General features: G+C 42.0%; 5 protein-coding genes across 5 annotated transcripts; 3 read left to right on the forward strand and 2 right to left on the reverse strand.

Annotated features, from left to right (window-relative positions):
- Positions 1-21,598: 21,598 nt before the first annotated feature.
- Positions 21,599-56,463, forward strand: RNF38 (ring finger protein 38; the record flags this gene model as incomplete). The annotated part of the gene is made up of 12 exons (XM_079548248.1): positions 21,599-22,040; positions 29,488-29,558; positions 38,054-38,247; positions 38,612-38,825; positions 40,572-40,739; positions 44,086-44,256; positions 46,510-46,671; positions 49,622-49,728; positions 50,505-50,589; positions 52,029-52,150; positions 52,458-52,557; positions 56,407-56,463. The coding sequence occupies 12 exons, from the start codon at positions 21,599-21,601 to the stop codon at positions 56,461-56,463; spliced, it is 1,893 nt and encodes a 630-aa protein (XP_079404374.1).
- A 14,188-nt stretch (positions 56,464-70,651) lies between these two features.
- TRIM14 (tripartite motif containing 14) lies at positions 70,652-77,882 on the forward strand (the record flags this gene model as incomplete). Its single annotated transcript, XM_079548171.1, has 6 exons — positions 70,652-70,831; positions 72,758-72,853; positions 73,005-73,238; positions 73,838-74,000; positions 75,273-75,365; positions 77,347-77,882. 6 exons carry the CDS (start codon positions 70,652-70,654, stop codon positions 77,880-77,882), a joined length of 1,302 nt encoding a protein of 433 aa, XP_079404297.1.
- Positions 77,883-81,393: 3,511 nt separating this feature from the next.
- LOC306957057 (N-acetylneuraminate-9-phosphate synthase) lies at positions 81,394-88,626 on the reverse strand (the record flags this gene model as incomplete). The annotated part of the gene is made up of 6 exons (XM_079548411.1): positions 81,394-81,603; positions 82,186-82,452; positions 83,487-83,641; positions 84,358-84,457; positions 87,660-87,875; positions 88,495-88,626. 6 exons carry the CDS (start codon positions 88,624-88,626, stop codon positions 81,394-81,396), a joined length of 1,080 nt encoding a protein of 359 aa, XP_079404537.1.
- Positions 88,627-94,707: 6,081 nt separating this feature from the next.
- Positions 94,708-103,054, reverse strand: LOC306956917 (N-acetylneuraminate-9-phosphate synthase-like; the record flags this gene model as incomplete). Its single annotated transcript, XM_079548249.1, has 6 exons — positions 94,708-94,917; positions 95,500-95,766; positions 96,801-96,955; positions 97,672-97,771; positions 99,165-99,305; positions 102,716-103,054. The coding sequence occupies 6 exons, from the start codon at positions 103,052-103,054 to the stop codon at positions 94,708-94,710; spliced, it is 1,212 nt and encodes a 403-aa protein (XP_079404375.1).
- Positions 103,053-118,110, forward strand: CLTA (clathrin light chain A; the record flags this gene model as incomplete). The annotated part of the gene is made up of 5 exons (XM_079548192.1): positions 103,053-103,260; positions 110,233-110,270; positions 113,006-113,123; positions 114,127-114,238; positions 117,939-118,110. 5 exons carry the CDS (start codon positions 103,053-103,055, stop codon positions 118,108-118,110), a joined length of 648 nt encoding a protein of 215 aa, XP_079404318.1.
- Positions 118,111-123,516: the final 5,406 nt, after the last annotated feature.

Here is a 123,516-nt window from a genome sequence, read left to right on the forward strand (position 1 = left end):
AGGGATAGAGCAGGCTTTAAACTTCCCCATAATGTTTGTGTGGAGCAGACAGTTTATCTAACTAGCCTAGAGGAGTCTCTGACGGTGTAGGCAGATCATAAAATCAAAGAACAGCCTAGGTCAGAAGACATCTATTGAGATGACCTCACCTAGACAAGCTGCCAAACATACAGCCCAGCTGGATTTTGAATTTCACCAAATCCTTAAAGAGGTTTCATGATGTCTACTGTGACTTTTACTGTGCAGGCAAAGCCTGTGTCCTAACATAGTTGTTGTTGAAAAAGGCTGAATTGTGTATTATAGAGCCAAATAGAACACACTTTTCACAAACTAGTTAGACCAATTTTGATTATTCATTTGTTAGTCTCTCAATAATTCGTTGGTCTCTCAATAATTAACACCATGGTTTTACCCAACCATTCTGCCATATTCTGCCATGTTGTGTGCATTTGAATAACACTTGGATCTGGGAAGGCAGGAAGGGGAATTGTCTTTTCTTCCCTCATATGTGAACAAAATACATTATTTTCAGAAGGTTCCCTGTTGATCCTTGTGGAGGGATATGAAAGAAGGTATTTGAATGATCAGCAGTCTTTCTGAGGTATTGCTTATTGATCAGGGAAATTTTTCTTATCTTCCTTTGTCTTTCCAATGGGAGAAGCATGCGATCTCCAGCAGTTAAGTGCTGTCATTTTTTTCACACAGAAAAGCTGTGGGTTGCCCTGTGCATTCTAAATTGAAGTCATTTGAGAAAGATCTATATTCATAGCTGTCCACTGTACATAGTAATTCCGAGGTGATTACAGCCCTTGCTTCCAAGCTGGAATTAGTAAATGAGATGCCAATTTTGGTATGACATAGCACTAGAATGACTTAAGAGTCTAGTTGTCCAAAAGATGTCACTTGAATCATTGGTATTAGAGATAAAATACATAGTATTGAAAAGAGCCTGGGAGAGAATGGTTTTTGTCCTAAATACTGATCTGCTGCATTACTATTTAGTCTGATTCTGATTCTTTCCTTGTTTTTGAGCATGTGTACCTGGTGTTGAGTTAGATAGGCAGTATGTACGTATTTATTTATTCGCTAATCTTTAAAAGCTGCATTTCTTTCTGCTCTCTATGAACTGTTATGTGTAACACTGGAAATAATCAACTTTAGTTTGGAGCATTTTTCCTCATTTGTTTACTTGAAGTATCTGACAGCAGTGGTATGGAATCTTAACTTTTCACCCCTGCATCTCCCTCAGCAATTTCCTGCTGACTTTTGTGTGTCTTTCTTTCATGTATCTTTCATGTATCTGTAGAGCAAGGAGGATTTATTTTTTCCACTTTAGATGAACAGTCACAGACCCTCCTCAGCAGCTGTTTGAGGTGAAGGTGCTTGTGTACTACCTAGTGGTGTTTTCTACTCATTCTTTTTTAAATGGTTAGGTAGAAAATTGTGTGTCATTTCTTAAAATGACATGAATGGTTTGTGTGAAGGTGTAGTAAGTGAGTCAAAATAGCTGAAAGGCTTTTAACTGCTGAAAAGACAAGGAGTTGAAGTTTTCTTGCTGTTTCTTTTAGAGAGATGTAATGAAATGGGCAGCCTTTGTGCTTTACTCAAATAACAGGCAGCCCGACCCTTGTATACAGACCCAATTCATAGCCATTTTCTGAAACGGGAATTAAGAGGAAGGGAGCTTGCTGCCCACATCTTTGTCATCCATGGGTGTGTGAGTGCTGGACTGTTTTACTTATTTTATGAATAGGATAGCTCAAGATGCTTACCAACACAGAGGCTGCTGCTCATCTGCATAGCATGGAGCAAGCATTGTGAGGGTTGTGAGCTCTAAGCACCTTCAGCTGCAATTGCAAGAGGATTGTTTCCCCTTCACAAAGCTTAAGTAATGATGTGGGATAAAATTCTGAGCAAAGGCTCTGTGCATGTTTATCTGCTGGGATGAGCAGAGGGGGAGATCAGTTGGTTTTACCTTGGTTTGCTCCAAGGTAATGCTTTGAGATAAAATGTTGTATTTTGGCTGCAGAGAGCAGATTGAACTGGGGTGTGATCTGGGGGAGATGGATGCTGCATGCACTTGCTTTGTGCTATCTGTCTCATGCCTTGATGTAGAAATATTTCTAGTTCTTCATCCGCTAGAGAACATTGTAGGAGTGAGACGTGATAATTGGTATTGTTGCATGGAAGCAGGTGTTCTTTCAGGCTCCCGTCATACACCCAAATCTTCTTTATACAAGTCTTGAGCGACAGGAATCAACTTCAGTGTTCAGGCGTTTTTTTCAGTGTATTTCTACATCACGACATGAGCGTTTTGTTTTGTTTTGTTTTGTTTTTGTGTAGGTTGCTTACAGTTCTGTTTCTGTCCTTGCTTAGTAGCAGGGTCCCCATGCTTTCTGCTCCACCTGGGACATGGGCTGCATGTGCATGTGCAGAAAAGGACCCATCAGCCATATGGTGAAGCTGTTGCATTGGCATGGCTTTGGCTTGCCTTGAATTAAATAAAAATTCAGAGAAGTGAAAACCCTGAAAAACAAGTCTACTTGTGTCGTTCAAATTTTGAATTTTTTTACTAATTTTTTACTAATTATTTTACTTTTCCTAAACACTAAACAGCAAAGGATGTAACAGATACTATTCTTGAGTGTTGAAGATGTTGTTTTCATAGAATCATAGAATGGCTTGGGTTGGAAGGGGCCTCAAGGATCACAAAGCTCTAACTCCCCCGCCACAGGCAAGGCCAGCAACCTCCACATTTAGTACTAGACCAGGCTGCCCCGGGTCCTATCCAAGCACACCTCCAGGGACAGGACAATCATAGCCTCTCTGGGTAACCTGTTCCAGCACCTCACCACTCTTAGTAAAGAACTTCCCCCTGACATCCAACCTAAATCTTCCCTTCTTCAACTTCAAACCATTTCCCCTTGTCCTGCCATTATTTACCCTTTCAGAGTTGACTCCCCTCCTGCTTGTAGGCTCCCTTCAGTCACCATGTCGGCTAGTTTTCCTAAGTGATTCTTGTCTTCCCAAATAATTAATTTGCACATGCAATTGGGTGTCCTTTTAGGCTGGATTTTTTTTTGTTTGTTTGTTTTGTTTGCTTGTTTTGTTTTTTTTTTTTAATTATTATTATTATTACCTAAGAATTGGGTAATTTGCAGCCTTCCCTTCCTTATGAGGCACAGCAAAATGTCCTGCAAGTCTCACATGTGTTTTTATGGTTATGAATCACACATTAGAATCTGTATTGCTTGAGGGAGAGCATGTTGTACATGAAGCAAATGTCTAAGTTATCATTCTCCTCTTTCTCAATGATTTGCAGAGCATATTGTTGCTCACTGCAGGCATGATTTGTACCCTGCAGTAGTGAGGGCTTAAGAGAAGGTCTAAAACACTGCTGAGGAAGACATTTCTGTTTTTACCTGTATGTAAGTCTTTTCATTCCCCTTCCTATTTGTTTCCACATTTGAAGTATGTGAAAGTGTTGTCATTTCAAGGTTCAAATGTTAGCTCTTTTTCTTCAGTTTCTCCAGTTAAGACAGGAAGGTAAAAACGATTCCCAGCACCTGTCCCACTGCAGCTGGAATACCACGGATTTAATTTCATGTTTTAAAATCCTGCTTCTGTTGCTTTAATTAATACACTTGTACCTGGTTCATCTGTGGTTTTAGTTTTTTCTTTATGGCAATGTATGATAATATGAGGGAAAACTCTAATCTGACACCTGCTTTCTTCTCTTTATCATGATAAAAGAATTACTTGAATGAGGTCAGGAAAAAAAATTGCTCAAAGAGGGTGAGGTATAAAAAATTAACCAAATGAATCAGCCTGATTAAGATATTAACTTTGTATAATTTTACTTGTAGTAGAATAACAGGGCTTTCTTTCTGGAGCTCTGAGTAATGAGATTTGATTACATTTGACAGTTACTAGGAAAAGCATCCCATCAGCTTTGCTGTCCTGGGTAGACTGAGAGATACAGAATGCCAGTCTTAATTTTTACTGCATCTGTTTCTCCTTGTTATTTATTTATTTATTTGCGCTTGTATTTTGCTCTTTAACAAGTGAGGGGAAAAAAAACACTCAAAGGAAAAAACAAAGGTAGACACGGATATGGCTGTTGTCCATTCTCCATCTTTTCCTTTCTCCAAGTCTAGCACCCAGGAGGAGGCTGTCCAAAATAAGCTGTCTCATATGTAAATGAGTCTCAACTTTTTTGCAGTTGTACTTTTTGAGAGGAGATTGTGGGTGTGTGGGATCCTTTTCCCCACCCTTTCTGTCAGTAGTGAAATGAAAGGGCAAACTTCATCTGTTCTTTCCCATTTTTCAGCTCCACCAGATCACATGCTGGCTTTTTTCAGATTAGCTTACAAGATTTCATGCTGCCTGTGCACACGGCAACCCTTTCCTCTCTAAGAAAAGGAAATAAAATTAAAAGGGGGGATGGCATAGCATAGTGAATACTTCCTTCACTCAGACTGTTAGCTGAGACTCATGGGTGTGCCTTGTAGTAACCCTAACATAATTTACCCTTAGTGCTGTCAGTTGGAACATGGCCTTCTAAACAAACAGACTCATAAAGTTAATGCATCCTGCTGGCACATAATGTATGAAATCGTTGTGTTGTGCTGCATCCACTCTTACTGCTGTCGTGCTTGGGTGTCTTCATTTCTGTGAGTGGGGTAGTCTCAGCTGCTGATTTTTTGGGGCTTTGATTGCTTTTGAACCCCTGCACAAAGTCCAGTTTGCAGCTGTACTGTGATGTGAATGTTTTCTCAGAAGTATTCTGGTGGCAGGCAATGGGACCAGTCAGATACCCTGTTCTCTCCACTGCTTTTCCTGGCTTGGTGCTTATGGCAGTCTCAGTCCCGGTAGTGTTTGCATCTACTGAATTGTCTGGCACCATGTCCAACTCCCTCACAGTGCCTGGTAGGTGTGACTGTTGTCACACTGAGCACACTGAGATGGAAAGTGCTTCTGGGATGAGTGCTGCAGTAACCGCAAAACCCATCTATGGCTGCTTTATGGAGAAGTCAGATACTGGCAACACGGTTTTTCTATACTGTTGCCTATGTTCTGTCTGTTGTTTTGGACATGACTAATACTGGGAAGATCATCTCTCTTTCAAGCCAATGCAGCTGAAAAGACAACACATAGACCTGATCTCCAGACTCAAGTTTTCACCCAGGCAGGATCCACTTTCCAGACCAATGCCAGTTCTTTAGGCTTCTGAAACTTCTTTGTGGCTTGAAATGCATATGAGAGTCGTGCAGTATCCTCACAACTCCCATGAAGGGAAAGCCCCTGGTGGACGTAAGCTGCTCACGTTTTATGACTGATAAAGTGGTTTCTCTTGATGTCTATTGCAAAACATATACACCAGTGTGGTTTGTCACCCTTTCAGTGGCCAATACAATGAATCTGTAAGGTAATCAAAGCCTCTTTCAGATGCTTGCAACATGGCAGGACTCAAGCAGCTCGGCAGTGTGGTGTCCAGTGTTTGACACTACAGCCTCTGTCACTGAACCTATAGCACCATTCAGAGGCTAAGGTAAGCTTAAAATTGAATTTTAAATTTTAAATTCAAATGTGTGTGTCACAGCTGGAATCGGTCTTCTGAAACTGCAGTAAAAGAATTGTTCTTACTTCTGGCAAATTTTACTTTGTGTGCAAAGAGCTTCTTGGACATAGCAAACTAGGCAGAGGGGAGGAAGGGGCAGACTTCAGATATGATTTTGCACTTTAGGTCCTGAGTGAAGTGAACATGGGTTTTCAGTGAGCGGTTTTAAGCCTATGTGATACTTTGAACAGCATGACATAAAGGTTGAGTGAGAAAGGACCTGTATGAAATTGCAGGCTGTTCAGAATATTTCTGGACAGTAATATTGTCGTGAGAGAGAAGCAGACTTTTGGAGTGCAGCACTAGAGAGCAAGCCTATTCCCTCTGGGGATTATCTATGTCAGCAGCCAAGGAGTGTTCTCACATCCTGCTTTGAAACCAGGGACCAGATGCTGAGGGCCTCTGGGCTCCAGCTGAGCTCTCCTGAGCTGTCAAAGGGACCTCCAGAAGGAATTCTGGGGGGTTTCTGCAAATATTCCACAGAAGACAGCCCTTTCTTCTCAGAAGACATGCTGCAGTTTGGGTGCTTGTCATTGGTACATTTCAGTGGCAGCTGGGTTGGCTTGCAGTTGTGGGGAGAGGGCAGATAGAGCCTGCATATAATTTTTTTGCTGTTGTTTCAGACTTGTCTTTGCAGGTCTGTTAGTATGGATTTTACCACGGATTTTCAAGATTTGCAAGAGAAGTTGCAAAAAGTGTATTTTACTGTTCCTCTCTGCTTGACTTCAATATTTGAAAGAGTCTGGGGGGAGGCAGGACTGGCAGACTAAGCTGTGTTGAGTAATTAAGTATATTTAAGTATAAACTGAATTTCGTGATCCAGTCATAATATAAACAAGAGGAACACTTGTGAAGTCTTGAAGGAACAAAAGCAGCAGGTGCCAGAATCACAAGTGAAATGAGAGATAAATTTTTTACACAATATCAGAAATGTCGTTAAGCAGGCATTTTATTATTCCTGGTACTTACAAAATAAACGTAAATTGATAAAGAGTTCCTGCACATATCTCATTTCTCTCAGGCTTATTTTGGAGACTGGCAGCTAAGACAGAATTTGTTATGAACCTTGCTACTTAAAAGACATTTCCTGAAGCAAGACCTCTTTGGATATGAGGTTTCTTTCCATGTAACTTTGGATTCTTAATATTCCAGATTTCAACTCAATAAAGTCAATAGAGTGAGGACTGCACTCCAGCAGATGCTGTCTGTTCACCATCACTGTCCAGAACAATTGCATTTCCCTTTCAATGTGTGCCCAGAAATGTGCTCAAAGGGAACTCGCTCTGATTTCACCAAGAACAAAAGGGAGGCTCACCATTCCACTGTTCCCCTAATTGTTCTTTTGGCCTTTGATTTGAAGATGGGTGCAACATCTGCTTTTTGTCTAGTCACCTCTGATGATCTCCATGATGTTTCAAATATGAGAACTTCCCTACTGACATTGCCCAGAACCCTTGGATGCAACAGGTTTGGTCAAGTTTTGTGCAGTAATCTCCGACTCTGTCTTCGTTTGCCAGCAGTCATTCTTCCCTCTTTGAACCCTGTTTCTAACTACAGACATTCTAAGGAATTTTTTGTTGAAGAAGGCACTGAGTACCTCTGCCTCATCTACATCTGTTGTTGCTAAATGAGCTGCTGTAACAGTATTGTTCCACATTTTCCTTCAGCCTTTCACTGTTAATGTAGCAGTAGAAACTCTTGTAAGAATCATAAAATTTTAGAACGGTTTGAGTTGGACAGGACCTTTAAATATCCTCTAGTCCAACCTCCTGCCATGGGAGGTAAATCTCCCACTAAAGCAGATAACCCAAAATCCCATCAACTTTGTTATCCTTATAATACCCTTAGTTCTTACCTGCTTTCCTGACATCATTCCTGCATGGCAGGCAGTGTTTTTGAATTCTTCTTTTGTAGTCTTGTCATGCTTTCATATCTCTTACACTGCCTTTTTGCAGTAGAGTTCCACCATTAGTCCTTCATTGGCTCCTGGTATGTCTCCTTGACTTCATGAGTATTGGAATGGACTATTCTTGAGATAAGGAAACGTCTGCAAAGATCTACCAGCTTTTTTGTGACACTCTACCCTTTGTAGCTACTTCCAGTGGGGTATGAACCTGCTACTCTCCAAGTTAGTTCTACTGAAATCAGTGGTCTGTACCCTGCAATGGTACTTCCTCACTGCCTGAGAACTTTGAAATCTTTTGTGTTGTGGTCACTACTACTACAGCTGTCAGTGATTTTTATGTCCTTACTCAGTGCATCTCTGCTCTTGAATAGCCAGTCCAACCATGCCCCACTTCTAGTTAGCCTATATAGTACCAAGAAGCTCTTCAAGTATAGAAATCTCCAGTGTGTCCCACCTGTTTTGTTACCTCTTCTGCAGATGTCAAAGGGATAAAAATCCTTCATAAGAGCCAGTGCTGTGATTGAGAGCAATTCTCTGTTTAACCAATGCTTCATCTTGGGAAATAAACAAGAAGGATACTCCTGATAAAATGACTTGTTTACTGCCCTGATTCAGACTCACAGTATCTCACCCAGCTCTTGTCCCCTGGAAGAGCTCCCTATGTCCAAAATGCTGTTTTGTATAAAAGCCCATATCTCTTTTACAGCATCTGTCTGCCCATCACAGCACTCAGTGCTTCAAGCTTCACTCAGTTGTTCCATTCACGTCATGTTTTGTATCAGTGTAGGGTTCTTTTTCCTCCTGACTGTTCCCAGGCTGTGTTTGTGCAGGCATATTTGAGGCAGGTGTTCCTTCAGTTTGTAACAATGATCTTGAGGTGCCTCTCATTCCTGCCATCGAGTCCTTTGCTACCACAGTCCTCCAGTTCTTATCTTAATTCTCCCTTTGCTTTTGGAGATGTTGTGAAGCTACAAAGTAATTTAACTGATGTATTGCCTTTACACATGCTACTGTGCATTCAGAACAATTGTAGGAAGTGTGTAACAGTGTGGCACTATTCATGCTCACCACTGCATCCAATGATGCCCAGATCTTCAGGCTGCTGGCCTACCTATTGCTTGAATTTAACACTGCCTTTGGTTTCCTGGATCTGCTAGCCACATTTGAGACAACTAGCTGCATGTTCATAACACTTCTGTGTTCTTTTGGAGAGCTGGTGATGTTCTCTGTGCAAGCTGAATGGTGCTGTGTTCAACACAGCTTGCCATGATTGGGAAGCGTTTGACTTCTGCACACTTGTAACAGTGAGTTTGAGAGGCCTGGAAAAGTTTACAGTGGGGTCCCCCAGGAAAACTGTTTTAACTTTGGTTTTGCTTGAATTCTGTGACCAGCTTACACCAACACTTTTTTGCCCATGTCTGTTTCTAGTGCTGTTGTTTTCTGCCACCTTTGCCTAAAAATAGTGGCTGGAGTGTCTGTGTAACATCTGACATGATATCCCACTCATGGAGTCAGTGGGTTATTGCAGGGAACACCTTGTTCTGAAATTCTCCTTGTGGCTCACCTTGCTTTTGGTCATTCTGTAGATGAGCTCTGTGTTGTGGTGCTACCTTCTGGTGATGGGGCCATGCCTTATTCTTGACCAATAGACTGTATACACCCTTTATGCCAAATCCCTGTCCAAAAATGGTAAATGCCTTGCATTCCACTGTGCCCTAGAATGGGATCTTTGTGCAGTACCATCCTGGTGTGGCTGCGTATTCAGTTTTGTTCTCTGCATAAGGGAACAGTACAGCAATCAAAGAAGACTCAGAGTGGTGTGATGCTTATTTAATGGAAACAGACATTTTTCAAAAAATAAGGATCCTTTTCAGCTTTTTGTTACAGCAAGGATTGCTATTTGCAAATGTTGACCTAAAAAGTCTACAACCAGGTCAGACAGTAAAAACAGAGGTGGCAGAGGTGGAACCAAATGTCTTACTTTGATTCTGTTAAAAAGCTGCCTGAGAACCTTCCTCCAGCAGAGAGGACTCTGGCTTTTCTTCCTGCTCTGCTGCTGTTCGTGCCACATTTCCAACAGGTTAAGCAACTGATTTGCAGAACTGATTGCCAGGAGCTGACAGAATCTTTTGTGGGAAAAGTTTTCTCTTGGGAAAGTGAGAAGGTTTCCTGCGATGTGTGTTTTTTGTTGATAAGTTTTGTCGGTTTTTGTTTTTGTTTTCAATTCTACAAGAAATGGAGGAGAAGAAAATATTTGGTTCCTGAACTCAAATCTTAAGACAGAATGAACGGTTTCAAGAAACCTGTTAACAGCTGTTCCCATTACTAGTACTGTAGTAAAAGTAATTGCTGCACTCTCCCACTATAATCTCTCTCATGGCAGAGCTTAGTGCTTTGTGGTAAAAACAGAGTGCAGGCAATGAATCTTGGCATTCCTGGCCAGAGCCCAGGGAAATGCAGCTGCCGTTTGTTTTTTTGTTTGGGTTTTATTTTAATTTTAAAGCATCATTATATTTTGATTTGCAGGAGCCCAAGTATTAGAGGTTTAATGGTTTTGACCAGTGTTTTTGGTTCCTACAGCTTTTTTGTTTATATAATAATTTCTGGGTCATTAAATCAATAATATAATCTAATTCATTTCCATTATATGTACACAATCTTAAAATTTTACTTGACTGTTTACTGTCAGTTATCTAAGCAAAGAGGACTTTTCCAGGATTTGTTTTATGCCTGTTTTAATGCATTTTGATGCCTCCCTGAATGCATAAAACTGTAGAAACAGATGTGGGCAAGCACACACTTTATCCTAGATGGTGAAGGAAGAGCTGTGGCTCCAGCAACTTATTTTTACCTGTATACACATGCAAGCAATTTCGATAAAGCTAATGGCACAGTGTTTGCAGCCGTCCTGGGCTGGGCCTCCTGCCATGCGAGCGTGTGCATGCCTCTGGTTGTTCTTCATTCTCTTCAGCTCTTGCTGCAGATGCCTTGAAATGATCTCAGTGATCTGGGCAGGGGATAAAAAGGAAATCTCTACCTGTGAATTATTTGGCAACAGGGTGTTTTTGAGAGGAGCCTCTTCAGTAGGTTTTTACCATACAGCTGTAGGTAGCTCTGTGTTCAGTTCTGATTTTCCTTGCTAGCTCATGCAGTTTTAATAAATGGTGAATAGTGCTTGTACTTTAAGTAGGGCTTAGAGTCAAGGAACGCAATCAGGAATAGTTGTATTTGGACAATCAATCAACAAGATTTTATTTTGCATGACAAAGGCCTGCTGGTGTGTATTTTCTGGTATAACTGTGAAACCAGGTCCCCAGTGCCTTAGATGGGCAACAACACATTTTTCCAATAAAAACTGTTTCAGTCTTATGTCTAAAAAAAACTCCCTCTACCCTAAGTCTTCTTTTAAAACATACCATATACATCGGTGTTGGTGTTTTTTGTTTTTTTTTAAGTTTATGCTCATGTGTTTTGTCCTGTCCTTTTAAAGTTGATGGTGAAATAATAATCTCAAAATTGTAATTTATGTCAAGCTACACATTGTGTTCAGGCAGCTCCCAAGTAGGACAGACTTTCAAAAAGATGGGAGATGAAATAAAAACACAAATAAAAATTGAAATAAAAATTGAGCTGCCTAACATGTGATAAACATCACCTGGTGTGCATTTTGGTTTTGTTGCAGTGCTAAGCACAGCAGTACTAGGAAATGTTTAAAGGCAGATTCATGCTATGAGCATTTCATCAATGAAGGATTTCAGCTTTGCTGCTATTTGGCTGTCTTTCACTTCAGTTTTTCCAAGGAACCATGATAATGCAGTGACAAAATGGTATTCATTATATCAAGGGGGATTTATGTTAGTAAATTCCTTTTGGTTATAAACAAAATCAAAATGGATTTAATCCTTAGGTCAGAGACTAAAGTTTTCCCTAAACTGATCATAGTTTTGATGCATGCAAAACAAATAATAGGTTAAGTTATTCTTTTCATTCTTCTTGTATTGTGCCACTGTATAGTAGGTTAGAAAAGAGCAGGAATGTTCTTTTTCCCATACCAGAGAATGTAGCTGTAGTTTGCTTAGAGTTGTATATGAGACAGTCTCCTTTACAGCCATGCTTGGTAATTTTAGGCCAGCTTTTTGGGTGATGTCCCTGCTGAGCATGGAGCTGAGCAGTGCCAGGAGGACCACTGACACTAAGAGAGACATTTGTGCTGCTGCCTCAGGAGTCAGTATGTACATCTGTTGCAGGCCAACGGAGGAAGCAGTGGCATGGTCCCAGGACTTTGGGCGTGAGTTGTTGGTCGTATGTGTTTCTGGTCACTGCCTGTATCTCAGCCTAAGAGCTGTAGGAGATGCAGAGCAAGGCCCAGCAAGTGTCCTGCACGTGGTCCTGCACAGCTGCATAGGATGGGCCTCTGCAAGGGAGCTCAGAGAGAGAGCACCTTCAAATTAAACATCTGAGCCACTGAATCATTTACATTCATTTTAAGTGGACTGTTCTAGCAATCAGCCTGTGGCCGCATAGAGCTCTGATAACTGCTCCATTGAAATGTTGGCTGTTACTTGTTGCACATCTAGTCCAACCCCAGTAACAAATTAGCAACTAGTTCTGCATTTCCAAGAAGCAATCCAGTTACATTTTACAGCTTCATAATTTATAGATAAATGCTTCCCCTTGTGCCTGTGAATGAGGGCGCGCTTTAGTTGCGTAACACGCATTTTCAAATGTGCCAGAAAATACCATGCACATATCTGACACTCTGACACACCTGCTCCTGCAGTGGTATTTGTGTGACTGCCCCTGGACCACAGCCCTGGCTACAGGGAGAGTTTCAGTTAAATAGAGCTGGACCAGCATGTTAGGACACACCAGCTAATGGAGAAACACATTGGTCAGTAATGGAAGTGCACAGAGTCAGGGGATGAAATCACAAGCTTTGTACATACTTCTAGCAGCTGAAAAGCAATAAACGCCAATGTGTGCAAGCTTTATTTTCTGCTTTCAAGAGAAAAAAAAAAAAAAAAAATCAAAAAAAATCTCAAACAAAACCTTCAGACCAGCACACACACACACACACACACACACACACACACAAATAAATAAATTTTAAAAATCCTTCTCTCAAAAGCTAGGCTGCATTGGTTTTAATTAATTTGAATTGCCAAGTAGGATGCCAGCTTCTATCTGAATGATGTTTTTCAGTTTAATTTTTTGAGTGTTATACTGAAGAAGATTTGATTCTTGCTAGTTAATAGCCGTGACATTTCCAACCAAACATAGCTTTTGTTATTTATTTGCTAATTTTTTTGAATAAATTTTGTGAAAGCTTACAGGGATATTTGAGTAATTTATGTAGCTAGCACTTTATTGGCTTCTTATGTTCTGTGGCTTATTTTTCTGGAAAATTGTGAGTTGTTTTATGTGTGTGGTTTGTTTGTTTTTTTTCCCTTGATAAGATTATATTTTGTTTTGTAATTGATGCTGGGCTGCTGTTGAATAGAAATTTAATATAATTAAATCTAGTTTAAAAGCTTCTTAAAGCACTCCTGGAAGTAAGCATGTTGATATGTCAGTGTGCTAAAAATATAACAGCTTAGAGAAGTAAGGAAAATGAAAACAAAACTTACTTGCAAATTAGTTCTCCATACATAGCATTTGTAGAATTTGTAGATTTAGAAGTTGCATACAGTTCGCCTTATTTTTTCAATCTATAACAATTAGCCCATCTTCTCCTACAGTCTCATCATTTTGAGCAAGTAGCTCATTATCCTGAAGGGTTAAACTACTCTCTTTTCACTTTAAGGAGGGGAAAAAAGGCTACAGCTTTTGAAAGAACACCCTAAACAAGTTTGACTTCATTTGCTTAGCCAAGAATTTCCCCAAGAGGCTTCACTGATGCCAAACTTCAGGATTAATATGTACCATATCAGATTTTTAACTTAAAAAATATATTATAATCCTGCAATGATGATGGATGTGAGCTTAGTGATCTTATGCTTTAAAAGAGTGGAAAGTTGAATTTCCAGTCTCAACTGTGTTGTTGTGAGTCTCTTCCTGGGTCTCATGAGACATCTTCCAGGTGAATCAATCTGTCTGTGTGCTGCATATATAAGCTGTACATATATATGCTGTATATACAGACAAAAAAGGGACCTTAATTTTAGCCTTGGTGTTACCCACCTTGCTAATTTTGATCATGGCTGTTTTATAACTTAAATGGATGTGTGCAGTACAGCCTGCTTCTGCTTGAGCAGGTGCTTGGCAAAAATGTAAATGAAATCTCTGATGGATATTCTGGTGTTTTCAGAATTCTCTAAACCAGTTAATTCTGAATAACCATGATGTGAATTAAAATGCAGACTGCTCCTTTATCACACTTCTGAGCTTGAGTTCTGCATGACTTCAGCTGCTTACATCGAGAGTCTGTTCATGATTGTAATGAGATTTTTTTTTCTGCTGAGAACATCAGGGACTATTGTTAAGAATATAAGATATGTTTTGGAAGATGCAAGGATTATCAGAAAGGAAGATCCGAATGAAGTTCAAATTTGTTGCAGAGAATGAAGTGTCCCAGAAAACAGTTGGACAAATTCATGAGGGATGAATCCATCAGATTTTGTTAGGCATATTAGACAACTGTTCACATGTCACTTGTAACTCAGAGATTGGTAGACTATTGATTGCTGTGAGTTGACAGGGCATGGAAAAAAAAAAAAAGGAAAAATTACTTGCTGTTCTTCTACGATCATTCCTGACAGATCAGTATTGACCAGCAGGGAAACAACATGTAGGTTTAGACAAGCTATCCATCTAAGCTTGAGTATCTGTTAGGTAACAAGTTTCCAGAGTGCCCTTACTAGAAGTACTGGTGTCTAACAACAGCAAAATAAACAGAAACATCAAATTTTTGTTTAATTTCTCCATTTGCACTGTTGTGTGAAACTAACCCATTTCATAGCTGACAGGTTTGTAATCTGGATGTTGAATGTGTATCAACAGTACCTATGTTAATATTTGCAAGCCTACTCAGACTTCATAACTTTTGCAAGCAGGAAAGGTAGGCCAAAGAATTTTTGTATTTTAGTACATATAAGGCAACTGTGCAAAAATAGAGAATGACAAAAACATACTGAAAGGTTGCTTTCTTCAATGGAGCATTGCAAGGCTTTTTCATGACACTTGAAAAATAAGTCTACCTAGCCCTGGAGGCTTTTCTCTCCTAGTGTGTATGTGTGGTTTTTTAGAGCACATATTCAGATGTTTTTGTTTTGGTTTGTTTTATTTTGTCTGTTAGGATTGCTGGACTATATAAAATTATTTATCTGCTTGCAGAACAAAGAAATGGTGTAATGACATGAACTGTTTGGAGAGGCAGAATATGATGTTTGGTGTCATTTGTATTAGATGTTGACCAGCTACCTTTTCAAATAGATACAGTGAGGTACGATGAAAAGATAAGATAGTGAAATATTTTTTGAATTTTATTTTTTATTATTTTATATTTTTATTATTTTTGAAATTGAATTAGAAGTTGAAGCTCCTAGAGAGTTCTTAGTGAGTCATTTTACTTAAAAAAAAAAAAAAAAAAAAAAAAAAAGTCCTTTGTGTAGATGAAGCTTGTGTCTGAATCCCTGATAGCTGAGCTTGGAGGAGTATAATGGCTTTCTGTACAAGATAGCATTCAGTTGTTCGTAGCTTATTTTCCAAATTGTGACATATTGGATGGAATTTTTCCAGTACAACATGTTGTACTACTGTGTTGTACTACTTTCTTGGAAATCCATTTCCATTACAGAACAGAAGAGCCTTTAAAAACAAATAAAATTTAAAACAAAAAAAAAATCAGAATTCAGAAATGCTGGAAATTTCTAGCCATGAATGTGGTGCCTTCTGCTTGTTTGTTAGCAGATGATTTTTTTAACTTCCATCTTATGACTGTGTGTACCATATTTGCACCAGAGCTGAAATTGAGATGTTTGTGAACCTGTTTCTGTCCTTCCAGTTGAGACTAAACAGTGTGGGAGTCCTTTTCTTTGCTGCTGATTGCAGCCTGGACAAGAGCAAGTGGGATCTAGGTAGCGACAGGATCTGAAGGCTGTGGAGATGCCTTGACCAAAGGTTTTAGGGGAGCAGCTGGAAAAGGAGCAGTAAGATGGGATGAAATATGTGGTTATGCATTTTGGTTTTAAAAAACAAGGAAGAAAAATAGAGTCAGAAGGAATTACAGCATCCCTCCAAGAGAGGTACAACAAATTACAGAACTGCTGCACTGTAAAAGTTGATGTAATTTGATTACTGAGTGATACTCCTAAAAAAAGCAGAATCTGGTTTTCCAGAGAAACATTCAGCTATGCTGATAATATGTTTATCTTTTATTTTCTCAGGATCTTTGCCTCCTTATTTACCATAATATGCCCATTTGTGATTAAGGAAGTTGAGATTCCCTAGGAAAGCTTCTCTCCCTGTCAACAGCTAGTGACACAGAGACATGATATTTCCAGACCTGGGGGAACAGTGTGGTATAATTAGTATCTCTATTACCATATGCAGGACTGAGATAAAATCTGTGTGCTCTAAATCTTTTATTTTCCCTCCAAGGAACCTGTGTATTATCCTTATAACGTAAACTGTTCAGGGAAAAAAAATGTTACAAACAATTTTATTTATTTTTATTTATTTTATTTATTTTTATGGTATTGCTGCTAGTGACCTTACTCTGCAGGTATAGGAGGAAAAGGCAAAAGTAAAATGCTGAACATGAATATGGTTCCTTCTTAGAAACAACACTGTGAAAACAATGCTCACTCCCTGGAGCAAGATCAAAAATGACAGGAAAAGAGGAAGTTATTTCATGGCCCATCAAATATAAATCAAGTTTTTCATTTTTGTCCTGGCAGGTCACCCCCAATTATTTGTAAGTTATGGTGGTAAACACTTCATTGGCTGGAAGGGGATTGGGGTTTTAGAAAGCTCCTATGGGGTAATGAAGTGCTACCTAATTCTGGCTTCTCCGTACTAAGACCAATTTTAATTGTATTCAGAGTTTCCCATTTTAGGAGACAACCTGTACCGAGAGAGAACTTTCCCTTGAAATTATTTCCTAGAGGTGGCTTGATCCCATAACTTCAAGAAGGCAAGCTTTCAGACTTGGCTCTCTTTCAAACAAATGTTTGCAAGGTCAGTTTTAAAATAAGCAGTGCCTCAGTTGTTATCTTTACTTTATGGCTAGATTGAACAGGCAGTAAAAACATAAAACACGGTAAAATTGAGTTGTATTTGAAATTTTTGTTCCAGTAATTCACTGCATCCATTCTTCATAAAAGTAGGAGACTGGAAATAGTTTATAACAAATGCCTAATCTAGACCCCTGTTTCATATCCTGATTAAAGGCTGCTTGAGGCAGACAACAGTAGCAAAAATTACTGCTGGGCTCTTCTCCAGACTAGGATGGATTTCTGTGCAAATTAGTGATGGGTTTACTAGTCTTTTGAGAGATTCCATAAAGCAATAGAAGGAAGGCAACAAGCCTGCGAAGCTTAGAGGTTAATATCTAGAGTTGTACCTCTGTACTTTTTGGTCAATGTTTTTGATTTTGTAATGATGAAAAAAGTAACAATAAATTTAAAACAAAGAAAGCACACTACTCATTGTATCTGAAGTACGTTCCTATACAGTTTACAGTAGCAGTCTTCGATTTTTCAACCTTACTGAAATTTTGAGGAGAAGATGCATTTTGAGAAAATCCATTCACTGATCTAGTTACAAATAGGGAAAAACAAATGGCTTGAAATTTCAGGTAGCTTTTGCTTTACAAAAGTAACTTAGATTTAGGTGCCTCAAGAGCTCAGACATCTAAGTCTTCAGAAGCATTAGTATTAAGGTAGCTTGGGATACACTGCTGTTAAGAGGATGAAATCTGAAAAGGAATTGTGAGGAGCACTATGTACTGTTAATACATATAAAATTGTGATTTTTATTCTTTAGAAAATCCTTACAAAAGCAAATTAATCATTATATATGATACCACTTTAGAAAGATCCCTTTTTATCCACACACTGTAGAGGTTATCCTCAGAACAGGAGGTGATTTCCTCTTTTCGGCTTCTAAGATTAATTAGCTTATTTGACTCCAAGTAGTGCTTTGACCTTTGTGCTTTATGTAGGTTTTTTTATAGTATTAAAAGCCAGACTGACACATGCTAGCAGAATTTTATTGACACTTTGCTATGTAATTTTATCAGTTGCACTTCATCTCCTGATATTCTAAGTACCAAGATTACCAGTAAAGCTGTGGCACTGTGCTTATGAGTGTAAAAGTATTTCTGCATTAACCTAATTTCCTGAAGATTTATGGCTGCTGTAAACGTTTTCCATGGGTGACTTCTTGTTGAGCTGCTCCTTGAACAAGCAGGAAAAGATGGTCACCAGAGCAAAGCACATAGCTGCGAATACCTTAAGGAAAATGTTGCTGGCTTTTACATGTGCACTATAAAGATACAAAAATATGAACTTCAATACTTTTGCATGAAAACCTAAATAGAATTTGAGTAATGTTTGAAATGAAAAAGCTAACAGTAAGGATTGTGTTCTTCTGTGTTTCAGTACTATCTTAAATAACAAAGTTGAATGCTGAAGAATGTTGCAAAAGTCTGTCATGTACAGTAATTTCATTTTTAATGGAGATTTTTAGAGTGCATGTCGATGAAATTTATGAAAGTAAATACAAATCTCCTTGTCATTACTGCCTTTGATTTCAAGGATTATGTAAGTGTTGGGATGTTCATCTTACTTGAAGTCTGAGTGAATCTGTTCACTTGCCCTAGGTGTGCTTAGTATTAATATGTATTAGTCTTTGTAGAAATGTTTGTGGTTGCTGTCAGTAAAACCTTTTATTCTCACTGGAATTGTTTGCTTATCCAGCAATACTGCATCCTCAGCTGAGGACAGCCTTTGATGAAATGCTGGATACCTGATTCCAACTTCACACAGGGATGCATGGAGAGGCATGCCACTGACAATTCAGATCCCAGAGACAGCACCAAATGGGAATGTCACAGGCATCCTCACAGACATGAGTGTAACTTGAAAACATGCCACGTGAGCCTGTGCAGGATATGTCCTATGCCAACTACTGTTAGGTGGCAGCCCATGCCAGCAGCCTCTCCTGTCCAGAGGCAGCAGTCATAAACTAGTGCGGTGGGGCCTGTGGGTTGCCTGTCCACCAGAGGCAGACAGCAGAGGAGCTCCTCATCTCCACGCTCATGGGGAAAGACACTACATGGGGGGAGGGATTGGTTATTTCTTGGATGTTTGCCTAGGGGCATGGGAGATGAGGGCACCAACTGGTCGAGGTAGTTACTGGGGGGAAGGGCACTTCTCTGGGGTTACAGGGCCAACCAGTCCAGTTTGTGCTTAGATTTCTCCACATTTTCTCCTAATGCATCTGCAAGATGGTAATCAGCAGTACAACTGGAAGGCATGTTTAATGTGTATGAAATAAACATAGGCCTAGACTTCACTACAAACTTGTGGTTGTCTCATTTTTATCAACTTTCTTGATGCTTACTGGGCAGTCAGTCTGTTTATTGTATAGCAGCTGAGAGGGTTCTTTTCTTGCAGACTTCACCACACCTTCTGATGCCCACAATACTTAAGTCTTCAGTGAGTGTATGAAATTGAGGACTGCATCCCCTGGCTGGACTTTACAGTGAGGAGAAGGGGCTGGCAGGCTTTGTAATGGAGCCAGCTGGGGTTGGGGTTAGGAAGAGGAGATCTGAGGGCAGAAAGCAGTTGAGCAGGATCACGGATTTCTTGGCAAGCAAAGGAGGCATTTTATGTTTTTGTTTTTCCTCTAGTGTCTTCAGATTTTTTCTTGAAGAGGATGTCATCCAGTGTCTTATGCTCAGAAGCTGCTAAAATTACCAGTGAAGTGCCACACCACACAACTGAAAAATATTAGCTATTCCCAGCATGTAACAACTTTCTTTCCACTGATCAGCTAGAGAAGTTAAGAGTGGATGCAGACCTCTGGGAAACCCATGGAGTTTTTTTGAGCTTACAAAAGGGAAAGTGGAGAAAAAGAGGGGAGAAAGACAGTCCTAATATGCATTGCTTGCAGCTAATGCAGCTAAAACCTCCAAGCAAAGATGCAGCTTATTCCTTATTCACAGTGAGATTTCTGTGTCTAGGAATAATTTGAGAAGGGCTGTAGCACAGTTGACATACAACCATCTCTTCCATGCCCCAAATTAGAATATGCTGTGATTCGTATGCATCATTTCTTGAAGTCATCTCTAACATTTTTCTTTGTAATTCTGAAATATTCTGTTTGCTTTTTAAAAACTCGGTTTGAAAGGCTCTTGAATTAGGAGGGCATCTAGAAGAAAAGAAAAGTAGTATGTTGTAAACAGGAATATTGTTGACTAGCAAGTAACAGGAATCTACAGGAATGTTTTATTTTGATTGCTTTTTGTTTTGTTTTGTTTTGGTTGTGTCTTTTTTGTTTTGGTTTTGGTGTTTGTTGCTTTTTTGTTTGTTTGTTTGTTTTTTGTTTTAGTTTCCTTTGTGACAAGACTCTTGGATCACAGAGAATTTAACCTCTTGATTATCTTTGTTGAACCTTCAGAGGTGAGCTGGACATCTGTGGTTGTATCATGAGAACACATCCTCCGCTCAACTCACAGGTTTTATCAAAGGAATAATTGATTCAGATTTCAGTTGTTCCCATGCATTTGCTACTTGGTGAACTCCAGCCTGCAAATCTGCTAGCATTCACTACAAAACTCAATTGAATCATGCAAGTTTATGAAGCTCAGCAGTGGCATCCTACATAAAGTTCATTTTAGTAGTATAAGTGGCATATTCAAATGATTCCTGGGAAGCAAATGTAATGAGTGTATCAGTTGGTATCATTCATTTAAGCAAAGTTATGCTTTCCATAGCTCAGAAATGAGTGAACTTAAAGCACTGAACTCCCACCTCTTTTCCTTGGACTAGCATTGTGTGAGCTTCATCTTGACAGGCGTGAAGCAAGGCATTCAGACTTGATATAGATTCTTTCTTATAACAGTCCACAAGTTAGGTAGAATCTGATGATTCTCTTTGCTGATTAGTTTAATGTGTGGGTTTAGAAGGAAAGCAATCCCCTTCCTGTGGTAGCTAGGGAGTGTAGCTCTTTTTCTCACTTATTACAAAATAACTGATAATTTTTCCTGGATTCAAGGCAATGTCAGGAAGAGTGTCTCACTTTGATTTGAAAAAGGGACTGAAGTAGAATTTAACTGGGGGAAAGCTGAAGTTTCTCATTAAATGTCTTAGATTTAGTGTATATGTTTTATACATAAATATATGTGCATGTATACATATACAAGGATAAGCCATCACTTGAAGAGCCTTACTCAATACCCTGTCTTGATACTGGCAATGCTGAAGGGGTGGCTGCTGTGAAGTTTTCTGAATGGCTGTTGTCTCTTGGAGGTCTTTCAACATAATTTCAGGCTATAGTCACTGAGGCATTGGAAGTTGTGAGTCTGAGTAAACCTGCTTTCACAAATTGCCCTATTACTCCCACAGTGGGGAGACTGCTTTCAATTGTGGCAAAATTCAGCTTGAATGCTGCATAGGAAGAAGGCAACTATGAGGCATTAGGCCTAATAGTTGCATCTCCTGAACACCACAGCAAGGAAGTACATTTGGCAAGGTGCTATGCACAGTGGCTTGCATAACTTTGCTCTCTCACTTACTGAGGGGTCTTACTGGCATTATTTCCCCACTTTCAGTTTGTGTATTGGGCTTATGTGTCAAGTTTTTAATAGTGGGGGAAATGTGTTATGAGAAAAGCTGAGGAGCTGCCCCACTTCGGATAAGAGCCAGCTCCAAAAAGGACCTGCTGCTGGCCAGAGCTGAGCCAATGAGCGACGCTAGTGTTGCCTCTGAGAGCATATATAAGAAGGGGGAAAAACTGTTGCAAAACAGCAGCTGGAAGAGAGGAGTGAAACAGCCCAGCGGCCGCCAAGGTCAGTGCAGAAGGAGTGCAGGAGCTCCAGCTGCTGAAGCCAAAGTTCTCAACAGTCCATGGAGAGGACCACGGAGGAGAAGGCTGTCCCCCAGCAGCCTGTGGAGGGTACTGTAGGGGAGCTGGCTGTCCCCCAGCAGCCCATGGAGGGCACCATGGGGGAGCAGGCTGTTCCTCCACAGCCCATGGAGGGGACTGTGGGGGAGCAGGCTGTTCCTCCACAGCCCATGGAGGGCACCGTGGGGGAGCAGGCTGTTCCTCTGCAGCCCATGGAGGGAACTGTGGGGGAGCAGGGTGTTCCTCCACAGCCCATGGAGGGGACTGTGGGGGAGCAGGCTGTTCCTCTGCAGCCCATGGAGGAGACTGTGGGGGAGCAGGCTGTTCCTCTGCAGCCCATGGAGGGGACTGTGGGGGAGCAGGCTGTTCTTCTACAGCTCGGGAAGGACCACAGCGGAGCAGATCTCCACACTGCAGCCCATGAAGGAACCCACAGTAGAACAGGTGAGTTGGTGGGAGCTGCTGCTAATTTGGGGGGGGAGGGGGGCACACTGGAGCAGTCTTCTACTGAAGGTCTGCACCACAAGTGCCATGTTGGAGCAGTTCTTGAAGAACTGTAGTGTGTGGAGAGCACTCAAAGATCAGGAAGGGTAGCATCCTGTGGCTGTGGGGACCTGATGCTGAGAGCAAGGGTGGAGTAATGGTGAAGGTTCAGCAGAGATAAAGTATTATGAACCAAATGCTGTCCCCATCCTCTGTGCTGTTTGGAGGCAGAAGGAAGAAGAGAATAGATGGGGGTAGGAGATGTTTTTAGTTTGCTTTTAATTCTACTGCTCTAGTCTGTTATTAGAAATAGGCAATAAATTACATTAATCTCCCTAAACTGAGTCAGTTTTGCTCATAACAGTAAGTGATGGGCGATCTCCCAGTCCTTATCTCAACCATTAGCCCTTGTCCATCATATTTTCTGCCCCTGTCCTTTTGAAGAAGAAGGAGTGAGAGAGCAATGTGGTGCAGCTGATCTAGCCCTGGGTGCAAAATTACCACTGTCTGTTTTGTAGTAGAGACAATATTTCAAGCAGAATTAAAGCCTTCCTTTTAGTGGCATTAGGATCTGCTACCCACAGGTGTTGTGTTAGTCTGATGTACAGGCTAAGATTTGGGGTTATGAAGGTAGTTCAGCAGAGTTCTATCTGTTCACTGCAATCGAGGCACTGTACATTGGTTCCTATATTCTTTCTGTCCTCCAGCATCATTTTCTGTTAAACCACAGTCACAACTATTTGGTGGTGCAGAGTAGAAAGCTGCTGAGGTTATCTTTCGGACTCAGGCTCAGTTGGCCTTTGTTACACAGGAATGAAATGTGATTCACCTTCCTTCAAGGTTTCTCAGTGTAAGGAGAAGATGTCTGTTTCTCAGAAACGAAATAGTTCAAAAGCTTAACTGAATTATTAAAAGCTACCTTTTTACCTTTTTAACACAAAAACAAAAACAAACAAACAAAAAATCTGTAACTTAACATCATAGATTGCACTGTTGTGAAGCAGAGCCTCTAGCTGATGATCTCTATGTCAACTTCCTGGCTCTGCTGCTTCTGCTAGTCCCATCTGAGGGACTGCACTACCACTGCCATCTTCAGGACTGCCTGTACATGACTGTACATGACATCAGCCAGATAACAGGTGCAAGGCAGTCAGAACATCTGTAAACTCTTGAGAGCTAAGAAATCATCATATAAAAATATCTTTCTATTCTACTTTAGGTTTTTAATAAATAATTGACCAGGAGTAGGTGCAAAGACTGTGGAATACTATGTTCAAGAAGAAAAAGGGGAGGGGGGAAGGTGGAAAGTAGCAAAAGATATCATTGCTGTATCCAATACTAACTGCATATGGTGGTCTGTGGCCACCATATGGTCAGTTTACAGAGCAGCTGAGTATGATAAAAAAAAAAAAGTATAGATACCTTTCTTCCTTAGTAATGTGTACTTGCTTGAAATGTCATTGTGACAACATAAAGAGCAGTGGGCTGCCAAGGCTCCCTACAGGTTTGTATTTACCAGTGGAAGCAGTACTGTTGCAGCTGTGTTGCTGCTGCTGTCATGCATTACAACTAGAGCAAAGCCAACTTCTAATTTGCCGTTGTGTGTGTGATCACAGTTCTTGAAAATTACATCTGTACAAGAATAGCACATGCTGCTTTCCTTGTGTAATGTAAGGTCCATGTTTATGGCTGATGCACTGCAACAGGTTGCAGTGGTTGTTTTTTGTTTGTTTTTTGAGTTTGATACTGAGCTTGAATTAATTCCAAATCTCGATAAAGTACATGGAACATTCCTAGGGAAAATACCCGTGCTTTGCAAAGGTCTAAATCAAATGGGAAGTTAGATTAGCATGTTTTGCACCGTTTAAAACTTGTCTTTCTTAACATCACACCTTGAAACTTAAAGTTGATAATAACTTCTTTGTTCTCTCTTCTTACAGCAATACACAGAAACTCTTCTGGAACTCTTGTGACCTCTGTAGGCCAGAAGTCTGTAGAGACTTCATTCCATAGTGATGAGTCAGAAGTTTTTTTTTTTATTATTATTTTTCTTAATTGGCCACTCTCTCTGAAGAAGTTAGCCAGCCATCTAATTCGCCAGCAGCTCCTTACTTTAACACATCTCAATCAGTCATTATATCTGTATTGATAGAAGTTTTGATGAGATCTTGAGCAAGCCTGGTGTAATTTGACAACAGAACTCTTCATCTTGGACTCTTAGCTGATAAATTTGCAGAGTTGAATTAATGCCTTTTTTTATCCAAAATTATCAGTTGGAAATTAAATGATTTTTTTTTCCCTGTGAAAATAACTAGTTTAGTTTTCATGTTTGCCTTAATGTGTTTTGCATTTGGTTCTATTGCAGTCAGAAAATGTCCTCTGTCTAAATACCACTGATCTTTTCCTCTCTATGTTTTGGTTTATTGCTTCTTTCTCTCTTTAGTGCATTATTTCCTGTATATATTTGATGTCTTTCAGATGACTTGGCTTCTCAGAATGTATGTTCTTGTTTTCAGTACATCATGATCTCCAGCAAAAACAAAAGGCATTATGTCTATTGAGAAGGTTTAATGGTGCTGCAGTTGTTACATGTAATTATTTGTAGTTTGACTATACCACAGTAGAGGAGTAAATTGTTCTGTGTTGCTGCACACTGTTAGCCTCTGCTGGAAAGTATGTGGAAGGCTGTTGTAGCATGCTGTCTTTTTCTTTCTAAATGTGTTACTGGTATTTGTTTCTTGAACAGCAGTGGTAAATGAATGCACAACCTGAATGCATCCATAGGAAGTTTGCTGATGGCACTAATCTGAGTGGTGCTGCTGACTCTCTGGAAGGACGAGAGGTCTTGCAGGGAGATGTAGATACCTTGGGGCACTGACAATCAGCAGTGGCACAAAGTTCAGCAAAGGAAAGTGTTGCATTCTGCATGTGGGACAGAACAGTGCCGAACACAGGCAGAGATGGGGACAAGTGACTGCAGAGCAGCTCAGCAGGACGGCACGTGGGAGTGCTGGTGACAGCAGCTCAGCAGGAGACAGAGCTGTATCTGGGCAGCGAAGGGGCAAACCGTGTGTTGGGGTACATCAAACAGCACAGCTGGCTGGTCAAAAGAGGTGATTCTCCTCCTATGTTCTGCACTGACGTGGCTCATCTTGAATATTATGTGCAGGTTTTGGCTCAACAATATAAAAAGGTATTTAGGTCCTTGAAAACATGCAGAGACAGGCAGCAAAGCTGGTGACAGGGAAGAAGGAATCTTGTGAGGAATACCTGGGGCATTGGGCTGCCAGGTCTGGAGAAGAGGCCAAGGGCTGACCTTTCTGCTCCCTGCAACTCAATGAGAAGAAGGTGCCGGGCTCTGCTGCTGGGAGCTGATGTCAGAATGGAAATGGCACAGAGCAGTGCCAGGCTTAGATGGGACATTAGGAAACGTTTACTGTGAGGGTGGTTAAACACTGAAATAGGCTTCCAAGGGAAGTGGTTCAAACTCCATGGCTTTCAGTATTTAAGAACTGTTTGGATAATGATCTCATTAATACAGTTCAGCTTTTGGTTAGCCCTGAAGTGGTCAAGCAGTTGGATTCAGTGTTCTCTGTTAAGTCTCTTCCAACTGAATTATACTACTTCTAAATAAGTTTCTGGGGAGCTTTTTGTTGCTATTGTTTGATTGATTTGACTTCAAGAATATTGCACTTGAATCTCTTAATTTGCAAGTTCCAAGGGATTTGTGGAAATAGGGGATACAAAATGATCAAAGCTTGTATTTTCATTTTTAAAATAAAATCCATGTGCGTATACTGGAATTTTACATAAAATATATTTTTAGTATTTTAATCTGCCAGCCTGCCTGATTTCCAGTGTTGCTGAGCCTTCTTTTGGAAACACTTCTCACATTGCTAATTGTTTGTGCTTGCATACCTAGTTACATAATTTCAGTCTTGCGGTAACTTCAGCGTTACCGCCTTGTCATTCTGCTGTTCCTCAAACTCAAAGATTTTTTTTTTTAACTGAGATATTTTAACACGGACTTTACTATGGTTGGAGAATATTCTGTCAAAGATCATGCATATTTCTGCAGGTTTTTGTTTGTTTGTTTGTTCTCGTTTTGTTGCTGTTGTTGTTGTTTTTGTGTTTTTGTTTGTTTGTTTTACTAATAAGTTACAAAGATTTGGAAACAGTTTTGCCCATAAGTTGCATTTTCTGTAATTCTCTCTTCGGTAATTGTGGACAGTTACTTGGAAACGTTGTTATTAGCTTTTTTAACTGTTCCTGTTCCCTGGTGCTTACTGGTGTCAGAAATTACCTCCCTAGCTGCTGGCTGCAATGTTAAAACTGAATGGGGGGTTGCGGAAAACCATAATAAACACAATATATGCTTAAAGGATTTGGTTTTCCTGATACTGAATTTGAACTTTTTTTAATAAGTAGGATCAGTGCTTAATCAGGTTTTCCTTTCAGAACATGAAGTGATGGACTCTAAAAGTCAGTCCTGGGTTGGTAGAGGGGGTAAGAATCAGTAGTTGTGACAGGCTGGCTGCAGGAGCATTGCTTCACTTTCAGCAACTGCATCATGGTATTAGGGACCCAGAGGAACGTGCTGCTGCTGCTGTCGTCCTGTCTGCTGTAGAGCAGTTTTTAACACAGTGATGCCAAAACTATTATTCAGATTTCTATATTATTTGCTATATTTTTAATAACACTTGAGTTTTCAGCATCTGAAAGCACATCTACATGCAAAAATTCAGTGATAGGTTTTCTTAATGAGACTCTTCTTTTTCATTCTAACCTGTTAGACCAAAATAATACCTATAGAAAGCATGAATCTGTATTCAGTGCAAAGTCTGCCTGGGAGCACAAATGCAGTTTGCAGTGGGCTGTGACTGCTGAGTTGGGCTTTTAGTTTGGTACTAAGAGATGCCAAAAAGAAGACTGCAGCATCTGGTGCCATTTTTGTTATCTTTTATTTTAGCAATGCATTATTTGTACTAATTGTAATTAATAAGTAATTTAAATTGAAATTTTTGAGGGTTCTTGTTTGTTTGTTTGTTTGTTTGTTTTCAAAAGGATATGGTATGTTCATGCATTGTTCTGGTACTTTTTTTTTTTTTTTCCTTTGGGAGCAGAACTGTGGAATTAATAAGGATATGAATGAAATCTCCTATTTTGAAGCAGTATTCTGTCCTGTAAATACCAGGGAAACTTGGTGACAGGGGAGAGTCTCATGCTGTCAAGAATATACAGTTTCCACAACTTGTAACTGTCTTGAGACAGAGGAAATAACCAAACAATGTGCTTACAAGAACTCTGTCCATTTGCAGCTCTAGTAGTTAAAAGTGTGTGGTTTTAGCTAATTTCAGAGATAACAAGATTCTACAAAACCTCTGCAAAGTATTTATCAATTGAAGCTCCTAGATCTAATTTGTGAAGGTAGAAGGAAGCTGTAGGTATGCACTCAGTATAACAGTGTTGATCCTTGTGTTCTGTTTTGAAAATGAAACTAAATTTACTGCCTTCTGGGTTGGAGAGCCAAACAGAGACAAAGGCCATGTAGCCTTTGGGATCTTCCCAGAGTGCTTCTTTTAAGAAATTTCTGTAGCTTATGAATTGTAATATGTGAACACTCAACTTCTGTAAGATACCATTATGCACTCTTACACATTAGAAGCTGTCAACAGTTGTCTGGTTTGAAAAAAATGCAGATATGGAAACAAGGTAGTCATAGATGCATCATATGCTGTAATAGTGTTTTTCAGGGAAAAAAAAAGGGAGTGCACTATTCTTTTGAATAAAGTTGAGGTAGATTTGAGTTCTCTTGTGCATTACATTTGGCTCAACTGGAAACTTTCTGCTTCAGTAAAGTAGCATCTAAGTGAATGAGAAAGCTTCTAAGTGAGTTGTCTCATTGTCTCTGCCCAGCTAGCATGTGCAAGGTTTTCTATCAAAACCTTAACACCATTTGCTGTTTTATGAAACTTGTAACCTTTGGGACACTATTTACATGTAGCCATGACATGAATTGTTTCCCACTATCTGTGCTAAAGCTGACTAGTCTGCAAGTGGGGTGATTCAAGCCTAAAACGATGTGAATTGGCTCGAGGTCATGATGAGTAACATCCAGAAGCTACGTGTGCATAGGCCACAGTGTGCTCTTGCTGGCTGGTAGGATGCTGCCTGTGCAGCGTTTCCTCAAGCGCATCTGTTCTTGCTGCTGTGGAGCAGAAAGAAACTAATTTTCCTGCTTTTCCCATTTTATACATCCTATTTTAAAAGTCAGGGGGGGGGGAAAGCAAAAAAGTTTTAACACTGAGGCAGTGATGACAATAAGGAGTGAATGATTCTGTTCCCTCCCCAATTACAAAGTGATTTTGGAGGCTTTCTCTGACTGGCCATGCCTACTGGCAGACCGCCTGATTCTGTAAATAAGCATCTTCTTTGAAGGATCTGACTGCTGTCCATCCCATAAGCTGCAAAGATTTATGAAAAAAAATGATGCATGGAATTCCTTATCTATCTTACAGAACTGGATTAATCATATTTCAGAATTGTAACAGAAGGCCACTTAGAAACCCATGGAGAAAATTTCTACGTTTATTCTGTGAGGAACATAATGAAATAGTATACCTTTACAATAAGGTTGTTGGTTGTTGTTGTTTTCTTTCTCCATGCATTTTACTTTATTTCTGCTTTGTTTCACCCAGTATTTGTGGGAAGTACAAAATCAAGAGTAGTGGTTACCCCACTCCTCTGCTTTCTGAGCAGGGAAAAGCACATGTTTGGGAATCTGTGTTGATACAGTCTAGCTTCAGGTTGTCTCTCTGCTTGGATAGAAGTCTCAGGACTGGGATGAGTCTTTGCAGAAGTGTGCTGTACCATGCAGAGAACGTGGCATAATGAAACTGATGAAAAACCTTAAGCAGGCAGGAATTCCACTACAGATAAGATGGATAAGAGCAATGCTTTTCTGTTTTAATACTGGAATTTTCAATCTGCTTTTATTTTTAGTAGAGAGAAACTGCTGTTCTGTGGCTAACCAGGGTTAGCTGAACATTTTCTTCAATAAAGGATACAGAGCAAGACTACAGCACCTTAACATGTAGCTTCTCTCTGTGTGTGCTTATGGTATTATACAATTCAAAGCATATGTTTGCTTTGGATTGATAAACTAGCTCAAATTTTGTTCTGTTTAAATGTTTGGGAAAAAATCTGTGAAGTTATTGCTGGCACACTGTATAAAATGCATCTCTGATGCTTATTCCAGCATCAGAATTAAATGCATGACTTGTCAGACTTGGCAACTAAACCCTTCTTCTGCGTGAAGGGAAAAAAAAAAATCTGGCTGGTAGATTTGTCTGTATTTTTATCATTGCGTTATCATTTTAACAAGTTTTTTACCCACCTTCTTTTGCAGGTAGCATCGCCAGTTCCTTTCAGTGCCAGTCAATCCATCAAGATCACATTTGCAACGATGATGGCGACAAGGTGAGGCGTACATAAATTTCTCCTTCAAAAGATCCACGTTTGTCTTTTTTATGTATTGCTTTTACTATATAAAGTCTTCGCTATGCCAGCATAGTGCTCATTTTTAAGAATTGCTTTGAATTGTCGTGTTAAAAATACACTTGATTCAGAACAATCTTTTAGTAAGTGAATGGATGGTGTTTCTCTTTTTGCTTGGTATTCTGAGCACCGCTGCCATATGATGCTCTGGGTCGATAAAGCAGTGCTGCTGTAACTGTGAGGTAAGCTAGGATGTTACTGCAGCTGCTCTGACTTCATCAGTTTGGAAGGTTGGTGGACTTTTTGCAAGGCTTTTATTTTCCTGCTCTTTGCAAGCGGCTTACTTGATACTGAGCTGATTTTTTTGCTTTAATTGCCTGGAAAAATGCACATGTTTGCCCAGTTTTAAACGATACTCTTTAGAAATCGGAATTAGGTCTGGAGGTCAGAGCCTTCGTAAGAGCAAAACCCCCTTGCGTTGTGAAATCAGAGTAAGGTTAATTTCATAGCACTGCAGCTAATCGGAAGGAGGCGCGGCTCGCGGGGCCGAGAGCTCGCGACCGCCGTCCCAGACGATGAGGGGCGGGGCCTCGCGCCGCTCCCCGGACCGCCCGCGGAGGAGGCTGGGAACGGAGCGGGCCGCCGACCAGGGCCGCAAGCCCCGCCCCCGGCCGCTCACCGTTTGTTTCCGGCCGCGGCGGTGACGTCCTCGGGCTGGCCCGCCAGCCGCCGTCGGGTGCAAACAAAGGGCGTCTCGCGCGCTGCTGGGTGTGAGGCGGGGCCGGCTGCTCTCGGCCCGCCCTCGCCGGAGCGTGACGTCACCGGCGCCCGGAGGCGGCGCGGGGCCGCGGGGCCCGCAGGGGCGGAAGATGGCGGGCGGTGGCGGCAGCGGGCCGCGGAGGGCGGCGGGCCGGGCGCGGGAGGATCGCGGGCAGCAGCCGGAGCTCGTCCTGTGATGGGCGGAGGGCGCCGGGCCGCCATTCCCGGAAGCGACCGTGCGGGCAGGCGGCGCAGGCGCAGGCCCGGGCCGGGCGGCGGCGGCGGCAGCGGCGGGACCCGCAGCCGACACGACAGGAGGCGGTGGCGGATCCTCGCCGGGCACCGCGGGGCGCGCCGAGGAGGCGGGGGCGCGGCCCCGCGGGGCCCCGCGGCCGCAGGTACTGGCGGGGGGCGGCGGTTGGCCGTGCTCGGGTCGTGGGCCGTGCCGGTTCGGCGGGCGAGGGCCGGTTGGCCGCGGCCGCACTTGGGTCGGGTCGGGACGAAGCGACGGAGGTTCCTGTGTGCCTGCGGGACGCCGCACTGTCACGAGCCGAGAAGGGACGGCTGTCCGGGAAGAGACCGCTGCACAGGCGTGTGGCTTGGGGCTCTGCCTTCCGGATTTTCTGTTCGTACCGAGTCCTATTTCCCGTTCGTGGACCAGGTAGATGTTTGTCGCTTCCTTAAGAAGTGTGTTTTGAAACTAGTTGTGCGTTGAGGTATTTTCTGGAGGCGTTGGCTTTCAATTGCGACTCTTTGTAGTCACGTAGTTACTACTTATGCAGACGTTCATTGATGTGAAGCCTTACGAAAGTGGCTGTGGGGGCACACACTCTTCTTGGTGTGTTGTTTGACCATTTGGTGAGGCACCCAGAGTGCTAAGGCAGCCCTGGTCACCAGGAGCCCACCTTGTTCTGGCATTACTGCCTGACCTGCAGCACTGCTTAGATGCTTGTTCCTAATCACCCATCTGCTAGAACAACAGCTCTGCTTCCAGTTGCTAAATAATGGCATTTACCCTCATCTCAGGGACTTTGCTGTTTGCTGGCCCAGCAGATCCCATTGTTTCTTGAAATATATATACACCTTTTTTTTTTTCTTCCCTCTCTTTAGCTTGGGCTAAAGAGTTGTTGTAGCTTGGGCATTGGAGACTTGCTGTCCTGAAATAGAGGAAGCTCCATTTGGCTGGGCAGTTAGAAAAGAGGGTGCACAGTCAGAGAATTGAGTGTGAGACAGTGTGGGTGAGGTAATATGCTTGCTGTAGTGAGAAGATGGTAATGTTATCTTCCGCAGTCACCAAACCCATGGAAAAGAAAATATGCATGTATAGTATTACATATGAAGGTTTCCCTGAGCTTGTTACCAGCAAACAGAACATGCAAAGAACAGTAATTGCAAGAAAAGTAGTGTATGTATTGGAGGGGTTCAGGTAAGTTAAGGATCTCAAGATTTTCTTATTTGAACCTTAGCTAAAGCCTATCTATATATATTTTTTTCAGTATGATTTACTCTGACTATAGGAGATAATGTGATTTAAAGTGACATTGTTTCCCAAGTCAAATTACTCTTTTGCTCTTCAAAGGAAGTCTAAGTCAGAAATTATTTCTGTACTCAAGAGTAGCACGACTTTTGCAGTTACGAGGACAAGTGAGTTCTTCAGGACTACTACTGAAAAGCAAGTTGAAACTTAAACTATAGTCTCAGAACAGCCTTGATAACAGTGTGGGCTAAACTGCTCGTGAACTGCATGGGAATTTGTATGGAGTAAGTTTTAGATTCCTAAAGGTTTTGTCGTTTAATCTTTCTGAACAGGTCTTCCTCTTTCCCAGGAGAAATCTGAAAGGTAGGAGTAAGAATATAGATGGAGTATGAAATTCATTTCTTCCTGTTTCAAGTTGAGGCACTGATACTTGAAACATCCGGTGAGGTGGAGGCTTGACTTGGAACTGATCTTCTTTTACTGAGCTCTTGTGCAAGATCATGAAAACTTCCTTTGCTTTTTGGTGCCCTCTACTGATTTCCGTTTGTCAAAATGTCTAAAGCCAAGTTGTTTTTCTTCAACAGCAGTAAAATTCTAACAGCAGCTATTTAAAAATGGTGGGAGAGAAGAAGGAAATCTCTGTTGCACCTTAATGATGCCTTTTGCTGATTGCTGTCCAACCAGTTTGCCTGGATTGCATTGGAACTATTCCTCACTTGATAGAAAAATAGTTACACAGAACTGCTTCACCAGAGTTCTTCTGTTGGCTTTCCATCTTTAAAAGGGCTGGTGATACTCACCTTCTCTTCTCAGGAAAATGAGAAGCTTTTCAGCATTTCTGTCCTGAGAGCTTTTTACCTCTTAGATCGTTTGCAGTAGTACTGTCTTTTGCATTTATCATAACAACTTTATAACTGAAAATAAATTAAAAAATAAGAAAACCAACAGAACTGTGCTTCACGTAGGCACTGTGACAATTATGTATTTTGTTTGCTGATTGTCTGAAGAGCCTTTTCATCTTCAGAGTCTTATCCCTGAAATCTCCTGACATCTCTGGCCTAGGCAGACTTGACAGTAGCCCAAACTCAGCCGTGTCCTCCCTCCAGAGCCTTGTGTCTGTCACCTCAGCTCAGTTCATTTTCGTAGGACTTGTTTTTTCTTTCATGTTGTGATAAGTCATTGTATGAGCTGGGGTGAGAGCATTCGTAGTGCACCTTCTGATATTGCTGAGCAGATGCTCTGCCTGGCGGTCTTCATCAGTGCTTTAGGAAATGGTCTTTCCAGAAGAATGAAGAAAGATTAAGGTTTTCTTCCTTACTCAAGTTATTTCCTTTCAGTCCTGCTAAGAACTCTTCTGTTTCTAGGATTTGAAATATAAAATAATTCTTCCCTAAATCCAGAGAAAGAAGACAAGAAAGAGTTTTCTTGTGAGCTCGTTCTTTCTTTTTCCTATGCCCTTGCTGTAACCATGGAAATAGCGATTGTCATGCGTAGTGTTTCTTGGTCGCTACTGAAATTTTCATCTCAAGTTCTAGTTACATAATAACTTTCTCAACTTTTGACGGACCTTTTTGAAGAGCAGAGCCGAATTATGTACCATTTTAAAAAATCTGGGTGTGCCAGGGTTGAGTGGTGTAAACCAGACACATGCTCACAAGGATACTTTTTATAGTAACTTTTGGACCTCTGCTCTGAAGTATTATTTGATTTGCTTTTTCCTGCTTTCACAGGACAATGCTACTGAAAGCCTTGTGCATAACATTCAGTGAAGATCATTTCCCACTTTACTTTGTGCTGCCTCAGATTCACAGAATGACTGAGGCTGGAAGGTGCCTGTGGAGGCTGTCTGGGCCAACCCCTTCGGAGCTACCCAGAGCAGGTTGCTCAGGATCATATCCACGTGGACTGAAAATCTCAGAGAAAGGCACTCCATAGCCTCTCTGGGTAACATGTGCCAGTGCTCTGTCACCTGCACAGCAGGTGTTAAGAGGTGTTCCAGGTGTTAAGAGGGAACTTCCTGTGTGCCAGTTTATGTCCATTGCTTTTTGTCTTGGCACTGGACACCACTGAAAAGAGCCTTCTTTGCATTCTACCTTCATATGTTTGTACATGTTGATGAGAGCTCCCTGAGCCTTCTCCTCTACAGGCTGAACAGTCCTAGCTCTCTCAGCCTCTCCTTGTAGGAGGGATGCTCCTGTCCCTTCATTATCTAAGTGACTTTTCAGTGGACTCTGTTTTGTACTGGGGAGCTCAGAACTGGAAACAGGGTAACATGTACGCTCTCTCTTAAGACTTCTGAACCTTAAGAGCTGCCTGACTGGGCTTCCTTTCAGCCACCTGATTTGTTTGAGCCAGCTCTCAGGATTGGGGAAAGTCTGTTCTTCTTTTCCAAGTTTTCATTAGGCCAAATTCACATTACGGTAATGTTCCTTCATCAGGAAATTGTCTTGTGTGTATTCTGCTAGCCACGCATTCAAGTTGTCTGTAGGTCACAAATCTAAAACTGAATTTGGGCTAGAAAAAAAATTGTGACATTTAAAATAATTACTGGTAAGGAAACTTGTCACTGGAGTCTAAGCAGGATTTAAAAGTCTTCTTGTGATGCATTATTTGGAACAGTTGTCTTGAATGTTGGGGATCTAAGGTTTTAATTTGGTGTCTGGAGGATGCAAAGTGTGGACGTCACTATTCAGATGTTTATTTTCTCACTGCATGCCCACTTTACATTAACTTCACTGCCATGTTCCCAACCAGCAAGCATAATGTTTTTTTTAGTTCCTTCCTGTGGTGTCATGGTGCCTGATCCAGGTATTTTATTATTCATGAGAACAGGTAAGATGTTAATATGGAAGGTGGTGGGTTGAAGCAGAAGTTCTACATCCTGCTTAACACTGCAGGGGCTGTGCAAAAAGTGTTTTGACATCTAACTGTTCTAGCACACAGTTTTCAGCCACTCCCTTCTCCCCCATGAAAAAAAAGCAACAAAACGGAGCTCTGCTAACCAGCACAACCAAGCCACCAAAATTCATTGGGCAAACTCGGTTATGCTGGCTCAAGATACTTATTGATGGTGCTTATTCTGCTGACTAATATTTCTCTAGAGAGCTTTTGCCTCTAAAAGTGTGTCATCTCAGTGTAACTCTGCTGGCAAATCTGTATGTAGACAGACCTTTCGTGATGCAGCCCTGTGTCCAACTGGATTTTTTACTTTGTCTTGGAAAAAAAAAAGCAGCAATTAGGCTTGGAAGTAATCTTCTGTTTTTTGATTTTTTTTTTTTTTTTTTTTTTTCCAATTCTTAAAACATTATTCTTAAATTTATTTCATATACTTGTTTTTTTTTTGTAGTTTCTAGATTTATTAAGGTCTAGAATATTGAGGGTATATTTAGAGGAAATCTCAGTCTTTATGTATAAAGCCCATGAGCTTTTTTGTTTGTTGTCTTAAAAGTTGATACGATCACTTTTTTCTCCCAGTATTTTTTCGCACACTTAATTTCAGATATTCTTGTTTAGGGCAAAGGGTGAGGAGGTGTTGGTTTGTCCCTTTTTCATCAATAGTCTTTATCTCATTCTTCCTCAGCTGTAGTGTCTGACATCCTTACAATTTCTCTGTGTACAGTTAATGGAAGTTTGGTTTATGTATGTGGAAGGAGAGAGTGCATATTCCTGTGAGTGTGTCTGGTCAAGGAGCATTTCAGTGTCAAGAGGAAATACTAAGAAAAGCAGGAAACTGTAAGGGGAATCTCCAGGATGCCAAACCTGGCCAACAAATGGGAAGGGGAATAGTAATGAAACTAAAACTGGTCCATCAGTAATGGAGAAAAGTATGTGGGAGTGCTTATTGCAGTGAGATTATGTGATCAAGTACTTTATCAAATGGCATGATAAGGAAGAGCAAGAAGCAACAAATGAAACTGTACACAGAGATTCAAATCTGCCAGCCAAACATATTATAAGAGGGACTAGAAAAGGTCTAAAACCAGCCCCGGTGAACCACACCGACTATGAAGAAACTGCAGGCAGATAAGGACTTTGCAGCTGATAGGGATGCAAACCCGAGGCCCTGGCTGGAGGACCTGTGGAGCTGTGCACTGGGAAGGGTAACGGGGTGGGCAGAAGAAGGGTACAAAGGAGTCAGTCTTGTGCATCCACAGGTTTGCTCATCCGTATCAGCCCTGCTGTGGGCGCCCCGGCCTTTCCTGTCTTCTCATGCAGCCTTTCTTAATGAGCCCTCTGTGTGACCTCACCCTTATCTCGTGTGTGTGTGCATGTGCTGCATGGACGGGATGCGTGTGGAGCCCAGCAGTCCTGTGCGGCTGGTGTCCAGTGCCCTGGGGTCTCTGCACCAGCCCCAGTGCTGTGACCTCTGGCCCTGGGGCGTACACAGTTCCACCATGGAGCCAGGGAGGTGAGTGGCCAGATGGTTTGTTGTGCATCACCTTCCCTGTGTGTGCACAGTGTGGGGTTTTTTTGCCTAGGTAATTGTTTTAATTTAAATAACTTCTATTTTGCTGCACAGGTATCTGTTTTAAATATATTTAAAAAGTGGAATTCTTGAGTTACAGCTTTTTGAGTGTATTGAATTCCAGTTACAAAAAGGCATGAAAATAATTTAGAAAAGAATCTGTAGGCAAATATATTTTGCTAGACGTTGTCCAAATTAAAACTGATCACTTAGAGGTCACTTATTTGCAAACAGAGATTTTATATATATATATATATATGTATTTTTAAGGTTCAATACCTCTGCTCAGCTACTGCAATTGTGAAGGCATCTTAGAAGCATACACAGAAAGTGGTGAATGCTTGTTCTTTGTATGAACATTAGTCTCATCTACCAGAGGCATCTGAAAGATTCAGAAGACAAGTTTAATTCCTATTTTGGTGTTTGAAATCAGAAGTTTGGTGTAGATTTTTAGGCAGACTTGCAACTTGAAGATAGAAGTATGAAAACTTGGTGTAAAACGCTGTTAGGGAATGCAAGTGAAAGGAACAACCAACTCTGTTCTTCTGTTTAAGGACCTCCTCCTTTTATTTACACAAATGAAAACTGTAGTTTAAGATGCTTTGCATCTTTGGGGAAAGAGTTGTACTTTATTGGCCATAATTATCTCATATTAGTTCATTTCCTACAGTCCATATCGCTTGTCTTCTCGTATACTTTGAAGTCCAACATTGCTATGTACGTAGTCCCCAGATTTTATATTAATATAGTTGCCTGGAATTATTTATTTTTTTTTTTTGAGACTCCTATTACAGTGTTTTATCTGTGCTACTTGAGGTCAACGGTAGAATGCAGCATGGCAGTTCTTGTATTGCTTTTATTTTTCATGTGTTCAGACAGTGGGTTCTGGGGTGGAAAATTCTTGGTCATTTGTTAACAGCATGGGAGGTTATAATTCTGATGGAAGAGAAGGTTGAAGCTCAGGAAGAGACTTTTATTGCCTTTGCTTTTGGATTCTGGGACATCTGTGGGATTTTTTTGACAAGAACGGCATCTGTCTCTATTTAAATAGAGTCAATAGCATGGTTGCACAGTGGAAAAGAGGCAGTTGTATTCAGAAGCAGCTGGGAGATCATTACTTGGAAGCAAATGGCTTTCATATCACTAACATTGAAAACTAGGTTTTATGTAGCTCTGGATGAGTTTTATTGAAAGACATAGACAGGTTGGTGATTTTTTTTTTTTAGGGCTTTTTTTTTTTTTTTTTTTTTTTTTAAGATCATGTATCAGTATTCCCCAATGAAAATGTATACTAATAAGTAGAAAAATGTGCACCTGCGTGCTAAGCTAGCAGAACTAAAATGGGCTGCAGGACAAAGCAAATATCTGATTCACCATGAAAGCATTGCCTTCACCAAAAAAAGGGAGGCAACACAGCACAAGCATGAAGGCTGGGCTTATGTGTTTTCATGCTATTGTAACCCATAAATGTAGGGACAAGGTGTACCTTATATTCCTCATATTATGCTCTTTCCTGATAATTTGGATTTGATAGATATTAGAATATTTGATGTATTCATGTTTCTGAAATATAATTTTGTTATTCTTCAGGAGTAAGGGAGCTATCACAAATTTTTGTTAGAATAATAATAAATAGATGACGACTTGCAGTTGATTAACTTGAAGGTGTTTCAGTGCAGATTGCAGTAAGTGCTTCCTTCTAGCTGCACAGTAATCTTGAAACACAGTTGTAATTTACTCACCTGGAGATGCTTTGTTTGTTTCTCACTGGCACAGAGCGAAGACGGTCCCAGCCCCAAGCGACAACGCCTTTCCCATTCAGTCTTCGACTACACGGCGGCATCACCAGCCTCGTCACCACCAATGCGACCATGGGATATGACATCAAATAGGCAGCCTCCTTTGGCTCGGCCCAACCAACACCACTTCTCAGGGGAACGATGCAACACACCTGCACGAAACAGAAGGAGGTAAACAGGCTGTACAGACAGATAAACGCTTTTGATTCTTCATCTCGGCTCAAGAGAGGTGTTTAATACCATCAGTATTTCTGAGTAGATCACATGGTAAATACTTTTGTTTTCTTTGAGCTATAAATTGTTCTGAGCTGCAGTTTTATGCTGCTGGCTCGTGTTGAGATTTTTGTCCACCAATATCCAGCACCACCTGAGCATTCTCTGCAAACCTGCTCTCAGTCTGCTCATCATCCAGTCTGTGTTCGTGTTTTGGATTGCCCCAAGCTTGGGCCTGCTGGGCATTTTAAAAAAATTTCTTGAAACTTCTTGTGGACTTGTGGCATTTATATAATCTCTAATCTTTTTAATGTGTTTTCAGTCCTCCTGTTCGACGTCAGAGAACTAGGAGAGATCGTCTGTCTCGACATAATTCCATTAGTCTAGATGAAAACTATCACCATCTCTCCTATGGACAGCAGCAAGCAATAGAAGAGCCCCGAGCTTTTCGCCCACCGAATGTATCTCCTCGTATATTACGCCCAGCTGTTCACCCACCACAGCAGAATGCAGTGATGGTTGACATTCATGACCAGGTAAGAGGATTGGAGCTCAAACAGTGGGATGTTGAAGATCTCTTTTTTTTTTTCCCCCAAATGTTCAAGTTACCCCTCGTTTCCAGGTTAGTTGGCAGTGGAAGTCACGTAACACTAAATTCTGTTAGACAGAGGGAGCTGTTTTTGGTGTATGAAGCAGAGTAGGCAGTGGGGACAAAAAATATCTGGTCCTAGTAAAGAAGATTGAAAGATAACAACTTTCCTATGCACGTATTTCCATAGTGCTGTATGCCTCTGGCCCAGGTCTTTCAAATACAGTTCTTTTGCTTCTGAGGTTAATTAACTTCTCTAAGATGTGATACAGTAAATTTCTATTTCATATGAAGTACCTCTTCTTAGCATTGGTTATCTATAAGTTATTAAAATATATTGTTCAGAAGTAGAATTCATAATGCCAGTAATTGGTTGCTTACAAAACAGCAGTTGTGATAGTATTGTTGCGTAACCAGATAAGCCATCCAAACCTAATCAGCTCCTCCTTAAAGCGTACGGAAAAAAAAAGAGAGATCTGCAGTTGGTCCAGAAAGCAAATAATTTCTGAGCAGGAGACAGGAATAGGCACAGAGTTTATAGCTGAGGACCTGTAAAAGAAGTTGTTGTCTTTGGTTGTTCAGATCAGCAGGCTGCAGTAGATGTGCTTTGGATTCTACGTAATTATGAACTGCTTGTCTGGACGTGCATTTCTCAAACTGCACGTACACACAATTTAACTTTTAACAACCCTACTTAAAACATACTTGTATTCCATGCAGCAGCATACAACTGGGAAATTGTATTATGTATGCAGAACCACAGAGGGCAAGTGCAGGGGTGGAAGCTAACCACCATGCTAACCATCTCACAACCTTACATTCTGGTGAACAACTTTACTGCTGCAATATCTTAAAAAATCAAAACATGCTCTTGCTTTGTGTTGCAAGATTACATCATGACAAGCCTGGATAAGCAGTTCTTCCATTTGGCTGCCTGTATCTTCCAAGCAACATCTGTGATCAGACTCACTGAGGTCCTCCATTGGTGATATTTTATACTTCAGAGATAGAACCATTTTAAGAGGTTATTTTTAATTCTTATTTTGAGCATTTCTAAGTCACAGCCAGCATTACACTGTTTGCCTAACTCTTCTACCAGAGCTAGAACCATGTCAGCCTCTCTCCTGAGAGGGGTTTCTATCTACCATGATGCACAGGTTTAGCCTTTAAGTTCCATTCAGTGATCCATGTTCCTGTTTTGACCTCTGTTTCTGACTACACAATGCCAGTTCAGTAAATCAGCGGTCTTTAATTTAGTTATTCTCACCTCTTAATCAGCTGTTTGAATGGTTTCCACTTTAGCAGAACAAGAATGAAGAATGAGCTTCCCTGAAATAATTACTGTTTGTAAATCTGTGCTTCCTGACAATAAAGCTTTTCAATTTTACCAAAGAATCAGAGATTCCTTATTCAGTATTCAAAAAAAAAAAAAAAACGAAAAAGACTTCAAAATTTATCCTTTTAAAAAGAGATCCCTCTTTGCCCTGCCCAGAAAATACTCATCAATAAGTAGTGTATTGAGAAGAACATTTGAAAGAACAGGAATTACAGGCATGTGCCTCTTTTTAAGCACTCATTATGACTGTGTTTTTTCCAGTATATGGGTAAAAGCTTTTTAATTTGCTCAGCATGCTGTACAATGCTGTTAAGAGTTTACAATAAGTTCTTACTACTAATTTTCCTTTTGCTACAGATCCATCAGGGAACAGTTCCTGTCTCCTACACAGTGACAACAATGGCTCCACATGGGATACCACTTTGCACAGGCCAGCACATCCCAGCCTGCAGCACACAGCAGGTCCCAGGGTGTTCAGTGGTTTTCAGTGGGCAGCACCTTCCAGTTTGCAGTGTGCCTCCTCCAGTAAGTGAGCTCTATAGTTAATCCAGCTTCAATTTTAGACAGAGGAATGGCAGGTACCATGAAGCTTTACTGTTTATGTGCTTTAATTGAAATGAAAAATACCCTTCTTTTTTTCTTCCCCTGAGGTGAATTGCAGTGGCATGTTAATATGGACCTTAGAACTGGTGGGCAAATGTATGTTGCTTATCTAATATTTGTATAGTGTGTGGCTGTTTATAGTATGAAGTCCTGATGGCTTTTAATTCAAACTGCAGTCTGGTTTATGATTTAATGTCAACACATGAGCTTTTTGCTTACTTTCATATATTTAGAAGAATGATTCTATGGTTTTTACTACTCAGCTTACCAAGAAAATATTACAGATAGCTTGTTTATGGATTGGTTATACACAAAGAAGGTTGGATAGTCTGAAACAGCTTTTCTGAAAAGAAGAAAAAGATCAGTAAAAGCTGAAAGGCTGAGCTGAAAATACTCTTGACAAAATTATTCTTTAATAACGATGTTTCTCTTAGCCTTTCTGGGAGTGAAATGAAGTGCCTTGATGGACTCACTTTTCTCACCTTTAAAATTGAAAGAATGTTGGTTGTTGTCTTAGAAAAGTTCATGTATCAACTCAGAGAGGCATGATTCCAGAGATTCTAGTTCGTAGCGTTTCCATGCTATGCTATTCTGTAGAAAATTCCCCACTAAGTCCAAACAGGTACTAGCGCTGAAGAAGTAGAGGAGATCCCTCCAAGAACTTTCAACTGTATGAAGGAAAGTTGTGGAACCTGCTGAAAGAATTGCAGGGTTTTCTTTTTTTGTTTTACTATTTTCCAATATAAATCTGTAATATCAGACATACCAGCTTCATGTACTTGGTACATACATGTATAATGTTGCTGTATACATTGGACTTTTCCAGCTGTGCATTTGCCAGCAGTATGTCACCTATATTTTCCTCTATTGCATGTTCTGTGACCAGAGGACATAAACAAGACTGTGGCACCGAAAAAAAAAAAAAACCTTTGTTGTGATCACCTGTCTCTTTATTGAAGCTGCCTGTTGAAGATTAAGGGTAGTGTGTGTTTAGGTTGTCCAGAAGCCATTTATCCTCCTGCAGCAAGACCTCAGGCATACTGCTTGCCAGTCTGAAATATGTGTACATTATTTCCCTTTACCTTTCAAACTGTTGAAGATCTGTGACATGAGTTTCTATTCCTGAGATAAAGAGGGCTTTTTCCTTCTACTTGTAGTGTGTATAGTGTAGAGGAAAACTATCTTGGAGTGAGTACTCAACAATTGAAACAACAGCTGGATATCAAAATCAGCAAAGCAAGAAAGCAACATGACTAGAGTCAGGTTCTTCCTTCTCATTCATGAAATTGTGGAAGGCAGTGGTAGTCATTATTTTTTTTCTTAAGACAGAAAAAAATCCAGTTCTGCAGCTTCTTTTGTACAGAGTGACCCATTTCATTATGTCTTTTGGTGTTGGGAAAGCCAAAATCGGGCACAGGTCTTAAGACGGAGTAGGCATCAAACAGGGACAGAATCCCCTACCTTGGCCCATTACCTGTACTTTTAGTAATGCAGCCCAGTATGCAATAAGTTGTCTTGACTGCAAGAATATGCTACTGTCCTTGTTGTACTCCTGTTTGATTTGCCCACTAGGATCAGATTTTTTTCCCTGTAAGTCCATTCCAAAGCCAGTCACAAAATCTTACTCCATCAGACTCTTCTGTTCCAGTTCCAGATTTCATATTTTGCCATGATACTGCTCTTGTCATACAATTTCTCTATCCTATAGGAGTACATCTGAAAGGCAGCCCTGCCCTCTAGGACATTTCCTTACCCAACTTCACTTGTGAACTTCCCAGTATCATTTTGTCACTTTAACAAAATTTGTCTCGTTTATCGTGTATGTAACTATAAAATAATCTAATGTCATTTATGAAATACAGTCATTGATTCTAAAACTTGTAGAATCATATGTTCGAACAACGAAGTTTTCCAGAAACTTGAATGAATAAACAATAGGTTTCATTTATTTCCTCTTAAAAGATCATGCAACCTCATTGGCTCTGACTTAGCACAGATTGTTCCTAGCATATTAACTGCAAGTAGCTACAATATCTTCACTGTATGAAATCTTGGAGTCAAACATATTTTAAGCTGTTCCCCAGACGTATTTCCTATTCTATAGGGGTGTGGTGTTGCACCTGTGAATTTAGCTTCAGAGAACAGTTTTGAGTTTAGTAAAATACAGTAACAATTTTATTTTAATAGCAAAAATACTTTTTATAAAAAAAGCTAGGAACTGCGGGTGGTCTGCATCTAAAAACGTCAAATTAATCTGTTACTGATTCAGTGTATAAAGATTTATGTTTGGTGGTGATTACAATAAATGAGGCAATGATTCCACCTTCACTAATGTAAGCTAATCTTAAACTAGACCTTATTCCTACTTTGCTGTTGTAGTCAGCATGCACAGTATGTGTTGTGTAACAAGACAAAAATAGTGAGAGATCAGAACTGATTGTTCTGCATTACTTTGTATAATTTGATAGGTTTGCAGGTAGGGTGATGGAATTTTAAATATAAAACTCTTAATAAGCATCTTTTTTCATTCAAAACAAAGATATACTGTTGTTTTCAGCTAACAAGTGTGTTATAAATTGCTCTTTTAATGAGCAAAAATTTAGCACAGATGTCTGGCATTCGGATGACAGATCAAAGAACAGGAAAAAGAATAAAGGATTTCATGCTCCTCCATATCTAGAATTGGAAGTAAAACCGAGCTCTTCCAGGAAGCACATTCCTGCTTACCTGCAGTGCATTCATCGCTTCTGTGTTGTATAAGTAGTTCCAAAGATTAGAGAGAAAAAGCTGTTTCTGCAGTAAGTATATCTCAGCCTCCTTCAAAGCATAATACTACCATCGAAGTGGAGAACTGAGTTAAGAAAGATGTTTTGAGGCAGTGTGATGGCTAGCAGTCCCTCAGCTACATTTATATCTTTAAATGCTTGGAACACTTGTTTAGGAATGTCATTTTGAAGGTAAAACATGCAAGGAAGCTAGTACGGTACATATACCTACTCTTTACTCAGGAGTCCATCTAATAGTGAAAATCCCATTGAAAATCCCAGCTCCCATTGAATTTGTAGCTAGGAGATATCACACCATGGTTTGAGTCTGTGGTATGCTAGTCACTTTGCATTTCAGTTAATATTTTTGTGTATGTAGGAAGTTTTTCCAAGGGATCGAGAGAAATGCTTTCTCTTAATTATATCTTTCCATGATGAATGGTGCACTGCTCTGTAGGAACTTTGTGCTAGAGACTAAAAAAAGTGTTTTCATTTTATTTCAGATGCTTCAAGCGTGCTCAGTTCAGCACCTACCAGTACCGTATGCAGCATTTCCACCCCTTATTTCTAGCGACCCATTCCTTTTGCACCCTCCTCATCTGCCTCCGCACCATCCTCCTCACTTGCCTCCCCCAGGACAGTTTGTTCCTTTCCAAGCACAGCAGTCACGTTCGGTAAGTAGTGCTTCTTTCTCTCTCTCTCCTTAGAATTGGTGTGGCTGGAGGTGCAAGTGGTACTGATAACTAATTCAGGAAACTGATTTTGTTGAAAGTAACAGGATTTTGCACATTTGCTTCCTTAGCAAGTCCTTTAACTACTTAGTGTGAAGATAAAGAAATAATTTTAAAATTCACTACTTCTTTTCGAATTTCATCAGTTGCTATCAATGCAGTTTCTCCCTAAGACTTCACTTTTTGTCGAAAGATGTATATCCTTACCACTGTCTTCAGATTCTTCTTTTTCAGAAAGCCATAGGGAAGTTAATCTCGTTATATGCTTCCTCTGTATTACTTCTCAGTTAATTTTTAAATGGACAGTGTTTTCACTAAAACATGATGACCTAAAAGCTTCCAAACATACTCAAGAGTTTATAGTCTCTCCCTTTCTTCTATTTATTACTTGCAAAAGTTTTTTGCTCAAGCAGATTTGTCTTAGCAATGGGGACTATGCAAACACAGGGAAATGTGACTGACCGAATCTGAGGAGCAAAATTAGATTTTTATTTTCTGGCATACAGTTTTTACTGTAGGGTTCTCTCTAGCCCATATGGGTTATCTCCCATTCATTTGTTTACCCCTGTTACCAGAAGATGCCAATATGTTATTAACGCAGGAATGGAAAACAGTTTTGTTGTTACTAGAAGATTTCTAAAGACCTGCACTGCCATATCTAAGGTATGGCTAACTGATGCAATAGCTCTGTTAAAGTAATGGGAGAACATCTGGAAAAATACAGTTTTCAGTGGTAATCTTTGTAAGACGTTCTTTCAGAAAATGTGATAACTTTGATTTTAGCTTCAGTTGCTGACATAGGTTATTGACTGGATTTGACTTTCAGCTCTGGCAAATAGCCAGTATTTCAGTGCTTTGAGAATACGTTGGCTTAAAAGTTTGTACTGCATGAAAGGGAAACAGAATTTTGCTTTGCTGCCAGAATACGGATTTCTTTGCTGAGTTTCCTTAAATGAGGAATTTAGCATTAGAAACAGAAAGATGTGTTAATGAAACAGTGACTGCTCTTGAATGTTTCTTGGGAACTGTTGAACCTGACATATCAGATAATTTTAGGGATTGGACCTCTGGAGATCATTTAGTCCAACCCAATGTTAAAGCAGATTCCCTAGAGTAGGTTGCGCAGGAAAGCATCCAAGTGAGTATTGAACTTCATTTCCAGAGGGAGACTCCGCTGCCTCTATGGGTGGCACATCGCCCTCAAATCATGGAATCATAAAGGCTAGAAAAGATCGTCAAGATGATCTAGTCCAACCACCAACCTATCACCACCATGCCCACAGTAATGCCAGTGTCACATCCATATACAGTTCTTGAGCACCTCCAAAGGTGGTGACTCCGCCACCTCCCTGAGCAACCTGTTTGAATATCTCACCACTTTTACTGTGAAGAAATTTTTCCTAATATCCAACCTGAACTTACCCTGATGCAACTTAACGCTGTTACCTTTCATCCTATTGTAAGTCTCCTAAGACAGTAGGCCAACCCCTTCCTTGCTACAGCATCCTTTCAGGAAATTGGTGAGAGTGATAAGGTCTTCCCTGCCTGCTCATGGCCAGCTTGTTGTCCACCAGGACACTCAAGTCCTTCTCTGCACAACTGTGGATGTACTACAATTAACTAGATTACAGTATTGAGCTGGAATCTCATGGTTGTCTGTTCTTGATAGGATTGCTTGCACTATCCTCCTAGGAGAGATCTTGCTTGATTACTGTATCATTCACAGTTTAATGGAATCACTGTGTTCACTCTCCTCTTTTCAGACTGTCAAAACCAATTTCAGTTCTTGTCTTTGGTTTGTTTTTTTCCTCTCTTTCATAGTTGTTAAATGAAAGCAGCCTGGCAAGAAGGAGAGCAAATATTTGTCCTACAAAATGCAATAGACAGGAAATTATAGCTGTTCCAATATTTGCTAGATGACATAAATTCCTGGTCATTTAGCATGACTAGCTGGAAAAATTGAATTGATACCAAAAGTATGTTGTCTTCACTTTTTGGTAATGTTAATGATGCAGGAGTTGGTCATACTGTTATTCTGTGAATGTGAGTATTATTTTACTTATAGTTTTTTTTATCCTGTAGAATTGACTACAGCAGCTCAGAGTATACATGAGATTGCAGTTCTTTAGTGGGAAAATATTATATCTCATTATTGCAGCAAATATATGTATGTTTGTTTTTTTTTTTTTTTTTTAGCCATTTCAAAGAATAGAAAATGAAGTAGAACTACTTGGAGAACATCTTCCTGTAGGAGGTTTTACGTATCCTCCCTCAGCTCATCCACCAACGTTGCCTCCCTCAGCCCCTCTCCAGTTCTTAACTCATGATCCTTTACACCAGGAAGTGTCATTTGGCGTTGTAAGTATTGTTTTACATGCTATACTCTCAGTCATGCTGTTAGCTGTCTTGCGTTCAAATATGTAGTATATTTTGTTAGAAACTTGCACTTCTTGCAGTTGTAGTCCATTAATGACTACGTACTGCAATATTTTAAGTTCATTTTACTCAAGCTAACTATAGCCAGTATTGTTGATATCAGTAAATGATTTCTGATAACATTATCTAGAGAGACAGTGATAGTAGTTACTTTGAAAACATTTGCATGTTGACAAGATTGCTACTATAGAAACTAGTTAGTGTTTAGAAAAGCTGTTGCCATGTATGCTGTTGCTAGTTTGTCATCTGTACTTTGAGTTTCTACAAGTCAGAAAACCAAGAATTTTTAAGAACATTGATTTGTTGTATTTTTTTTTCTTCCTGGAATGTTTGCGATACACAGACAAGCAGTTGTATAGATCAATTCCACACTACAGGCTATATTATATTACAGAAGTAGTCAGAGTGTTTTTAAGACAACTTTCTGTATGACTGTAGGCAGTTCAACTGCAAGATCATGAAACAATTAAACATGGTGCAAGATTAAATCTGTGCTGTAATTTGTGTTTCCAGTATCTCTACTACCTCTAGGGTCTTTGCGGTGCACTTTGGTCTGTTGGGTTTGATTTTTTTTTGTTGTTGTTGAAAAAGCCTTTCCCCTGTGTGTAATGCTTGAAGAAATAATGTTACTCAGTTTTTTTTTTTTTTAATATTTGACCTGTGCATCAAGTTGTCGGAAAGTTTTAGAAGCACAGTGGTGCTTCAGCCTTTAAATGAAAATGAAACTTTAGAACCTGCAACAACAGAACATAGAGCTAGCTTTTCTTTATTAGTCACCTTGAAATCATGCACCATAGTTAATGTGAATGGTCTTCCCAGGAAATTTTCAGTCACTATGATACACTTTCAAATACACTTACAAAACTTCTGTATGTTGCCTGGATTTTATTACAACAACTTCAAAGATGTTTGTGAATTTCTAAGTTCAGTCCTTAAAAACAGATAGCAAATAAGTAGCACATTTATGCAGGTTACATGTTATTTTTCCTCTGTGGTGCCTTAATTCTGGGTTGTGTACTGCTGAGGGGTGGAATAAGGGTGTAATCTTGATCTTTTGTAAAGGAATTCTAACTATTTTTAAATTTTTTCCAGTGATTCAAAATGATTTTAAGAAAAGCTTGGTATTCTTTAAACTATCACTAGTGTTCTAGTTATATTAAAATCATAATGGAATGGCTACATCTCTGATTTTCTTTAGGTCAGTTAACTGAAATCTGAGCACAGCACTTTCTAATGATATTCTGGATCACAGAATTCTCAAAGCTGTAAAGCTAGTGTTTACTCTGTCTAGTGTGAGGTCTTTTCTTTCAAGAAAAAGACCCAATTTTTCTACATTGTGTTCATGTTAATATGTAAATCTAATGTAAAACTGTGGCTATCTATTAGGTATATTTATCTTGTAAACTTAAGGGTCTTTAGATTAGATATCGGTGGTGTTGAGCTTTTCTGTGTTCAAACATGGAAGAATAAATACTGGTTAATAAAAATTTTGAGTGTTCTTTGTTCCAAAGAAGTAAATGCCTCAAAGCTTTCAAATATTAATGCAATAATGGTTCATCAGTTTCAACTTTAAAAATTAGTAGACACTTCTTGTATCTTGACTATTTCTGGGGGGAAAAAATAATACTGAAAACTTAAACGTTCAAGTGAAGGGCTTGGCATGCAAATGAAAAACAATTAAAGCCCTGTTTTATCCTTGTCAATTGAAGCTATAGGCTTGAGAGCCTCTGTAAGCATTGTCCATATGCAGAAATTGTACCAACTTGCTCTACAGATAGCATAGCTTTATTTTCAGTGTAATTGTATGCTGCTGCTTCTTTAATTCCTGATCAGAGATTCTGCTGTAGTGCATAGTGGTGATGCTCCCTACTAGCTAGTAATCTTATGCCAATGGAAGAATTTATGAAGAGAACAGGCTACAGACCTTTAAGGGGGGTTGTTATTATTGTTTTTTGTTTGTAGTTTTAAAGATTTTTCTTTGTCCTATGCACAAGCCTGCATAATAGCACTGAGCCTAAAAGCTGAATTGTTACAGAAGACTTTACAAAAGAGACAGTAGTTCAGGTCTTACCTTCTTCCCAAAGCCTCATGCACATGTGAACTATGCAGAAAATGTCTTGCAAGGACTTCTGCTGTGTGTTACTACTTTTTCACGTGGAATGGTGTGATTCCATTACTGACAGGAATTTTAGCTTCAAATTGTTAGGAGAGGCTGAGGCTATTTGAACATAATCAGTGTCCAAAATAGCTGGATTTCTTTAAATGACGCTGCATTGAAAGTGGTCTTTGATATTCAGATTTCAGTTTGGTTAGGAAAACCAAATACTGAATCACAGAATAACAAAGTGGTTGAGGTTGGAAAAGGGCCCCTGGAGGTCCTCTGGTCAAATCCTCTGTCCTCAAGCAAGGACACCTAGAACTATTTGTCCAGCACCATGTCCAGGTGGCTTTTGAAGATCTCCAGGGAGGAGACTCTACAAACCTCTCTGGGCAACCTGTTCCAGTGCTCTGTCACCTGCACAGTGAAGAAGTGCTTCTAGATGCGCTCCCGTGTTCCAGATTGTGCCCGTTGCCTCTTGTACTGGCACTGGGCACCACTGAAAAAGAGCCTGGCTCCATCCTCTTTGCACCCTCCCTTCAGGTATTTGTACCTATTGATGAAATTCCCTCCGAGTCCTCTCTTCTCCAGTCTGAACAGCTCTCTCAACCTCTCAACCTCATAGAAGAGGTACTGCAGTCCATCATCTTGGTGGCCCTGTGCTGTACTCTCTCAGTACCTTCCTTTCTCTGTTTTGTACCTGGAAGCCCAGAGCTGGGCGCAAGTACCAGTCCCAAAGGTTTCAGAGGAAGCTTATTTTCTTCTCTCTTGCAGCCTTACCCACCGTTTATGCCTCGAAGACTCACAGGGCGCAGCAGATACAGATCACAGCAGCCAATACCTCCACACCCTTACCATCCTAGTCTACTACCTTATGTGCTGTAAGTTCAAAGTATATTTGCTTCCGTGTAGGTTATTACAAAGTAATGTGAGTTAACCAGTCCTCTCAACCTGTAGTTTTTATAGTTGGACTCTAATAGAGTAGACAGTTCTGCTGCACCAGATCGGAGAAAAACTTCTGTATCTATGTAAAATTTCCAACCTGCTGTGGATAACATATGCACTTGCACAAGGGAAAATACAAGTGCAATTTTGTCCAATGTAGTTTTGTGCCTGCGGTGTGTCTTTTTTCTGAACTGTGTGCATAAAGATGTTTGAGATAAGTAAATTCAAAACTTACTTCATGGATGCTTTTATGGATTTAATGATTAACCTGTAGTGTGAAGTCCTAAGAGTCTTTAATCAAAATAGTTTGGTTTTGTTCTTAACAGAATCATTATATTTTATCCACTTAAAGAAATAAAATATTTAAGTCCAGAGCCAAATCCAATCCATCATCAGTACTAGCTTTCCATAATGTGTGATAATCAAGAGGTTCGTTTTCGTAACAGTTCTAAGTCTTATTCTAAGTATCACTTAAGATATGCATGCAGTTTAAAAGGCAGCGCTGCTAGGATCAGGAAGTGGCAGAACCAGCTTCTCTCTTGATTCTTTCACTTCAAGCATCAGTTCTTGATTTCAAACATAAGATTTCCATCAGTTCTGAGAATACGTAATTCTGACAGGGATCAGTAAGATAGCTTTGGCAGTGCCACAGGTTTCTGATATTTCCTTCAGCGAGATGCTGAGCCTTATACTTTGTTTGCTCTCGTGGTAGATCAATGTTCCCAGTTCCACCTGCAGTTGGACGAGCTTTCAGCATTGAGCTGGATGTGGAAGATGGAGAGGTAGAAAACTATGAGGTTGGTATGAAAACAACAACTATTTTTAAAGAATTGAATTATGAATTATGTTTTCAGTCTTGTTTCTGGCTTTCAAGAAAGTGTAATAACTGCAAAGACAAAATCCAGAGATCATCCTCTTGTATTTGTTTGTAGTACTGGATATTTGAAGTGCTTAACTTTTTGCCTCATTTCTCTTCCCCAGACTAGTAATCATTAACTAGTTCAGTCTTTGTGTTCTTCATATTACTCTTCCTCTTTTGAATTGTAATTGATTTTAAATGTCAAACAAAAATAAAGCACATTCAGAAGAGAAGTTACTTGAGTAACTGCAGAATAGTGTTAATATCACAGGATTAATTGATTTAAGTGTAACAGTTATAAAGCCATTTTAGTGCCTTTTCTTCTTTACCCTCAGGAGGATACATTATTTCACATCTGCAGATGCAGAACCATCCTTAATATCCTAGGTACTCATGGGACAGTCCAAGCTGTTGTATCTTTGCTGGTTCTAGGACTGTAGGATTCCCTTGGGCTTCTCTTCAAATACTTTTTCTTTCAAATACTCTTATTTGGCATCTCTTCACCTGTGCTCCTCTGAGGAGCAATCTGTAGTAACAGCACATTTGCTAGTTTAACGGTGAGCATTACTGTAGTAAGTTCTGTGCTAGTTCTGAAGCATCATCATCTTGTTTTGGAGACTTTGGGCCCTCAGATTGAAAATATTAGAAATGACTGTGATCGTAAATGGTTTGCAGATTTCAGCAGCTCTTAATTTTTGTGTGCTTTCATTCTCCATCAAGCTTGTTGTGGTATTTTTTCACTAAAAAAAAATAGACGGAGTGTAAGTTATATGTGACAGAGAGCAATTAATTGCATGACTCCTCATTGCTATGTTTGACTCACAGAAAAAGGAGCATAGAAGTTCAAAAAAAAAGTACTTAAACCTCAATGGTATGAATTCATTTTTGATGATAAAATCTCCACCTCTCAATTGATCTAGCCCAAGGTGTGGAGTGGGAATCAGAATTTGTCCCCTGAACTCTTGTGTTTCTCTCACAGAACCAGATTCATTAGTAGGAAGTAAATGTGTTGACTTTTTTTTTTTCTGCTTACCCCCACTATTAATTTTATAGTGGGATGAAGTGGATCTTACAGAAACGTCATACATACCAACCTGTGTATGCAAGCATAGGAATAGTTTGAAGTTTCATTCTGGATTTTGAAATCCCAAAGAAATACCCTGCGTATTTCAGAAAGATGTTTGGAAGAGGAGGATGCACAAATCTTCCTATTGAATCTTATTTTAAAGGGGAGAGCTAAGATTCTAAACATTTATTTATAAAGGGTGGTTTGTGTGCCAGGTTATGTAGTGCTGTGTAACAGCATCTCCACATCTCATGGAACCAGAATTTGTTTAAGCAGCGAATTTTTAAATGTCCAATGTCCATGTTTTGCAGGCCTTGCTGAATTTGGCAGAACGCCTGGGAGAAGCCAAACCACGAGGACTGACGAAGGCAGACATTGAACAACTCCCATCCTATAGGTTCAATCCAAACAACCACCAGTCAGAACAGACACTGTAAGTACACATCTCTCTTTCAAAATTACATCGTTTATCTGGCTGTATTTTCATTTCTTTAGACTGCAGCCTCCACTGCACTATAGGAACTAAAAGCAGTGATTATCAGTAAACAGTTTTATTAATTAAAGACAGAACTCATTTAGTATTCTCAGTTTACATCACTACACTGCTCATCCTCAAACACAAACACAGGTAACTGTTGTAACTGCTGCGATGCTGCAGTTGTATCAGCAAGGTTGTGTGTGACGTATATGCTTGGTGTTCTTAAATAGCAGATACATTTGAACTTTGCTGTCTTTTTTAGGTGCGTGGTGTGCATGTGTGATTTTGAGTCAAGGCAGCTACTTAGAGTCTTACCCTGTAACCACGAGTTCCATGCCAAGTGTGTTGATAAATGGCTTAAGGTAAAAAAATAAAGTTTTAGAGGGAATTCATTATGTATGGATTTTGAGGTGGGATGGTTGTTGTTTTGGGATTTGGTTATTTTGCTGTTCTTCATTTCCTCTTATTTCACTTTTGTCCAATTTTAGAGTAGAAATGCCAGCAGACTTGAGAGCACTATATAGCTATGTTATTTTTTTAATGATTGATTCAGTATGTTTCTTTACAATCCTTGGCATAAGGAAAAAGGAACATAAAGAGAATAGTTTTCATGGTCAGATCTGCCTGTTTTCCATTTCCACAAAACAATGGAATTCAACTGTGAATTCAGCTTTAAATTCACAAATACACAAATCAAAAAAGAAATGATATGGTAACATAAGAAGTACAAATTAGAGCTTCTCTGTTGACAGTGAATTTGTTTTCAATATCGTGTAGCAAAGAGCAGATCATACTTCCTTCCTGTTTTGCTGTCAGTGTTAGGTTTTGAGGCACATCAAATATGTGTGTGTTTGAGTTAATACATACATATTTATGTAAATGTAATATATGCCAGTAAGATTTAACCTGTAATTATGGTTTTACATTATTAAAATGTAATCTTTCAAAACAACTTGAGGAGAAATGAAAGGATCTAGAAGCTGGATAGCTCAGTAAGGTGACAGAATATAGGAACTAGGCATGAAGAACAGGAGATGTAAATAAGTGGATGACAGCATGCAGAACGTCTCTACAAATTGCATTAGCCAGACATATTGCCAACAAGGTGTGGATTCCTGTCTTGTTGCACCTTTTTTTCTGTGTTTTATTCTCTTCAGCTTTAATTTAATCTGTGTGCACAAAATTGAAACTGCGATGATTGTGTTAAAAAAATATACTGGAAACAGTCTGTGGAGAGACATATAAATGCAATCTGCTGGAAAAAGAAATTAAAAAGCCCTTGGCTGTTTAGTTCATAGCAGCAAGAAAATGCCTATCTTTGGCATACACTGAAATATTTGTGCAAAGAATGAAAAGTCAAATTAATACTGACAGCATTCTTTCAGGTATCTTTTGGTAGAACTATTGTCCTTTGGTATTTGAATCCACATACATACATGACAACCAGCAAGAGGAGTATAAACATCTAGTTGTTTTATTTTCAGATTTAGTAAATAGAATAATCATAATAAAGAAAAACTAAAGAAGATGTAGGCTGTTGAAAGTGGCTTTCTTCACTGTCCCCTATCTCTGTGCTCAGGAAGTGTTCGCACTAGATTCGTAAAACCTTTTTGATGCATAAAACTTCTTAAATGGTTTATGCAGTTGACAAAGTAACCACAGATAGTACTCAGTTTATTTTGTGGAAAAAATAAATTGTTTCATTGGACTTCACACAGCCTTTGATACAGAGGACTTTGTAAGCTTATCTACATTAAGTTAGTTACATAGATTTTAAAGAGAAAGCTCTTCCCAGGCTGTTAGTGCAGAAAACGTGCATCTCATGCAGGGAGCCACTGATCTGCAGATTACTAAGAGTTGGGAAAATACAGCAGGGAAGTATAATGCATGCTTGTCATGTTCCTTATGCTCTTTGTTATATGTTTTTGGTCGCAAGAGTCAGGCAGTTAAATGAATCTTTTTTGGGACTCAGTGTGGCAGTTCTGAAGTTGCATTCAGTACTTTGAGTTGGTAGTGAACTAGCAATTGAATTCAGATCGGCAAACTAAAAAAACCCAGAACCTATTTTAGCCTTTATTTTACAATCTTAAATGTTCTGTATTAATGGTAAAACTATTATGACCTAATCCAGATGCCTCTCCCAAGTTAGGAACCACTTATTTTCGAGTAGGTCTGAGTGTGGTATTGTCTAACTTATCAGAGAAAAAGGTTGTAACTTTAAGCATCAGCTTAAGCAGAATGAGATGAAAGGTGTGCAGTGTAAACTTAAGGGGGGTGCAGCTGCATCCACCAAAAATGGCTTGTATTGGCCTAACATGTCTAGCTCATTTTGCATCCAATTTTAAGACAAGGATAAAGCATCGTAAAGCATCGTTGCTAAATCAGTCTGTTTATACCACATAGGTTTAGTTGCACTATAGGAAGATGCTGTGTAAAATAAAGATTATTTTGCTCTGCAAACTAGAGCAAATGACCTGTATAACTTCAGCCTATTTTAGCTAAAGCCTGTACCTACAGTTAAAGCAGCCACCAACTGGAAGTGAGGGCAACTACAGGATATTGTGGCTTATAACTTTTTGTTTTTGTCCATTTCCTTATGCATGTATTTTATACGTTGAGAGTATAGATGTGTTCATGTCCATGTAATTCACAACATCCAATCAATATCATACTGATAAATATGCAAGAAAAACAATACTTTTAGCTTTTAGTACTTCAAACCTAAAACAGCCACCTCCCAGAAAATCCAAACCCTAAAAATATCAGGAGTCATGTTAAAGAGCGATGTTTCGTGCTACATTGGTATGTATGTAATTGTTTATCTTGCAGTTATCCCTTGAGTCATTAATTCATTGAATTTTGAAGAACTTGCCAATTATTTTAAAAATTACATAAGCTGAACTATATGTAGAGTAATGCATAGTAGCAACCAAGTGATGGTATTGTTCTCAAGTAACTGCAGAACTGCAGGAGAGAAAGAGCAAGAAATAATCAATGATTCTCTAGCCGTGCTTTATAGAAACTATGAAATTATTAAATACAGCATAAACTGTATATCATTAATAACTGAAGTAATAGGAAAAATATTATTCATTTTAATTATGTTATTAAGAAATGCTTTTTAGTAATGGCATGCTACTTCCATTGACATTTACGATTCATACTTGAAATGTGTGGCAATGATTTCTGTGTTGGGATGTAGGGGAGCCATGTTTTCTGTTGCTGTGAGTTTTGTGTTCATTGAAAAGTTTGGAAAACTTGGAGCTGAGGGTGGTTGGATTATTTTGTAGTTGTTGGCATTGTGAACTACAGAGTCTGGGACAGGAAGGAGTTACTCTCCCTCTCCCCTTTGCAAAGTAAATGTTGTGTCATAAATGTGACACATGTTGTTTCTGCTGTTTATCATTACTTTTTTCATTTGAAATTATGTCTTCATTTACAAAGAGGAAGAGAACCCAAAAATACTCCCGGTAGCTCAAGGAATGTTACCTTTCATTTATCTGTCCTTTTTAAGGAAGCTGTAGAAAGTTGATGGATATGTATTTTCAGTGAGCACTTTAACGAAGGGCTAAAGTTAGGCCTCCTTTTCTGTGTGTTATTACCTGGGCTTTGAATTTTAAAACCTATTTAATCAGATCATCTCCCTTCTTTTCTTTTTTACTGAAATCCCTTCTGTTTTTCACTGCTCTGCCTTTAGCTTTTACCAACTCTGTTCAATGAGTTTCTTTAAGAATAACTGGATAAAGAGAGCATGAAGAGATGTGATCACTGATCAGCACAGCTTGTGACAACAAGGCACCTTTGTTTAATAGTTTAGGGCATTTATTGCCAGTCCAAAGTGACTTGCTTGATTTTGATGGGTTCCACTGAACACAGAGTACCCCTTCCTATTTGCTCCCTTCTGATTGCAGCTTACAGTAACAGCATATCTACATTAGTATAACCACTGCACTTAGAACAAAGCCCAGTTTGCTGCATTTCTTTTATCTATTTAATATTAAAAAGCGTCTTTTTTTTTTTTTTTGTAAATGCAGTTATGAATTGACAGACTTAAAACTCTGAAGTAACGAAGTGGATGAACACACCTTGTCATTTCTTGCTTTTGAGTAGTCTTGAGCTTTGAAAGTAGCAGCATTGTTATCACAGATGTTCCATGTCATACACATGTGTTTGTCATTACAGTAAACCCTTTTTTGTTTCTGGTTTTGCAGGCAAATCGTACCTGCCCAATTTGCAGAGCTGATGCTTCAGAAGTGCATCGTGATTAGAGTGACCAATCTAAGAGCACAAATCTGGTTTGGGTGTTCCTGGTCATGTGTATATATGAACTATCTATTGAACTTACCCATGTGGCTTCCAGCCTTTTCCTTTACACAAAAGGGTCAGTGGACCTTACTTTGCACTGTGTGAACTTAATCAATTATAAAGCTTATAACTAGTCTTCACATCTACGGGATTGTTATACTAACAGTGTGATTGGAACTCCAAAGATTTTTTTCTTTAGCTTAATTTTGTGTGTGCACTAACATTCCCTGGTTTTTGTGTGATCATTCTGAGTGTTGCTGCGAGATTACTGTGGACGTGATCTTTTAGCATGTGCTTTTATAAAAAAGAAAAAAAAAAAAAAAAGTGGTAGCTCCAAACAGTATAGCAATCTACCTTATATAGAGCCTTCAGATACTGTGAGTGGGAATGAGTGGTGTGAATGTTTGCTTGTGAGAGGATGGGTGAAGTGTGCTTGGGAATGAGTGTGCATGTGTGTTTGAGAACCTATATACCAGCATGTGCTGAGAACGTATGTGTGTAGTATTAATTATGCTGCAATGTATAATCTTGTGTGTTATTTAAACAGTACTAGTACTGTACACTGGTTCCTTTCCTCGTGTTTGCAGTTGCACACAAATACAATGGGTGCAGCAATTACAGACATTTAGTATTTCCTCCCCAATGTACTTGCAGGTACTTACCTGTCTACCTGCTATTCAAACAAGCTGTTATGCTACCCTTTACTCGGAGGCTTTAAGTGCGTACCACTAAAGGGGTCATTGATTGTTCATAGTTGAGTAGTGTTGGGTTTTAGCATAAGTTACAGAGTTCAGATTTTTACTTTGCTTATTTACAAGTTATTTTATCAATGTAAAGTTGCAATATCACACAAATCGTTTAGCAATATTAACATTTTCAATTGGTAATTTCAGAATCAACATGTTCCTGTTCTCCTTTTCAATTTTTCTAGTTGGGCTATAATTGCATTCAGTTGATTTGACATTAGAGCTGAGTTCTGAAGATGCTGCAGTTATGCACTTCTTTCATGAAAGGAAGCAGAAAGGATACTGAGGGTCTTGTGCAACAGCCCTTCATTTTTTGCCATTGTGCTTGCTAAATAGATAATCCTCTAGCTTACAAGCATTGGCTTTAATCATACACATTCTTTGTCATTTACAAAGGAGTTTGTATACAGTTAAAATAACTTGTAAGAGGTTACAATTTTATTCCTGCAACTTCATGAATAAAATAAAATTTCTAGCATTTTCTCAGAGAAGTAGAACTTCTGGTTTTTTGTTGTATCACAAAAGAGGGTGGTTTTTGGTCACTCATTGCAGAATTCAGTTGCCCCGATGCTGCTTCTTGTCCCTCGTTATTTTCATGATGAGTGTAATGTGAAGAAGGAACTCCTTTGGTTTTTGCAATTGAGTTTCCAGAAGACTCCACCGCAGTACGAAACGGGAGCACCTTCTGAACAAAGTGCTGTTAAACAGGAGGTAGCTTCTATCCAACTGCTTTCTGAATAGTGTTTTCTTTGTGCTTTTTTTAAAAAAAAGTAGCTCCCTTTCCAACGTTTCAGACTGTTAGCATCTTCAGCACGTTCTTCCAAAATACTAACGTCCACCTATGCCATAGTTATTCAGAGGATGCACTTCTCGCATCAGATTGCTTCTCCTGAATTGTCCTTACTTCAGTTGCAGCAGCACAAGTGGCACAGTTAGCAATATTGCTGCAGCTTGCTGCCAGTCTCAGCTTTAAGTTGATTCTCTGTCATTTCTGATGCTTTTGTATGCTGCTATGCTTTAGTATCAATTATAATTCCAGTGTTACATGTTCTCCATGCTGTTTGCCCTCTTTCAGTGTTCTACAGACCAATCACAGCTGATGGTGCAGATGATATAAAAGCACAATTTTGCCCTACGTCAGAAGCTCTTGCCTCCATTTGTGTAGTTACACAGGTAGTTCTCAGAAACGCTGAGTCTTTCCATTCCTACTCATACGTTAGAACACTAAACAAATGATCAAAGTACTAAAATTCCTCCTCTCTTCCAGAGGAGTTAGAATAATCTTTCTCAATAACACCTGGCAGGTTAAAGTACATATAGCAAAATCTATTTTTTTAACAAATGAAATCATCTTGTTTAAAAAACATACCACGTGTCTTACAAAACTTAGGCTCTTTTATATAGCTGCAAAAGAAAACTTTCGATGCGTGCAAGTTTAACCATAACTAACGCTATGTTTGATATTCAGTTTGAAGCATGGGAAGAGGGCACTTCTCTAAGCATTCACATTCTTCTGAAGCCAAGGGAAAGTCACCCTTTTTCTGGAGTTGAGAAATCCTGATGTGTGAAGTCCCTTTCCCCAGTGGAACTCTGTGAGGCACTGGGAGACTGAGGAGTTGGAGGATCTAACTGGGTCAAATCCTGAAATGATTTGTTGCACTCTTACGGCTTGTCTCTTCTGAAATGGTTCATTTGTTTGCATGGGTCTCTTGCAGATGTGTGTGGACTTGCTTCCTGTGGGTAGTGTGTGTAAACAGCACACGTGCACATGTTCTGGATCAGCTCAGATGATCCACAGCCGATCTCGGTTGTGGCTATTGATGGGGATTCGTGCTGAGCTGCTCACTGCCATGTGTTCTGTACATTTGTGTGTAATTTCTCAGCCTGCCGTGGTGCCAGGCAGCACCAGCATCCAGCAAGATGTTTTTTATGTTCCTTCCCTCCCTGACTTCACCTGTCCCCTTTTCCTAAACAGTCCATAAGGCATTTGCTTTATCATATTGGCACTGCTGTGGCTTTGGCATAAACTGCCAATTAAATTTGAAGTTTAAGGGGATATCAAGGCCTACAGATAATTCCAATGTCTCATTTTGTGACTTTCTTTACAAAAAAGAAAAAAGTAAGCCTTTTGTTGTATACTGTTTTATACGGGCTCTTGAATGTGATTTCACAGATGTTAACACATCATGTAGTACCTGGGATGGGATTTACCAACTTTTTTTTTTTTATTGTTTTACTTACAGAAAACACATTTTTGACTGAGTTATCTTTGGGCCTTTATAGAAGCTGTGTTTTTTTCGTTTTGTTTTTTTCCTTTGGTACATTGTTACCTCATTTTGCTACTTGTATTTCAGATCTATTAATGATTCTGAAAGCTTGTGACTTTTGTTGGAATCATTTTTGTCAGTTGTTTTCTTTAAATCATACTCTTTTGAATCACTTAATATGTAGTTTTAAATGTATTATAAATATCTGTAACCAAATCATTTGAAGGCTTGATAAATTTTTAACAAAATTTGTACATTTTTTATGAGAGTTACTAGTAATGCTTTACTACGTAGTGCAATGAAGTTTTATTTTTAATCCCTGTGCCCAATTTTGGAGTTGAGAGAGTTGTTCAGTAATAAATGTATGATGTTCACTTACACAAGTTTGTCTTGTTCTTCTTTGTGCCTTGTTTCCTTTCACTGCTCCCCCTATTTCTGTGCATCGTCATACAACTAACTTCAGATATTGGCAGCATCACAGTCGTGGTGCTGGGGGAAGGTTTGCCTTCTAAGCTGTAGTGCATGCAGTCATAAAATAACTTAGTTTGGAAAAGACGTGTAAGATCGTCAAATCCGTCCTCCACCTAACATTACGAGTCCATCACTAAACCACTTCCCTAAGCCCCACATGCACACGTCTCTTAGATACCTCCAGCACAATGTGGGCTTTTGAAAAAATGGGCAGACATATGACAGGAAGAGAAGCAGCCCTTGGGCAGCATTTGGGGTGTTTGAAGCTCCTGAGCGTGTGGGAGATAGGCACAGAAAGCACTTGCCAGGTGGCAGGCCATCTCTTCGCTATCAGACTCGCAGATTTCCTGCCTGTGATTCTTGATAGTTGAGTGTACCACTCTTCAGCTGTCCCAATTACAACCAAATTCAAAATCTGTACTGCTTGATCTTGAATACCAAGCCAAGTTCTGGCCATTCTATAAATCCATGAGTCCATGTTGCTTGTAACCCAGTAGTTATCCTTAATTTTGGTCAGCACTGAAATGCTTTTCCCCCACATCTCTTCCCTTGCATCCTAGGAATACATACAGCTCTTAACTCCTTCAAAAAAAAAGTGTTTATGATCATAAGTCTTGCTTCCCAAGAATATCTTTGTACTTTTCTGCAAGCAGTCTGTTCACTTGTTCTGAGCTAACTGGTTTTCATGGCCTCAGTAACTACTTATGAGTTGAGTCCAATCATCTTTGCAGGTAGAAGAAAGATAACAGGAAAGCACTGATAAAGAAGCTGCTGTACCCTATCTCACCCATGCAGGTACTGAATAGGCAGGATAGCAGGCTGAGTATATGTCTGCTATGTCTTACACGTTCTGTGATTCTGTGTGTTTTTGCCTCCTTGGTGCACATTACCACTGTCAAAACAGTGTAACCCAGGGTTTAACATCTTTGTTCTTCCTCTAACAAGGACAGGAAAAACAAGGGCTATTTAGCAGCCGGTCTTGGTTGTTATCAAAGCTGGGGTTGTTGTTATCAAAGCACTGGGGTAGTACTCTGCAAGGCTTTATCAAGCGCTTTCTCAAACCGGAGGCACTGATTGCATAGTAACATTTGCAGGTCTCAAGAGCTGATTTTGTCAGAGGTGCCTTCCTTCTAGCACCAGCCCGCTTGCTGGCTTTCCACTGCTTCGCCCTTGCTTTTGGATGACAGGTAGGATTCCAGAGATCTACAAACTTTCCAAAACAAGCTTAAGTTTAAGCTTCCCTTCTGTAGCTAAGAGCAGCTTTCTGGCATCTGCCATCACCAAGTGATGCAGTAGTGCCATCACAAAGGGCAAACTGATGAAGGGGTTGTAAGAGGAAGGTGGAGAAGGAAGAAAAGTTTGTCCTTCTGATCCAATAAGGTAGAGTTTATGGTCTGTTCTTGCACGAGGTTCCTGCTGAATTACATCAGTGTACTCAAAAAGCCTAGTTGCGCCTTTTTGTGCATCTGCTTTATAAAACATGGAGAAATTACCATGCTACAGAAGTATGATTCTTGGACAGAAGAATCAGCAAATATGTGAAGGTGCCCCTTCCTCATAATTTGGAATGTGTGAACTGGCTTCCTAGGGAAAACAAAATATCATTTGCAAAGAGAAATTGCAAAGAGATGAAAGAGATGATCTCAATCATGGCAAAATCTGCACTAGAAACTAGAAGAGCATCTGTGAGCTTGGATACCTGCAAGGCCATGTCTGCAGTCCCCAGACTGTTTTGTGCCTGTTTGTGCCCCAGTGGCTGTTTTGCCCATGCAAAGGATGTTCCAAGAGTATCAGTGGTTTGGCCGTAGCCCTTTTGCCTGAAGAGTGGAGTTGCCCATAGATTCTTTTTCTGACCTTTCTTCGCCTTACCACATCCCTTATGTCACAGCACTTCACTTTTTTCCTCAGTCTGTGAAGCAATTGACCTAGCTCACACCGCTTTACCTCTTCACCTGAGTTTTCTGGCATTCCTGGAGTTTAGCTGACAATTTCTGTCATTCATTTTGGGTAAGTCGCACCACCATCTTCAGATTCTGCATCCCTTGTGTATTCTTGTGACCCTTTTCTTCAGTGTTCCACCTACTGACCACTGCTGGAATCTTCCTTCCCCCAACAGCTCCCATCGCAGTGCGAACAACCCCACGACCTCCAGCTGTGCCATCTTTTTGCATCTGATCAGCGTTCTTTCCTTGTCCATAGTGCATATCAGCTGATTTAGGAATGATGGTATGCTTGAAAGCAGATGGAGTTCCCTATTCCTTATCTATACTCTAAAGATGGCCTTGTATAATCAGGGACACTAGCACTGCTATAGATTTTGTCCAATTCCCTTTGCTAACTTGGTAGGTTTTGATTTATGTAAGAATATGAGGAACTTCCCCTGTCAGCTGCCGCATCCACAAAGCACTGTGCTTTATCAGACATGCAACAGACTCTGTTATCAGTTCTAAAAAGCCGTGTTCTGCCTAACAGCCTTCCTGTGCAGGGTTTGCATGGATTGCGCTATGCCACTCACAACCTGCTATGTTTTGCAGTGCAGCTTCCCTTTTCTCTGAACAAACTTGTGAACCATTATCCTCCTGGTACCCAGGACCAAATTTAGCATTTTTAAATTTAGTATTTTTATTATTTTTTGTTTTGGAATGAAGAGCTGATTAACAGCTTGGAGAGAAAAAGTGCCTCCACGGTACCACAAGGGAAGTCCAGCCATTAAAGGTGTGTTAACTATGCAGAGGCCCATCAAGGACAGCGAAGGCCAATGGTATGTAATAAGCATCAGATGAGCAGCATCAAGTTGTCTGGGTGCTGTCATGTTGACTTCTGAGCTGTTAAACCTTTCCTCAAAGTTCCACTTAGCACACTGAAGTACTAAGGCCCCGAACCAAAGCTGACCTCCAGATGAACCTCACAACCAAGCATTATATAATATTAGTGTCTGATCATTGGCAAGATATGTAGCTTAGGTAGAACATTTTCAGAGTGTATTAACCTTTCCTTGTCCAGAAGCTTGGTGTCAAGGCCTACAAGTACACAAACATTCCCTGATTCCTCTTTGAGCTCTGACCAGGCCTGAGGTGGAATTCAAAAGGAGAATGAAACCAAATTTCACCTCCCTTTAAGTTATGTAAGTTTGTTTATTCAGCAACATAAGAGCTGGACCTGCTTGCAGCGACATTGGAGGTCTCACCTCCGAGTGGACACACTGTGTAGGAACTCCCAGTTGCCAGGAAATGTTCTCCAAATCCTCACTGCAGCAGAGGCTCTCCAGAAACTGCAGATCTGGATGATGGAGAAGAATGAAGGCAATTGGTGATGTTTCTTAATCGCTGTGGTTAGTTTTGTGCAGCAATGATTACGTGCATCACCTTGCTTTGTTTTATTCCTGCTATATTATTTCAGTTATTATTTTATTGCTCTAAACGTAAGTAAAGATAAATTCACTTATTTAATGAATTTATCTCACTTTGCCCTGTCCACTGGCAAAACATACACATAATTCCATGTGTGCCACCAGCTACAGACGGCCCCGCAGCAGCTCATTTTACTGCAGTAATAGCAGTGAAAGAAGATGCAGTGTCTGATGGACACGGTGAGCATTCTTCCCACAGCAAGGTTTACCAAAAATACTCAGTCACTGCGTTCACCAGCCCAGTCTGGCTGCCTGTGAGTGCTCTGAGAAACAGCAGGCACACTACAAGATTTTTTTCAGCGTTTCCAGCATTTCGTGCACACATTTCTCTCTCACAGCATTCCTATTTTTTTCCTCATACACTGACTTCATATGTGACTCATTGACATTTTGCATTCATACATGCAAGCAATTTTCCTACTGGCCTATTCAGCTGCATTTGTACTCCTATATTTTATTCATAAATCAATATAGCATGTGCAACAACAACTGTGCTTAAGCCTGCAGGAATGTCCACCAACTAGATTTCCCAGACCACAGATTTCCTGATTTACTTAGTTATGTGGACTTGATACTACAAAGGATCTTTTTAAAGTGGTGATGATACAGCAAACAACTGATGAAAATCAAGTACAGGGCCAATCACGGACATCAGCCTGTCCTGAAGTCACGGTTATGTCTGCTGCCGTGGCCTTGGGAGGGCAGCACTGGGTCAGCAGCGTTACCCGAAATGTCAAACTGGCTTACTCACGTCACCATTCATTAAAGTCTTTTGTTATTAGTAACGTAGAATCATTAAGGTTGGAAATGACTTCTGGAATCACCAAATTCAGCCTTCAGCCCATTCCCACCATGCCCACTGACCACGTCCCTCAGTGCCACAAGCATCCACACGGTTCTTGAACACCTCCAGTTATAGTGACTCCACCACTTCCCCGGGCAGCCTGTAATGTTGCTATTTGAATAGCTCTGCTAAGATGCCTCCAGATGGAAAACACAGTGACTTTCAGCACTGGCATTACTTTTGTTTTTGCTGCTGTTCCTCCTGTGTGCCAGAATGCAGTGGGTATTAGGGGAGCATGTTTTAGAGTGTATGTTCTTGAGCTTAAAGTACGTTGCTTTGGTCTGGCCAGCATCCCCACAGCCTGGAGAGCACCCAGCTGGAAGCAGCGGGAGTCCAAGTGGGCCTGGGGTCACGTTACTGGTGAGAAATTAGGTGAAAACCAAGATCGCTTGATTTGAGTCAGGGCTATCTCACATGCTGTTCCCTTGCACAGTATTAAGGGACAAAATCAAGCTCTTTTCAGGTACAGGAGCTGGGTAAAACGCTTTCCAAAAGACAGGTTATGCAGCCTGGAGAAATACACTCACCAAAACAGGTTTGCTGTGGTCTGGAGGATGTTTGTTTCATTGGAGAGGGGGATGTGGGGAGAGAAGTTAGGCAATTCAGAGCTTATTTGAGTAGCAGGAATTCAGGCCATCGTGCAATCTTTTCAATAAACAAAGGTAAGTGCTCCGTTTAAGAGCTGAGACCAACAAGTGAAATGAAAAAGACCTGTGCTCAAAACAAGGAAACAAAATGTATTTCAAGCATCAGGCTACAATACAAAATTATATACATGGCATAATGTTTGTATGGCTTACCATCTTAAAAACAAACAAGTAAATGAATGAAAAGTAAGAGCTGCAATAGTTTTGCATAGTGATTTAGAAAGCATTTGTTTTAAAATTCATAAAACTGTAATAATTAAGGTCATAATTGTGTGTACTGGTGCTTATAAAGCACGTGTTTTTACAGTAACTCTTTTACAGTAGCTCTCTTATATCTTGCTTTTACTCTTCATGTGAAACAAAAGAGGCTTACAAACAAGGCTAACAACGTTATTTATACAAAGTCTTACAAACAAGATGCCCTTGCTCACAGACTTGTGCAGAAGCTTGCAGATTCCTATCCAGTTGGTGTCTGCACATCCTCACCAAACAAGATTTTAGTTATGAAGGTCTATCAACAATTTGAACTTACAAACTTTGGACATGCTGAGCAAATTCAGTAGTGTAATTAACTTCTCCTCCCTGGGCTGCATGAAGTCAGAGTTAATTAATTACACATGTGACACATGATACAAGAGAGGGTCACATACAAGGGAGAATGTATATTGAATGGACCAGAAAGTCTGTAACCTCAATACTTCAGCCAGTGAGGAAGCAAGGAGAAACAACACTGTCGAGGGATAGGGATAAAGGGGGGTGCTCCGATCCCTGATACTTTGAGAAGTATGGGGGGAGAGAGAGCTGGAGACTGCCCTCTGTCTCTACTTGGAGTAAAGATTATTGAGGAAGATATTCAGGCAAAATTTTCCCAATGTTGTACAATTATGACCTGCTTTTGACTATAGGCCTCACCTATTCTGTGTACAGAAGATTGTTAGTACTCTTCAGCAACTCTTTCCACCTTAGTCTATTCTAACATGGAGAGCCAGCAGCATTTGAAGGATGTATGATTTCATTACACGAATGAATTTGCCTGGTCCTATATTCTTATGTAAGACATGTTGCAATATTATTTTCCTCCCATGGACCAAGGCCAAATTCAAAAAATATATTTTCTGCTGATGGCCATTCATCTTCCTTTGCTAGGAAGCATGAACGGATTCAAGGAGATAAACTGGGAGAGGAGTATGCACAACCTGGAAGCAAATGTTTGCTCTTTTTTTCAGTAAGACTTCAAGGTAGAGGACCATCAGTCTGCAAAAAAAGGTGCAAAGCTGTTAAGAACTGCAGAGGATGTTGTCTTGTCTTCACCAAATAGCAGCATCCATATGAAAATGTCAGCTTTGCTCATGGATGATTGCTCATTCATTCGTGTACTTAAGAATTCTATCACCGGGCCATTTATCTGAATTCTTGATGGGGTGTCTGATTCAACAAGTGAGAGGTGTTAGCATGACATTTGATCTATGTCTGCAACGTACGAAGTCATTAACTATACACGGAAGGACAGAAAATCTTATAACTTCTGTAGCTCTTAACATTTACTGAGTAGTACAAATAGTATGCCTGAGAAATGCATGGAGGATGCTAAACAAACATTTGTTACAGTAATGTATGTGTAGGTCATGCAATTCTGCACTCTTTTTTGTCTTATTTGCTCAAGAAGTCAAGTTTCATATTATTTTAATACAAGAATAGCAAAACAAATGCAGAATTGCTGTATAACTTAAGTCAAACCCAAGGGATGGGGGCAGGGTGAAGGACCAGGTACTCAAGCCTTCAGGCAAACCAGAGATCAATGTGGAGATGGTTAACCACTGGTATCAGCCAGAGGAAGCAGGATGCTCTTTTGCAAGGACTCCATGTCTGAAGTGGAAGTATAATCTGTCTTAATCCTTAAAGAGCAGATGATTACCTGGGTGTCCTGGTGGACGACAGGTTGGCCATGAGCCAGCAGTGTGCCCTTGTGGCCAAAAAGGCCAATGGCATCCTGGGGTGCATTAAAAAGAGCGTGGCCAGCAGGTCGAGGGAGGTGATCCTCCCCCTCTACTCTGCCCTGATGAGGCCTCATCTGGAGTACTGCGTCCAGTTCTGGGCTCCCCAGTACAAAAAGACAGGGATCTCTTGGAAAGAGTCCAGCGGAGGGCCATGAAGATGGTGACGGGCCTGGAGCATCTCTGCTATGAGGAAAGGCTGAGTGAACTGGGTCTGTTCAGCCTTGAGAAAAGAAGACTGAGAGGGGACCTGATCCAGATCTATAAGTATCTAAGGTGTGGGGGGCAGAATGGTGAGGCCAGTCTCTTTTCAGTGATGAATGGAGACAGGACAAGGGGAAACGGCCGGAAACTGCAGCATAGGAAGTTCCACACAAATGTGCGCAAGAACTTCTTTACAGTGAGGTGACGGAGCACTGGAACAGGCTGCCCAGGGAGGTGGTGGAGTCTCCTTCTCTGGAGATGTTCAAGACCTGCCTGGATGCCTACCTGTGTGACCTGGTGTAGGGAACCTGCTTTGGCAGGGGGGTTGGATCGATGATCTCTGGAGGTCCCTTCCAACCCCTACAATTCTGTGATTCTGTGACTCTGTGATTCTGTGATTCTGTGATTCTGTGATTCTGTGATTCTGTGTGATCTGCTTTGGTATCTGAAGTTTAACGTATAGATGAGATTTGCTCATGCTGACTGTGGACCATGTTCCTTGAGAACCAGTGTACTGTAGACCTCTGGGCTGCAGGCCTTCCTGGGTACTGCTCCAGAGGTGAGATCCTGCAATGGACCTCTCCAAAATGAGCCCAAAGCTTTGCATTCAATTAATTTTGCAGTAACTGATGCCATGGGGAATCTTAGCATCCAGTGTCTTATTACATTACATCCCTGAGCTTCAGAAACACACCATCTGTAATGGTTTGTGTTTGAATAAATTCAAGAGGATCTATATGAAAACCTGGCTTGGGCAGGAGGGAACCATTCCTCCATATGGCTGACCTAAGTATAAGCAGCTGTTGTGAAAGATGTGGGAAATGTTGCTGTTAGGCGGACAGTTGGACTGGATAATCTTAGAGATCTTTTCCAACTATGATGATTCTATGATTATAATAAGTTAAAAAGAACTCTTACTTTCACTTGCTTCCTTAATGAATATGTTAAAACACAAAGAGCATTCAGTGCCAGTAAAAACAAGAACTTCCAAGTTTGATTTCTGTTTCAGGAAAATGAAACTTGAACATGAAAATGTAACTGCTGCAGCAATTTTAAGACACTTCCAAATCTGTTGTAAAGTTAGGTTACTTAAAATATGCAGACATACGAAAAAGATGCCAGACAGCTCACTGGCCTGGAATGAACGGTGATTAAAACTTTGTGCATCCCCTATCTCCCAGATGGTTAATGATGAGGAAGAAGAAAACAAAAGAAATTCTGATTCTGCAGGAAGAATTGTTTTCCTTTTCACACCAGAGGAAGGGCAACTATTACTGAGGGCACACTGGTTTGATACAGAATTTTTTTATTCACCTTGCTGAAGACCCACTCTGTGTGGCATGGACTCACCACTGCTTGATGTCTACAGATGTTGCCTATCTGCCTCTTCAAACTGCAGTCCTCAATGCCTTCGCCAAAGTAGTGTTCTCGTTCTTTTGCATAAGGCTGCAAAAAAAATCATAGGATCACTGAGGCTGGAAAGGTCTCTAAGATCATCAAGTCCAACCAGCCTCTGAGCCACATCCACATAGTTCTTGAACACCTCCAGGGAGTGCCTGAAGCACATGAGCCCTGTTTCAACAGGGCTCCTCCAAGCAGAGGAACAAACTGGGAGCTACATGCAGGCTCCTCCTGCTCCTGCAGCTCCTCACAGCCATAGTGCAACAGTGTTCACTGAACACCCATGGTGTTCAGCAGCAAAGAACGGGGGTGAAAGTACAGCACGTGGTGTCAGCACCTGGCCAACCTCTGCTGTTTGTGCAAACATTTCAGTTTTATTGTAGCTTGCTCCTCAAAACTCATAAATGAAGACCATCAAAAAGCTGAGAGAGCCTAGCTCAAAAGGTTCCTTTATGAAAGTGATCCGTGACATGGAAATAGTGCCCCAGATACTCCTAACCTGCAAGTTGAAATGCTGCAAGGCGTGCACTTCAGTCACATCCTCGGCCAAAATGAGGACAGGGAGAGCAGAGGGTGGAATACTGCACACAGAGCAGTGCCGTCAGGTGTGCAAAGTCTAGGCAGCAGCTGGGTGCCAGCACCCTTTCTCAGGGGCCAGTGCTGTGCCAATGCTGTTTGACATCCTTATCAACAGCTAGGGCAATAGGACAGAATATGCCCTCTCACAAGCCTGGTGTAATTTCAGCTGGGAGGCAGAAAGCTGGGGCTGCTTTGCAAAGGGCCTCTGATAGACTGGAGAAATACGTAAGCATAGACATCATGGAGGTAAGACAGGAAAACACCACGTGGAGTTCCATGGAGTTGGCTGACATGGCTAATGGGCAGGGTGGTGATGGGTTGATGGCTGGACTAGATTATATGTGTCCAACCTTTTGGGATGCCTGGGCCACACTGAGTAAACAGAAATTGTCTTGGGCTGCATATATGTAGGTTATTCTGAAAGCAATGCCTCCTATTTATTTCCATGCTATCATACAAAGAACACAGTGATACAATTTGAAAGAGCAAATTCTCAGCTACAAAGCACAATTTTTCAACATGGTCCTTACCATTAGCTATGCACTATTTTTTTTTTTTTTTTTTTTTTTTTTTTTTTTTTTTTTTTTTTTTTGCCAGTGATGAACACAGGCAATTGTAAAATTTGCACCAGCGGAGATGACAGCTGTTCCAAGAGCACTGTTGCTGAGACAAACCACCCACAGCCTCACGGTGCTCACACCTACTGTTTAGTCTCCATAAGTGTGCAGTAAGCATTGATGAAAGTCAGTGGGTGCCATTTTTTTCCACGTGAAGGAATTCAGTTCCATCCCTTCGCTCCAGATGCACTTCTGTGTCAGATGCCACTGTGTCAGACTGCCCCTCTGCTGCCACCTGTCACACAGCAGCAACATGTGATGGGATATTGGTGGGAACATTCATCTTCTACGGCCGTAGCACCATCTGCCTCTGGCAGCGTGGGTCAACGTAATCAGATAGACAGGAGGCATTACATTCAGAGCAGCCCTTGTAAAATACATACTGCAGTTAGTATATATAAGTAACAAATCTTATTTAAAATATTTTCAACATAAAAAAGAGAACAACAAATACATAAAACTAGTAAGATATCTGATCGTGTTTTTGTGAAACTAATGCATCAGGCTGGTTCAGTGGCAGTGGCTGTCACTGTTAGTGATCCCTCAAGATATTCATCAGAGATTTCTGGTGAAATCTTACTCTTCCCGTGCTTCATCCTTGAAAAATCCACCAGTGTGCATACTGCCACAAAGCAATGGCGTGGATAAGGTGTGGTTGTGAAGCGAGAGATACGTTTCTCTCGTCAGATGGGGCTCACAAAGGTCTGGCGGAGACACACAGTCAAGTATTTCTTCGAGTCTGCTTGCGACTCTATACATTCCATTTGAAAAGATGTATTTATGTCGACTGAATATGGAGTCGCAAGTATTAAAAATAATAATAATAATAAATTTAAAAAAAAAAAAAAAAAAAAAACCACACAACTTTTTCAGCACTCTTGAAACGCACTCTCAAATGCCCTTATCAATACGGAAAGCACAGCAGCCTGGGCCCGCCCCCGGCAGCAGCACCCGCACTACTCCGCATCCGCCATGGCGCAGGGGCAGCCGTGGGCGGCGGCAGGGCCGCGGGGCTGCGCCGTGCACTCGGGGCGGCCGCTGGAACTCTTCTGCGGGGACTGCGGCCGCTGCGTCTGCGCCCTCTGCCCGGCGCTTGGTCCGCACCGCGGCCACGACGCCCGCCTGCTGCTTCAGGCGGCCCGCGACAAGCAGGTGAGCCGCGCCGTGCTGCGGGACGGCTCCGTGCCGCGGACTTCCCGCTCCCGATCGGAGCCTTTTCTTTTGCGCCTTTCTTGCCCGGGGTGAGCGCGCGTGGGTTTTCCGCTGTCGGCGGTGGGCTCGGAGGGCTGCGGGAGTGCGTGCGGTGCGCTGCTGCTGCGCGAGGGGACGGTGGGTGGGGACAGGGGCAGAGAGAGGCGCGGGGTCTGTCCGCCGGACGGCTCGGCCGCGCTGCCTTGCACGGCGGGGGGAGAGAAGGGCGAGAGCTGGGGAACTCGTGGGTCACTATAAGCGTAGTTCAGCGGGCAGAGGAGAAGGGGAAGGCGAGAGGAAGAAAACGAGACAGAAGAGGCAGGGCAGAGGCTCGCCGCCTCCTGCGGTCAGATCGATGTCCAGCCAGCTCCTGAGCACCGGCTGGGTCATGCGCCCAAATACCTGCTCTGCATTGTATTGCTGGGAGTGGCGTTATGGGGCGCGGTTGGGTTGGAAGATCATCAGGGGTGTACTGCTCCCGGCACAGTGAAACTTTCGCTGCAGAGGCAGAGGGAGAAACACAGAAGGCCGTGATGCTGTGCTAGCCCTGCTCAGCAGCTGCTGGGACACCACCGTGCTATCAAGTACTGCTTTGGTCATGGCAAGGAGCACTTGCTCTGTCCCACCAAACCACAGAGATGCGTCGTGCTGCAGCCTGTGGGTATGGGCACTGCTGACAGGTAACACCTGCTGGCTTCTGGACCAGAAGAAGTGAGCAAGACAGAAACTTGAATGCAGGTGTAACAGTATGTCTCTGCTGACATCTGCTGGCCTTGAGGCAGAGATTTCAGGTGCAGATGTGTCTCCACAATCGTCATAGCCTTAGGGATCATCTTTGGACCAGCAATTTTGTTTTGATCTGTTGAGACAGCTACAAGGCTGACAGTCTTCCTCAGCACTGCTAGGAAGTGTGAACTGGGGGTGCCAGGAGGAGATGACAACAGCTGTGCAGGGTCCATCAGCTGGTTATTCCTTGGAGCCAAGCATGTTCAGTATCACTAGTCAGGATGCTCCCTGCCCTCTGATCACTGGGCACAGCAAAGCTCCTGCATCATCAGGTGGAGCACAACCCTTCAGTTCGTCAGGGACATTGAGATGGGAAAGTTGAGGCTGGGAGAGATGGCATGGCCTGAGTTCTTGGTTCCACACAGGTAGAGCATTCGTCTGCTTGCATGTACGTATGTGTGTAGGGGACTGTCAGCTGTGAGCTCTCTGGTTTTGCCTGCAGCCCATTTATCATCTGGCTCTTGTCAAAACCAAATAACAAATTGGTGCTGAGTGAGTGTGCTGACATGGCTATAGCTGCGGAGCTGCCTTACCTGTACTGCTGGGATGCTCTGTATGCAGCACTCGTGCACTGCTGAGGGTTGGGGAACTAATAACAAAAAGGCATCACTGAGTGCACCTGTTCAGTCCACAGCGGGCTGTGGTTGAAGAACTGTGGGGGCAGCTGCAGCAGAGTTGCGTTGCTTAGTACGCTGCAGGGCACGGCACAGATACTGGAGATGCTGAGCTTTAAGTACTGGTTGTTACAGTCATTGACCACAGCATCACTGTGGTGGCTGTTTCTTACTGCTCTTTTCCACAAATGTCTTGAACATTCACTGTTTTTGTGACGACAGACAGAGCTTTCCACAGATGATCTGAATGAAGGTGCTTGCTTAGCTGCCCACGGGGAAGAAGGTGAAGTAATAAAATATTTATGTTGTGTTGCCACTAGCCTTACTGGATAGCCCTATAGACTGTTTCAGTAACATACTTGCTTGCTAGAAAAGAAAGCTATATATATATATATATATATATACACACACACAAAACAAATGTTATGAAACAGATTTTATCTTATATTTTGTAATTTCTGTGATTTGTTTTATTTTTACTGCTTAGGAGCTCCTCACAGTGTATTTGAGGAATCTAGAAGCGAGAAAAGAGCAAGAAGCTGGTAACAGAAGGAATGTAGAGCAAGCTGCTGATGATCTAAAGGTAAAGCATGGTTTGCTACTGTACTAGTTGATCATTTTCACAGGAGAGATATTTTTCTCTCTGTCTATGGCTCTTCAAAGACCCAGACAGGTGCTGCTTCTCTAGGGAAGGAGAGTTTGACTATGGAGGCACTCTTCTGCTTCATCTATAGGCACATGCTGCTACAAGCAAACAGCAGCTGTTGGACAGAGTGACACAGCTCCAGGTACTGCTTCAGGAAGAGGAGAGACTGGCAAGAAGCGTCATTGATGAAAAGACTCAACAGGCCCTTGAAGCACATGGTCAGCAGGTGCAGTCCTGTCAAGAAGAGCTTGCAGTCCTGGAGGCATTCTCACGGCGAATCAGAGAGATACAGCAGTGCAGTGATCCTATTCAGTTCCTGGAGGTGCTATTGTGTGTTCTCTTCCCACCTCTTACCATCTTAGTCCCTGGTAGACTGCTCTGGTGGCTGGCTTCTGCAGATCCATCTGCAAGGATAATCTTTCTCACTGCGTTTTTTTGTTTTCTAGCTGCTTTGATGGACCAGTTTGGTTCCTAATGGTTGGACTGTTAGGTTCATGCATTAATTTCAGGTCTAAAGGAGATTCTTTATACTTACAAGCACATATGAAATGAGAATTAGGCATGCTTGATCGTCTTAAACATTAACACTGTTTCAAGTCTTTCCTTGGGCAGTGTAATAAGGCTGTTTGAGGACAGACAGCACTTTCTGGCAGTCTGAGGCTAAGTTGTCTCATTCCTTTGACTGCAAGCAATGCCAGTATCCTTGAGCAGTTGCCATCATTTTGCTGGAGGCAGCGGTGCTTCTCCTGCTTACAGATGAAGGTTCACCTTTTTCCTAATGAGCTGTTAAGAAGGCATAGCCAGCTGTACTTGTTATGGCCTAGTTCATCTCGCATCGGAGCTCTTTGCCCCTGTGTGGGAGCTGGGAGGGAAGAATCCATTTGTGCTGCTGACTGTACTCATTTGTTTTTCTGCCCTCAGAAATGCACAGAAATTGAGAAGGAAATGCAAGATTCAAGAAGACCGCCAGAACAGTGGCATCCAATACCTCTCTCATTTGAGCACATACTCAACCATTATTCATGTCTCATGAAATTTCTTCAGTCCATTCTGAGAAAACCCCTGGAAGTTCGGCTTAAAGAAGGTATACCTGGGAGAGTGCGTTGAATTTTGCATTATCCTGCTCTCCTGAATAGGGGTCTCTAAGTAGGAGCAGGATCTTCTACTAGATAAACAGAGAGCTGGAAAAAGCAATGACTTCTTAGGCATGGATGCTGTTCTTTGACAGCATTGGTGTAACATTGCTATAGCTCTGGTGATGAAGAAACTTGTGCTCTTTTAATTCTAGAAAAGGTCTTTTTCATGCCTTCAAGTTACTTTGATGTTTTTCCCAGTTCTATCAGTTATTTCATTATGGATATTTTCTTCCTGTTGAACTTATGCTGTTTTTATCCCTAGACCATCACACCTGCACAACACAACTGATCTGTCCTTTCACAGTTACTGTTGGGTGTGTATGCTCTGGTGGGACTCATGGCAGACCTGAGACACTGGGAACGTGAAAAATGGACACTTTTTGTAGTTGATGTACCTAGTGATATTTCTGTTCCAGTCAATTTGAAAAAAAAAAAAAGAAAAAAAAAGTGGTTTTTTGTACTTTAAAGGTGGGCTATCATCTTCTCCTTTGAGCTTCTTTGAATTGGTATTTTATCCTTAATGATGATGTTTGTCATGACTAAGGCAAGGAGATCCCCAACATAGAGCCACAAAGCACATAATCCTGACAGTAGCTGAGTTGTGGGCCAGCGGGGTCACAGTGACCATCAGAATATACCCAGCTACCTTTTAATGATACTAATATCCATATCTATATATATATATATAAGATATAATAATACTTTTTTTCTGAGAGTTGCAGCCAAAAACAGTACAGAGTGCAGCAGAGTGCTGGGGGAAAATATCTGACCAAACCTGAAAGGTTACTGCATGATGAGTGGGAAGTTACTAGATAGTGCCATGGAGGTGCGCTACGACTACTATCTGGAGTTGTCTTGTGTTACCAATTGACAGTGGTGTGCTTTTCAAGGTGCTTACTTGGGATTGTGCTGGGTTGTGTAGTTTCCTTTGCATCACTAGGATCCAGCATCCCAATGCTATCCAAAGAGTATAAGGAGAAAAGCACGTACAGCAAGTGGCCCTTCTCCAGGAAAAGTATCACAGATTGTCTGATGGAAGACAAGATATGACTCGATGACCTTCCTCAAGATGTGGGTGGAATTTTAAAACACATAGAAGAGAAGCAAATAACGCATCTCATAAGATCCCCCGTGGTGTTTTATTTTAAAATGTTTGAGAGTAGAGCCATCTTCTTCCATTTACACACTTACCTAAGCTGTCCCCTTTCATCTCTGCCCAGATGTATTCAGTAGCCTTAATGCCACCTCAAAGAGGGAGCCTGGAACAATGCTGAAAACCATGTCTCCTGTTGATCGGATGCTTTTCTTAAAACGTAAGTGTGGTTAAACAAAGCTAGGAGGCCCCAGACACTATTGGTCCATCCACTGAAGCAGCCAATGAATGTGTGCTGCCACTGTCTTTTCTTTCAGAAGAGCTCTGATGTTTAGGAGGATCAAGTTCTCAGCCTTGCCAGAAAGTCACTATGATTTTCTGTACCCCATGTTGGGAAAGAAATTTTAGTTTCTGTCCGTGGAATTTTGGTCCAGTGTTTTATTCAGAACTATCATCTTGATACTGTTTGGTCCTTTGTTTTTGTTTTGTTTTCTTTTTCTTAAGCAATGAATTTATTTGTGTTTGCTTGAGATTCAGTAGCAATGCACTTTGTGAAAATCTAAGTTCTCAGGCAAGTTTGATGAGCAGAGATCACTAATTTGCGCAGCTTTTCATGCTCTTGAAAAACATTCCCCATTATGTTTTATTTTTAAAACCTTGAGAGTAGAGCCATCTTCTTCCAGTTACACACTTAAGCGGTCCCCTTTGACCTCTGCTTCTAGAAAAGAAGCAGACACTGTAGCCGGGACTTTTGTATCATCCCTGCTTTAAAGTGAGACTGGAGTTCAAGTATCTTTCTCTCCCCGTGTCTCTTGTACTCTGCACAAACTTGGCATCCCCAGCTCTGACCTTTCTGAGGGTGACTTGGAGCCAAGACCCAAAGACAGTCAGTCATTCACAAGAAAGAATCCTGCAGCATGCTCTTTTTACCTACATAAATGATTTCCATCTCCTGTCTTTTGTCACCAACTGTGCACACAGGTGTGTGCTAGTACCTGTGGTATTCACCAATCTGAACACCTGTTCAGACCACAGGAAAGCCAGTACTGGCTTTTCTGACTTGCACTTCGCCACTAAAGTACAGTGATCAGAACAATAAGATGTTGATGTTGCATGTATGAGACCGAGCCCCATGGTTTTGGAAGTTTTAGTTTGTTTACAGTCACAATGCCAGAATTAAAATCATGGTGCCTTACTTTTTGTTTAGAGAATTCTTCAGTTAGCACTGCGCAAACAGTGCCATTTACTTCTCCCTTCATTTGCAGTGCACAGCTACAGTGTGAGGGCTGCAGAATTACCAGCAGAGGGTCCTCTAGCATCTTCACACATGCATCACACATCAGCAACTCTTTCTGTACATCTTTGCAAGTGTGTGCTGTGATCCTGCCCAGATCAAGACAATCTATTAGTAAAGCCATGTATCAAAGAATACCTATTGGTGCACCACTGCTCTGTGTATTTTAAACAGCCATTGTTAGGAGTCACAGTAAGGCAGGGAAGTGTGAAGTGCAGCTGTATTTTTTAGTCATTATTCATGTGTAGTACTTACTTTCTGGGGGTCTTTTTTCTGGCTTTCTGATTTCTGTCCTGCTTCATGGTGAAAAGAGCCCGCTGCTGCATTCAGTGGTTTCTGGAGTGTAGTTCCAGGCTGAAATTTTTCTGCTGTAAATGACATGTTAGGTGAACTGCTGCAAACCTTCTGGGTGGTGGTAGGTTGTTTCTTTGCTCCGTACATGATGCTTCTGCTTTGAGCCGTGAGACTCTGTGAAACAGATTCCTAGCCTGTTTTTCAAAGGAGATCTCACTGGAATGAGGTCTCACAACCCAAGAGTCTGCTCCACTGCTGTCTAAAACTCCTAAGCTATCATCACGGTTGCAGTCTCCAACATTCTGCTTATAAGCAGAAGCTCTCAGTGTTAATAGCCTACCTATTTGTATACTTCATCTCATTTGTGAAACACACACATACGGACTTAAATATGTCTTTTACTGACCTGCATTAAAGACTGTGCAACTTCAAAGCACTACTGCATATAGACAGCACAGTGCTTCCTAGAAGAAATGTCTCTTACTCCTTGCAAAATCACAGTTTCCAAGACACTACCAGCTGTGGGCTCCTTTGCAGGCTTTTTGTATGTAAGTTGGACCTCTTTCAAAGGGCATGATAAACATAGCAAGTACATTTATGGTTTTGATTGCAGATGCAAGATCACCAACCTGGGAATACGACAGCCTTCATCCAAGGCTGAAGTTGTCTGATGACCGTCTTACAGTAAGCTGTAACTGGAGAAGAATATTTTACCCTTGTGGTCCCCAGAGGTTTGATAAATTATGGCAAGTTCTAAGCAGAGATGCATTCCTCTCTGGGAGCCATTACTGGGAAGTTGACCTCCTTCATGCCGGAGCTGGGTGGTGGATTGGTGCAGCCTATCCTTCCATTGGCAGGAAAGGAGACTCTGAAAGCTGTCGACTGGGCTGGAATAGAGCATCTTGGTGTATTAAGAAGTTTGATCTTGAATACTGGGCATTTCACAAGGGGGAGAGGATCCCTCTCTTGATAGAAGATGATCCTGATCGCATTGGCATTTTTCTGGATTATGAAGCCGGAATTCTTTCATTCTACAATGTTACTGATGGCATGACACATTTGCACACCTTCCGCTGCAAGTTCACAGAGCCAGTTTACCCAGCTTTGAGGCTCTGGGAAGGGTCCATTGGAATATGGAAGCTAACATAAGGAATGAAGTAAAATAAAGCCTACTGTCTCATGTTTTTTTTTAATTTGAAAGCCGTTTTAGTAGTGATTTACATGTATGTCATATGAAGATTGAACTGTGGCACTTCTAGAAGTTAACAGGAAAGTTCAAGAAAAATCAGCTGTTTTTAAGTAAAGTAGTACCTACCTGTATTTTCAGTGGAGGAGTTTGATCTGCCATTTATAAATGATGTCAGTGTGTCACCTAAAGTGCCTTGCATTGTATTTTTGTACTTGATTCAAACTTGCAAAGTAGAAAAAAGTCTGGTCATCGCTTGAAAAAATGCTTATTAAAACTCAGATTTGAACCTGAAAACCACTGTCAGGTCTTCTTGTTTATTGATGTTGTTTTTTCCAGCTCCATCCTATTACGAGGTTGGAGGTGTTGCACTTGTTCATCGTATTAGATTAATTTGCCTTAAGCAGAGTGAGCACTGAAGTAGCCACACAATAACCACAAGCTCATCCTACTTTGACAGTCTGAAGTGACGTTCTAGCTGGCCCTAACTCTTTTCCTTCACACACCAAGAGTGGAAGCAAGAGAAACAGTTTTGTACATCTTTAGTAGAAACTGAAACTAGAGAACCCACAGATGCTCTGAAAATACTAGGTTATTGAGGCACTTGTGCATAAATTATTGTTTCCTATTTCAAATCTCTTCAACTGTTGCTGGATGGAAACAAATGCATATAAAACTAGCAGAGACGGTTCACAAGGATTACTTTTCATCTGCCATTTCTCTGTAGGGGTAGTGATTTATTATTTTTCCCAGTCTAGTTAACAGTGTTCTATTCAGTTAGTGGCCAGTCACCAGTGGTATGTTCCAGGATGAGTGCTGAGGCTAGTTTAAATATTTCTGTCAATGGTTTGGATGAAGGGATCAAGAACTCCCTCTGTAAGTTTGCAGACAATACCAATTTAGGTTGGAATATTGATTGCTTAAAGGTATTCAGTCTCCAGAGGGACCTAGATAGACTGGACAAAGTCCAACCTCATGACAGCCAGTGAGGCCAAATGCTGGGTATTGCAGTTGAGTTGCAACTCTGTATAGTAGCGCAGGCTTGGGAAAGCAAAGGACCTGACGTTTTGCTGAAGGTGGCTGAGAATGAACCAGAAATCTGCCCAGGAAATAAAGGCCAATGGCATCCTGTCCTATGAATGAAACAGTGTGGCTAGCACAGCTAAGGAAGTGATTGTCCCCTCGACCACTGGTGAGACCACACCTCCAATAGTGCATGCAGCTTTAGTCCTCTCACTAGAAGGACACTCAGTTGTTCAAGTGTGTGCAGAGAAGAGCAACAAAATAAAGCAGGTGAACGGACTAGAAAACAAGATGTACCAGAACCAACAGAGAGAACTGGGGTTGTTTAGTAAAGAAGAGGTCAAGGGGAGACCGCATAATTCTCTGCAATTACCTGAAAGAAGGCTGCAAAGAGAAGGTTATCCGTCTCTTCTCTCAGGTTGCAAGTTGTAGAACATAAGGCCTCAAGTTGTGCCAGGGAAGGCTGAAATTTTATATTACACATTTTTTCATGTAGAGGGTGGTTAAACACTGGAACAAGCTGTTCAGGGAACTGGTAGTGTCCCAATCCCTTGAGATACTTAAGAGAGATGTGGACATGGCTGTAGGAGAGATAGTTTAGTGCTAAGATTTTGTATGCCAGTCTGATGTTTGGATGTGATGTTCTTGAAGGTCTTTTCTAACCTAAGTGATTCTATGTTTTAAGTCCTGGAAAACTGATAAAAACATAGTCTCCAAAGATTATTGGACCAGATGTACTGTTCACCTGAAAAAGCACTGCTTGAAGCAAGCCAGGTAATCTTTGGTGATTTGAATACTAAAGGCCATTGACTCCTCTCTGCTGCTAGCAAAGGCAAGATCTTACTACAGATTGAAATGCAAAAAGAGTTACTTGTTTTGAAAGCTGGATTTATTTTTAAAATTTGCCATTTAAAAAAATTCAACAGTTGTTTCTAACGTAAGGCAAGCATACTGCATCAGCACTCACAGACAGTCACAAGCACATGATTCAAACAGCTTCTTCAAAGTTTAAAGATAGAACTACAACTCTTCAGAACTGCAGAAAAGTACACATTTGGAAAGTAAACTACTTACAGGCACAGAAACATCACCATCAAATTCAAGACATCTTACCAATCCATGATCAAGAGGTAGCAATAACCATAATAACTGTAACTAGCAATTGATTCTGTCATAGACAAACGCAGACTGGTAACACCAAGGTGATTTCGTGCTTATCAAGCTAGTTGAGAGATGTGTTATACCTGCTGCCATCTGGTCCTGCCCAAACAAAAACAATAGGCAGAGAGACTGCACTTCTTACTTGAAAAGAACCTGTACTGCAAGAGTGCAGTGCGCAGAGGAGCGCTGGCAATCATGCTGTGACCTAGTCAGTGAGGTGATCTAGTCAAGCAGCTTGCTTCAGCTGTTTTAAAGAGCAGCATGTGGGGAAGGGGGGGGGGGGGGGGGGGGGGTTTAATCCGAAGACAGCATCTTTGTGCAAAAAGGAGGCTGCAAAATCCTTACTAGCATCTGATTTCTTACCTGAGCAGCTGTCCTCACACACAAATAGAGAAGCTGCACAGCAGAATTTATTAGGATGCCAAGATTCAGTAATCTGACAGATGCTTTTGCCAATTCCTGGAAGCACAGATTAAATTTACTTCCACTGATCCATCCTGGGTGAATTTTGCTTGCTGTCTTGCCTTTCAGCTTATAAAAAGTACAAAAAGGCTCCTTTTCTAGCTCCTTAAATGGGAGCTGTCTACATATCCAATTCGCTGACTTTGTTGGTACTGCTTTTGAGAAGGTAAGTGCATACTGGAACCTAGCTTTCCTCAAGGAGCTGGCTTTTGAAAGAGTGGCATCACAGGAATAGACAATTATCTCCCTTCTCTATACTGCTGCACTTCTGTGAGTTTGCTCACTTCTATTCCTCAAGCAGGTTCCTGCCATCCATTCCTTTAACTTGAGACTTTTTTTTAAAAGACATATCTTAAGAAGAATCTATCATACTGCATGTATAAAGCTGTCTGTTTAGTTTAGGTAATTTTTCTCTTTGCATTTAACACGAACTTGCATCCTATATTCATGGTATTAAAGGAAATGGCAGAAGAGAGACTTTACGGTAACAGAACAATTCAAGTACAGACAGATTTTTAGGATTAGTGTATTCTTATCAGAAAAGGAAAGCTAGAAAACAGTAGACCTCGGTCACAGATTTGGCAAGAAATCCAAAGTAATCAAAGTGGAATGGAAGAGGAGGAACATGGTGTTTTCTAGACACAGTACTATGCAGTTTCTAATAAAATTGCTTTTCATAATTTATATCCCCTAGTTGCAAAAACTTCCTGCAGAACAAACCCTGAAAACGTTCATCTTCTTCAATCCTTTCTAACCCACCATGTCACTAAAACATGTTGTGCAGTAGGACAGACCGACATCATAAAATACCAAATGGAGGGCTTAGGTTTAGCACTTCACTTTCTTGACATGATTTTCCACTGCCTGCTCAGTGATGGTTTCATCTTCTTCAATTGTTGTCTTAGCCTTCTGGCCCACCAGATCAAAGATGGCCTCTGGAGCAAATCCCTTAGGCTCTCCTACTTTCACTGTCAGCATGTCAAGTGTCAGTACGGTTCCTTCGGGAATGGTCACTTTTGCCACAACAGACTTCCCCAGCTACAAAGGAGAAAATAAAAACAACATTTAAGTCAAACAGAATTGTAGGCACCAGAAGTGGACCACAAAATTATAAGCTACCTGAGAAAGGGTTGCCCAACCTGTTGCTTAACTTATAACTCTACAAGAAGCTTGAGTTAGTATGGAAATATTTACTGTAACAAGGCTGATGGGAAAACTTAAGTCCTTACTGAATTCAGACAATATCTCACTGGCATTTCCCAGAATCAGAACGGAAGGAATCTGAGTAGACTGATGAGCATTCTAGCTTTGTGTAAACAGAGCTTGTGCATTCACACGTATTTGCTGCTCAGGGGAGTTAGTCACAGGGGACATCCATAAAACTCCACTGAACTTAAAACCGACAGAAATGGCACATGATAAGAAATGCAGATCTACCTTAAAGTTACAGTGCAATAAGCGCAGTGTAATAAGTGCTCTGCTCCTTTGCACTGGAAAATTTATTAGAGTGCAGAGACAAAACACTGCACAAAAACGGAGACCTTCACACCACAAACCCAAGCATTGGCTGCTGTTTTTCTGCACGGGAGTTACAGACTGTGAATCAAAAGCAGGAGTTACCTTTTCATTGCAAGCCATTTCACAAGGCAAGAGCTGTTTGATTGGAGAACCCATTGCTTTTTCCACGGTACGGATGGCTTTCACCAGCTCTGCCAGTTCCTTTGGCTCCAGGGAAGCCTGGTGGTCACTTCCTTTCCATGTTTTGTCGAGAGTCACGTGACGCTCCACCACTTTTGCACCCAGAGCAACAGCTGCCACCGAAATGGCAATGCCGGTTTCGTGCCCTGAATAGCCAATGGGGATGTCGGGAAAAGCTGACTGATACGCCTGGAACCACGACAGAGTTGGTCTCAGTTGCCAAGGCAGCAATTTCAAAGACAGAGCCAATTTAACAGTAATAACTGCAGTGAAGACGCGGGCAGTTTCTGTGCCACAAAACAAGCTGTTGGTTATGCTCAGGATGAAGCATGCCTAGGATGCCTAGGATTCCTCCAGCCCAAGTGCAAAACTTTGCACTTTGTCGTGTTGAACCTCATCAGGTCCACCTTTGTAGCCTCTCAAGGTCCCTCTGCATGGCATCCCTTCCTTCAACCATGTCTTTCTAATTTATTTGTGCTCTTCAAGGTCTTAAAAGCCCACCCAGCTGTAAGTTGTGCAAATGGAGTTTTTTTCATCCAAGAACCCAACACCTTGTTAAGCTTAACCTGCGTTCAAAGCAGATGGTGCACCTTCCCATGTTTCAAATCTGAAGCAGTCCTTTCCGCAGCAACACAGGAGTTATTCAGTCCTACAGGCAGTTAAATACAGTCACGTCCAGATATACTCAAGCTAACAAACACTGCGTGCATAAAGCTGGGCAGATGTTTGAACGCTGGCCGACCTGGGAACATTTTCCTGCATCGGCCACCAGGCACATCCAAGCAATAATTTCAAAGGAACCTATAATCCATTTTCTCTCACGGCTCTGATATTCACACAGAGCCTTTTTAATGGAATTATGCGGTTGAGCTCCCAGCTGAGAATCACGTCCTCAGTTCCACACGCCCTTGCAGAGGTGAGGTAACCGTCCACATCCTTTTCTCTCCTTTTCAAAGCTCACGCTCACCTTCAGCTCCCTTCTATTTAACTGCATAGCCCCTAAAGCAATCTCTCCTATCGTATTCCTGAAAGCTCAGTTCTGCCAAAACAGGACCCAGTTAATAGTTTTACTTCAAGGCCAGGTGGAATTAGAGGACCATGATGCACTTTCCCACCTCTCAGAGGCAAACTCGAGCATGTGTAAGACCTGGAAACAGAGCGCAATGGAAGTGCACAGGCCTTCTGTGGTACTGTGCCAATAGCACTCTTACTTATTCACTGACCGATATAACACGGAGATTGACGTCCTCAGGCTGAAGCGGGTAGGCACTGGTGCACTGCAGGAAGCAGAAGTTTGGATTGATGGGCTTCACAATCTGATACACCTGGTGCATCGTGTTCATCGACTGCATCCCGCTGGAAATCACCATTGGGCGTCCTAGCCATTAGAACAAATGTTTTGCCTAGATTTCAAGTTTAGATCCCTAAGAAATCTGCACAGGCTTAACTGAAGTTCTACAATGCATTTGGTTGAACTAGAAAAGGAAGATGGGTGATTTTTTTGGTTTTTTGTTTTTCCCCAGAGTTAAGCGAAGCAAATACGTAATAACTGAGCTGGTGAGACACTGTGAAACTATGAAGTTTAATGAGACTGGGTTCCCCAGTTCATGGAAGACAGGGAAAATCCAGGGAGAGTCCAGTGGAGGGGCACAAAGATGATGAGAGGCCTGGAATATCTCCACAAGGAGGAAAGGCTGAGAGACCTGGGGCTGTTCAGCCTGGAGAAAGCTAAAAGGGGATCAACTGAAAATGCGAAAATGGACAGGAGTCAAGTGGATGGGGCCAAGCTCACTTCACTGGTGCCCAGTGACAGAACAAGGGGCAGTGGGCACAATCCAGAACATAAGAAGTTCCATCTGAGCACAAAGAAAAACTTCTTTACTGTGAGTGTGACAGAGCAGTGGAACAGGCTACCCAGAGACACTGTGCAGTGTCCTTCTCTGGAGACATTCAAAATTTACCTGGTCATTTTTCTGTGCAACCTGCTGTAGCAAATGTGCTTTATCAGACAGTTGGACTCACGGACCTTCTGAGGTTCCCTCCATCCCCTATAATTTGTGATTCTGCAAATACTGCTCAGTAGATAATGCTTACCTTTCTTTGCAGTCTTTTCCAAATATGGGAAATTATTTGTATCTCCTGATCCTACTTTGAAAAATGGAACATCCAGTTCATGAAGAAATTCTACAGCCATCTGCAAGAAAATAGATAAATAAATAAAAATTGCTATTTTTCAACATGCCAATTCAGCTGGGTTAATGACAGAGAAGAATCATCAACAAGCCAACCCTGAAAAATAGCAAAAGCAAAGTTTAATTACATGGGGCACGTATACATAACCCTCAAATTATATTAGTCCAGAATATCTAAGGTACAAAATAAACGGAAAGGTAGGTCACATAAATTCCAAAGCAGATGCACCATTCTGCTTATGAAGGTTGGTCTGTAGGTTAACAGTTAAGAAACTCTGGGTCAAACAAATGACTAGATTTCAAGATTGACACTGACAACATGGCTGGATTTTTCTGTCAGATGTCTTTACTACGATGGTATCGTAAAGATGCCTTCTACAAATACTAAGCCTAAATTTCTGAAACTGTTGTCAAAATACTCTTAGTACTATGGAAGCAAGTAGTAAGAACATTACTGCTTCCTTCCAAAAAATAAGTAATGCACAGACATAGCAAAAATCACATTTGTATGGTGAAATATATGGCTCTCTCTACCTCCTATGTATTCTGTTAAACATCAGAATCGAAAACAGAAAAATATTACAAGTTTGAAATTCCTAAATTTTATTCTTAGCCTTTTGTTTCATAATTTGACACTAGGTAGGGTGTACATTCCCCTTTCAGGAAAAATGACTCTGAACCTATTACACAGGCATCTGAAAAACGATCAGTGCGCAAAAAGAAAACTACAAGGGATTTTCTTCTATCAGCGATATCCAAAAATAAATATAAAACAAGCCAAAGAAAAAACAGTAAAGCAGTTTACTCAAATCTTAATTTCTCTCTGCCTCCTTCTCAAAACATGCATTCTATATTTGAGACAATTCAGATGTTATTGAAGGTTCTATTAAAATCTGAATTCCACCAGTAAGTTAATCTGAAAATAAGTACACTGAAGAAAAAGATCCCACATAGCAAGTGATATTAAAATCCTTCACTCTCACCTGAGGGAAACAATGAGACAGTCACCTAACTCTGTCCCCCTTCCAATCACACCCCAAACAATTCTAGTTTCATTGGCTGATTCTTTGTTGCTGCCAAATATATTTAGCACTAGAGAAAGAAAGAGGTAATGTTCAAAAGAGATTCGTGTTTAATTTTTCTAAAATCGTTTAGATAAAGGTTCAATTGCTTATATCTAGGATGTATAATGTTCCTTTAATACAGTTCATTCTTAAGATGCACTGGGCATAAAGACATACTACAAAGCCATAGACTTAATTCAAGGAGATTGCACAAAATGAAGTACAACATTTGGACACAGTATCTAGTACTACTGTTCATAGGATGCCTATCTCCTGAAAGTCGGCAGCTTTTTTATTAGGATTCCATGAGCAGGCCTAGCCTGAGCAGCAGGGCTGGACCAGACAACCTCTAGAGGCTCCTTTTGACCTCAACCATTCTGTGTAATATCAAGCAGTAGAGACAAGGCCAGAGGGAGTGGCTCAATGGGATCCTGTTCCATCTCCGGTACATTCTGGAACAGAGCAGGCGAAGAACTTGCCTGTAGTCTTTGTATTTACTTCACAAGTCACTTCACAGAACTTCCTCATACAATTAAACATACATTTTAACCTCCCTGACGTATCTGGAGTTCCAGAGATCATGTTCAGTTTACAGAAGATAACAAACACTGCATCAATCTACGCAAAGCCTACAGCAAGCTCAAAGAACTGTGGCTAGCAGAAACACTGCTGAAGTGTCAGCAGCAGTGTTGAACAGCTATGCTGTCCAAAGAATTATGTCAGTACTGCTAACCAACTGATGAGGCAACAACCTCGGGAAGCATCTTGAGAAAAATAAGGTAGAAAGTGAACTTTACTACCACACCTCACACATACTGCATTTTACCACAATGTCAGAAAAGGACCTGATTTTTCACTCCAAAAGCACAGAGGTGTTTAAGATCTTACGTATGGAAATCCAAGATGAACAGATTAAAATATTCTGTTCTTAAACAAAAAAAAACAGAGAAAGTGTTGCTATTGCACAGGCCCCTTAGGCATGAAGGTATCAATTAAATATCACAACACCTTCTCTTCCCTGATCTATTTCTGAGCCCATGGCAACAGACTACTGCAATACATACAGAACACCCTTTCATCTGTCAGATACCCGAAATAGGCTTTTTACAGAGTTTGAGAGCTGCATGCCGCTGCATGCAGCAATTCAAGGATTTCAGTCAACAGAACGGTGTGTTAAAAGAAACAGTGAGAATGGCCAGAGGACTAGAAAAGACAAGGGAAAAAGCTCAAAGTAATTGCAATTCCTTAATCCAGAGAGTATTAAAAAAAAGGAGATAATAATGTTATTCAAATAAAATGAAATGAAAATAGGAACTTTATGTCAGATGAAGAATTAGAAGAAAGGAGATTAAACTGATAGGTCAGCAATTCTCTCTGATGGTAAAGAAAGCAAGACACAGAACAGATCACTTTAGGACATCAGATAAATACTATCTCCTCCTATCTAGGGCAAGGCTACTTGCTGGTGTGCCTGCCTTAGGGAAAAAGTGGCTAGCTTACTTCTAAAAGGTTTCTTCCAGTTTGTTTTCTTCATTTTCTAGGCCACGAATGAAAGTAAAATAATACATAACCTTCACTCTGTGTTGAGGTTTAACTGCTACCTGAATTTTCCTGCCTACACATTTCAATCGTACACTACATTTATTAATCTGAGGTAGGCAACTTGCAAAAGTTAAAGACTTTGCAGCTCTCAAGGGGCAACAGCAGCAGGTGAGTTCCACAGAAGCGTACAGGCTGGTGGGTGACAACTCAAAAGTCCACTGACAAAATCAGTAAAAGTTTCAAGAGTAGCAGAGCAACCCTCTCCCTCTTGAAGACCCTCTCCATCTTGAAGGAAAAGGGAGCATAACCATTTTTGATGTTTAGAAACATAAACTTACATCTAGTAAGCATATAAGAAATAAATGAAAAAAAATAGCAAAAAGATTGGTATTAAGTAGAGAAAAAAAAAATCTATAGAGGAAAGTCTGACATATATAATCACATGTATACACAAGCAAGCAGGCTACATCAGTCTAGTTTCCTCATTTACAAACTAAACATCTACACACACAAGGTGAACTTTTAACGTAAGAACTGTAAGGTGCAAATAAGAGATGCAGCAGTTGAATTTCGCATCACACTGCTGTGATGTATATACCTCATCCATGCCAGAAGCCGTGAAGAAAATCCCAACCTCCTCTGCGTACTTCTTCAGCTCTCTGTACTGGTCGTGACTGAACTCCAAGTGGCGCTTGTGCTCCCCGTAGGTCTTTCCCCAGGAGTGTTTTGAGGTGTACGGCCTCTCTAAGGCTTTTTTGTTGAATTTGTATTCCAGTTCGCTCTTCTGAAACTTAGCGCAGTCTGCCCCGCAGTCCTGCAAAAGAAGCTGGGTCACACACAGGAGGAATGCAACCGGCCCTAGCGTGAACACGCAAAGGCTGTGCAGGTAGCGGCCGTCTGCATCGCAGCGCTCACACCATCACGCCACCGGTGAGAACGCAAAGCGACTCTCCGCGCGGCTCTCCGCGCGGCTCTGAACGCATTTTCCCCAGGTTTCTCCTGTGGCGATGCTCAGTTTCCAAACACAGGTCCAACCAACAGGTCCAACACTAAATTTTCGAAAGGCTTTTCTGTCTGACGGAGTGACTGAAGCATTACTCCAGGGAAAGTCAACGCACGAACGCGCTAAGGCAGCCGAGGCAGACCGACGGCCTCGGAGCCGCACCGTACCCACACCTGGGTGCGGCACAGCGACCGCCGCCCCCCGCAGCTGCGCGCAGCGCGCGAAGCGGACACCAGCCCAACGCGAGCACGGCGCAGTCACGAGCCGACACGCACCGACCGGCGGCTGCGAAACGCTCTTCTTGTTGCCTCCCACCACGACCTTATTCTCCAGCCGCTCACCCGCAACCAGCCCGCTCCTCTCGGGCTGAGGCTGGGGCCCGCTCCCACCTCCCCGCCCGCAGCAGCTGCCCGCGGCCCTCCCCGAGCACCTTGGCCATGCGGATCATGCGCTTGGCGATGTCCAGGTCGCCCTGGTGGTTCTGCCCGATCTCCGCGATGATGAAGCAGGGATAGTCACCGCCTACGCGGCGCCCGGGGCACAGCTCGAACTCCCGCGGCATGATGGCGCCGCCGCTGCCGCCGGCCACTCGCGACTGCGCCGACCGTCCCCGGCAGCCGGCCGACGGCCCGCCCACTGGCTCCGCCCCGCCGAGAGGCGGGACTAGGCGGTGGGTGGTTGGAGGCGGGGACCGCCCAGCCCCGGCAGCGGAGGGGCTGGCGAGTCCGGCTGGGTCTTGTTCGCAGGCTGGGGCGCGGGGGCCGCGCAGGCAGCTTTGAGGGCGATCTCCGCTTGTGCACGCCCTCCTTTTCGGGAGTAGAGAGCGATGCGTTCTCCTTGAGCCTCCTTGCCTTCCTGTTCCCTCAGCTGCTTCCCATAGGGCTTGTGCTCCAGATCCCTCCCTCGGCTCCTCACGGCTTCGTTGCCGTTCTCTGGACATGCTCCAGCACCTCGATGTCTCGTAGTGAGGGACCCGAAACTGGACACGGTACTGGAGGTGTGGCTTCGCCTGCGCCGAGTACAGAGGGACGATCACCTCCCTGCTCCTGCTGGCTGCGCTGTTGTACAAGCCAGGATGCTGTTGGCCTGCTTTGGCCACTGGGCACGCTGCTGGCTCCTGTTCAGCCACGTGTCCAACAAAGACACCTTTTAAGCCACACAGCTCTCCAGCTTCACTGCACCAAGCCTGTAGTGTGGCCTGGGGTTGTTGTGGGCAATGTGCAGGACCCAGCACTTGGTCTTGTTGAACTTCATCCCAGTGACCTCAGCCCATCCAGCCTTTCCAGACTGCTCCGCAGAGCCTTCTTACCCCCAGGCAAACAAACAAACACTTTCTCCCAACATGATGTCAAACTCACCAAGGATACACTCAGTTTCCTAGTTGCCCTACCCATACCCTTTGTTTATCAGCCCTTGGCAAAGGGACAAGCAGCATGGCATGGGTATTAAAGTGTGAGTCGAAATACTGGTGTTTCATTTTGTGTTTAAACTGCTTGTCAGAAACAAGGGAAGCATCAGATTTAGGTATGTGGTTGCAAAAATTCCTGGAAACGATGCAGTGCATCCTCTTAGCCTTCTGTTTATAACAAGGTGTTTGTTTCCCAGGTGATTTTCCAGACTGAAAGTGTGATGATTGTACTGACGTACTGTGGATTTGCACGGGTTGTTGTGCTATGTATGATTGGATGGAAGTGTCCCTGGAAAAGACTGCTTAATGTATTTAACCCAGACCAATTACAGATTCTTCATCTGACTTACATGTTGTGCTTTTGATGTTTGTTTTTCTCTGACATAGGAGTATACCTTGTATAAACAACAATTTCTGCTCAGGAAAACATTTCAAAGCTTTACATGTTTTCAAGAAGGTGCCCAGCAAACATTTTCCAACCAAACAGTTGGACTGGATCACAGCGTTCTAGCTAACTGCATTCTTCCTCTGCCTTAAGATTACATAAACAAGCAAGGTGAGACCATTATAAATAAATAAATATAACACAAACTGCATTGAAATGGCATCTGTAAGTAAAGAACTCCTAATTCCTTTCCTCTTGAAATGAAATGGACCCCAAATTGGACTTATTATGATGACGCATCCTAAACAGCATTGTGAAATGGAAAAATTGTTACAGAAATGTTAAGCAGTGCTACACACGTAACCCTTCTTTGCACTCAGGTTTTTGCTTATCTCATGAGCTGCCTGCAACTTCCCCATAACATTTTGCTCAAGGCTTCAGTTATGGTCTTTTGGAGGACTAATTTGTAAAGAACACTCATAGGAGGAAAGACAAGTGGATCGTTAAGCCAGAGGAGCAAGTTTCTGTGTAAATGGAAGCAGGTTGTGCAGGTTTGTTACACTAGCAGAGCAGTCAGAGCACACACTAAGGAGCAGTCTGTTTGCATTTGCTCACATAGCGGTTTGTTAGCCATGCTGGACAATAGTGTTTTAACTCCAAAAAAGTTGTGAAGTGATGTGTTTGAGCCAGGAGCTAAAACAGACCAAGGTATGCTACATGGGCAGCATCCATGCAGAGACTGCGGTCCTATTTCTGCCTTCCTCCAGTTTTCACTTAACTGCACGTGGTGAACTGCAAAACACTGAATTGCTTATTTACTTGTATTAACCACAGGTTGTTGGTTTTGCGGTTTTTTTGTTTGTTTGGTTGGTTGTTTTTCCCCATGTATACTAACATGTGTCTTTGGGAAAAAATGAAGAATTAACAGAGTAAAGAGTTCCTGTGTTTGGAGATATCCACGTAGTTAACTACTTCACAATCCTGCCCCTCCAGGACAAATTGCTTGCCTTTCTATCTTCCTACAATGTTTCTTTCAAACTTTGAAAAATAATAATAATAAAAAAAAATCCATGACCAAAACAACTCAGAAAAATCTCTTGGCCTTACACTTTCTCTTGTAAATTTTAAATACTCTGGTGTGGCATAATTGGCAGTTATAAAAGATAATGAAACAGCAGCCATCTTTTGTGGAGCCAGCTGTGTAATGTCATTTTTCACTCTTCCAGTGAACATTTGCAGGGCTGCTTTGCATTACCCATGTAATAACTGAAAGCCAAGATCCAGGTACTGAGTAAAAGACAAACGATGTAGTTAGCTGATTCTTGTGCAAGCTGGTGGAGAGCTTCAAAGTTTACTAACAAGTTCCAATCTTCATCTGTTTATGGCTATTGGGCCTGCTTGCCATACACTGCTGGATATTGCCAAGAACCCGTCACAAGCAATTTTGCTTCTTCATGAGCAGAGCACCTCAGAAAACCTGTGCCCAACCAGGTGCCCAACCAGGGCACCATGGTGAAAGTGAGGAGGGGGACACCTTCCCAAACAACCATCAAAGACCCTGAACCCTCTGCGCAGGTGCAGAAGACTCAGTTACGCTTGTGTAACCTTGTAAGCCTATCATATATCAGTGGGATCAGTATCAGTGATGGGTGTGGAGTGAGACCTTTGGGATTGTAAGTAGAAGACAGTGTAAAGACATGAGAGTGTTTATTGGTGGAGATGAGCCACCTTGTGCCCCGCGTAGAAATGAAGCAGTGCCTACTCTGTCGACGTTTGCCTTTGCAATGTGTTAAGGGAGGTTGTAAAGAAGCAGTAACAGCAGCACGGGAGGCCTCCAGGCCCAGCAGAGCTCAGACCTCCCTCGTGCACAGCGCTGACAAAGGCACTGGGAGCAACACGGAGACTTTTCTGTGATTTTATTGCAGTCAACTCTTGGAAAGGGTAGATAACAGCAGGACAAGGGGAAATGGTCTGAAGGTGAGGGAGGGAAGGTTCAGGTTGGATGTTGGGGGGGAAGTTCTTCACAGGCAGAGCGGTGAGGCTGCCCAGAGAAGCTGTGGATGCCCCGTCCCGGGAGGTGTTCAAGGCCAGGTTGGATGGGGCCTCGGGCAGCCTGGTCTGGTGTTACGTGTGGAGGTTGGTGGCCCTGCCTGTGGCGGGGGGGTTGGAGATTCGTGATCTTTGAGGTCCCTTCCAACCCGTTGTTGGCTGTGCCCCAGCTGCAGGCCCGGCCCTGTTCTCGCCAGCTGCTGGGGCGGTGTCCTAGTGCTGCCGGCGGGGTGGCCTCTTGGCAGGAGGTGCAGAGGCCTCAGAGTTGCGGGCCCTCCTCTTTGGAGCTCGCTGAGGCGCCCTGCGTGAGCTCTGCGTGGCCCTGCTGGTGCTGGAGGGACCTGGCACTGCCTCCCCCGGCTCCTCCTGGGCTGCTGCTTGGCCGGTCTGCAATGGAGCTGGGATGGATGGAGACTGGCTGGGACCTTCACCAAGGGCAGCGGTTGAGGGGACAGGAAGCTCCTCCTCCACGTTGTCTTCCCTGGTGCTGCTGGAGGGCTGTGGGCCAGTGTGGGCAGCTGCGGGGCTGCCCTGCTGTCTTGTGGCATGCAGATGTGGCACCGGCCCGTTGCACACCTGCGTGGCTTGCGCAACGAGCCGTTGCACAAAGCTGGCGGCCCGGATCTGCAGGCAGCTGAACAGCCACAGAGTCAGCGCTGTCTGGTTCAGGCCAAAGAAGCACAGGCCAGAGATGACTCGGCCCTGCGCTGCAGAGGCTGCCCTGTGGTCAGACCCAAAGAGCCGACTCAGCTCCTGGTGCAGCCAGGGCAGCAGGGGCCGGAGCACAGCTGGAGTCAGGCGGGAAACGGGCGGCCAGGTGGGCACCGCCCCTGTTAGGCCTTCTAACGGCGTTGTGTGGTGGGCTGCTGTTCCGGCCCTCTCCTGCTGTCCGACAACAAACTCTTCAAAGTTGTCGTCCGCACGCACGGAGTGCAAGATGGACTGCACCCTGCGTTTGCAGAGGGGGCACGTGGGCCTGCTCTCAGCCCACCGCTGGATGCAGCCAAAGCAAAATTGGTGCAGGCACAGCATCACGTAGCTGGCATCATCCATGGTGTCCAGGCAGATTGGGCAGCGACGATCCAGCTCGGTTGCCATGCTGTCCAGCTGCTGTGGTGGGCAGAGAGCAAAGGGGATGAGGGGCTGCTCCTCACCGCGCTGCTGCAGCTGCAGGGGTCACGCTAGGAAAGGAAGAGAGGCCACGGTCACTCGCTGACCCCGTCAGCGGAGGAACGAGTGCCTGGGTCCCTCAGGAAGGAAACCCTCCCAGTGGGCTGCCCGGGCTGAGGCGTCCCCTTACCGGTTCCCTTTGCTGCTGCGGCCTCCTGGGTGCCCCGGCTGCCTGAGCCAGGCAGGGCGGGGAAGAAGCTGTGGTGGCTCTGGGGACGAGCACTGAGAGCGGCTGTCGGCAGCTCCCAGAGCACGAGACCAGCACCAAGGCTATCCTTGCTGCTCGCTCCAAGCCTCACGGACACGCTCGGCTGGAGTGCAGGCACAAGCCAGAGTGAGAGACTCTGTGCCCGGCTACAGGCAGTGAGGGCCAAGAGGTCACAATCCCTGCTGCGTGTGTCACTATCCCTCACGGAGGGCGTCGATGCCAGTGATGTCACAGCGGGCGAGCGTCATCTGCAGCGCTCCAACCCCAGCAATGGCATCCGGGTTTTCCGCGGTGCCTCTGTCCGTTCCGTTCCCTCTATTGTGTCTGCTCGCTGTTGGCATTTTGCAGCAGTGTCTGGGGCTTTGATTGAGTCTTCCCACGTCGCCCCAGTTGTGACAAATCTCCGGATCCATTCAGCACTGGGGTGCCTTCAACAAAACCCATGTCTTGCCTCTTCCTGAGGCAACAGGACACGGGCCTCACTGACTCTCCCCACAAATCCGCACTGCTGCACACACAAATAGAGAAACTGCACAGCAGAATTTATTAGGATGCCAAGATTCAGTAATCTGACAGATGCTTTTGCCAATTCCTGGAAGCACAGATTAAATTTACTTCCACTGATCCATCCTGGGTGAATTTTGCTTGCTGTCTTGCCTTTCAGCTTATAAAAAGTACAAAAAGGCTCCTTTTCTAGCTCCTTAAATGGGAGCTGTCTACATATCCAATTCGCTGACTTTGTTGGTACTGCTTTTGAGAAGGTAAGTGCATACTGGAACCTAGCTTTCCTCAAGGAGCTGGCTTTTGAAAGAGTGGCATCACAGGAATAGACAATTATCTCCCTTCTCTATACTGCTGCACTTCTGTGAGTTTGCTCACTTCTATTCCTCAAGCAGGTTCCTGCCATCCATTCCTTTAACTTGAGACTTTTTTTTAAAAGACATATCTTAAGAAGAATCTATCATACTGCATGTATAAAGCTGTCTGTTTAGTTTAGGTAATTTTTCTCTTTGCATTTAACACGAACTTGCATCCTATATTCATGGTATTAAAGGAAATGGCAGAAGAGAGACTTTACGGTAACAGAACAATTCAAGTACAGACAGATTTTTAGGATTAGTGTATTCTTATCAGAAAAGGAAAGCTAGAAAACAGTAGACCTCGGTCACAGATTTGGCAAGAAATCCAAAGTAATCAAAGTGGAATGGAAGAGGAGGAACATGGTGTTTTCTAGACACAGTACTATGCAGTTTCTAATAAAATTGCTTTTCATAATTTATATCCCCTAGTTGCAAAAACTTCCTGCAGAACAAACCCTGAAAACGTTCATCTTCTTCAATCCTTTCTAACCCACCATGTCACTAAAACATGTTGTGCAGTAGGACAGACCGACATCATAAAATACCAAATGGAGGGCTTAGGTTTAGCACTTCACTTTCTTGACATGATTTTCCACTGCCTGCTCAGTGATGGTTTCATCTTCTTCAATTGTTGTCTTAGCCTTCTGGCCCACCAGATCAAAGATGGCCTCTGGAGCAAATCCCTTAGGCTCTCCTACTTTCACTGTCAGCATGTCAAGTGTCAGTACGGTTCCTTCGGGAATGGTCACTTTTGCCACAACAGACTTCCCCAGCTACAAAGGAGAAAATAAAAACAACATTTAAGTCAAACAGAATTGTAGGCACCAGAAGTGGACCACAAAATTATAAGCTACCTGAGAAAGGGTTGCCCAACCTGTTGCTTAACTTATAACTCTACAAGAAGCTTGAGTTAGTATGGAAATATTTACTGTAACAAGGCTGATGGGAAAACTTAAGTCCTTACTGAATTCAGACAATATCTCACTGGCATTTCCCAGAATCAGAACGGAAGGAATCTGAGTAGACTGATGAGCATTCTAGCTTTGTGTAAACAGAGCTTGTGCATTCACACGTATTTGCTGCTCAGGGGAGTTAGTCACAGGGGACATCCATAAAACTCCACTGAACTTAAAACCGACAGAAATGGCACATGATAAGAAATGCAGATCTACCTTAAAGTTACAGTGCAATAAGCGCAGTGTAATAAGTGCTCTGCTCCTTTGCACTGGAAAATTTATTAGAGTGCAGAGACAAAACACTGCACAAAAACGGAGACCTTCACACCACAAACCCAAGCATTGGCTGCTGTTTTTCTGCACGGGAGTTACAGACTGTGAATCAAAAGCAGGAGTTACCTTTTCATTGCAAGCCATTTCACAAGGCAAGAGCTGTTTGATTGGAGAACCCATTGCTTTTTCCACGGTACGGATGGCTTTCACCAGCTCTGCCAGTTCCTTTGGCTCCAGGGAAGCCTGGTGGTCACTTCCTTTCCATATTTTGTCGAGAGTCACGTGACGCTCCACCACTTTTGCACCCAGAGCAACAGCTGCCACCGAAATGGCAATGCCGGTTTCGTGCCCTGAATAGCCAATGGGGATGTCGGGAAAAGCTGACTGATACGCCTGGAACCACGACAGAGTTGGTCTCAGTTGCCAAGGCAGCAATTTCAAAGACAGAGCCAATTTAACAGTAATAACTGCAGTGAAGACGCGGGCAGTTTCTGTGCCACAAAACAAGCTGTTGGTTATGCTCAGGATGAAGCATGCCTAGGATGCCTAGGATTCCTCCAGCCCAAGTGCAAAACTTTGCACTTTGTCGTGTTGAACCTCATCAGGTCCACCTTTGTAGCCTCTCAAGGTCCCTCTGCATGGCATCCCTTCCTTCAACCATGTCTTTCTAATTTATTTGTGCTCTTCAAGGTCTTAAAAGCCCACCCAGCTGTAAGTTGTGCAAATGGAGTTTTTTTCATCCAAGAACCCAACACCTTGTTAAGCTTAACCTGCGTTCAAAGCAGATGGTGCACCTTCCCATGTTTCAAATCTGAAGCAGTCCTTTCCGCAGCAACACAGGAGTTATTCAGTCCTACAGGCAGTTAAATACAGTCACGTCCAGATATACTCAAGCTAACAAACACTGCGTGCATAAAGCTGGGCAGATGTTTGAACGCTGGCCGACCTGGGAACATTTTCCTGCATCGGCCACCAGGCACATCCAAGCAATAATTTCAAAGGAACCTATAATCCATTTTCTCTCACGGCTCTGATATTCACACAGAGCCTTTTTAATGGAATTATGCGGTTGAGCTCCCAGCTGAGAATCACGTCCTCAGTTCCACACGCCCTTGCAGAGGTGAGGTAACCGTCCACATCCTTTTCTCTCCTTTTCAAAGCTCACGCTCACCTTCAGCTCCCTTCTATTTAACTGCATAGCCCCTAAAGCAATCTCTCCTATCGTATTCCTGAAAGCTCAGTTCTGCCAAAACAGGACCCAGTTAATAGTTTTACTTCAAGGCCAGGTGGAATTAGAGGACCATGATGCACTTTCCCACCTCTCAGAGGCAAACTCGAGCATGTGTAAGACCTGGAAACAGAGCGCAATGGAAGTGCACAGGCCTTCTGTGGTACTGTGCCAATAGCACTCTTACTTATTCACTGACCGATATAACACGGAGATTGACGTCCTCAGGCTGAAGCGGGTAGGCACTGGTGCACTGCAGGAAGCAGAAGTTTGGATTGATGGGCTTCACAATCTGATACACCTGGTGCATCGTGTTCATCGACTGCATCCCGCTGGAAATCACCATTGGGCGTCCTAGCCATTAGAACAAATGTTTTGCCTAGATTTCAAGTTTAGATCCCTAAGAAATCTGCACAGGCTTAACTGAAGTTCTACAATGCATTTGGTTGAACTAGAAAAGGAAGATGGGTGATTTTTTTGGTTTTTTGTTTTTCCCCAGAGTTAAGCGAAGCAAATACGTAATAACTGAGCTGGTGAGACACTGTGAAACTATGAAGTTTAATGAGACTGGGTTCCCCAGTTCATGGAAGACAGGGAAAATCCAGGGAGAGTCCAGTGGAGGGGCACAAAGATGATGAGAGGCCTGGAATATCTCCACAAGGAGGAAAGGCTGAGAGACCTGGGGCTGTTCAGCCTGGAGAAAGCTAAAAGGGGATCAACTGAAAATGCGAAAATGGACAGGAGTCAAGTGGATGGGGCCAAGCTCACTTCACTGGTGCCCAGTGACAGAACAAGGGGCAGTGGGCACAATCCAGAACATAAGAAGTTCCATCTGAGCACAAAGAAAAACTTCTTTACTGTGAGTGTGACAGAGCAGTGGAACAGGCTACCCAGAGACACTGTGCAGTGTCCTTCTCTGGAGACATTCAAAATTTACCTGGTCATTTTTCTGTGCAACCTGCTGTAGCAAATGTGCTTTATCAGACAGTTGGACTCACGGACCTTCTGAGGTTCCCTCCATCCCCTATAATTTGTGATTCTGCAAATACTGCTCAGTAGATAATGCTTACCTTTCTTTGCAGTCTTTTCCAAATATGGGAAATTATTTGTATCTCCTGATCCTACTTTGAAAAATGGAACATCCAGTTCATGAAGAAATTCTACAGCCATCTGCAAGAAAATAGATAAATAAATAAAAATTGCTATTTTTCAACACGCCAATTCAGCTGGGTTAATGACAGAGAAGAATCATCAACAAGCCAACCCTGAAAAATAGCAAAAGCAAAGTTTAATTACATGGGGCACGTATACATAACCCTCAAATTATATTAGTCCAGAATATCTAAGGTACAAAATAAACGGAAAGGTAGGTCACATAAATTCCAAAGCAGATGCACCATTCTGCTTATGAAGGTTGGTCTGTAGGTTAACAGTTAAGAAACTCTGGGTCAAACATGATTCCGGTATAGTTACTAATGAACAGAAGCCAGGTGGACAGTAGGTGTCCTTACAGACAGCAGGAAAACTGTAATGTCCTGGCTGAAACTGATGATTGAGCACCTGGTGAAGGGGTGAGGCTGGCCTATGGAATGCAGACAAGTTCTTGACACTTATGCTCAGTATGTGACTGGAAGGGTGGACCCAGGTTGGAGCCACTCATCATAAGAGCAGGACACGGGATGGGGAGCATGTCTGACACTTTGGCTCTGTCGACAGAGAGCCCCTTCACCAGTTCAGCAAGTTCTATTCCTACTTTTGTATACGATTATGGCCCTACCTGCAAATTCTTTGCTGGCAAGGACCAGTCATAAACTGTTTTGTTCATTTGTTTGTTTGTTTTCTTTTTTTCTTTTTTCTTTTTTTTTTTTCTTTTCTTTTTTTTTTTTTTTGTGAGCAGAACAAGTCTGGATCAAATCTGTATAACAGTGGTTTGACTGTGGTCCTGAAAACTTGATGGAAAACTATTTGGTCAATGTCTTTGTTGTTTAAGTGCTACTGAGGGGAAACTTTTAACTGATTGGTCAGTTGGTCATGTACCTTAAAGGGCTGGAAGAATTTACAGCTTTTGCTGTAAGCTAAACAGCTTCTTTCAGTTATATCAGAAGAAGTAAAGGCTAGGTTTTACAACACAAAGATAGGGGGTTACTTCCTGCTCGGTTGCTCTCTGTTTGATCAGACATACTAGGAAGTTAGTCTCTGTGGTAAACTAGTCTTTTTCCCTGCCGGGTTGGCTGATGTGTATTCTTTTGGATGAAAGAATATGATGTGCAGGGCATTTTAAAAGGGTGAGAAAATGTGAAGTCAGATATATGGATCATTGCTTTGTTGAATCAGGACGTGGTCATCTTTCACTGGTGAAGAGTTCAAAAGATTTTTCTGTGCAGTAGTTCTTGAAGCAGAATAATGAAATGGATCTCACAATGATTCAGGTTGGAAGGCTCTTTAAATATCGTCTAGACCAACCCCATTGCCATCAGCAGGGACAAAAGATCATTTGGATATCCAGTTGCAGAAAAAGATGGAAAACAATACCTGTAAATGTGTTCATGCTGATGCCAAATACCTGCACCTCAGATACAGTATAGGAGAGACGCTTGCTCTGCTCCAGTCTTAAGGAAATATCCCATGTCATATCAGAGGTGATCGAGAGCAGCCCTACAATGCCATCAGCCTCCTTGTTAGTGTGGATGCCAGAGAAGAGTTGCTTAAACAAATTTTATACACCATGGCTTCTTACAGTCTTCAGCTGTTCTACATTGGTCAGATTTTTTTCCTCTTGTTAATGAGACTTTTACCTGAGAAGCATCTTTCATGTGGAAGGTTGCGAGAGATTGAACTACTTAGTCTGGACAAGTGACGGTTCAGGGGGACTCTTCTTTGTACAGCACACTGACAGGACAATAGCCATTAGAAACAAATTAAAAAAAAAAAAAAAATTCAATATGAGCACACCTCATATTGAAGAAAAACCTTTATTTACTGTGAAGACAGACACTCAAACAGGTTGCCCAGAAAGTGGGTGCAGTCCTGCACAGTCCTGCCAAGAACATATTCATGTTGATACAGCTTAAGCAAGTACATTGGAATAGACAATCTCAGGAGGTCTCCTCTTAGCTTAATAATTCTTAGAGTCTGTGATTTGTTTGCCACTTCTTTTGATGGAAAAACAACAAACAAAAATACCAATGACATTCTTAATGTCTAATTCCTTTCCGAAACATCTAAATTTTGTTATTTTCACTGGGTTATTTAGCCCCAGTCAATCCATTTAAAATGGGGCCTTATAATCTCATGTTCCCCAGAGTTTACTTTCAAGGTGTTGATTTTCTGTCATTCATATGATATCTCGTATCTCATTCCCATCATGGCAAACACGCTTATTTATGCCATTTCTTGTTAGCTGTGGCTGTAACTGCCTGAGTCAGTGTGTGCTTAGTGATCTCTGTGCATTTGCTTTGAAGAAACTTGCAGCATGATGTTAAATGATGTGCAGAATAGCTGCTGTGAAGGAGACAGATGCTGTAAGCTTCCCGTGCTTCTCAAGACAGTTCTTTCTGGCCCCTGTAACTTGTGAGCAAGTAGCAAGCAAAATATTAGATTCCTTAGCATGGAATTTTTTTTTTTTTTTTTCTGACTTTTATCTATAGCTTGATGGTTGAGGAATATTTTTATTGATTTTGGGGGACCAGATTCCAGCCAACACGTGCCCTTCCTTTCTAATTGCCAAAACCATCAGCTTCTGCAAAATAAGACTAGCTAGAAAATTCTCAGAGAGATGCGGTACATGTCCAGATGTCAGCTAGACTATGCCTGTCTCATTTGCATGCCAAATGAGTTAAGAGGGAGCTGAAAGTACTGGCATTTAAATTTTCTGCTCTGGAAACATCTGTTCTACTAAATCTCTAATTTCTTCAATCAAAACCATTCTACGACTCCAGTACTCTGTTGAAATTATTTTCTTAATGTTGGAAGTACATAACTGCTGTCATATTTTGCTAAATGCTTGAAAACATCTTTTTAGAATTACTTTAAAAATAGAGGACAGTATTTTTAGAAGGGAGAATTATAAGTCATTCTGTTACAAAGAGTGGGGAGAAATTGCACTATCCTTAAAGTCATGTGTAGCCTGTGTGTCATTTAGTCTTTCCATAAAGTGTTATTCATATAACATTCTTGTACTAGTCTCCCTGGCATGTAAGTCACCATGGATGAATTACAAAGGGCACTATTACTATAGTGTACAGTCTAAGATGTGATATATGCCTTTAGGAAACAATGTATTTCTACTTCTTTTGTGGGTAAGAAAGCAGGAACAAAACAATAGTTTTGATAGTGCAAAAATACTTGAAGAATTTATCATCAAAGTAGATCTAATAACACACTGCAATTTTCTCTGCCTCAAAAGCCAGTAACATTAAGTTATCCTTTCTGATTTAACTCAGATAATTTTATTGCCATTTGCAAGCTTATTATTTTGCTTATGTTTCATCCTTCATCATGCAATTTTAAGACAAGCAAGTGTGCAGATTTGCTTTTTATTTGAAATGACAGTATTCTCTTTGTACTCGTGGCATTAAGTCATCCGGAATCCCCCATCGGGCTAAGAAAGACTGAAAAAGCAGAAGAGGAAGTTGCTGGTTTATATCCCAAATTCACTCAAACGCTTGAATGGGAACAATAAGACTATTCTACCTTTTTGTGTGCTTATGTAAAAGGGAGGAAGAGTGATTAAAATGTACATGGGAGTGTGCTTTCAGGACAAATTAAGGGTCAAGGCCAGTAAATTTCAGCATGAGCATGACATGCACTTCATGGGGGAGTGTCATTTTTATAGTCTTCTGTTATAAATGAAGGACATAGTTGCTGCTGTTGTTCTTTATTCCTTCACTTTCCTGTGGCTGCTGGAGATTCATTAAAATAAATGACACAGTTCTGTTCTTCCTAGAAGATAAAACTGACAGAAGTTCAGCCTACTGCCATGCTAGATTCTAAGTTTTCACTGGAGAAACCAGGCATGCTTTAAATGACTCAGCAATATGCAGAGACCAGTCTGCACCCCCTTCCTAGCAAAATGTAACTAACAGAACAAAACGTACCTCAGCCTGCAGTTTGCCTCACCATGTCTTTCATGTAGGTAAAAACTGACTTCCACGGTTGCTTTTCTCTGTATTTGGCCAATTTCAGAACCATGTTGGAATGGGACTACAAGGTAGGACTGGGTGGCTTATGTCTAATGTACTGTGACACGTACTGACTTACGGGCAGCACCTAAGTGGAGGCAGAGGCCTTGCCATAGATCTCAGTAGAAAATCAGAATTACTGTCCACAGATATACCGTTCCAAGACGCCTAACACATGGTATGCATAGGTTAAGCTTTCAGCTATCAGAAAGAAAACATACGACTCCACAGCAGCACACATGGATGCTTCCACTGGCTCATTCTGCAGCGCCTGGCCCATGGGGGGCTATAGGACTGACACCAAGGCACTTCTCCTGGGCAGTGCCATGGCACCTGCTGGCTTTTGAGAAGTGTTTGGGCAACGTTCTCAGACATAGGGTTTGGATTTTGTATGGTCCTGCGCGTTGGATTACGAAACAGGATGGATTGGATGACCCTGGCAGAGGCTTATTTTGATCTTTGTTGATCTCTCCAACTCTGTGAAAGGAGGCTGTGAAGAAATGGGAGTCGGCCTCTTCTCCCAGGTCACAGCAATAGCACAAGAGGGAGTAGCCTCAAGTTGCATGAGAGGAGGGCTAGTTGGCTATAAGAAAAATGCCTTCTCAGAGAGTGGTGCTGCACTGGCACAGGCTGCTCATGGAGGTGGGGGAGTCACCGTCCTTGGAGGTGTTCAAGAACTGTGAGAGATGTGGTTGCTGGGCATGGTGGGGATGGGCTGATGGCTGGGCTCTGTGATCTTAAGAGGTCTTTTCCATCCTTAACACTTCTGTAGTTTAGTGGCAGATTTGGCCGTGCTTGGTTAACACTTGGACTTCTCAAGAGGTCTTTCCCAGCATAAAGGATTCTACGATTCTCCGAGCCCTGCGGCTCACTACCACCCCAGGCGTAGTACGGTTAAGCGGTGCTACGACGCGGCAGTGACGCAACTCCGTACTGACAAAGTCACGCGACCGCTATCGGCCCCGCGGCTACCGCGCGCGCTCCCACAGCCAAGCCTACGCGTTCCCGGCCCCACAACCCCTTTCCGCTGCCCTCTCTGCCGGCTCCCCATCAAGCCCTTGGCGCTGATTGGCCCGAGCCCACCGAGGCGCGCGGAGGATTCCATTAGCCCCGCCTCTGCCGCTCGCTGATTGGCTTTGCCTCCTGGCGGTGTTCGTCTCCCATTGGCCCGGGCGGAGGGTGCCCCACTTCCGCGCCGATTTCTCTGTGGAGGCGCAGGCCCGGGACCCGCCGTTGCCCGTGCCCGCGCAGCGCCGCAGCAGCTCGTCCCCATGGCTAACCTGGAGTTGTTCGGTGCGCAGCAGCCGCAGGCCGCCGCCGGTAACGGGGCGACGGACGGCGCCGAGGAAGACCCTGCCGCTGCCTTCCTGGCGCAGCAGGAGAACGAGATCGCGGGCATCGAGAACGACGAGGGATACGGCATCCTGGAGAGCGGCGACGTGCCGGAGGCGCTGCAGGCGGCGGAGGGCTTCGGCTCCGGTACGGCGCACGGCCTCCCTCTCCTCTGTCCCGGGCGGCCGCTGCCTTCTGGCGGGTCCGACCGGCCCGCGGCTCGCTCCGCCGCTCCCGTGCGCCCGGAGCGGAGTACCGCGGGTAGGGCGGTGCGCGGCGCTCCGCCCGGCGCCGCTCTGCTCGGAAGCGGCGGTCCGCGTTCGCGCGTGAGAGCCGGCTGGGCTAATGTTTAATTTTACTCGGCCTCTGGCCGTTGTACCTTCATAACCTTTGTACCGAAGGTGAGAAAGCTGACGCTGCAGAACGGGGTGTTGTGCTCGGAGTAGCGTGGTTATGTATTCTGGGAGTCGGGTTGTGGGGGCTCTCCGTTAGTGCAGCAGCAGCTGAAGCGGTCTCCAGCCTCTGGCACTGTGGCCTTTAATCTGAATCCTGAGCGAGAAGGGGCTGTGAACCTAGCGATGCTGTTTCTGTGTTGCTGCAAGGCGTGCCTCGTGTTCATTTCTGCGCCCAGGGGAGTTTGTTTTGACCTCGAGAGCCATTCCTTTATCGCTTCCCGAACGGGCAGCTAGCCTCTTCTGTCTGAGTTGAATTACTCCGCTCACCGGTTCACTATTGAAGTGTCTTCAGAATTAAGTTTTCAATGTGAAAAGCTGCTACTGAAATAACTGGTGTTTATGGGACTGTTGGTTCATAATAACCCGTGAAACAAAGCACGGTTAAGTGAGCTGAGTAATGGAGACCTGCTGTATCCAGAGCTAACCTAGAGGTACTGCAGCCCTTAGAAACTGGCTCATTCATAAAAAGGTTGGCTATACAGGCTGCGTATTTCCATGCAAACGTCTTTGTCAAATGAAGTGACATCCTTAAGCACTAAACATGGGGGTAATCATTAGAATACCATCCAGATGTAACGTAACTCACTATTTTTATGAGCAGAAACAGACTGTGTATGAATCCCCTCTCTCAGAAGCCTCAGATGTTGCTCTTTGAAGCATTATGCTTTACATGGCATAGAAGAAAATTGTTAGCATCTCACAGGGTGATAGAACCAACTGGACTTGTATTTTCTCTGTGTGCAGTCTGGCTGTTGCAGCGTAGTTCCTCACCAGCTGATTAAGTGCTGCCAGGTTGGGTAGAAATGAAAAACTAGTTCAGCTGTGGCTGAAGAAGCTTTTCATTTCCTTTGAGAAACTGTTACTGTAGAAAGAGAGCCATAAGGTAGTAGGTATAATCTAAGGATCTGTGAAGTCTAGGTGTGATCTATATATCACTTTGCTTTTTGGTATGAATTTGGATTTCACTGATGCTCTGGCCTGTAGTACAGGTGTAGCTGATCATCTTTTTGGAATTCTGGTGGTCACCTTGTTAATAGAACATCCATTCTCTGACTATTAAACCCTATATTCCCTATTAGGAAAAATAGAAGATGCAATTTGCAGTAATGCAAAATGTGCTAGTTCAGGTGACAGGTGTATTTGTAACTTCTGTTGCCACTTCTCTATAAGACTTCTTAGGGTTCAGTCAACACCCTAACAAACATCTGACAACACTAGTTCTTATTAGTTTATTGAACTGTTTCGGTGAATGTAAATCTATTCTTGAATTTATTTATGTAAATCCTTAAGAAAAATATTTTAGTGAACCTTTAAAGCACGGTGGTCAGGGATTTGTGGATTTATTTAATTTTATTTACTGTTTTAACCATAACTTTCCTGAAATCCTGATTTATGGATCTGCTGGGTAAGTTTCTCTTCTTTTCTTTCCTTTCTCTTTCTTTCCTTTCTCAATGCTGGACAGAAGTTGTAGCTGAAGCAATTCTCTTCTGGAGTGCAAAGATCTTAAAATATTATGAGAAACAGTCTCCAGCTTCCTTAAATATGCTTGTAAGAAACATGCTCTCTAACACATCAAACTGTTTAAACGAAGTCTATTAAAAAAAAAAAAAAAAGTTTAAACTCAAGGTCAGCGTTGAACTTCATGTACTTAGGCTAATGGAAACGTATTTGTGGTAATTGAAACTGTATCCCTGTTAATTGTAGCAATGATGGGTACTTGGGGCATAATGTTGCCAAGGTCACCTGGTCGCACTGAGCATCACTTCACATTGCTTCTGTCGGGGCTGGAATATTGGCCTGGCCCATTAGACCATTTATATGTACGTAGACATTCCAACTAGTCTTGTATTCACTTGAAATGTGAAGCATAATCGCTATCTCAGAGGACAAGAAATGCTGTGTAAATAAAGCAATAAAGAGCTATTGTCTGGTTATTAGTATTCTGGTCTCTTGTGGGATCCCCTTCCCAGTAAGAAAACAGTTCAGTTGCAGTGTCTGCTCTGCAGGAGCGAATGCGTTCAGATTGAGATATCTAGCTTCCAGAATCTGTGTTTCAATGTAAAAATCCCATGATGGCTTGTTGGTGACTTCTTACTGAGAACAACCTTCAGTAGCAAGCAGTTTTGTGTAAACAGTCATGAAAATACTACTCAAGTTTAATGTAGGCTGTCTAGTCTCAAACATTGACTTCAGTTTCACATTCTGTTGCCTTTATGTGAACTTCAGTGAACGACTCTCATCTTCTGAAGAGAGGCATGTGAGCCTCTCTAGGAGGTAAGGAACTGAAATCTCTCAAGGATTGAATATCAGTTTGTTTTCTTTTTAAATATCTTTGGGAAAGAATTGTTTTCTTCTGACTTGAGTTAACTTCACAGACAGAATGAGTTACTCATCAGTGGCTATTGTTTTTTCTAAACTGTTCAAGGTTTCGAAGTGCTCCATTAGGTAGCATTGAGAAAGGTTTGATTTAAAAAAAAAAAAAAATAATAATTGTGATGCTGTATTATGAAGCTCATAGTAGGAACAAACACATCTATTTTGCCTATTAGTGAGGAGAGAAGCCCTTTTCCTGCTTTTATTTTTTATTTTACCTACAATCACAGAAATAAGGTTTTGGCTGGAAATCCTATTTTTCCTCAGTGATGCAAGACATTGTCTTAAAAGAATAAGGAAACAAAACCCTCAAGCTACTACTTTTTAGAAGATAAGCAGTGAAGAGAATACTCAGTATTTGAAAGGGATGCTAAGAGTAGCTCATAAAGCATGACTTTAAATATAGTCATATTGAAGTTAACTTCTCTTGCATGGAGAATATTGTCAAAAGCCTACTTGATAGGAAGACATCAGAAGGAATTAATCCATGTCTGGGCTTGAATTAGAAGTGTTACTCTTCATGGTCCTATGTCTGATTCTTCTGATAGCCTTCATTTGTTGTGCTGACAGTAAATCTTCACTAGTGAACAAGGCTGAAAGTGTATTGTGCTGCACAGCTGTATGGTCTTAGAGCAAGGCAATGTGTTTGATTTGAAGAAGTAATTACAGAAAATGTTCTGTTAATGCTCGCTTGCAGCACTGCAGTAGTCTTTAGGTGTTATGGATGATAAGTGGGATGTCACTCTAGATGGGAAAATGTTGTAAGACTGTTCTGCTTTAACAAGGCAAAAGAAACAACAATGGAACTCCTAAAATGTGACAGACAGCATCGAGTTGTTCCCCTTTTTCTTCCTTATCTCTGTGTACAGAGACTTCTGACTGTCCTTGCATTCCACTGCAATCTTCAGGACAAAAGGAGTGTTGAAAATAAACAATTCCCAGGGACAGATAGAGGACCAGCAGGATGCTAGAAGAACTCTGAATGACATTGAAGATCACCGAATAAGGCTGTGTCTGTTAGTCAGTCAGTGTGTAATGTATGTGAAAATAAAACCTATTCACAAACGATCAACTGATGGAGCATTCTTGGAGAGTTATCCAATGCTACTGCAGCACTGCCAAGAAAGAATACCTTGCTTAACTGTAACAAAACTTTGCTGTAAGTTTCTACACATCGATTTTTTTTTTTTTTAATCACTTTCAGAAGTAGATCTTCACTTCAGAAAGTCTCTGACAGCTCAGTTGTTGACATTCAGTACAAAGCTAACTTTAAATGAGAGTTGTGTCAACTCTGAAGTTGAAGTAAGCCTCTGGCTAAACCTTTACTTTGTTCTTGGAACTAGTCTGTAGTTTTTGCATGCCTAGTACTACCAGGAGAACAACTGCTTATGGATTAATTTTATTCCAGGTCCACTACCATCTGCTCGATCCTTTTCTTGAAGCTTCATAAGCTTCCTTGGCTGTTCCTTTCAGTTAGAAACTTAACTTTGCAAATTCACTGTATGTTGACTTGTAGGACTAAAGTGGGAAAAAAACTGTGCTTATCTTCAAGGTACTTGTCCATTTCTCTTGAAAGCTATTGCACATTTGGAGGACACTGATTCTAGCTGTCTGTTTCTGGCAAGCTCAACTGTTTTTTCCCTCCTGTGTGTGCAAACAGCTGATACAGCTGCTGCTTTCCTCACAGGCTCAGACTCTAAAAGTTGTCTGGGTGGAACTCTAGAAGTTTGTTACTCCATTGCCAGCATGTTCTTGAAGTGTGGATACTTGGATATTTTCTGTGCTTTATCCAAAGTTCAGAAGGAACCACCAAGGAGTGTGGGGTGTTCCTAACTTCCTCAGAAAGTATGGTGTTAACTTCAGGAGTTGTAAGGTGCTGTGTTAGTCATGAATGGACTCTGAAGCCAATAGAGATCTGTCATTGTTCATAACTGTTGGAAACATTTTTCTGGGGAAAGTTGTATACAAAATGACATCCTTCTGTGAACAAGGAAATCTGATACACAGATTGCTTTGCTTACTGAGACAAAGGCTGGCAAACAGTTTTTTGGTTTTTTTTTTTTTTTTTTTTTTTTTTTAGGTTTCATATTGATTTACACAAACAGTGAAACTGGAGAGCTGGAGAGAGAATATTTGACTGTTGATTCTGTTTCAGTTAGTGTACTTGTGTTAGCACATGATAGCACAACAGTACTGTTCTACTTTATTTTCAGCGGGCAGTGTGCATTGTCAGCATGCTGACTCAGCATTGTAATCACAAGTTCTAGGAAGCTTAAAACAGATGGAAAGCTGTAGTATTTTTAAGGCCTGTGACTTATTTGCCCTCTAGCCATACTTTCTGCTGTACCAATTAGAGTCTAAGCAGAAGATAAGTAGTCCTAAGATGAACACATCTGTTTTTCAGCTCTGCAGGAATGTTGTTCCGTTCTGCAGGCTACTAGCCTGAATGCTGAAGACTTTCATTAAAGTTTTCTCTTTGTATTATGACAAGAAAAATCTTAAAGATGTAATCCCCCTTACCTTGCTGGGCAGTCAGTGCTTCCAAGTATGTCCCATGAAACAACTGCCTTCCCTCTGGAGATCAGAACTACATTTATTTCAAGACTAACCTTTGTTGGGTTTTTTCTCTCCAACTAGGTTCTGTCTGATGGTGCAGGTTGCCCTTAGCTCTTCCCAGGTAGGCTCTGTAGGCAGCTAACTTGTTCAGGTGGTTTTTATCAATACAAGTTACAGACCCTGACTTAGCTGTAATTGCAGCCCAGTCTAAAAAGGTGAACAGCTGCAGCCTCCTTTTCTAGCATGAAGTGTAAGCAGGCTTCCTTTATGGGCTTCAGTCTTCCTAAATGTAATGAGGAGAATTGTTAGTTGTGGCTGTAACTACTCAGGACTGTGTGCTCAGTGGTCTCTGCACATTTGCTTTGAGGAAACTTGCAGCTTGATGTTAAGTAATGCGCAGGATAGCTGCTGTGAAGGAGGCAGATGCCTCTCAAGCCAGTTCTTTTTGGCTCCTGCAACTTGTGGCAAGCAACAAACAAAGTAGTTATTGCTCTTGAGATATAGGAGTGTAGCTCTAAAATACTAGGGTCCTTTGACTGGTGAAACTAATGTTCATTAACTTGAATTGTCTTTCTCTTTCTGAAGCTGGTAACTGCATTATTGAAGACTAGTATCGTTCAATGTTACCATGTTTTGACTAAGGATTTTACATACTTTTGCAAGTACTGTGAATTGCTGCTGTTCAGGAGTCAGAGATAGGGACTTAGTAATACTGGTAAAAGTGCAAAGAGGACATGGAACAAATAGAGCGTGTGGCAGCATGACAGTCTGCTCCAGGTGAATTAACAGCCTTATTTAGGAAGCTAATGTGAAATGTTTGAGTTTCTGCCTGCTATTTGTTGACTTTGGTAAAATCTCAGCTTTCAGTGTAGAGTGCATTAATGTGGCAGAAACACTTGTGATGGGCTTATCCAGGGTAGCATTATAGATGAGGCCAAGTAGTAAACTTCATATATTTCACTGGGAGATGGTACACTACTGTTCCAGAAAGTGGTTCCTGAAAATTTTACTGCCTTCTCCATAGACTGAAGACTCAAATAGTTTCACAAAGTCAAATACTTGTTTCACAATCGATGTGTGTTCCTAGGTCTTCCTTCTGATAAGAGATTTTAAGCTTTTGTGGCAAGGATTCCAGCTGATCTTGTTCCAGAGACTCTCTTGCCAAAAGGAATAATGTGGCTGGAGAATTAGAAAGCTATCAAAGATGTCATTGCAGGAGAAACATGAAAGGTGATTTTTGGTAGGGATGTTAATATAATTTTTGGACTTGCTAGGAGTTAGGAGGTAACAAAATCATGATAAGATTTAGAAAGTGTTGCCCTACCTGACTGTTAGTCTTACAAGTAGTGTGAAAAGTGTAAGTCACCTTTAACTTCTGAACAGTTGTCTAGTATTCATTTTCAAAGTCAGGGATGGGAAAATGGGAGAAACTCCAGGACATTCTCCGTAGCAGCTTCTCAGCAGTGTCAGCTCTGCATTTGAGTAGCCTGTAGCAAGATCTCATAGTGAAGAACTGCCTTTAGTTCTAAAGAATAATGACTCACTGTCTCTTGTGTCCTGGAAAAGGAAGAAAAGTGCAGAGGTAATGAATTGACCCTATGGGGTATTGAGTAACTATTACTTACATAATTCCCATACTGGATGCTGTAATAAAGGTTTCCAGACAAGTAACTGTTTAGTAAATCCAATTGTATTGTTTTTCTCAAATGGTTAAACTACAGTTATTTCTTTACAGGTGCTGTTGATGGAGTGATGAATGGAGTTGTCTATCAGGTAAGATAGAAGTAATCTGTGCTTAGAGTGTGCTGTTCTACTGTGAGAACTTACTTAAATCTAAACTTGTACTCACCATTGCTTTTCTAATGTGCTTGTCTGCTGCCTCATGACCTCCTAAAGCTGCTAATGCTCGCAGTATGCTCCTCCTCTGAACTGGAGGGCATCTAAGGCAGCAGTCTCTTTTGAGTTATGGTTGAATGGGACGTGACCACAGCGAGCAGATTGACTTTCTACAACTGGGTGACTAGTCTGGTAGATGAGGGAAGGGCTGTTGATGTAGTCTTCCTAGTCTTCAGCAAAGCCTTTGATATGGTCCCTCATAGGCTTCTTCTGGGGAAACTGGCTGCCCGTGGTCTGAACAGATATACACTTCTTTGGGTAAGGAACTGGCTAGAGGGTTGTGGTGAATGGAGTGAAGTCCAGCTGGCGACCCATTTCAAGTGGTGTCCCCCAGTGGTCGGTACTGGGGCCCATCCTGTTTAATATCTTTATTGATGACCTAGATGAGGGAATTGAATGTACAAACTGAGTAAGTGTGCAGATGACACCAAGCTGGGAGGTGGTGTTGATCTGCCTGAGGGTAGGGAGGCCCTTCAGAGAGGGATTTAGACAGGCTGGACTGCTGGGCTGAGGTGAATGGGATGAGGTTCAACAAGGACAAGTGCCAGGTCCTGCACTTTGGCCGCAACAACCCCATGCAGCACTACAGGCTTGGGGATGAATAGCTGGATGAGTGTGAAGAGGAGAAGGACCTGGGGGTGTTGGTTGATGCTCGGCTGAACATGAGCTGACAGTGTGTCCAGGTGGCCAAGAGGGCCAACGGCATCCTGGCCTGCATTAGAAACAGTGTGGCCAGCAGGAGCAGGGAGGTGATCATCCCCCTGTACTCAGCACTGGTGAGGCCGCACCTCGAGTATTGTGTTCAGTTTTGGGCTCCTCACTACAGGAAAGATGTTGAGGTCCTGGAGTGTGTCCAGAGAAGGGCAATGAAACTGGTGAGGGGTCTGGAGCACAAGTCTTATGAGGAGCAGCTGAGGGAGCTGGGATTGTTCAGTCTGGAGAAGAGGAGGCTCAGGGGAGACCTCATTGCGCTCTACAACTTCCTGAAGAGAGGTTGTGGTGGAGAGGGTTTTGGCCTCTTCTCCCAGGCAACGAGCAGGACACGAGGTAATGGCTGCAAGTTGTATCAGAGGAGGTTCAGGTTGGACACAAGGAAGAACTGTTTCTCTCAGGGGATGGTCAGGCACTGGAATGGCTGCGCAGAGAGGTGGTGGAGTCGCCGTCCCTGGCAGTGTTCAAGAGGCGTCTGGATGACATGCTGTGTGATATGGTTTAGTGCTTGTGGTGTCAATAGTGATGAGGAGATGGACTGGATGATCTTATAGGTCGTTTCCAACCTTATGGTTCTCTGGTTCTCTAATATGACTTAGCATATACTTGATACAGGCTAATAAACCAAATGGAACATGTTCTGATTATCTACTTCGGAGTCAAGTTGCTTACTCTTCAATGATAACTCATGTTGTCTTATCAAAATTGGTCTTACAAGAAACAAATTGACTGAAAATATATTTGTTAGTGATGTAAAGTTGCATGACATTAAATTACTGGCATGTGGCTCATTCACATTATGAAAGCGTGTTTGTTGTATTACAGACAATGTTTTGTGTGTGTCAGGGAGAAACAGACCATGCTCACACAATTGTTGTGGTATAGCTGAATTTAATACCTGTTTCGCTAAGGCATTGCTGACTGTTGAGAGAATTCTTTGGAGAGCCCTGTTTAGATAAATACTTAAAAGGGAGCAACATATAAGCTACTTTTCCACAGACATTAGTGAACACTGAGATGGACAGAAACAAACTGCTTTCACTGCTACCGTTTTTATATCCTCACTCTTGCTGTGAGGTTCTTGGGAAAACTGCTTGTTATTGGTTCTCAGTTATACAATAAAAGGCAAATGAAATACCTTGATTGTTTATGATTCCAATAGCTGTTTTGTTTGATAGAGCTTCCACTTGATGAGGTATTTAATCTGTTAAGGGCATAGTGAATCAATGGAAAGGGTTGGACGTGGAGTATGCTCTGTGGCAATGCACTTGTCTTTGAAAGTCTAATGTATTAATAACCCTGTGCACTGCAAGTCTTTGAAACATTGTATGATAAACTGCAAATGCTAGCATACCTTTTAAAATTTAAGCAAAAAAAAAAAAAAGCATCTTGTGTTCTAAGCAGCTTACAGTAGTCCCAGTTCTGTAATACCTCTAACCGATGTTAGAAGCCAACTTCTGTTGAGGCTTGCAAATTTCTCTGAAGCAGACAAATGCAAATTATAGAGAATGCTTCAATCTCCTGTGCACAAAAAAAAAACCCTCCAAAAATATACTTTTGTTGCAAATATTTAATGTGATATTAGCTGGGGGGTTTGTAGGCCTACAGCTGAGATTCTGTGAACGGTCTTATTCTTTCTTTGGTCTTAGACCTCTGGCACAGTTTGAATTCCTGGTTAGCTTGAATTTGTTTGATCCCCAGTTGCTAGAGGCAACTTTCATATTAGTTTACATCAATCATGCTGCCCTTTATAGCAAGACATTTTTCATCATGTGGTATGAATGTGGTATAGCATCAGAAGAATATCACATGTTCAGTTCAAATCTCTGCTTTTTGTAGCTTGCAGGTATTTACTGAAATGTACAGTTTTGATGTTTAAATGACATTTCTTTCTCCCCAAGGAAAGCAATGGTCCAACAGACTGCTATGCTGCCATATCACAAGTAGATCGACTGCAGTCAGAACCAGAGAGCATTCGTAAGTGGAGAGAGGAGCAAAAGGAGCGCCTTGAGCAGCTTGGTAAGGAGACTGTTTGTTGTAGTGGTATTCTTGGTTGAAACTCAGAAGTGGCAGTTTCTTAAGAAGGAGAGCTTTTCAAACAATGGCCTCTAGCTTTCTGGAGTTCAACTTGCTGCTTGAGCAGCCAGCCTACAGGATAAGACTTCTAGTAAGCAAACTTCTAATATTGGTGTAGGAGTTAGGAAGCAAGTGGTTCTCTGAACTTTCTTCTGACACTACTGAAGTGGCTTGTTTAACTTACCAGTGAGTTCCTCAGTTCTGTAGCAGAAAATGAACAGCTTTTATCAGCAGAAAAGAATGAGTAGATACAACTGCCAGCACTTTTCTTCAAGGAAGGAGATTGCTCATTTTAAGATTGCTGAGGCCACTTGTCATTTTGTCATAATGAAATTAAATAACCAAGTAGTAATTAAATTCAGCTATCAAAGGCAGCCACACCTACCTGTGGACAACTCTAAACTGGTGTACTTTCCAGTTTCACTAAGGAGGAGGCCTTACTTTGAGACCATCAGGACAGCCTTCTGAACATATGATTCCAGACAGAGCTGAGTCTGTTGTTTTTGTCTCTTTTATACTAGTTACAACAGATGAGCTTATCCTGAACTGTGAGTTGGATGTAAAGGCAGACTGAGTATCACATTCCCTTAATTTGTCTAATATAGAGAGTTTACTGAGCTTTATTCTAGAACAGCCATAGCAAGGTGGCAGTGTTTTAGAATGGTTTGCAGGCTAGCAGACTGACTGTATTATAATTAGTCTACATATGCTTAGACTAAATTGAACTAGACTGTCTCAGTGCTGTACAGGGACATCCTGTTTAGCTAATCTTCTGAATGTTGAGGGCATTAGAGTTCTCATGGCCTAAATCAGAGAACCTCATAAACCATATTTGAGTGGATTAAGTAATAATTTGCACTAGAGTACACCCTGAACTATCAGTTGAAATGTTAATGAAATCCAATTGGAATAAACATGACTGATAAATCAATTCTTGAATCTTTAGATGCTAACTCAAGAAAACAGGAAGCAGAATGGAAGGAGAAAGCAATAAAGGAGTTGGAGGAGTGGTATGCCAGACAAGAAGAAAAGCTCCAGAAAACAAAAGCTAGCAACAGGTAAGATTTCTCCAGCCATCTGAAGAGCTATATTGCTGGCTGTGGAAGTAATTAGGCAAAGGAGAGAAGAGTAGAATGTCTACTATATCCTAAGTCGCTAGTCCTTCAGCCCACTAACTATCCTGTTAAGAGATGACTGTCCAGCTGTAGACTAGTCTGAGTTTCTTTAGAGGCTAGCTTAAATGTCCAAATGGGAACACTGAAATAACAAGCCATTCCAGAAGCTTCCTTTAATACAAAGCTTGAACAGTTCTGTCCAAATTCAGTCTGCTCACTTCTCTGTGTGTACCTAGCTGCACAGCTCTTCAGTGGCTAATTACCTTGCAGCTAGCAGTCTTACTTGCCAGCTCTCAGAAACTTGGAAGTGGTCTCTTAGTTACTCCAAAGCAGATTATTTCATTAGATATCTTAAAACCTTTGGCTGCTTCTTGTGGAAGTTTATGAGAAATAAGCAGAGTTCTGTGAGTGACTATTTAACTCATTAAATTCATCATGCTTGAATTGGCTCTTATGGGCTGTGGAGCAGAAACAAGCGACCTAGGCACAATCTAGTAAATTCTTAAATTTCCTTATGAGTTCCATGCAGAACTTTGACTTCTGGCTACATAAAGGTAAATATGATAATGCTGACTTAATAACACTTAGGACTTCACTTCTGACCTAAGTCTGCCAGTGTCATTTTCTTCAGGTAGTCATTGGGGCTGCTTTAAACTTTGGGAATCTGTAGACTTCAAATTGAAATGATTTTTGAAATGCCATTTTTTCTATCTGAAGAGCTGGTTTATCATAAGTAGTCTTAAGTAGACTTTACTTACTGAATGACAAAAGGAGACTTTATACTTCCTACAGAACTATGGATCTGACACTTTCATTCCCTCAGACACAGTCTTTCTGTTGGGCTGAAAACAAGATAGCTGTTACAGGCGGTGGCAAGAGCTTATTACCTCTTTATCTTGGCCAGTGGTTTGAGATCAGGGTGCGCATTCTGGAGTAAGATCAATTTCAAAAGAGCTGTAGCCAGAAAAGTCAAGTGTTTATCTGAGGGGATGTTCAGCATTCTCACCAACCTGGTGAGATCTCTCTACTTCAAGTAGTCTCTAGTATCTGGAGATGATGTCATGCCAACACTGGGACTAGCCCTAAACTAGGTAGTCCTAATTTTCTATGATATAGGAGAGTTTTTGTGTTCCCCCTTGAGTTAGCAGCTTAATTGGTATGTTCTGTGTGGCAGCTGCTTCCCTGTTTCAGTGAGTGTAGGTGATACTAGTTAAACTTGCTTTTTAAAACTGCCTTCAGTTGTGTTCTGTACTTCTCATCCTTATCTCTTTTCTCCTGCCTGCTTGCCTGCCTGTTGGACTATTTGCTACCTAGGGTGGCAGATGAAGCTTTCTACAAACAACCCTTCGCTGACGTGATTGGTTATGTGTATGTTGCTTAACTACTAATTCTGTTTGCTAGTCAGCTAGGTAATGAGGAGGGTCTGAAATAGTGCTGAATGTCTGAAGATGTCTTCTGCCAAATATTTCAGCCAGTATAATAGTAGAATAATAATAATAAAAAAAAGTAGAACAATAGCCTGTTTTTTGTCCTGACTCTGATCTGCAGCATTAAGTGCTGTTTTCCTGTGATGATCATACCCAGCACACTTAAATTATGTAGAATACATGCCACTGGAATTTTGTCAGTGATTCAGTACCCTGTAATACATTGGGCTTCAGTTTACTGACCTTCCAGGCCAATACAACAAGGTGCTTTGATGCATGTATGGGTTACAGTCAGATGGAGTCTCATGTGGGTGCTGTGTTTAGTCCCAGTCACTTCCATGGTGAAGTATAAAGTATAACTGCATGTTTTGTCATAGGCACTGTGTTCCTGGTCTGTTCCATTTGACTAAATAATCAGAAAAAGATTAAAATGATTTTCACATATAGTGCAAGGGGAAGAAATCGCATGCTTAAATCAAAGGAGAAGAGGTGCCTATAGAATTTAGGATGCTATTAGAGAACATGTGGAAAAAACAAGATGATGGTACTAGAAAGCTAGTAGCTGCTGGTGAAAGAGCACATATGTGCAGATGTATTGCCAGCCTCACAGATCAGTGAGAAGACAGCCAGGATTTTAAAGCCCCAGTAATTATGCTAGTTTCTGTGGGGCAAAAGGGTTGCAAGGTTCATTGGCTTGTTCATGTATTTTAATTTCTTCCCTTAATTTGTAGACTTGAATTGAAAGATGGCCATGTCACAGATTCTAAGGTGACACCTTTAGAAGGTGTACTGGTGAACCATGGTTGGTCTTTGAGTGCATTTATACTGAAGGTCAAGTGTGGAATTCATTACCTAATTGTAGATGGATGTAAAGCAAGACTTGTGAAATGATGGATTTACAGGTGGTGTTTGACTTTGTTCTAAAGTTTCCTGGAGTTAACTTGGATTTTTTCCAATAAAATCCTTCTTTTCCTGTAGCAAATGTGCAGTGCAAGTGCTGCAGAATAAAATTGGCAGCATGCTTCCTGAATGTAGGCCAAACTGCTAGTGCATGTTGAGCCAGCTGACCATCTGCATTAAACTCATTCTCATTTTCTATATCTGACTTAAACTTTCTCTCGTTTCTTTTCTTCTCTTCACCTTTAAGCACAAACATAAATCATCCTTGCTACAGCCTAGAACAGTTAAGTAAAAAACCTTCACTGCCCGTTAAAAGTGTCATGTCACATAAAGTAGCAGTGTTGTAGTGATCCTTGTCTTCAGTGGTGTCTGTAACCTTATCATCCCTGTGAACAGTGCTGAACCCTCATGGGGGAGTCATCCTCACTGCTTTTTCTGTACTGCTTGTTGGAGTAGATGGATTTGGTTTGATCTCTCAATGCTTACTGCTCTTTTACTCAGGCAGCTACCAGGGCCCCAGAGTTCCAGTAAATGATACTGGATTGTTACACGTGCATTGAAGCAATGCTGTTGGTAGCACAGAAATGCCAAAAGGATACTGCTGGGAAGCCTCTGGTGCTAACCTGTACATACTGTATAAAGCCTCCTTAGAGTATCCTTAGGGTAAGAAGAGGGGAAACGTGTTTATCCTGCTAGCTGACTTCAGATGAGTCATCCTATCTGCCAAGATGTGCTTTAGACTACAGCACCCACAGGCATGGAATTCATTACTTAACGTTCCTTGTGATTAATGCTGCTTCCATACAGCATTGGGAAACATCAGCAGATAGTTTTATGATGGCCTGAAGGCCTTGGGACTGATTTAAATCCTCAAATGGAATCTATTCTAAGACATGCTTGCAGGGAACTGTAAATTTCTGGTTGGCAAGTGTCCAAAGCAAGCCATCAAGTGACAGAAGCTTAAATATTTAAGACCTGGGCATTTTTCCATAAATAAAATGTCTGCACAGGAGTACCTTACCTTCTGGGAGTTTGGTGACTCCTGTAGGCAGAGACTCAGTGACTACTCTTAAAACCAAACACCTGTATTCCAACATTTTACACAGCAATCTTTTGCACTGCTTGTGCATAGCATACTACTGCAACCTATTTTCATCTCCAGGGCTGGGGCAGTGGGAGCTTAAGTAGCCATGATGTTCACAAGCAGCTGTCAGGTCACATTTCTTATGAAACGTGCTGAAAGGAACTGCATCCTATAAGTGGGAAGGAGTGCCTTATGTTGGGCATTAACACAAGGTCCATTGCATTGCTTTCAGGGCAGCTGAAGAAGCCTTTGTGAGTGATGCAGAAGACGTTTTTCCAGGCACTGAGTGGGAACGCGTGGCTCAGCTCTGTGACTTTAATCCCAAGTCTAGTAAGCAGGCTAAAGATGTGTCCCGCATGCGTTCAGTCCTCATCTCACTCAAGCAGGCTCCGCTGGTTCGCTGAAGAAAGGCACAATGGAAACACTACAAATGCAATATCTTAACCTTACTCAGAGAAGCTATGTTTGCTGTAATTGGATTAATTGTTTCTATGTTTTTGTTGGACCAAACATGATGTATCTAGAGCTGATCACTGTTTCATTGCATGTTCTTCCTCATGTCTTTGTTTTAAATGAGAGAACCTCCTGAACTGTAGTCTGTGCTATTTGCACTGAGAAGTCACTTCCAGCGTTACTGATATTAAAGATGTGTTAAACTGCAAAATGTGTTGACTTTGGATGAATTCAGAAGCTCTCCTGCACTCTTTTCACAGGGAGTGTTTAAATCAAATGTTTCTCTGTGCTAGTGAATGACTAGCCAGCAGTATCTCTAGTTTGTCAGAGACTGTCCTGCTTGTCTCTCTGTAAGCTTTCTTAAAGCTCTTGAGAGCTTTAGTTAGAACTGCTTCCTTATCCAATTTATTACACAAGGCAGAAGCTTTGGGAAACTGGAGCACCAGGCCTGTTAAGGAGCTTATCTTAGTTCTGTTAGAACCAAGGACACTACCTTGTTGATAGTTTTCTGCTAGGTGACAAAACCTATAGCTGGAGTGAGTTTAGGTACAAAAAATACCACAAGGGCATTGAGTAGTTACAAACTCTTGACATCCATCTGCTTGTTGGGATATCTGTTTTGCCATGTAATTATTCAATACCAGTTTCACATGCGGAGCCCTTTGGTTTGGAGGCTGCCTCAGATGCCAGCATTCGGATCAGATTCCAGCTTTGCTCTGGTTGATATAGTAGCTTAGCTAATGTGTAGGATTTCTTAATCTTTTGTGCATGAGCTGAAAGCCTAGCTTAGTTTGGGGAGGATTCCTTATGCAGACTAACATGGAGTACACAGGAAGCTTTCTGTGTGCCAGTTTACGTGCATTGCGCCCTGTCCTGGCACCGGGCATTTCTAAAAAGAGCCTGACTGCATCTTCTTTGTGCTGTCCCTCCAGCTATTCATACACATTGATAAAATCCCTGATAAGTGGGAACCTCCACTTCTCCGGACTTAACAGTCTCAGCACTGTAGGAGAGGTGCTCCAAGTTGTTTGTCATCTCAGTGCACCAATGTGTCTGTGTTTTCTCTTGCACTGAGGTGCCTGTAAGTAGTCAGTGTGTTGTAGGTGGGACATAGCAGTACTCATGCTGTCTGAAAATTGTTTTTGTTACTTATGCCATATTCAACAGAGCAAAAAGATACTTAACTTTCTCTGGGTGAATCTAACTCCTTGTCTGTGCTTCAGAACAGACTCCTTTCTGGTGAGCATCTGCCACTGTTCTGTGACTTGGCATGACACTTTTGCACTGTGTCTAGCCTAGCTGAGCAGACTCAGTCGTCTTCCCACCACTGTTTATTTCCGTAGCAGTAACGGGGCTGAAGAAAACTGTCAATGGAATCTCAAAAAACATGGACAATTCCCATCTTTTAAACAAAATCCCAGCTGTATGCACACCAGCAGCATTGAGAGAAGCTGTAGACTCTACTGAATACATCCTGGAATATGACTGGCTTCGTTTAGCCTGTGGTCAGGTGGCAGATAGACCATACTGGCCTGAAATAGTGATGAGCGTATGTAGAGCTGAAGGGGGATGGTGTCAAGGCCACGAGTTCATTAGAGATAGGAACCTGAGTACTGCCCTGCATCTTTCTGCCTCTGAGAGGAAGCTCTTAGCCAGTGGAACACAAGTGAAAGTTGCCATTAGGCATGAACCACTTTTTTTTTTTTTTTTTTTTTTTTTTGTGGCTGGTCAAGAAGAGAACACATAGTTTACGGGCAAGTATTTGAGAAGGGACAAGGGATTGTCTGTTGGGGTTGACAAGAGGATTCATCTGGTGGTACCTGTCACATGGGCAAGCTTGTTCCTCTGCAGAGCAGTGATGCTGCAGCAGCATGTTGGCATTGGGTGTAGTCTGTGCAAGTTTGGGCAGTCTGCTGATCTTCATTGTGAAAGGTTCTCAATGGAGGCCTTTGTGCTGTGACCGGGTATGGGACAGTCTGTTTAAATTAGGAGTTGTAGCAATGGTGGCCTGATTGTAAAAGCAAAGTCTGATTGTGTGGGGAGGTACTATCTCTTTTTAAACAAACAAACAAAAAAAAAAGTGAGCTCTCAAACAAGATCCTCTTCAGCTAAAAGTTAAAGATTCATAATGATCTTTGGTTTGCTTACAGTACTGCTGATACCTGTATGGGACCAGGAGGAAGGCTGTGCACACAAAAGCTTCCCTCGGTTATGCGAGTAGCAGAAAATTGGCTGCATTACCCATGTCCTTGTTGCCTTGCTCATTCTGGAAAATGTAAACTTAGTATGATTTCACACCAAACTGAAGTGTACCATACAGTCAGTGTTTTGGGCATCATTCTGTTTCCAAAGAGCAAAGTATGTGTTTCATGCTTTGTGTGAATTAGCTGATGGACCAACCCAAAAGTGCTACAGTTGCTTGTACAAACTTAATCCATGGACTTTGGCTTTCTGTGTCTTCTTCAGAACCTCATGAGCATTTTTAGCTGTTTTTAAAACATTTACTTACATACTCATAGTGCGAAGTATCTGCTTTCAGACTACAAAGCAAACACAGCTGGGTGCCAGACTAAAACACAGCTGTACTAAATGCATGACATTAGCAAGGATATTTCAGCTGCCACAGCAAGGGTTATAGTGTGCCTTTGATGAGCAATTTTCCGAAGTTACTTGGACTTCCCTGAGGGCTGTACAGTTCCAGCATTTTCCCCTCATTAATGCCTGTATACTCTCCACTGCATTTGAGAGAGGCAGGTAATCAGATTTCACTGAGGCAGGTGACTTTCACTGTGCAGTATGATTTGTTTCTGCAATACACCATTAACAATATTTCTACTGGTTGTGCATCCCAATTTTTGACCATTTAAATGGAAGGACCTCCAGAAGACTGTGGCATTTGTTGATTTTCACTCTCTGGACAGCAGATCAAAGACAGAATAATTACAGAATAACTACGCTTGTTGCTCAGGAGACAAAAAAGACATTCCAGACATTGTTGCAGTGCTGAGTAGCTATGCTGCTTGCAAAACATCAGCAGAGATCAGCAGGCAAGCAGCAGTGGACTAGTATTCCTACCAGATGGAGCAATGCAGCATGTGGACACACAGAAGTCTTGTAGTGATTACATTAATTGTAAGGTACAGCACTGAGCCTGCATCAGTTGAAATTACTTCTCAGCCTTTTGGCACTATGCAATTTCAGGTACTGCTAGTGCATGTTAATACTGATGATAAAAATGCATGTCCCAAGGGGTCTCCTGGAATGCTCTTCAGAGCCGTATGCCATTCTGCTCAGAGAGTTGACTGTGGCATGCTTGGCAACCTTGTTAAAACTTCAGCACAGTTGTGATACCACGTGCACTTACAAGGCACATCGTAAAACCAGACTTCCGTCTCCTCCAACAGGTGGCTTGAGCAGATGGTTCCAGTACAGTAACGGGAAGGCACGATTGTGTAAGTCTCACATTTCTTTACAGTCTGAAAATGCTGAAGATAGCTTGGAAAAAGGAAATCCAGCTATTGCCTTTCTGCCCTCCCAGAAATGGATATAAAGGCCGCTTTGCTGTCAGTAGCGCTCATGACTTTCAAGGAGTGGGGTGCTTTAAAGTGCACAGGGTCAACATTAACTAATCACACAGCATGGCACTGTAGATATTCTCCCCTGGCACTGGATAGGACTAAGAGTAGTGTCCATGAAACCTTTGGTTCACAAAGAAGTGTCTGAGGTGTGACAGGATTCTGAACAGGGGAGGAAGAAATAACAGAAAAAGCAAACAAAAGTCACACTTTTAAATATGAACATCTTTTTAATTTTATAAACTGACAACTGTCTCAGGAAAACCAAGGACTTCTTCTGCACCACTTGCCCCTTTGCAGCTGGTTTTTGTCCAGTTGCCAGAAAAAAAACAACTTCAAAAACATTTTAATAATTGTTTTCTTAAAGAAAATAGACTTTTGATTTATTTTATCAAATGTTTTGAAATGTTTAAACATCTTTCATATTTTGTCACTGCCTGCCATCTCCCTTCAGCTGCTAAGGAAAAACTTTATCTGAGATGTCAAAAGGGAAACAGCATTGGGAAGTCTGGAAAGCAAAACCTGGTCCCACTTTTTATCAAACAGTCCTCGTGATGCAGGGGGGATGGAAAGGTCAAACGATAGGTATTCACTCTGCTAGAACCTCAATACTATTATTCCCACCCTGAGCTGTTGTCACTGTAGATCAAAACAGACTTCTTGACCTGCTCATGGAGCTACTGCTCTAGTACTGAAGTTACTGAAGTTAGTCTAGTCTAGTCTAGTTAGTGAAGGGACCCATCAACTAAATCCAGACACTAATGAAAAGGAACACATAAAGCCTGATGCAACTTAGCAAAGGTTAAGAGCTAGTATATCCTTACTATGGAGTAGATGATTCATTAAATGCCAGGATACAAGACTGTTTCTCTGGCTGCTGTCTTCTTTCTGGGATAGCTGACCACTTATATTGTCCTGTTTTTAAGTTTCTTCTTGTGTCAAGTAATTGTCAGTATTACAGTATCTTGAAAGCATGCCAAAAAGCAGATCAATAGAGACAATTTGCCTTCCACAAACAGTTGGAAGCAGCGTCACGATCCCAGGCGCTGGTGCTTATGGGGGACTTCAATCATCCAGATATTTGCTGGAAAAGCAATGTGGCCAGGCATGCGCGGTCCAGACGGTTCCTGCAATGTGTTGAAGACAACTTTCTGATGCAGGTGGTTGAGGAATCGACGAGGAGAGGGGTACTGCTGGACCTTATTCTCACTAATAGAGAAGGGCTTGTCAGGGAAGTAAAGGTCGGGGGCAGCTTGGGTTGTAGTGACCACGAGATGGTGGAGTTCAAGATCCTGAGTGGAAGAAGTAAAGCAAAAAGTAGGATTGCTATCCTGGACTTTAGGAGAGCCAACTTCGATCTCTTTCGGGGCCTACTTGGAGCTGTCTCATGGGCTAGGGTGTTGGAAGGCAAGGGGGCCTGTGAGAGCTGGTCAGCATTTAAGCAGCTCTTCTTCCAAGCTCAGGATCGGTGCGTCCCTGTGAGGAAGAAATCGGGAAAGGGTGGCAGGAGACCTGTGTGGATGAGCAAGGAGCTCGTGCACAAACTCAAAGGAAAGAAGAAGGCCCATGAAATGTGGAAAAAGGGTCTGACTACTTGGGAAGAATACAGGAATGTTGTCAGGGTCTGCAGGGATGCGACAAGGAAGGCTAAAGCCTGCCTGGAATTAAATCTGGCGAAGGGGATAAAGGATAATAAAAAAGGTTTTTTCAAGTACATTAACAGTAAAAGGAAGACTAGGGAGAATGTGGCTCCCCTGCTAAGTGACGGGGGTGTTCTGGTAA

Source organism: Tetrao urogallus, assembly GCF_951394365.1.
Source record: "Tetrao urogallus genome assembly, chromosome: Z".
Taxonomy (NCBI): Eukaryota; Metazoa; Chordata; class Aves; order Galliformes; family Phasianidae; genus Tetrao; species Tetrao urogallus.